This window comes from Fistularia commersonii, chromosome 29 (assembly GCF_037954325.1).
Source record: "Fistularia commersonii isolate RoL2024-O1a breed Wild chromosome 29, RoL_Fcom_v1.0, whole genome shotgun sequence".
In the NCBI taxonomy this organism is placed as follows: domain Eukaryota; kingdom Metazoa; phylum Chordata; class Actinopteri; order Syngnathiformes; family Fistulariidae; genus Fistularia; species Fistularia commersonii.
In genome coordinates this window covers 1164971-1275647 of record NC_141312.1, presented here as the reverse complement: position 1 = coordinate 1275647, position 110677 = coordinate 1164971, and the positions used below count along the sequence as shown (strand labels likewise).

At 50.1% G+C, this 110677-nt stretch overlaps 4 protein-coding genes and 1 long non-coding RNA gene across 7 annotated transcripts; 3 read left to right on the top strand and 2 right to left on the bottom strand.

Moving 5' to 3' along the window:
• Positions 1-2747: 2747 nt before the first annotated feature.
• Positions 2748-5524, bottom strand: LOC147216569 (uncharacterized). Its single transcript, XR_015109090.1, has 2 exons — positions 5273-5524; positions 2748-3864 (listed from the first exon to the last, which is right to left on the bottom strand). It is a non-coding gene; the product is annotated as an uncharacterized LOC147216569 (long non-coding RNA).
• On the top strand, positions 4661-45622 carry klhl13 (kelch-like family member 13). Of its 2 annotated transcripts, XM_086177417.1 has the most exons (8): positions 4661-4738; positions 5759-5831; positions 26608-26749; positions 29013-29145; positions 31647-31843; positions 33561-34356; positions 38784-38897; positions 44999-45622. In XM_086177417.1, the coding sequence occupies exons 2-8, from the start codon at positions 5779-5781 to the stop codon at positions 45484-45486; spliced, it is 1923 nt and encodes a 640-aa protein (XP_086033543.1). In that variant the 5' UTR covers positions 4661-4738; positions 5759-5778; the 3' UTR covers positions 45487-45622. The 2 variants fall into 2 exon arrangements, with proteins under 2 accessions (XP_086033543.1, XP_086033542.1); XM_086177416.1 differs by lacking the exons at positions 4661-4738; positions 5759-5831 and adding an exon at positions 11898-12239.
• Positions 45623-59272: 13650 nt separating this feature from the next.
• LOC147216567 (LRRN4 C-terminal-like protein) lies at positions 59273-62556 on the bottom strand. Its single transcript, XM_086176866.1, has 2 exons — positions 62445-62556; positions 59273-62031 (listed from the first exon to the last, which is right to left on the bottom strand). Exon 2 carries the CDS (start codon positions 62015-62017, stop codon positions 61358-61360), a length of 660 nt encoding a protein of 219 aa, XP_086032992.1. The 5' UTR covers positions 62018-62031; positions 62445-62556; the 3' UTR covers positions 59273-61357.
• A 4572-nt stretch (positions 62557-67128) lies between these two features.
• LOC147216566 (uncharacterized) lies at positions 67129-71504 on the top strand. Its single transcript, XM_086177415.1, has 2 exons — positions 67129-68224; positions 69132-71504. The coding sequence occupies exons 1-2, from the start codon at positions 67543-67545 to the stop codon at positions 70094-70096; spliced, it is 1647 nt and encodes a 548-aa protein (XP_086033541.1). The 5' UTR covers positions 67129-67542; the 3' UTR covers positions 70097-71504.
• A 4641-nt stretch (positions 71505-76145) lies between these two features.
• ltbp3 (latent transforming growth factor beta binding protein 3) lies at positions 76146-109783 on the top strand. 2 transcript variants are annotated; one of them, XM_086177413.1, is made up of 29 exons: positions 76146-76621; positions 90205-90483; positions 90563-90726; positions 91920-92025; positions 94739-94825; positions 94953-95069; positions 95429-95590; positions 96074-96166; positions 96399-96412; positions 96491-96557; positions 96801-96878; positions 97020-97148; positions 97832-97963; positions 98039-98167; positions 98270-98389; positions 98855-98977; positions 99070-99192; positions 99286-99405; positions 99944-100072; positions 100298-100468; positions 100644-100724; positions 100852-100980; positions 101059-101196; positions 101900-102040; positions 103715-103843; positions 105987-106148; positions 108064-108150; positions 108249-108374; positions 109046-109783. In XM_086177413.1, the coding sequence occupies exons 1-29, from the start codon at positions 76381-76383 to the stop codon at positions 109195-109197; spliced, it is 3729 nt and encodes a 1242-aa protein (XP_086033539.1). In that variant the 5' UTR covers positions 76146-76380; the 3' UTR covers positions 109198-109783. The 2 variants fall into 2 exon arrangements, with proteins under 2 accessions (XP_086033539.1, XP_086033540.1); XM_086177414.1 differs by lacking the exon at positions 103715-103843.
• The last annotated feature ends 894 nt before the right edge of the window (positions 109784-110677 follow it).

Below are 110677 nucleotides of genomic sequence, written 5' to 3'. Positions count from 1 at the left end.
TGTACTATAAAGTTAATTTCCACGTAGCTTCGCCATTTTTATTTATTAATTTTTTTCAAAATCGCTAAAAAAATTCACATTTACTGTTCAAGTATGACGAAGAGATGTAAAGTGTCGCGGCAACCAGCTGATCCCACGATGGATTGCACAATGGTTCTGCTAACTGTGCTGCCACGCTATGCACTGAGACTGTATTGCTGTCTCTATTAGCGATGTCACTATTAAAAAAATATTTTTAATATATGAACTAAATTTCCATTAACTGTAACGTGTTTCTCGTGTTTCTCGTAATCATAAAACGACTGCGAAGAGACATTAAGTGAGGCACGCAGTGACGGTGCCTCATGGAAGGGGGCGCCGCTGATCCCAGGGATCCTTCTTACTACTCGGCTACAGAACAATAGAATTAGCAATAGCAAGCTACAGTAAACAGTTAGCAAGTCAAGTGCAGCCATCCAGCCATTTTTTGCCGATCTCATGGGGATGTTCGGCTCACAAACAGTGAGGGATGAATGTAAATTTCTGACCTTGAAGGATCTCAGTCAAACTGTTCCTGAGGCGACAAAGTAGCTCCGGCCGGTGATCACCGTTCTGGCTACGACAGCATCGGCGGAGTGCTCGTTCTTGGCACCGAAAAGACTCAAAACATACATTCGGAACAGGACCGATCAATAAGAAGAAGAATGAGAATAAGAACAACTTTATTTATCCCGAAGTAAATTGTTGTGCCAGAGTTTCAAGTAAAACATAACAATAATAAATAATAGTAGGAAATTGTCTTTACTGGCAGTGATTTCCATTGAGACAGAGAGACTTTTAAAACTGAAGAAAGAAATGGAAGACTTCTACAAGCAACTTATCAATGCTTCAGAGGGAGCGGTGCATGGATTTCATTTATAAGTAAAGGTAAGCGATAATAACGTTTTTTTACATGTACTTTTTTCTATGCTAGAGATTGTATATGTAAAGAATGCTGATATGATCATTTAAACAAAACACGTCAACTGCTGCCAATAAGATGCTGAATAAGTTACTCTGTAGGGTTCATATATTTGTAAATCTTACTGTACTGATGTCAGTGCCTCAGCAGTCATGAACCACACCGCACGTCACTGGGTGTTACTACTACTATTACTACTACTGCTGCTGCTGCTGCAGCTGCTGCTGCTGCGCGGCTGCCACTGCAGGTTGTTCGCTGCGAGTCGCCATTTTTGCACGTGTTTTTTTACTGTTTATATAGCTCCAAGTCAATGACGCTTGTGTGAAATCAAACTGTCCTCTTAGGAAGCCACACTGATTCATTTGGACTTCTTTTAAGGACATTATATCAATGTTGGTGTGTTTTTCCACTTTCGTTGGGGGTGTGACCCCAAAGCCAGACCTCCACGGTTTCATACATTTCATTTCCATTGATTGTTTGGGTGCGGTTTTGTATGGAAGTATGGAAGAACAAAGTTTTTCATAAGAATATTTCATTCGTTCACATCGAGGATGTGTTCTTGAGTGATGCCTTTATTTTTTCGAGCAGTATATATTGCTTGCACTGTTTATTGCTTATTCTTACTTCTTCTATTTTTGATAACTTCTCTTGCGCCGTCCACTTCTGCTGCGTGTGGTTGAAATATCCCCACTGTGAGACGATTAAAGGAATCTGTTTATTTTAAGCGCCCATCTAAACCCTCTCCTCTGCATCTTCCACCACCATGACACAAGAAGCCGATCCACGGAATCCATTAACTATATAATAGCACTTGATTATTATTCTTGTTAATATAATAATAATTATAATGATAAACCCGCAAGGTATGAATCCCAAATCAGAAGATAATGACGAGGAACGTAGCAGATATTTTCTGACATTTTTGCAATTGCTTCTTTAATAGGAGGAAACGCTTAAAGGTCACGTCGCAGATGCCGTGTTTGATTTATTTTATTTAAAAGCTTGTTAAATGCCTGTGATTGCAGCCGGGCACAACGTTCAATAAAAGAGCAAATGTGGCACTGCTCTCTGCCGGCCACACGCTCAATCAATTTGGGGTTTGTGTCTGACACATCCGTGTTGGCCCGGCAGTAATAACTGTACCACCAAATTATTTGTGCCTCCTCATCTGGAATAAACCGTTGCTCATCCCAAAATAATCTGGCCATCTGTCAGAGGAGGGACACACCAGGCCCGCAGTCAGCTGCCAGGGTTGAGAGGACATTTTTATTCACATAAAAGTCATGAAAATGCAATTTGATTATCTGTCAACGCCGTGTAATAGTGTCTCACATTGAAAACCATCAAAAGGAAAGAGCATCGTCGAGACGAGTTGTGAGGAAATATCAGATCGAAAGAAAATTAAAGAACAAACAGCTTCAAATATCACAAGTGAATATAATCCAATTGATTTTTGCCTCTTAAGAGTTTGTAATTGAAACTCATTTTGCTGTGTCAGGGTTTATTTCCAGAGTGGCTTAAAGCTTTTGTTTGAATGAAAACGACTGTCTTTTCTTAAGCGATCCAGCTTTATCTTTAATCGGTGTTATCTTTTCAGCGTTTCTATTTGCAAACTCATTACGTTCGCCATGATTTTTCTCCCCAAAGGCTCCCAAATGTCTGTGCATTGAAATATTAAAAAAATACAAATCACACCTTCTGATATCCATATCTGGGCAACAATCTACTCCATCCAATCCGCTGTGAAATAACACATCTGGCTTTTTGAAAGCTCAAACTCGAGACCGATTGACCAACAACACAGATATTTTTTGACAATTTGTCCATTTATTCATTCATTACGTGAATCACTTAAAGCGGCGCGGCGAGGTTCACCCTGGATCCATCACAGGGCCACATATGGAGACAAACAACCATCTCATTGATACAATTCCGGGTCTGCCATAAACCTGCTGGATGTTTTTGGACTCCAGTAGGAACCCTGAGGAGAACATGGTGACTCCACGCAGAAAGGCCCGCTGTGGGAAACCAACCAGGGACCTTCTCGGTGCGATGGGAAGCCCCCACCGCTGCACCACCGACAAACTTTAACCACTATATTGGCTTAATGTTTTTAACTTCTGACCCACGAAAGAAGACTTCCAAATTAGTTTCAATTGCTGATATCACGTTTAACATGATTGCATTTTTCAGAATTAACTTTACCCAAAATACACAAACCATGCAGCCGATGACTCGAATGAATAACGCTCCGGGGATAGGGATGCTGCATTTAATTGAAAAAGTAATTAGTGAAATGAATAACTACATTTGAAAGACAATTATGCGCATCATGTGGCTTATTCGTCGTTCAGGATTTCAATGAGAAGTTGGACACTTTCCCACCACTTTGAATTTCTTTAGGTTTTGGACTCAGTTGAGCTTTATGTGATCCGTCAAGTTGACTCGGTGAGACGGAGGACATTCCCGAAGGAGTGGGGAAGGAGGACAGGTGAGATGGGTGAGGGACATGGAGGAGACAGGTGAGGCTGGGTGGAGACCGGCGGGCCCGGGCGAGGGACGCTTCTTTCGAGGTTAGATCACCGACACGGGCAACAACGGTGACGGAAACGCCTGAGGGAGGCGAGACGGATGAGGCTTGTCCGGGCGTGCCCGACAGACGTCCTACCGGTGAGGCAGGTGTAGCTGGTGAGCGACGTGCTCGGAACAGGCGCGTTGGCTGGGACGGAGGAGAAACATATCCCGAAAACGTGTCCCAGACCAGCGTGCCGAAGGACACGAGTGAAAGAGGGAGGAACAAGTCAGGTTGGTGAGGGAATTGCACGTCTACGCGTAGAAGAGAGGCTACACTTTGTCTTGGAGGTTACAATAGGGCGCCCACGAGGGAGGAAGCTGCAGGCATTTTCTGTCTTCTCCCTGTGAATCTAAAAAGGTTTACAGTGAAACGAGTGTCATCGTTACCATGTCTAATATGTAGCAACATAATGAAGCGAGTCACGAATGTTGGTGTTTATGCTGATGCTTGTTTTCTGTGTGATTTGGCGGTTGCTGGGAATTTCGTGGGTGTTGTTTGGGGTGCAAGGAATTCTGTATAGCTGTTTTTACCTGGATTTAGCGGGAACAGTTAGTTGTATTGCTGGCTTGTGCGGTGTGGCTGTGGCCAACAACAGCTATTGCTTATTAAACGGACGTTTTACCGTCTACTGGGTGTTTTCCCTGACTGAAACGCGACAAAAAATATGCACTCTATTCAAAAAGGCAAAAGAGCATGAATCGTGGTCAATTTTATTGTGTTTATGTGACCTATATACGTCTAAAAATGTGGGTAAATGTACATTTTCCGGGTTCATTGCCTACTTTCCATCTTGGTGAAAAATCAGATTCCAAGAGGTGACAGACATGCACCCGCCAGCTGGTGCCTCGGCGGGATGAATGCACCTGCTATTATGGGATAGCATAGCAACTGCATCGGCGAGTGACATTTCTTTTCATGCTGAGCTTGCAAGCAACTCCGAATTATCACTTTTCATCATCCGGAGAGACATTTATTGCAGGCAACAATTGCTCCGAAAGGAGAACTCCCCGCTGGAGCCACTTTATTTAGTAACGGAAGTTTTGAGCCAATGGGAAAAGATTGCCATACACTTCCGCCAATGGAAAGTTCGGATGCTCCAGCGCGGCGAGTAAGCGACGCGGTGATTGGTCGAATCAGAGTAGGAGGTTTCGGTGAAGTGTAAGTGGATTTGTGGGCTTGGAAGGAAAACAAGGACGCTAGTCAACGATATCTCGTTGTCGAAGGTATGGAATTTATCATTTAAAAGTTAAAAAGTGTCATTTTAAGATGCACACCGTGGTCGGAGCGTCACGCCTGGCGTGTCGCGAACAAACCTCACCGGAGTGACCGGCGGTCACTGGTCAGTCACTGGTCGTGGCGGACAAACCAACTAACCAGACCAAGTAGAAACTAAACCAACAAAGTCACGGCAGCTTTCCGACGCTTTTCTCTATTTGGGAGTAAAAACGGCAACATGCGTGGCCGTCGGCCATGCTGACACCCCGGATTCAGAGGGCGACACGCCGGCTGTGTTCACGGCTAGCAAATGGTAACGTTAAAAATCGGGCTAGCTTAGCTAGTTAGCCGTAGCCCGTTCCCACCGGGGATGCAAATGAAAGCCCCGTTCGGGCGACACGGCCCGGCCGGGAGCGGCGCCCGGCGTGACAGAGGCGCATCTCTCGGAAATCCACCGTTCTGTCGGCCAAAAAAAACACCCGGTATCGACAGCCAACCCACACCGCAAATGCACTTGCTTGTGGTCAAGCAGGCTAACTTGCCTCGGCGTTAGTTTCCTCCGGACTTCACGTTGCATTCGTGAGTGTCACAAGAAGACTAATCTCTCCCCCGGGAGTCACGGTGGCCCCTCGGCCTTTGGTCGCCTTCCCTGCAAACCCCGTGAGATTTAAACCCCCTCTAGAACCCCGCAGGAACTTGTAACTAAAGTGGAAACTTTACTTGTTTCTTAAGTTGAGGACCAAACGGGCGTGTTGCCCTTCAGGGAGCCGCCAATGCGCCCTGCACGCCTTGTGTTGAGTTTGCACGGAGGGTCCACATTCGGCTTGTTCTGCCAAGTAACACAAGATATTTTAAGCTTCAATTAGCCCAGATCGGTGCAAAGCAACAAGTTAGAGGCATGACGCAACCGGGAGAGAGGTCAGACAGAGCCGGGTGACTTTCGGCGTCCAGCCCCTCCTTGTTTTTTGGGAAATACATCTGTGGTTTTGTGTTCCGATGAGTGAAATGTCATCCTGTGTTTGTTGCAGAGGTGTGGTTTGGCGAGGGTATGGAGCACCCTGTGCACAGAGGGGAGGCGATGCCCATCGGACTGCATGACAGGTAACCGTCCGCTCCGTGACCTCTGACCTCTTCGCTCTGCCAACAAAATCACCCCATGGCCAACCACGAAAACACAAGCTGTCGATTGTTCCTTGAAATTCCAACGACGACGACGGAAACTTGTGGTTCTGTGGCGGAAAAAAAGGATCCTCTGCGGTTATTAATTCATTCAAAATGCTCATCTTAATGCGGTTAATGAGGTGACGTCCAGCGGAAATAAGCGCGAAGCAGATTCTCTGCTGCTCCGTCTGTTTGAATGACGGCTGGATTCTGTGACGACGTCTTTATCGCAGATTGTCTCACTAAGTTCCCGGCGCTGCGTCGTCACCTTTCTAGATGATTCCCGATACCGGTGATGGGGCCGATCCGCTGCTTGCGAGAACCCTTAGCTGCTCTTCAGCGCAACTCCAAAACAGATGCACTTTGGCGCAGTGGTCCAGCACAGGAAGGCGAACGCCGCCGAGACATTGCGAGTTGCGAGATGTAAAAGCGGTCGGGAAAGCTGTGTTCGGCACAACGCAGGCCGCAATCCAATGTGACGGGGACTTCAACTTCTTCTGCTTGAAATATAGTATAAGCGACATTGGCCTTTAGCTCGAGGTGTCAAAATAAATACGCCTTTGCCGCCTCTCACACATGAGACACACAATTCCCTTCTTCTATCTGCCCTTTTCTTCTTTTGTCTCAGATTGGTTTGTCGGGTTTATCCCTCCAACGCCTCGCTGAGGTCAGCAGCACTTCCACCCGAGCATTTGCTTAAACTCCTTACACGATGCCCGGCACGCACATCCAATTTAAGAGCCTCTGAAATTCATCGGCGCATATTCATGAGTCCAGTATAGGATTTTCTTATTCTCACCGCTGTATATATGGAAATAGCGTTCATTCAAAAGGATACAAAGAACATTTAGTTTGGCCACATTTTAGATGCTCTTCCATAAGCGCTTCTAACATGGGACTGATCGCCGTCTCCACGGCTCCCGGTTGTGGTCTGCCGCTGGCTCCTCCTGGATTCTCAGTCATTGAGGAAACCCCTTCCGTGTGCCTTCGCGGCGTCAAACGGCCGATGTTGGAAATGCAGTTCGGATGCAGCGTCCGAGGCTCCAGATGAGGCCTCGCGTCATGCTGTCAAATGGCCTGGATTATATTTGTGTTTGTAACACATTGCTCAGCTCGCGTTGTCCTCCACACCTGGGTTGTCTGTGATTATGGCATGTCTAACAAACCGTATTGTCACAGCCGGCTGGAGACAGAAATAGATCTCAAATGGGTTCAGGTGCTGGTGTTGGCAACTTAGCAAATCCCTTAATGAGCTCTCTAGCCGTTAGTGAAATGACCTGGAGTGACATGTCTTTGTGCACGTCCGTTCAGCACTGGCGGCGGCCCTGCGTGACCCTACGTTGGAAGTCTGTCATGGAATCACGCACTGTATTTGCCGCGCCATAAGACGCACCGCTTTATAAGGTGTAATATCAACGAACGGGTCTATTGTCATACGTAAGGCGCGTGATAAAACATACGGTATGTAAAGCCAAACAAAACAGTCGGTTTAGTCCAACGTTATTCATCTCGTTTTGTTCCCTGGTAAACTCTGTTTGGTCGTCTTTACTTGGCGCAGTTCATCCGCTTGCCTCCTCCACGTCCGTCCCATTGATTCATTCAAGTTGAATTGTGTGCTACGTACTGCTCTCTGATTGGTTGCTGGTCGCCAGCGATAGCGGACACCTGAAGTTGCGTGAGGTTTGGACAACATTTTATTCCGGCGCGACATAATCGTCGCTTAGCAAAGTGGCACTAAAACATTCTGACAGATGTTTGCACATAAAACTAGTCGGAGGTCAGTAAGTGCAACAAGAATTCATACAGAAGGTGCACGGACGCTTTGGGAGAAAATTTTTTAGATTTCAAGTGCGCCTTATAGTGCGAAAAATACAGTAATAAGGATTGTCTTTGTCCTCAGTAATCCCAGGCTTCTACTATTGTTATTTTCTCTTTGTCTTCTAATCGTCTCTCTATTTATATTAATACCCCTATTCATTGACACTATAACTGTTACGCCGCTGTGACAAAAGAATTTTCCCTATGGGGATCAATAATCTTATCTTACATCGTATACGCAAAGATGACAAGTTTTAAATCAACAAAAGCATAAACCTCCACAATGCAAGTGGCACATCGCTCTACGGCCGCTGAATAAGTCACTCCATCTTAATTGCTTGGCTTTGTCACGGGACTGAATCCCGCTGTTTAAAATTCATCCAATTGTTGGTCTACTTTAATCAGTTTCCTGCCGTATCGCGGCACATTTCACTCCAGTAGTTAATTTGCAGTCTGTCGTTCTATCTCAGTTCCCTTTTGAGGTGAAAAATGGGGCTCCGGCGGAGGCACTTCAGTTCGGCCCATTCATAACGCTCACGCGTGTTCTCGATCAAACGATTCGATCATCGTGACTGAAAATAAAAGCTGTTTTGTCAGGTAATGTGCGTTTACTTCCAGGCACATTCTTAACCGACTGGGTAAAAAAAAAAAATCACTTAACCGCATTTATCTGGAGATGCGTTTTCATCTTTCGGAGATCATTCTCCCTTAATTGGCCTCGTCAATGCGGAGTTTTGGAGTATTACCGAAAAACGGCATTGACGGATTGAACAAATTGACCGACTAATTGGTGCGGCTCAGCTTCGGACGCCACCATACCGTCGGATGCGATCGGAGAGACATTCGAGGGCTGTATATAAAAAGTTCAGAGCTTTCATAGCTTTACAGCTGGCTATCTTTAGCCGATACCGAGCCAACGACGCCCAGTGTGAGGGAGAATAACAGATGGGGTGACAAATTTGGCAAAGTTTTTCCGGACTTGGCTTCCGTCGGATATTTGTTGACCTTGAAGGTGGTGCGGACGAGGCGGGGGAGGCGAATCGAGAAAATATACAACGGCGGTTGATTGAATTTGATTACCCTTTCGAGAATCCACGGTGACCCGCTGCCGTACGTTTTATTTTTCCAAATCAAACATTTTCATGCTAGCTTAGCCGCGGCGCGGCTGACGGCTCCGTTATTGCGCTGTTGACGGCCATCGTGCCTTGTAATCAGCGACGGCGTTCCAGGCGCAGATGCCAGCTAGTTGAAGCCCGGCCTTCTGTAAAATGGAACGAGTGGAGATAAAATGTTTTATCTCGTGTTTACCAACTATCGATGTAAATCAGATTCTTTCGTTTTATGTGTGACTGTAGGCGGCACCAGCTGGGCCCATCTCTTGATTTCTACTCGCTCATTGAAACGAAGGGAAAGGCGCCCGCCTGGGTGTTTTCCGTGCGCGGCATCCAATCTGTCGTCGGGAAAATGGCTTTTTTTTTTTTTTTTTTTACTGGCGTACTCGGTTACGGCCGAGCGGAGGCGGACGGGCGCCGCGGCGTAACTCGGACGCGACACGGTTGCAAAAAGAGGCATTTTTCAATCACGTTTCTGCAAATGAGTAGCGACTCCGCTGTCGGCGCAGCAACTTTTTCCCCGTCCGTACCATCCGATCCATACGTACTCCACGGGTTGACGGATGTGCGAAAGCCGGAGAGATACGACTCCCGTTTTGTTTTCTCTAAACAAGATAGAGGGACAATTCTTGGAAGAGCACAACAATGCAGCTTCCGATATCTTGACGAACTGCAAAGCTTTTGAGCTTTGACAGGTTGACTGCTGCCCTTGAAGGCCAAGATATTCCTTTGTTTATAGTATCAGCCGGAGGGGAGAAGGATGGAGGCCAGAGGACGGCGGCTCCCACGCTGACATGTGGTTGCAGCCGCCAGTGGCAGAAGATGGTGAGAGGGGTCTTAAGGAAGATGTGAAGGAACAGAGATCCCCCCCCGCCCCCCGAGCCTTGTTAAGAGATGCTTAAACCACCTCATGAGATCGTCATTTAGACTAATTAATACATCGGCACTTTCAAGATTTTGTGTTCTATTGAAGTGGTAGAGCTGCGGACGCTTTCTGGAGACTTGTTAAGTGGTTAAGTAGACGGTTACGCAACCGGCGGCCTTCCTCATCTGCGCCATGTTGTCCCTTCAGTTTTTAAGGAGGAGACCAGCCTTGACAAGTCACCCAGGTTCTCCCTGCGAGGAGGAGAGGCGTCAGCGCGCCGTTTCCTTCTTGGACGGCCGTGGATACGGAGGCTCGGAGTAAATGAGATTCGACAGAAGAGGAGATGTTACAAAAGCAACGGGCGCTTGTACTCCGTCTTTCATCACTTTGCTTTTGAGGAAAGCGTTCCGGTTGCATTTGTTTGCACTTCTCTCCACGCCGCCGCCGCCTCCTTGGCAGGGCGGAGGCTGTTGTGTGATCTCCTCTCCTCTTGTTGTAGGCAGATCGGTTTTGTTTTTCATTAAATCCGTTATTCGCTTCTCCTTTGCCTCTTTTAACACTCGTCCGCCCTTGACTTTTGGATTTGGCAATGCGTTTGTACCAGGGGATGGATGGGACAGGAGACGACAGCCCCCCTGGCGGATCTTGTCCGCCGCACCCTCGGTTCCACCTGCCGCCCCTCGGGCACGGAGATTGAATCGGCCACGTGCTTTTCTAGCGTGTTTGTGTTTCTAAGTTGAATTATTAACCACGCTGGGAAGTTGCGACCAACTGGGAAGTTGGCGATCAACACGGGGCTGGTGTTGATCTCTTTTAGTTCTCCACTAAGATATTAATTTTAGTCCTCCACTTCTGCTCCCCCCCTTGCGTATAGCAGGATGAAGCCTTTTATAGCTCACATTTCTGAAGTCTAAAAATTCACCCACTGCATTTCCAAAATATATCTATTTCCCTGCTTTTATATTCATATTAACCTTTGCAAGCCACATTAATGCAATGGGGAAAAAAAGAAATAAATAAACAACCCAGGCAGCGGCAGAATTTATTTGTGTATCTATTTTCGGCCCATGCAGCAGATGAGAATTTTTCTGGCGATGCGCGCCCGAGCAGATTTTTCCAAACTCTCCGCGCCCGAAGTCTGACAGGTTGTCCGCTGGAAAGCGGCTCATGAAGTTGCCGATAATCCGTTGTGCGGATTTGGTGTGGGTCTGGATTTGGGTTTGGGTTTGACGCGTCGGCGTCGGACCAGGAAACCTTGTGCGTTGGACATGTATGCTCCGAACCACGTCTGTCGGGCTCAGACTGAAGTCCCCAATGTTTCGCCTGAAACCGACCGCCTCCATTCTGTCCGCTTGTCATACTCGCCGTTATCGCCGGTCGGAATTGTTTTTTTTTTCCCTTATTTGTGAAAAACAGTATCGGAGCTTTGCAGCCATTTGCCCACCGGGTCGTTCTCCTCTTTTTCTGCTTCCACTTTCAGCATCAATCCTCAGCGAACGCAAGCAATTTGTATTTCTCGCCGCGTTGCGTTTTCGAAAAAAGCGGAGCGATTTTGAGAATGCTCTATGTGGTATTTGTAGGATGGACAGTTAAATTGATGCGCAAACTCTTGAAGAGCCCAATCTGGATGTTTTTTTCGCTAGACGAGACTGATCTGAAAATGTTCGGCCTCTAAATCGAGCCTGGAATATTGCGGTAAATGTTACGGTAACTCGTAGAGGAGATCTACTTTTTAGAAATAAAACGTCCCATTTGGATTTGTTGATAGACTTGCAAATCAAGTCTGCGTCCGGAGGCTGCGAGCGCTCGTGGAAGTCAAATTTATCACGAAAATACATCGAATTGAAACGAATAAATTCATTTTTACGGCGTCCTCGTTGTCCGAGGCCGGCCGGCTGACAAGCTTGAAAGCGGCGCCTGTTTTACAAGCAGGGGCCCGTAGATTTTATTTTTTTAAAAGACGTCGACTCAAGTTTACAGCTAAATTCTAAAAGGATACGAGTGGCGAGCAGACAAGTTGGGCGTCCTCCTTTTAGCCGCGCTTCTGCCCCTCCGTCGCCCCGCATTGCGAGCCCACAACTGTAATCGCGTCTCATTTAACAAGGTGGCACTGTTGCTTAGCTACTGGTCTATTCATGAACCCTGAAAGGGCGATAGGAAGGCAGGGCTTCTTCCCCCTCCTACCACAAGACAACTGTGAATGCAGCAGGACCAGCAGTTGTGGTGGATGCAATCTATTGGCTTGTCAGTGCTGCTGCTAAAGTCACACCGCTGGCTGTAGCCTGCACTGCCTCCACCAGTGTATTTGTCTTTCTGCCGCCGCCGCCGCCGCCGCCGCTCTCCCTCCTCCTTAAACGGTGTGGGCAGAGTGGGATGGAAGACTGCGTTGCGAACCTTTTCATGGAAATGGTCTTTGCTGCTGGTGTTGCTCTAGCACCATTCTGGTGACAACAACATGCCGTTGAAATGGAAAAGCGGTTCCCCCGTCAGCTGGAAATTCCCGGTGCCAGTTCTTAAGACGTCCAGGTCCTCGCCGCTCTCACCTGCCTACATGTGAGTAAGAGCCACGTAGAATTTGCGTTTTTGCGAGCGCGGGCTGGCTGCACGCTTTCACCGGCGGGATTGTGCCTTCAGTTTTCACCCGTTATATTTTCTACCGAGCCGGTGTAATGAGCGAGCGTCGCTCCGTATCCAGAGAATCGCCTCGACCGGCGCGTGTTCCGCCGCGCCGTTCGCTCGGAAATCACTTCGCTCGCGGGCGGAACGGCTGGTTTCGCCGCTCGCCGGGATCCGACGGGCACCGCGTCCCCGACTCCTGCCCCGTCCCTGTGGCTGTGTTTATTCGGGAACGGGGACTCGGCAGCTTGGGAGGAGCCTGCCTTTGTCAGGATGTCTGGCTTGCCCTGCTTTAGAAGCTATTGTCATCTGCTACTGTTCAGGAGGGGGGAAGGGTAGACTGGAAGGGCTCCGCGCAGCCCCTCGCCATCCTCTCCTGCCCCCCTTACCCAGCTCTCCTGCAACAGACAAGTGTCTTGTTTGACTTTTTTGACTGTAACATAGCTCGGGCCTGCAGAGAGGCGGACGGCAGACCTGGCGAAGAGAAACGAATAATAATCTGGGGAAGCCGGGCAAATCGCTCGCTGGGAATTTCTTACCCTGGAAAGGCTTTACTTGCGTGGATTTTTACTGAATTGGATTTATGCCGGTTTACTTATGAGCTTAAGTGCTTGTTTGAGGAAACATTTGTATGAAACAAAAGCGGCGCAGCGGGAGAAACCCACGCCTTAACTGCCTGTAGTGCAAGAAGTGACATCTGCAAAATGGCTAATTATAAACATCAACATATGTACATTTCCGCCCGCCCCCCCCCCCCCCCCCTCAGTCCACTCTCAAATCACATCTAAATCTTGTCGCTCCGCGAACACTTTAAAAATGGCATGACTGTTTAGGTATTCATGACACTATTGACTTTGCAATAATGTTCCCGGTCTTTATTTAACCGGGGCGGTTTAGCCGGAACGGCCTCGCTCGGAAGGCACGCTCGCACACAGCCACACAAATCCATCCTCGAGAGCCCGGCGCCGTCTCGGTCTTTATCTGCTGCCTCCTCGGCGCTGCTCCACCGGAGCGGGTTAGGGCCGGCCTTTCTCAAAGGTGCCTCGGCCATCGGCGCGATTGAGGCGTAAGCGCCGCTCCTTTACTTCCCCGCCCGGATTTATCCTGACAGCCCGCAGATCCAGCCGTGACCTTCCGCTTACGGCCGCCGCCGAAAAGCGTCGCAAATGATGCGCGGCGAGAGTTTTCATCGCGGATCGTGTCGGGTTTGATTTCACGCGTGAAATTGCTGTGTAGATATTGCTGAGTTTTATTCAGCAGATGAACATTTTTTTTTTTCAAGAAAATAAATAAAATAACGCAGTAGCTGTGTTTACTGTGTGTGTGTGTGAGTCATCCCCCTCCTGTAGTTATTTTGTTTTTGCCAAATTATCATTTATTTTACTGCTCTTTTTAATCCCACATTATTGAATATTCCTCTGGTATATTTAATTACTGTGTACTAGCTTCAATGTGGATGTTTCCTCGGGATTTTCATCCTTTTCTAAATAACATTTCTACCGATAACATTTGGCTCGTCGCCTTTTGAAATGAGACGAATAAATTTCAGCGATTGTTTCCGTCTTTACCCTTTAAAGCATTCGACGCTTCGTCTCGTTAGTTTTGTTTCTCCCAGAGCCGGATTTAAATTTATCTTTTATTTTCAGTCTCGACTCGATGTATTTCTTCACCGCAGCCTTTCAGCATAGCCGCGAAGAGGTCCGTGACAGATCGGCGCCCGTGAAGGCTCGGGGAGGGAGCGCGGACCGAGGACGGCACTCTCGCGCTTTCTCAGGAGACGGTGCGGGCGTTGGCGAGCGAGCGAGTCATTTTCAAGCCCGGAGGCTCCACCTCGCCCCTCCTGGTCCGGCCCTGCCCCACCACACCGCTTGCTATTTTCAAACCTGTATATTGTGAGCTGTGTTTTTAGGCAGACTGATATTGGGCCCCCAATTATAGGTTGGCGTGCGGTCGCGGAAATGTCCACCCATTATAGGTCCCTTGCGTGGAGTCCTCGGGGTATTTTTAACTTTTGTGCGCTTTTATTTTCAACTTTCCCGTACGATTCAAAGCCGAGGGAGGAACGGCAGAGGTTGAGATTACATAGCTGACGTGCGTAACAATGAGGATTCATGCGTCGACGCGCTGACCGGACGGTTTTGAAACCGCCTCGGCTATTCATAGGCCGGCTCGCCGCGACTCGGAGATCTCGCCGTCCCTTCCCGTCGCAGCGTCGATCGGTCGGCCGCGCTCGATCCCTGTGTTCCGCCGTCTCCGCTAATCACCTCGAGTCGTCATGGTGAGCCAACAGCCGTAACTGCGGCAACGATGCTCCTAGTTAGGAATCCTCAGCACATGTTCTCTTCCCCCGTGTCGTCTGTCACTCTTTGCCAGTGTTACAGCAAAATGTTTGCAGAATAATCCTGTGGAAGAATTAAGGAAAAAAAAAAAAAAAAAAACGCTTTCAGAAATCTGATCTCCCGTGTTTTGGCCCGAGCGCATTATCTGCAAGTCATTTGCATCTCAACCCTAATTATAGCGCTCTGTGTTTCCAAAGAAAATTGCTGTTTTAATGTTTTTCAAAACAGCCCCCTCTAAAGATGACCGGCCTCTGCAGCCGCGTTAAGTGTTGACACAAATCAGCGTCGATTTCTGTTTGGGTTTTTTTTTTTTTTTTTTTCGTCGCAACGCGCCGTCGTGGCTCGTCCCGTTTGTCATTTTTCAAACCTTCCCGGCACTCGGACTCTAAACGCGGCTCAAACAATCCTCCCCGAATTTGGACACCTAAAACGGTCGCTCGGTAAGTAAGAAGCGGCTTAATGCCTTTTTCGCTGAAGGGCCGCTCCTTGAAATCTCCGTCCTCACGCCGGCGGGGAACAAATGGGAGACGACGGCTGAATTGAAATTAATAATCAAATGCAGGTGGTTCGGCACAGATGCGCTTCCGAAACGACGTGATGAATATTCCATAAAACGTAAAGCTTTTGTCATCAGCCGGCCATATATACATAAATACATACATGATAGGACCCGCCGCGGAAAAGGAAAAGCCTGTGATTTATAGCGCAAGCCGAAATGACAACAACACATCGAAGCAGAGAGCAGCCGCGTCATGCTGTGGATCCGGAATGGCTCGTGTTCATCATTTCAGAAGCAGATGCTCTTAATGAAAACAAAGTTTGATTTGCATCGCTCGGCCCCCCCGACACTTCCCCGACTCCAGCGATTCCAGGTGAGCTTAGAACAACACAGCTGCCGCGCTCCTGGAAACCATCTCAGCTCCACACAGCTTTTCATGTTGCTTCCCTTTGGGCCGCATACTAATTTCTTGCTGACTTATGGTCATTTTGAATAAAATGCAAATAGCCACCCAGGGATCATTTATCAGCGGCAATATAGCTGGCAGACCGACGAGTGAACTCAATCAGGTAGAACGGTCTCTGATTCCACTCGCACACTTAAACACACACACACACACACACACACACACACACTCATCGGGTGGCGTTTCAGGTTTTTGCACATTTGACCATTAAATTGCATTTGACGCAAAAATGCAACCTGTCCACCCGCCCATGGGATGGTTCGTGTCAGAGCACAGTGGGGACCAACTTAGTGTCAGAAGTTCACAAGTTTCTTTTTAAGCAAAAGGTCGAAGCTGGAGTTTGACTGAAATTGATTTTTTTTTTTTTTTTTTTTAAAGAAATGAAGTTCCCATCCCGAGCAGAAGACCCTACAGGTTCTGAACAGATGCTCGGGTGCTATCGCTCAGCCAAAATGATTTTTACGGATTAATCTCCGAGACGCAGCAACATGAAAAACGTCGGTTCAGGTTGGCAACTCCCGTACGCAGTGAAAGTACACACCATTTCCAGAGTGGGAAATATAAAACTCGAGTCGATCCTCGATGGCTTTTTAGATTGGGATTTTATTTATTTTTTTCCCCGTGTTTACGTGAAAGCCCCACGGTCGCATCGATCCGTAACTAAACTACAGATTAACCGACGCACGCGCCGCAATTTAATCGATGAATACGAATCCATCATTTTTAATTTGTTTTGATCTGAAGGTGAAGATGCTAGCGAGGTATCTGCCTCATCAGACTCTCCTTTCCATCTTCTCGACGAGAGTTCTTTTCCCGTTGACGACACTGCGCTCTGAACCCCGCGCGATTTATCGCGTCCGATGCTCTTTCGTCCGGCCTCTGTTTTCACTTCCCGTCGGTAAAAGGTGGAACGAAAGCGCGGCCAAATCCGATCGCGAGCGCGGAACCGTGTTATCCGTCCCACCGGTTAAAACGCCGGCCGTTGCAGTCTCTCTCGACGGGCCCGTACGACCGTCAGTCAAAACGCCCTGCCAACTTGGATGTGTTTTAATCCCCCGGTCTGCGCAGGTTCTTCTGTCGGGGCTTTGTTTTGTCTGCGGGGATCGCCGCCGTTTTCAGATATTACATGGTTTAATGCCATATTCCACTCGGCTTCTCCGCTTCATCAAACTCGCACAGTTGGCAGCGACGTCCAAGACCTGAGAGAGGATCTCTCAAGCGACAAACGCGATGCATCTGAGAATTGATTTTTTTTTTTCCTCTCTGGCTCCAAACCCCATCAGTGAATCATTAGCCACCTTGCTTATTGTGTTTACACTCCATTACTTTAGTTTTTCATCGGCGCTTCTCTCTTATTCCCCTTGATCGTGCCTTTGTAGTAATTCTGTTACCAACTCCGTTGATGAGACGCTGACTGACAAATATGAATCAAATTAAACGATTATGAAGCACGCGACGTCAAAAGGATCCGCAATGAATCGCCTCAAATTCTTATTGTGAATAATTACGGCTTCTCTTGCATGTAAAGGTATTGAATCTCTTGTCGTTTGAGTCAAGGATAACCACGTTGACGTTTCCCTCCGAGACAAAACCAGCTTAACTTCCATTTTTATGTCTTTCTACGTGCATGACAACGCGTTATTCACCCGTAGGAGGAGTAACATCCGCTGGAACATATATTTTCAGAAATAACCAAGGAAACCGGCGGGCTGCCCTCGGCTCCACACGGCTCTATTAATGAGAGAGAGCCTTACATTGGAGGTGAACCAGACCTTGCTCAGGTCTGGTCCCTGGGTCTTGTCCAGCACAGTCAAGGAAAAAAATACAAGGACGGAGCCACCCTTCCATATCAGAGGGCTTTTTGTCCACGGTGTGCCTCTGCTCCTCAGGTGCACATCCCTTATTTAGCCGCCGTGCACAGAGTATTTCCACAAATCTGCCGTGACAATTCAGCCGGGGCGCCCGCTTTATGGAAATTCCTAAAGAGAAATGCTGCTTTTTGTTTTTTTTTTTTTTGTTGTTGTTTTGTTTTTACCACGGGATTATTCTGGCTGTTGTCCTTTTGTTTTGCACATACGGAGCTCGTTGTTCTGGCTCTTACAGCGTCCTATAGGTTTATTTAGCATTTGGTGCATGTTGACAGGGTGTCTGCTCCGCCCACACACAAGAGATTTTCAAGGGTTTTTGACTCGTCTATTTGTGGTGGACTCATAAATGGCTTACGCGGAGGCACTCACGAATGGCGACCTTCAAGTGCTCTTTGAATTTAAAGTACAATTACCGTCTCGTTTTTGCATACCGTGTCCGAAAACGTTGACGTTTTAGCGATTGTCGGCCAGCGATTACGCGGCGTTATCCGAGCGGTCATCTGGAGATTACGGTCCGTCCCGGACCGAGCGGAATGCGGGTCACTTGGGAGCAGTGAGTCTCGGGCTTCCCGTTTCTCTCAACGGATATTTTATGAACCCGGTTAAATGTGAGGTGACGCCGCGCAGAGCCTTCATCTACTTCACGGACCTCGTCAGCTATCAATGCGTCAGTGAAATCACTCGGTATGATCATGCTTTTTACTCGACTTCAAGCCTTTGGCCCAGAAATGGTGCGCGACAACCTGTAAATAACAATCTTTCATTTCGGAGTGATCGCGACGGTCAAAGTTCGGAAAGGTTCTGAAGCGATGCCCGCTTTGACCAGAATAGAAAAAGCAGCCTGTCCCCAATCTAAATGACGGCTTGTTTCTGTATCTCAGCGAAATAAAACAGAGCGTGAATTCATATTGATGACGAAAGTAGGTACATTTTCATATTGCGGTGTATTTACCACCTACGTCGGCAGATTGTGTATGCATTAAAGTCTGTGTGATGGAACAAAGATGGAACAAGGATGTATGAGAGAAGAATTTTAAAAACCGCACAACTGCCTCCCGTGCTCCGAACCCACCGTCTCTAGCCCTGTGTAGGGACCGGAGACAAGAGCTGCATCCAATTCTCTTAAAAAACACCGAAAATGTATTTTTTTCCCCCCCTTCTCAGAATTCGCTTTCACCGTGGAGTTAAAGGAAGAAATGAGTCGGTGCTGCAGGGAAGGCGGGGAAGGGCGATTAAAGCACAATCCGCTGAATCTAAGCATGCGTGGATGCAATGAGGAATTTCACCAGGCTCGCTGAGTCTTGATGGAGCTAAATGTTTACCGTGCTATTAATAGAGTATAAAATGACTAGAATAAATCCAGATGATACCGCGCTGTACATTTACAAATTGGCCTCATCTTTGCGACGCCGCAGCCACCGCTCCGTCTCGCCGCCTTTGCGTCGTCGCCATGGAAGTTTTATTCCGAGATCCCGACGATACGATCCCGAAAAATCCAAGCACGGAAAGACACCGCGGTCACTACCCCACGGTTGCCCCCCAAAAGTACACTCGTTTTTGTTTCTTTCACAAGTCTGTTTAACACATTTTATGAAATTTTATGAAGGGTGTTGCACAGCCGCTGGGTTGCATCATGTTTCTGCAGGGCGCCTGGCTTCTCCGCTCCCGTGGAAGGTGCCAGAGCGTTGTAGCTCGCGAAGATACATTTTCCTGGAAATTGCCCGACTAGAACGGCATTATTGCATAAGAGCTCTTCACTCAAGAAGTCTTTCATTTGTTCTGCTTGGTCGGACAAATAGAGATTTACCCTTCGATTGAATCCGCTAATCGCTGGGAAGTGTCGCCCTCGCTCCGCGCCTCGCCGTCCCCTCTCGATTGGAGTCGAGTGGAAATAGTTACGCGACCTTTTGAATGTCGAGAACGTTTCTTTTTTTCGCCTCGGACACACGGAAACCCGTTTTGCCGTGACGTGAACGAGTGCGCGTCGCGGACGATCCGTAACGGTCGTAAACTTATCGCAATAGACGGAGTGCACCGACTCCCGTCTTCAAATGGGAAGAAAATAGCGTTGACTCAATTTTCCGCAACATTGTGTTCCAGGTGTTCAGAACCAGAAATATTAATGATGTCTCTATCAATGTATGGCTATCCATGACGAAACTCTACTCTAAGCTATGCTCATAAATCTTTTAAGACCCTTCCACTGTCATACCGGGGAAAAGCTAAGTTGACATAAGCTTCCCGAGCTGTCACTGGTGGAAAGATGTTTTTAAGCTCTCCGCTGACATGAAGGGATTGGATAGACTGCCAGTCTTCCTCCTTCATTACTCTCTCTCAGCCTTCCAGCATCGCCTTGTCGTCGTATTCTACCTCGACCCCGTCTTTCTCCCGAGTCGCGCTCCAATCCTTCGCCAGAATGAAGGCGGAAATGTCAGCGGCCCTCAAAAATAGCCATTGTTATCCGCGCTTTTAATTGTAGCCATGATTGTTTTGGTTTTTTTTAACTCCCCCCCCCCACCCCCAGCGTGGCATAATTTTAGCCCTTGTCATGTATCCCAAACGGACCAGCCGCGATCAGTCAAGCAACACCCACCAGCACACCGCCCTCGCAGTGCCAACCCTGCTATTTGACCAAACCACTCCAAAGCGGCGCAGTAAGTGCTCCGGACACAAGTGCGCCGATACGCTCCCTCTCGACTTACTTCCTGGTGGTCGGAGGTGACCGTGGAAGAAACGCTCACCGTCCTCCGGTATCCAGGACTTTGTCTTTGCGCTTTTATCAATAAACGCCGGGGATTTTTGGTGAAATTCAAATTCTATCGCTTATTATAAGCACAGCTCCTTCTCCGTTTGATATTTAGCTTTACATCCCGGGTGTCGAGGTTCCACTCGCCATATCAGCACCGCCGTGGACGTCTGCAAATCAAAGTGTAAAACGAGACCGAACGCGGCTTTAGATCACTTGCGGCGTACAAGTACACTCGGAACGCCCGTGCAGTCAGGTTTCTCCTATTCTTATCCCTTCAGCAACTCCTACACCGTCTTCAGCCTTGGCTTCCTCTCGCTCTTGTCACACTGTCACCCTGCCATCCCTCTCGCTCTCCCTCATGGGCATGGCCGCCCACGCCTTGCACTCGTGCAACTGCTGCGGCGAAAGGTGCTGCTGCAGCCCCTGTCCGCGCCAATAAAACGCCGCTTTGTACATTCAGTACCTTCGCGGCTCAACCTTTTTTCGTTTTGAAATGTTCTGCTAGCCTCCGCTTTCTTGTACTCTCACGTTCGGGGTGAGCGCGGTATCGGTCGGAGCGTGTGTTTTTTTTTTTTTGGATCGGCCTCCTTCCGAAAAGCTCTGCGAATGTACTCTTCCACAGCGCGAGTCGGACGCAGCTGTCGGCGTGATGATTTCGTCGTGCAGGTAAATTCACAATTCGGGTTTTTTTTTTTTTTTTTTTTTTTTTGACTCGTTCTTGCTGGAAGGCAATTACAATCCAAATAAATATTTATCAGTTTCTCGTAAAGAAAAAGAAGCGATGCCGGTGCGTTTCCAAATACCCGCGTGTCTTCAAGAACGCGCGAGGTGAACGACAGACCGGATAAATCTGATGCGACTGCGAAACAAAACCCAAAAAAAAAACCGGTAGGAATATCACCGTGAAGACGCCGGGACGCATCAGCGAGTGCCGCAGAACAACGTATGACATGATCAAAAGCGCGTTCCTTAAACTTGCACGAACAGCAAAAGGGAACGTGTTTTCTGTGCGGAACAAAATGGAAACAGGAGTCGCGTTGGAGAGCGGAAAGCCCGCGGTGAACTCAACAACCACGCGGAATACAGTTTCCTTCCAAACAGGAAGTGGCCAACCTGCGTTAGGTGGTTCGGCGTGGGAGGTGACCCTCGCCCGAAGGTGATCTTCATCCTCAACGTCCGCCGGACGGAAAACTCCCTCTTCGGCGTTTGAGCTCGCGACGCGCCATTTTTACATCCGATCACATTTAACGTTGCCTTTTTAAAATCGCACTGTTTTTATTTTCACGTTAAGCGACACGATGAAATTGTCAGGGATCTACCAATTTATTTTTACGATGGGAGACGCCGGCGGATAGAGATATCATCATCATGCAGGGGAATCTAGGTTTAATATATAATCATAAGATGAAGGATTGCCCCTTTTATTAATCTCAAAGAGGAAAGGCTGTTATCTCCAGGTAGGTTTCCACTCCCGCAAGTTAATGGCCGTTTTTAAGGTGCAGCGCACCATTGTGCATGTTCCATAGAGAGCACAGAGAAAATGTTCACTTTCCCCGCCGGACGTAAAAGCAGCCTTCCAGTCGCAGGCAGAAAAAAAGAAAGAGGGGGAAGAAAAAAAAACCAACCAAAAAACTCGAGAGCCGTCGATGTTTTTATTGGTCATTTCCAAATACTTGAATTCAGATTCATCCAGTGTCTGTTTTCCAGTGTCTTTTGGAAGAGTTGGAACTCTTCCGTGGGATGCTGTAGCTGTTGTCTTCTTTTGTTTGGTTCCGGCAGCCACCGACACTCCTTTGTGGTTTGGACAACCCACTCTCTCCTCGCTGCCTGTCCGAGTTACCACCTGATGGGGTAAATGCACCGGTTGCGTTGCCTGTGCAGTGTGTCCCTGTAATTGTGTCCGTCGTTAAATCGTAGCGGTGTTGGTGTCGACAGCTTCTCAGTCGTCGCTCATGATCATCTCCTTGTATTGGTGCCCGTCGTGACCGAACCTGTCATCTCATCGCCATTTAAAACGAATTTGGCGCCGACAACGCAGCTCTGTGGGTAATGTACTTAAAGCATGTGCTGTCTGAAAATAAATTCTACCTGTTCTACTTTCCTCATGTGAGAACGGAAACATCTGTTTTTGTGTTCTCTGTGTTTCGCCGCCGGCGAATCCTCCTCGGTCTTCCTTCCTCTTCCTCGCTTTTCGGACGGCACGTAAAACCAACGGCGGGGAAAAATCCAGCCCGAATTTCCGCCGACGCCGAGGAAGTCGTTTCCGATTTCGTTATGTCATTATACGGGCACGGCTTAAAACATCATGTTACCGGAACAAACAGATGCGCCGTGTTTTTGCAAAAGATGTCAGAAAGACTTTCCGTCGAAGGTCGTAAATGAAAATCAGGTTGACATTTCGAACCTGGAAAAACCAGCAACATGTCAAAACGTTTTTGTCGTGATGACTTTTGCTTTGGGATATCGGGCAGACATTGGATTTTTGTTTGTCCAGAAATCAATATCTTTGTCTGCTGTCAACAGTCGATCAGACTCCCTGACAAAGATAGAGCGCCCGGCTAATATCACTGCCTCAACCAACCGATGAGATACTTTTAATATTGCACTTTAGATATCGGCCTTTGCAGAAATGCTGATCGCAGTGAATCCGTTACGGTCTCCCCACGGTGTGTTCAAGTTTATTAATTTGGCCGTCCGCGGGGTTCATTTGGGGAGATCCCGACAGATATTCTTGAACCTAGCTAAAAATAAGGCCATGCAAAGAAGACGGTTTCGTCTAGTCCTTCCTGTCTGCGAAAGTGAGGTGATGGGTGACTCTTGACCGACTAAACACCTCCCCGCCTCCCCTGGAACCCTAAAATCCACATTTTTGGGATCCATTTTGCCGTCTATATCTACATATATTTAACCTGATAAAACGCCCCGCGTGGTCACCCAGTCTGCGACGTTATTACGTGAAATCCAGCCGTAACGGCACCGGAAGCCTCTGTGGCGACGAAATCTCCAGTCAGATGTATTTGCTCGGTTTGATCATGCAGGTAGAGGCCGACTGATTTACGTCTGCAGGAGATTCACTCTTTTGTTCCCGGCGAGCTTTATTGAGGAATCATCTGTCACGTGTGCGTCCTAATACTCTCATCAGAAACAAATAATTTGTGCCGATTCTCTTTTTTGTTTGTTTTTTTTCCTCTTGTACTATTTTTGTTTCTCCGTCACCGGAGAGACGATTGTTTGCCGACGTGAATATGTTTTATATATCGACCTAAATCTGCCACAATAATGAAGATGACTTGAAACGCTCCTCTTGAAACTTCCCCCCCCCCCCCCCCCCCAATGTTGAATAATGTCCTCCTCAAAAAGCACAGTAGGCATTTAGTTAAAAATTGAAAATGTACTCTGCTGAGCATGAAAACATCCAGGACCTCATCCACACAAGGACTTGGAATTGCTTCATTATATAAATAGTCCACCCAAAATCCATTAGTCTTCTATATCTGACAAGCTCTGCCTGCTCATAGGCTTGTTTGAAGGCACAAATTCACTGCTCTGCTGAGCCGCACATTTTTGTTAAACAATATTTTATCAAAACCGGGCCGATCTCCATCTGAAAACCAGCGCCGTTATATTCTCTGACGCCACTTTTCATAGAACACTCCGTCATCTCTATTTCATGGAGAGTGGCCGCAATAATTCTACCCTCATATTCGTTCAATGTGCGGATGATTATCCCCGCTTCATCTCTACTCGGCTGGCGTTTTCTGGAACGCCCGGTGCGCGTTAGCTTACCACACACACACACACACACACACACACACACACACACACACACACATATATATATATATTTGTGGTGCAACCTTTCAAGACAGTTTTGTTGTTTCAGTAGGAGGTGACAAATGCTTCATCTGATTCTGTTGATCCGCCGTTGCATAAATTACCCGACAGAGCCTCACTTTCCCATGTCAGTTTTGTCAGCGCAAATTTTACCCACATCGGTATTCCCTTCGGGGGGCTCTGAATCACATTTGCCATATTTACAAGCTCATTCTCTGTAGATTGGTGGAGAGTGTTACACCACATTACATCATATGTTGATGTCCTACTTTCAGTTGAATTTTTACAGGTTTTTTTGTGTGTGTGTGTGTGGGGGGGGGGGGGGGTATAAGGCAGGTCCAAGACATCCTTGGATTTTAAGAAATAATTGCGAGCGTACTGTCCCCTAAATTCTTCTTTTCTGTCTTTCCCTCTGCTGTAAAGCGTTCGTGAAGACGCCGCGCTTTCTTTCGCATTCTGGTCACACCTTTTCCCAAAATCTAATCTCTGGTGCAGCGCGGGTTGTTTGACTCCCAGGTCTTCATTAGAGAGCCGAGACGTCATGTCGCGGTGCGTTTTATAGGAGAACGCCGTGACATCCATCAGCGTCCTGTCAGAGTTGAGGCATTGACCGCCACTTCATGTTCAGAAATAGCACCGCGGCCGCGGGAGAGCTCCTCGCCGCGGCTCTCACGCATGAGATTGAATGAAAAAGAAAGAAAAAAAAATCATTTCATCTCCACTTTATAAATTGTTTTGAATAAAGTTTGCCACCGATGTGTTTCCGCTAATGTATCTTTTAATGACTTGTAAGCCGGAGCGGTGCTTTTGGCCCCGAGGAGCCGCGTCGTTCATAACACTGTAATGCAGACATGGCGGACGAAGCGAATAGCAAGAATAAATGCAAGGTCGGCCCTTGGTTTGCACGGGAAGAGAGAGTCACGCAGTCATTTGCGTCTCGCCTGTTTTCTCCAGAGGCAGGAGTGTATTTAACGGATTTTCAGAATGGAAATGCTTTACCATCCAGGAACCCTGCATGTGCTAGATGTATATTTACCTTTTGTCCGTTCCATTAGACTTAATTTCTGGTTGACACGGGGAGATGTTCCTGCCTACAGTGCAGGTCAGGGTCCCACTCCACCGAAGAAGAAAAAAAAATGAAATGAGCCAAATGAAATTACGCGACGCGTCTCGACAGCAGCCCGTGAGATAACCGTTCTGATGGTTACAATAAATGTGCTTCTGTGTGTCTGAGCCAATCACTGCACCTCACGCAGACAAATGAAACAGAGGCTAATCGGAATTTGGGACTTTGTTTGGCGGAACGTTGTCCTCATGTGGCACCGGCAACATTTCCGACGTTCATGGCGTCGTCGCTCCGATGCCGCGGTGGCGCGTGGGAGAACGGTCGCCGGCCTCATGGCAAGCGCTCAGTAATTCGGATGTTAATCCCGCGCGAATACAATGGCCCCAAAGACCGCGCTATTTACTGACCGCTTCCTCCAAATGTTTTCTTTGTTCGGGCAGACAAGAGATAGTTCAGTCCGCCGCCGCCGCCGCCGTCTCTGACTGCTGCAGTTGACATCGTTGCCACTTGTGACGTGTGAGAGGATCTGTGTTGACTGAGCTGCGCTGATGCCCGATTTCAGGATATAATACTCATATTTGGACGTAAAAAAGGCATCCGCGATTTGCGGTGCATTGAAATGTCACGGCGGAGCTAATGTTAACGCGCGATCATATCGAGGCGTCGGGGGGAACAAGAGCCTGCTGCACCAGACGCTAACTCATCACCGCTAACTTAACGTGACAGAGTAAGTTTGGATTTTCAGAAGATGCTTGATTTTGGTTCTTTAACAACCGCGACCGGGGTTTGCATCGGCGTCTTAAGACAAATGGGCCGCATTGTGGTCTGACATTGCCATCTGTCAGTCAACCCTCAGCACGATCATGTCCGCGCCGCAACTTCTGAATTATGGAAGCCGTAGAAGATAGAAGACTTTCTATGTCAGTCAGCATACAAGTCAGTGTCTGTGAAAGGCAGATACTGGCCGATAAATTCGCCCGACTGATATGTCCCTATAGCCCTAACGTTGTAGGAAATCTCCATTCTATGGAGGCAATTACTGTTTACGCCGCATTCACCTATCTCATAAAGAGTTATTTAAAGTGATCCGGCCTGTCCGGGTGAATTCAAACATACCGGCAAGTGCATGGATCTGGTGTGCGTTCCAAACTTTTACACGCAGAAGGACACTAAGAACGCAGATTTTCGCGATATCGGCGAACAAATGTGGAACATTATTATGCCGAGGCCTGGGTGGCCAGATAAGAGCAGATTAGGTCTTTTGTTGAAATGTGCTGTGTCGAGGGCGGAGCTGGAACTGACTTTCCGCCAGCTGCTCCAAAGTCCCAGGTCCTCGCCATCCAGCGGGGCGACCACAAGCCGTCGTGTCCTCCAGTAATATCACTTTGAAAACTTCTCTGTCCTCCTTTTCCGTAAGCTGAAATTAGAAAGAATCACATGTTTTTCCTCAAGTAAAACTGTCCTCTCTCCCCCTTCCCCGATAGATCACTCGTGGAGGACGACGACGCTCACATGAAAGTAGCTCTGGGCTACGGTGATATGGGCATCTGTGCTCACCTTCAAGCATCAAAGACTGGAAACACACGTTTTTTCACAAGCAACACACACAGCTCAGTGGTTCTTCAGGTGAGAGTTCAGGCCCCCCGAGGATTTGACGGCAACTCGCGAATGTCACCGTATCCCCTTGTCCCCCCCCCCCCCCCCCCAACCCCCTTTTTAATGCTGAATTGGGTTCTGGGAACTAAGAAGGCGGAAATCATGCATCACGAAAATACGTCCGGAGCCAGATGACTCATGTCGCTGGATACGGTTTATTCGTTTGCGTTGGATGCCGTTCATTTGGAAGTATTTTCTGGAGCATCGTGGTTTGATAAATGAGCAACAAAATTACAGTAAAAAAAAAAAAAGGAGAATTTACCTTGACATCACCTGGGGGAGCTTCATGCGACAATGCAAGTTTTTTTTTTTTTCAATTATTTGTGTTTGACGGTTAAAATAATGAGCCGCTTCCTAAATATGGGTGAGCGTGTTCGGCGTAGACAATGTGGAATTTCTGCTACGTGACGAAAAGCCGTCAGAATCTTTATCGGGAATTAACATGTTTATAGAGAAGAATGAGATTTCCTGTATGTTGGTCAGAGATAATAGAGCCATCTGAGAAGCAGCGGGGTTGTTGTTTCCTGCTTAATAAACTGTTTGATATCGGACCGGTGCTTAGACCCGCATACATGTCGCTGTAGCTCCCGAAATCCTTAGCCGGCGTGTCCGACGTCTGCCGTCGCCAGATCACTTTGCCTCTTTAATTAGATCTGCTCTCTAAATCATGAAATATCCCGAGACCGTTATCGACGTGCCCGGAGTAAACCGAGGGCCAAGCGGGATTAGAGGACTCTTCTGGAGAACATGGTAGAACAACCTGCGAGGGAACATGTCAGGAAAGCGAAGATGTGACCCGCCCGAATGCTCCGACCAAATCCTGTCGGAAAACCAGCGACTTTATTCTCGGTGAAAGCTTGTAACGCCGCTTTTTTGTTGATCCTTTGAAGCTAAATATACTCGGCAGGCCATTCAATCCGCTGGTAATGGTAATGACCACCATCTTTAGTTCAAAGAAATGCCTCAGAAGTCTTGGGCATTCCCATTCCTCAGCTGCAACGGGCCAGCAATAGCGACTTACTCATACGGGCGGAGACGGTACTCAAGTTCAGCGAAGCCCACGGAGACCAGAGTGAACGGTCCGGAGGGAGAAGCCAAACTCGGTCCGGTTGCCGGGCGAGACGTCAAATCCCGAATCTGCCTTCGTCACCTCGCGCTCCGCTTCGCCCTTTCAAACGGAGACCCGGGCAAGAAGAACCGAAAGCAGAATTCCGATCAACTCGATTAAGATGAAACTCAACGGCGTTCTCCGACGTCCGCGTCGACCCGGCGGAAACAAGGGAGGATTAAATTAAGAAACGCGAGTGCGAGACGGACACGTCGGTATCATAACGTCGAACATTTCAAAGCATCTGGCGGCGCTCAGCGGAGTCCAACTGCTCGACGACACATGCCTTCACTTCCACTTTGTTCGCAGAAGTCCTTATTACCATGCCTTTGTGCTTGGAGATGAAAGGATATGGGGTTTAGCGTGAACGGCGCCGTAGAGGGATTCCGAAGACGGAGTCAGACGTGGGCCAAGAGCGTGCGCGGGAATAGGAATAAAAATCCGAGGTTTTTACCGGCGCGTCGTCACCGATACGACCTCCTCCTCCTCGCGGGTCGACGCCGCGTGGAAGCGGCCCACCTGAAAGTCACCGCCGACGACTGGAAATTGTTTTCGATTTGCCTGCGGTACATTAGTTACACGTTAGATTAATAGCAATTTTCTACCCGTCACGACCGGCTCGTAAAGCGTGATGGATAATTGAACTCGGCGAGCGCCGCCGTAAAGCGATTAATCGGCGAACGCGCGCCGCTCTCCAAAGAGAGGGTTCATCATGTAAATAATACCTACTTCCAGGTCTCCGACAACCTTCCGGCTCACCGTCGGAGAAGGGGATTATTTATTCAAGATATTGACGGTTTCAGTGGCGCCGCCCGTTTCCCCGGACGTACGATGGCCGCGCCGAAGGGCGAGGCGCACGCCAAACAATTAACAAACCGAGCGGTCCAGAAATAGCCAGACCGCTCAAGAAGCGCGGCGGGCGGGCGGTCGCACGCCAGCTTGGGCTCGCATCTGGCAAACGCCGGCCTGGGAGCCGTCGCCGTGCTGAAAACACAGCGACAGATTTGTTTGGTTTTCCTTCCCCCTCCGTACCCTCATGAAAAGAGTAGACTAATCACACGATCCTCTTCTCCGTCCAACCTCAACTCAACAATACAACCTCCAAATGTCCAAATTTCCCGGCAGGGATTCGACCAGCTGAGGATAGAGGGTTTGCTATGTGACGTCACGCTGGTGGCCGGCGACGGCGACGAAGCGTTCCCCGTGCACCGCGCCATGATGGCCTCTTCCTCCGACTATTTCAAAGCCATGTTCACAGGTGGGTCAACAAAGCTTCGTGCCGACTCCAACATCTGCTCCGCCGTTTTATTGGTGCCAGTTTAATGTTTTTCTATGTGTGTGTGTGGGATGTGCTTCTTGGCGCTATGATTCATTAAATGGATGGTTTTTATCTTCTTTCCTCCTGCCCTGAATTCTCTAGTAAAGCATTTTTTATTCATGAATAATTCCTTGCTTTAACACAGTCCCAGTTATGTCGCTGTCATTTTGCTCCCAGAGAATTCACCCAGGATGACCTTGTGCCTACATTCCCCCAGTATTGTGTGTGTGTGTGTGTGTCTGTATAATTCACCATTTTCCCTGTTATAACCTCCTCCCCTTCCCCCAGCGTCGGAGTAATTGTTATGCATTCATGTTCACGGTCATTTGTAGTCATAAAAGCTGTAAATGTGAATTATTAGGCCGTATCAAAGGAGGGGGATAGCCGTAACTGTTGTAGAATACATGCAGCGTATGAGCTGTTTTCATGGGTAGGAGATTACCGACAACAGGGAAAGGGAATCTTTAGCCACGGCGTTGGCTCTGAAGCCATATTTAAACACAGACGCTTTTATTCTTTTACGTTTCTTTAGATTTTCTTTCTTTCTCCCTTTCAAATCCGTCCGGTAGATGTGACCCGGCAGGAATCGACATTTTGTGTTTTTCACGTGGACGCAGTAGTTCTGGTGCGGTGTTAATTTCAAAATGGAAATGGAAAAAAAAAAAAAAAGACAATTTAAGTTCATTAACGCATGTCCTTGCTAATTCAGAGGCGTTTGGGGGACGTGTGTTTGAGCTCGTCTTCTTCTGCTTCCATATGGTCGAAGAGTCTGCAGCTCTATAGCGTATTAGTCAAGGATAAAAGGGGTTCATCGGCTTTTCCGTCTCACTTAAACCTGGCACATCTATTAAAGTCCTAAAATGAAGCTTCATTGATCATCGATTTGAATGTTTCCTCCTCCTGCGTCCAGTGTGGTCCCACTCGTTTGTGTGAAATTGGATAGGAAAATGTGTCTACTGGTCTGGCAGTAAAGATTTGGCAATCTCATTTCTACTGGTGAGATATGTTCTTAGCAAGCTAGGTTGGGAAAAAAAAACAAAAAAACAAAATTGTCCTGAATTCCCTTGCTGCTTTACAAAAAGTAATGCGATTTACAGGACGGCGGCTGTGTGTGGGAATTAAAACACAGTTTAGAAAATATATATTGAATTCACCTTTATGTATCTTGATATATGCATTTGATAGAATCCAAATTACCGCTAAAGAAGACCCGTCCATTAGGCGATAATATCAAACTCCCATTTAATGTAACAAACCTTTTGCTGTTAGAAATGCTAATTACGAGTTGTAAAATTGTCTCCAGATTTATATTCCGTGCAGTGGAACTCATGGAGCCATTAGCATATGATTTATAGAGATACTAGCACCCTTCATGCATTCACGTGCACACGGGGATGGTATCCACGCATGGCGACGATCCCAAAACCTCTCAAATTGAGCTGACGTGCAGAAAGGAAAGCCCGTATATTCCCAAATGTTTAACGACGAACATGTAAATTCATAAACACCAAGCCGAAGCCCCCTCGACGCTCCACGTGCGACGCTTCTTAAGCATCCGCGCCCGGCGCCTTCGCGCCGAGGAGTTTCTTTTTCTACCTCGCTAACATCCACCGGGGTTACAGGCAAAACCTTGTCAGAGTTTCCCCCTCCGCCGAGGAGGCGGAGGGCATGTCACTCACATTTAGGAGTTTCTTGAAGTGTTCCTTCCATCTCCCGGTGACGTCCCCCAATTGAGGTCAACAGGCTTCCTCCCCTGCTGCTGCTGCTGCAAAAAAAAAAAAAAAAAAAAAAAACGAAAAAAAACCTGAGCCAAGCCCCGCTTCCCTTTCCTGAGCCTGACAGTTTGCCAGAACCTCCTCGAGGCCACTTGAAAGTCCATCTGTGTCACCAGCTTTGATGTTGAAAATAATTCACAATACCGTATCACAGTTATTTTGGATCTGTTGCCCGGCCCCCGGGACCCATTCTGTCCCGAGCTTTTATATCAGCCCGACCGGGATGGCCGTGCGCGGCGTACGTGACGGGGTCTTCTCAGGCGGCAGAAGCGAAAGGATCCGCGATTTGAAATGCATCGTCGCCATGAAGGCCGAAGCACACGTGTCGTATTTTAGAAAGAAAATAAAGCACCCGGAGACGGGGCGTCTGCGTGAGCAGAGACGCTCAGCAAATACGTCTCCGATCATTTCTCCGGAAAGAAACAGAGGCTTAAAATATTTCACTAGTTTTTTTTTTTTTTTATTCATGGGTTTATTCTGTATTTATTGAATCTGGATGCACGGGGATCAGCATTAAATTTTCTTATGTAAATTTTATCCCGGAGTTAAAAAATAAATAGATGGGGCTGCTCGCTGGCCCGTCAGTCAAATAAGATTATGTATTAGTTGTTGCACGCGTAGCGAGCATCTGCTCTCTCTTATCCCCTCCGCTCTCCCCCGATGCAGGTGGAATGAAAGAACAGGACTTAATGTGCATCAAGCTTCATGGAGTTAACCGAATAGGCCTGAAGAAGATAATCGACTTCATCTACACGGCCAAGTTGTCGCTCAACATGGAGAATCTGCAAGACACACTGGAGGCGGCCAGCTTTTTACAGATCCTCCCCGTGTTGGACTTCTGCAAGGTTTTCCTCATATCCGGGGTAAGGAGGCGGGTCGACGGCACGCCTTTCCGTCAGGCCGCAGACGGCCGGAGTAGCCGAAGCTCGCGCAATCATCTCCGTGTCATTTTTTTAGCCGAAGATGGCGATACTAAGGATCGTAATAATAAAACCGAATTGTTACTCGTTTGCGACTGAGAGGAGGAACGTCGAGAGAACCGAGTCGAAGTGTGACGAAGGAAAGAGCCGGCTGCACTCGAAGTGGGACGCGATGACTGATGTATAGTGACAAGATTGCTTTTTAGTTTTTAGTTTTTTTTTAATGAAATTGGCTTCGATTTGATTCTCAGAACTTCAAAAAAAAAAGAAGCTTTTTCAGGATCCAGTGGCCCTTTAAAACTAATTTTATATTCTGATTTGTGGAAATACTCCCGGTACCTTGCAGCAAAAGAGAATTACAGATCCCAGAGCGTTAAACATTTAATATATATATGTGTGTGTGTGTGTGTATGTGTATATGTATTTAGATACGGTGGACCCTCAATTTTTGCAGGAGTTATGTTAAAAGACCCCCTGGAAAAAATTAATTTCCACAAAGTAGAGACGTGATCATTTTGATGGTATTCACAGATAAATTAACCCTCACTCAACCCTTGTTATCAACCCACCATCAACTGGCTTCCCACACACTTCCACGGGACACTAAACACTTTTGGATCATTGTAACGTACAGCAAACATTGAAATACAAGACAAAATTTAAGATAAGATAAGATAGGATAAGATAAGAACTTTATTTATCCCGAAGGAAATTGTTGTGCCAGAGTTTCAAGCAAAACATAACAATAATAGATAATAGTAGGAAGGAGGGAGGATAAGAAATACAATCAAATATAAAGTGTCAAGGTTAAGGTTCAGGCTATCAAGAGTTTTAAGGTCTTAAAAAGTACAATCATTTGAATATTCCCTTCGGCCGAAGGAAGAGGAATACAGTAAAAGAGTAAATGACTGTATTCACGCTTGTGCGAACGGCGGTGAAGAGAACCAGGATGTCGAATGCAGGGCACAACCTACAAGGAGATCAGCCGCTTCTCTTGAAGAACCAATCGACATGAGGAACCGAACCGCAGGCTCAATCAGCCAATAGCATGCCGAGTGCGGACCTACTTAGCCAATGAGAGTCCGTTTGAGATCGTGGGTACGATGGTGGGAGCGAGAGTTGGCGATGTACGGTATCTTTGTTGAGGTCCTGTATTTTAGTTTTGTTTTAGTTCGGGGAGCTCATCATTTGAGTTTTATTGTATTTTTTACCGTTCTTTTCTTCTTCGGTCGGAATATGGCTATTTCATCCTGAAAAGTTTTCAAATCCTGCAAAAAACACTAAAGAACAAAAAATCGCGAGAACCAAATGATAAAAAAAAATCTGTGAAGTAGCGGGGGCGCGAACCCAACCACAAAATAGCGAGGGTCCCCTGTGTGTGTGTGTATATATATATATATGTATATATATGTATATATGGTTAGTGTATATACCGAATTTATGTAATCAGTACTTGTTCCTTTCTCTCGTCACTGCACTGCTAAAGACTCAATTAGAAAAGTAATTGTATCTGCGGCCCTTTTCGGGACCTGGTGTGCATTTTTAAAACACTGAATTAAATATAATACGAACACCGTAGAAAACGCACGCTGTTCAGTTGACTTGGAAAAAGCTTGACGTCACCGGTCTGGTCAAGAATGCAATCTGCTCCTCCTTGCAGGTGTCGCTTGACAACTGCGTGGAGGTGGGGCGCATCGCCAACACCTACAACCTCACCGAGGTGGACAAATACGTCAACAACTTCATCCTGAAGAACTTCCCCTCGCTCCTGGGCACGGGAGAGTTCGTCAAGCTGCCGTTCGAAAGGCTGGCTTTCGTGCTGTCCAGCAACAGCTTGAAACACTGCACCGAGTTGGACCTGTTCAAGGCGGCGTGCCGCTGGCTACGATACGAAGACGGCCGTATGGACTACGCGCCGAAGCTCATGAAGAACATCCGCTTTCCTCTCATGAACCCGCAGGAGCTCATCAATCACGTACAGACGGTGGACTTTATGCGCACGGACAACACCTGCGTCAACCTTCTCCTGGAGGCTAGCAACTACCAAATGATGCCCTTCATGCAGCCGGTCATGCAGTCGGAACGGACGGCCATCCGCTCGGACAGCGCCCACCTGGTCACCCTCGGCGGCGTCCTGCGGCAGCAGCTGGTCGTGAGCAAGGAGCTGCGTCTGTTCGACGAGAAGGCCCACGAGTGGAAGGCGCTGGCGCCGATGGACGCGCCCCGATACCAACACGGCATCGCGGTCATCGGCAACTTCCTCTACGTGGTGGGAGGCCAAAGCAACTACGACACCAAAGGCAAGACGGCAGTGGATACGGTGTTCCGGTACGACCCTCGCTACAACAAGTGGATCCAGGTGGCCTGCCTTAATGAGAAGCGAACCTTCTTCCACCTCAGCGCACTCAAGGGACACCTCTACGCCGTGGGTGGAAGGAACGCAGCCGGGGAGCTCGGTGAGTTCGCGTGCCCTCCGTTCCGCCGCGGCCGAGCCTCCGAACTTGTATGCTTGAATATTAAAGCGTCGCAGGTGGAGAGGAGGAACCGCATACCGATGCCGGTAATCAGGTTGGCGTCTGAACATCGTTTGCGATGTCAGTGAAAGCGAGCAAAGGTTCGACGGTATGCACTTTACAATCAGCACCTGCACAGACAGACCACACCTGTGTGTGTGTGTGTGTGTGTGTGTGTGTGTGTGTGTGTGTGTGTGTGTGTGGTTAGTGTAGCTGTCAGTGTCAAAAGACCGGCTAACGGTTCCCCCACGCCACCCTCCGCATTTGAATGCACATTTTATCTTGATTTCTTGTATTTCCTTCTTTATTTCGATGTCGTTTCTTTTCGCTACTGGGAAAATTGCAGTTCATCGACTGAGAAAAGCAAAGAATGCACAAAGTTCCGGACAGTCAGAACCGCGTGGATTCAAGAAGCCGAACCGCTTTGGATGATGCAAAATGTCTGTCTTTGAGCATCCCTTCCAGCCTCCCGTGGAGATCAATCGACACTTTGCATTTTCAAATATCAATATTGAGGTTTCCAGATAGGGTTGTAGTACTTTTACGACGCCATCAGATAAAGCTGATGTGCCGCTCCCGAGGCTGAACCGCGGAGAAGATTAATTCAGACGCCGCAGATGATCCGCCACCAAAACTATCTACGATAACAAAAGGATTAGAGTCGCGCATCCCAAATAAATCCTGATGGTGTCGATTTAAACTTTGCATCTATCCGCGCGACGGGAAGACCGATGCATTTCCAGTTCCTCTTCGTCGGCGCCGAACAGCCACTCCGGAATCTCGGCTCCCGTAACCCCGAACCACATAGAGGTTGCCACCCAGTACTTATATCCTGTTCCGCAGCGGACAGAGATCTGCCGCCGTGCCTCCAGCGCTTCCTTCAGGGTTATAATTAGACCAAAGAGCGTAGCCCCAATTCGCTGCCTGTCTACAAACAGCCTTTTTCCGCGTTACGTTCCACTGCCCTTTCACTGCTAGTCAAAACACACAAGCATAACCTCTTAACTGCTACACTCATTGCAGTTACACACAGGCTTCCCACCTCCCTCTTGACTCCGGCTCCGAAAATAACACGGCGGGAACGGATTTCGTAACGCGTTTGAAAGAATTATTGGTTTTATTTTAAAGGGGAATAAACATTCCGGCAGCCGCGGTAGCAGAAGACATTAAGTAACTTTCACATGGCCCTTTGACATTAATTTAAGAACGCTCATCCTGTAATTGATTTTCACATTTGCAGCGTAATCCTATTTAACGTAAATGCCAGCCGTGCATCGGGGGAGGTCAGGATTTTTTTTTTTCTCCCCCCCCCCCCTTTTTGTAGAAGGTCCTCTCGGATTGATTTAGCACTGGATGACCTGCTCCCGAAGCACGACGGTCAAGTCAGCGGGGATACCGGGAGGAGGGGGGCCGTCGGGCCGTGATTTTCCTGATTTATTTTTCATCACCCCGGCCTCCAACGAGGAATAAAACATCTAAGAACACTGGTCGAGCGGCCCGCCCTCCAAACGGCGGTTCGATTCCCGGCTCGGGGCGGCCAGGTTAGCGTCTCGCGCGGCAGCGCCGTGAACCGGCGAAGGTTATAGCGTTCACCAATGTGCTCCAAAACTGTAAGTCAAAGAGCTGCCACCTTGACCCCTTGCTGCAGGGGGGTCAAACGTACGGCCCACCGGGGGGTCCCATCCAACATGTGGAATAAATGTAGGATTTGAAAAATATACATAAAAATCTTGAACTATATTTCGAAAATAAAAATGCTAGAGCTGCACCGTTTTAGTCCGCGTTCGCAACACCATGTGACTCACAACTTACAGCAGACGGCAGCAATGCGGCTTCCGCGTTTTTACTTATTGCTTATGTATTTATTTATTTGGTTGGGACAGTGCATGTTAATGCATGTAAACACACCACTCCGGATTGTAGCCACGGGCTAATTTGCATCCGTTGTCCCACAGTTGCGCTCACAAACACACTCCCATTCATCCTGACCCATTGTACATGTGTTTAGTGGTCGGGGGAACCGGAGAACCCGGAGGAAACCTACGCAGATACAGGGAGAACATGCAAACTCCACACAGAAAGGCAACGTCAGGCCCGGCAATCTAGCCGTGAAGCACGAGCACGAACTTTCCCGTGCTGTTAGAAACGGACCTGCTTTTCCGTCGGAACCGACACCCTCGTCAGAAAGATGTGGTTGTCAAATAAGAGAAACGTGGACTCGGAGTGTAGGGTTTGCCAGGAAAAATGACCACGAAACCTGTATGCTTGGTGTGGATGCAGCAAGTTTAATACAAAAATACAACAAAACGCACGAAGAAGTGAGCAGACAGAATTGAAACTGCACTTACTTTTCTTCATGAATCCCAGGTTGTTTGTCATGTATTTCTTAAAGGAACAGTTCATCACATATAAAGATTTTTATCCTTTACCTGTTCTCCTTTACACTAAAACAAAGGAAAAACTTGGACCTAGTGTTACTTTCAGGTAATTACGCTATAATTTTTCTGATCCGGCCCCCTTGACATCAAATTAGGCCGTATGTGACCCCCCCGGACCAGAATGAGTTTGACACCCCCGCCCCACTGTACTGGCGTTTCATTATAATACGGCGGGTGACGAGGGCGAGCCAATTAGGAGCGTTGCTTACTCAGCTCATCGGGAAGAAAGATGATCGGCGAGAATGTAAATCAGCGACCGTCCCAAAAATAAACGGGAAAATTAATCTCCGGATGTAAATCAGCAACATCCGGTTTATTTGCCTGTCAATTTCTTCGGACGTGCTCTGAATGTTTCGCCCTGCCCTCCGAGCGCCATTGTTCCCGAGGACGGCGAGGCGGTACTGCTCGCCACGTTTCGCACGACATCCATGTTTTTGTTTAGATTTTTTTTACTTTCTTCACACTCTCTTATTTTTACCGGTAAGTAAATCAATCACTTTGAAAACGAGTAAGCAGTAAGCTAAAAAAAATCAACAAGAGATTGTTCCAAAAGGCCCGTGACCGGGAAATTATCCGAATTTTCCGAAGGTCAGATCTGGAGCTAAATTGCCCGTGAAAGGCTTTTAAACACATTTAAGTGAAAGGGCGATTAAGCTCCTGTGCGCGGGAGAGCCTCTCGGTATCTGCGCCTCCTATCAGACCCGTCGCCTCCCACACCTCGCCAGACGCTGTAAAACCCCGACGGTTCTGGTGTAAATAGTTTGGTGTCACTTTTAGCCCGGCTGTCCATTAACGGCGGCGGAGGGGAGAGGAGGGGAGGCGGACGCCATTAAGTCCACCTGCCACGTCCTACATGTCAGAAGCACAACAATTGGGCAGCTCTTTACCCAGAGTGCCACTTACCGAGATGTCTCCTCGCAAACCCACACAGCCCGACGTTTCCTCTACTTTCCCTCCGCGTGACCGCCGTCGGGTTTGCGGCAGAAAGCCGATATGCGCGTCGACCGAGACGTTCCCCCATCGCAGACGTCGAGCGGAAAAAGCCTCCCCGTCCCGTCGGGCCTCTGCGCCGGACCACCGCCGCCTTTTCTCGGCCGCTTTCAAACGCCGGCGGAGGATACACCCCTTTAATATGTTCGACCTTTCAACTGAGCCGCTGCGAGATGATGTGTGAAGCTCAAGGTCTCTTAGATGATGGATGATGAGCGAGCGCCGGTCCGCCCGCCGAGCTCCGCCGGCCAACCCGGGGACGCTTCACACGTTTTTCATCCGTCTTCCATCAATGATTTAACTCCATCCATTAAAAGACCCCCCCTCCCCCTTTTTGCGATTGACTGATAATCTTTAAAAAAAACTTGATTTTAATTTGCCACAGGGGACACGAGCAAGATATTTGATGTTTTGATATATATTTATGACCGGAGAGGACTTTTTTTATTTTTTTTTATTTTATCCTCTCCGGTCCTTTGCAGATGTAAAGACTTTCTGAATATATTAAGTTTGAGATAAATATATCAGCGGCCCTTGATTCTGCGCTCAAATACGGCGCCGCTCATGCTAATGTTTGACCACACCAGCTGAAACGGGCGCTCCTCTCCCTCCCCGCCGGCTCAGGAGACGCCACGCCACCAAAATCACACGTCGGCGCGGTTTCCCCGAACCCGACATCCCGTATTCTCGCAGATATATATTTCTTTAAACCGTCCTCGGGGGCCCTCATAAAGGATGTCGCAATCTTACAATCTCCCCATTTCCTGTGCAGTCAGCGCTGACGGTGTAGCGGGGATGTGCACGCCGTATTTAAATCCGTGTCTCAGCTCCCACGCTGAGACCCTCTAAGGCCTCATTTGCTGCTGTTTGTCCTCCTTAGTTGTGTCTTGACCTACTTTTACTAATATCTTCTTCTTTTTTTTTTGTCCCCTTTTCTCAAAGCAACTGTTGAGTGCTACAACCCAAGGACAAATGAATGGACGTACGTCGCCAAAATGAACGAGCCGCATTACGGCCACGCCGGGACCGTGTACGGCGGTTATATGTATATTTCAGGTAAGTCGTCGGGAGCGAGTACTTATTATTTTTTTTCTTTTAATTGATCCGCTGCAAAGAGAAATGTATTTCGTCGCCGCGAAGGCAGCGATCGAGTTTTCAAATAGATTAAACGTCTCGGCCGTAACAGTGTTATCATTTGCAATTAGATCTTTACCCTCCAAAGTGTTTCACGGGAACAAACAATTGATCGCATCTAATCACTCGGTGTCATAAAATGAGGCCGGGGTTACCTCACCGGTTAGCGCGTCTCACCGGAGGAAACCAGCGAAATTGAAAACTGTAGTCGGCGTTCGGCCAGGTGCGCTTCTTTTTTTTTTTCCTCTCCTTTTAATTCATACGAGCGGAACAACCCCGCCGTTCACGTCGGAGCCGGATGTTAGACGCTTGTCAGGCGCCGACCGACGCCGTCTTCCTCGATCCGGCTTCCCTATAAGCTCCGGCGCTCGCATTCAGCCGCCTGATGTTGCCAAGTCAAAGCGCGTGTGGGTTCAGCGTTTGGCGGGGCCTCCTTGGCCGCCGCTGTTTAGGTGTCACCCCGCCACTTGTTCACTTCATGGGATTGGAAACAAATCCCGCGTTATAGAGATGAGCCCTAGTTTCTCAGTGTGACTAATCCCGAGCAATTTTACAAAGGATGGAGGGATGGCTGGATGGATGGAAGGGAAAACTGGGCAGTATGGGGCAAAGTAGAGGATTGAAATCCGTGTAGGAGGTGTAACACTGAAGAGCCTGTGTTAATCCACCCGGGCCGTGGGTTTCCGTAATCGTTCGGCGGCACACATGAGCGGGAACAATGGCGCCGAAGTCTCCGGCTGTCGACGTTATTTTTCCTTTTTTTTTTCTTTTCCTCTTTATCCCCGTTTGTGGAAAAACAAACAAAAAAAACACAACAAAAAAAAAAAGGCTTATCGTCATCCATTCATCCGACGAGAGATAAATGAAGGTATTATTACAAAAGCGATGTAAATTCTCGGTCTGAGGATTAAATTACTAACTATAATCTGACTGAAATCAGATTAATTTTTTTTTTTTTTGTAATTGTAACTAGTGGAGCGGTTTTAAGTCAAATCTTCAAACGTGTATTTGAAAATAACAAAACCTAACAGCTGGGAGAAAAAAAAAATAACTTGGCGGCTGAACGTTCAGCGACGGCACACACAACCCCCTGCGCCCGCTAGAAACAGCCGGGACGCCGTTGTCAAATAAAAATGAAAGATTATAAACAGATTCCAGTATTAAGAGTATTTATCATACAAATCTCCGCTCCAGTCACTGACCCGTCTCATTCGTAATAACCATCGCACACAATCAGCAAATTTGATTCGTAATACGCAAAATCTACAAAGATGCAAATCTGCTGCATAATTAAATTTGTGTTGACCGCTGTCCGATTCTGTGTGTGTGTGTGTGTGTGTGTGTGTGTGTGTGTCGCTATAGGGAGCTTCTTTACATTCGCTGCAAATATTCATTTGACTGTATAGGATGATGTGATCGGGTTGCTAAAGTTTTCTCGTGCTTGTCGGAAGAAACGCCAAAACTGCCTTTCGCATTTTACATCCGAAAGGTCCCAAGGTCGTCCTCAATGCGATGTAATAAATTCTGCAAAAAAAAAAAAAAAAAACGATCGCGATTATTCAACGCTATCTCCTGACGGGAATCTTAATAAGTTCCATCTTGCCACTCCAAGCGTCAGATGAAAATGTGGACGGCGCAGAGTGCGCTGTGTGTCTGAACAAACATGGAGGTAAACTGCAGCTGGAGTCGTTGGCAGAGGAATACGAGCCGGAGGTGCTAGTCCTACTTTTTAATTGTCACGCTGCAGCAAGAGCTGTCGCTGTGCGCGCGCATGCTAAAGACCCTAAACAGCGCGTGGCGCCTCTGTAGATTAATTTCAGATTAACAAGCACTGACTCGCTGGAAATGGTCTATGAAGTAAAAGGAGGGGGAAAAAAAAAAGCGTACATAACCGCTATCACTGTTTATATAAGCACAAAGCAAACCCTCTCTCATACGTCTTAATTAATTAATGTTGCTCTTGGCAAGCACCAGAACAACTGCATATTTGGCAAGCCCGATATTATAGCGGGGCTTGGGATGAAACTTTCATTTCCACCATCCCCCCCCCCCCCCTCCCCCCCCTCCTCCAAATAAGTAAACTGAGGTGATGAATAAGCGAGTAGACACAGGATGTGCTAATCTGCTGGTAGCCAGCTGCTCCTCCGTCATGTTTGCCCGGGGCTGTACTCCGCGCCGCTTACAATCTATCGCTCGCCCTCATCATATTCTAATGGATTCCTATTTTCGCAGGGCTTTCCGTGCCGGCGATGGATTCCGTTTCGGGTCAGCGGCCGCGGTCGTCGCCGGCAAAAACGCGACGCCTAAACTAAAAAAGCGACGGGATGCGGCGCGGCGGCCCTGTCACTCGGTGGGACGGATGAGGGGGTTTCCTTCCACGCTCGGCCTATTAGAAGCTCGGATGCTCGGGATCGCGGGGATAATACGAACACATTTCCCCCCTCCCTCCGTAACGGCTCAACGAGGAGCCGCTGGAAAAGTCGTACGTGGAGCCTCGCGCTTTGAATTTGAAGAGGGAAGGTAAAAGACCAATTAGGGGAATTTTGTTGTGTCCGGGTCCCGCGGCGCCGCCGGTCTCCGGGGATTACAATCTTGCTGCGCAAGGTGACCCGCGCCGAAGTGCAGTTCTGTGTCCGTCTGTCACAGCGGATCAGGTCGTTCCCCGGCCGCGCCGCCGCGCTGTCTGAAGCCATTCTGTCAGTTGGATGAACCTGACAAATGCACTCAGCCCGCAGAGCGTCACAGCTCAAGCGATGTGGCAGGGCTCCGACGCCGCCGCCGGAGCAGGGAGAGCCGCGCCGCCTCTGGACCGCGGCCTTATCTGGGAGATTAACATCTGCGTGAAGATCCTGCGGTCCTGCGCTCGAATCAATTTTTCAGCGGTTTACCGTGCCGTATCGAGTTTGAACAGCGTCCCAGTACGGTTAAATGTTTGCAGGAACGCGCCGGAGGAGGAGACGCCTCCGATGCCCGCAAATGTCATCCCGGCTTCTTTTTGGAAGCGCCGTCTTTGTCGTCCCGGCGTGGCGTCTGGTTCGGTTCGCCCGAAGACGTCGATTGGCAAACCGTAAATGGGAAACGCCGAACGCCGCTCGGGCTGAAAAGTCAAGGAATGACGGCGGCGAATTGAATTTGTTTTCAGTCTTTCAGGAGCTCCCGGCGATGACGAGTGTTGAAAGCTGTGCTTCTGGTCTTGTGGAGGGAAAAAAAAAAAAAAAATCCATATTAACTGTAGATCGGTTAATTCCTGGGCAATATACATCCTCCAGGGATTTACTCTTCTAATTGGGCCATTTTTACATTCTTCTTTTATTTAGATAATCTTCACTGGAGGACATCAGTGCCCATGAGGTCCATTAACAGAAATGTATGCAATGTGCAGATAAAAGCCCGCAAGGCGGCAAAACTTTGTTTTTTGTTTTTTTTTTCTTTTTTCCTCGACACATTTCACACTTTGGAATAAGTTGATTACCGCTTTATATTTTTTCAAGGTGCAGCTGCAAGAGAGCAGGCACAATTAGTGTCAAATCACGGTGACATTAAGTTTTCCTTATTGTTTCATCATGACCATTATTTTTATAGTCGGGGTTTATATCTTAGATAGAATCTTGCCGATAAATATAAGAAATTGCTGGATAAATGAGAGAGGTGGAATGAAACGGCCGTCGTCGTGCGGTGCGGTTAAATCCTATCGATTCATTCACGTTCTGCATCTGACTCTTATCTCGTATTATGGAATAATAACCATGGACAATCAGATGGCTTGGAGCGTTTTTATCTTCTCCCGCTCTATGAAGAGCCCCGTTAGCCACAAGCTAACGCCACACTTGTTATCGCCCAAAATGTAGACGTTCCCCCGCGAGCCCTGGAAACCGCTCTGAGGCGCGGCGGGTCCGAAGAGCTCGGACGTCTTGGCCGCTCCATTTCGACTCCAGAAAACATCTGACCGGTGATAGCAATCGTTTTTCTTTGTTTTTTATAAAAGAAACGGCGCTCCGCCGTCCACAAGAAGTGTCCGGCAACGGTCGCTGCTCGGGAGCTCCGCTGAAAACCTCCGCCGTACGAAACCGTAAAAACACCCCGAGCTAAAACGGTCCCAAGACGTTCCCTGGTTCCCTCCGCCGTCCCGATGCTCCGAGACGAGGACCAGTACCTGAAAAGGCTTTCCGAACCGCGAGAGGTTCATTCAGCGCCAAAGGGGGCTAGCGTCGGGTATTTTCAGTCCGGCCCCGTGTCCCCTCTTCGTCCTCTTTCCGGGTCCCGGTGGAGCGGCTCCGGCTCGGACCGGCCCGTTCTGATCTCCACGGGAGGGCGAAAGCTTTCTAACCGCTCCGACAGAAGCCGCGTTCGCGCTCTTAGCGTCCGTCTGACGCCACTGATTCGACGTGGAGGGACGCTGATCAGACGGCGTCAGGAGAAAGCCAAAGCTCTTGATCTTAATCAAATAGCAGTCGGGCCTCTGGAAAGGGTTCGGAAGGAACCTCCATTAACTCCCGTCCGGGTTTTATTAGCGGGGTCGCCCCCCCCGGACCGGTTGGCCGCCGGTTTGAGCGGCTCAGAAGGTACGGCGGCGGCGGAGATCTGAGTCACGCCGGGCGAACAGACGGCGGGAGAGGGATTGTTTCTGCGCCGAGCGAGCGCTGCAGAGCTTCACTACTTTCGCTCGCAGTCACCCCGCCTGGGGGGGCGGGGCGGGGAGGGCCGCGCTGGCTCGCACCCAAATGCATGCTGGGATTGTGTTCCTCTTTATTTTAAGCCTTCCCTGTAGACATGTCCTGTTTTTTTTTTGTTTTTTTTTTTTTCCTTCCCTTCCCTTCCCTCCCCGCTTTCCCTCGGCTTCGCGCGTCTCGGCTTTCCACAGTCTGTTTGTGCGTTTCCGCGCGAACCCTCGGTAATGTTCCCCTTTGTTGTCGGCGCTCGTCTGCGTGAATATTGATGTCGCCCCGCTTTTGTCGAATCAGTGTTTACCTGAGGCTGTCGGGAAATTTGGGGGGGGGGATCAAGGTCCCGCGAGAGCGTAAGAACACACTCGCCCTCCCTCTGTAATATCAAAGCTACGTTCCCGTCTCGTTTGCTCCACATGGCTGACATCATAGCTCGGGTCCAGGTTTTTTTTTTTTTTTTTTTTTTTTTTTAATCAGGGCCCTCCTACACACACACACACACACACACACACACACACACACACACGCCATAAAAAAACAACAGTGCCATCATTTTCAGGGTGAGGTTATGAGGCTCAAAAGTGATTCTTATCTCCTGCCTTCAGAAGGTTTAAGAAAGCTGAACTGCTATAGCAAGTCGTTACTGTTTAGCTTAAAGACGCACACATGTACATATTTATATCTAATAATATATCTAATATATCTAATAAATCATCATATTTAGACGTTGATCCCCAGGTTGTCCGCAGCTTCGCCGGCGTCGCTGTGACTGGCTGAATGCTATCTTCGAGTTGACAACGTGTCTATTTCATTGTGAGTTGTTGCCGCGGCAACGGGGGAATTTCCCTCCGGGGGGATTAAATGGGATCCGGCCCGTTTCTTCTCGACGGACGCTATTTTATTTGGGTTTTTGCACAATTAAAATGTCCCATAAGTGTTTTAACGTGTCGGTGTTTAAAGTGTTTTACAGGCGGTAAAAAGCAACAGTACAAGAGAGACTGGAATAATAGGAAATTATTTATAAAACCAATGAGTGATTGTAAACATTGTTGTGAGGACGCAGCGCCGTCGCACCTTCAATACAGCGTTGCTCTTTGTTGCATATAAACTCACCGGGACTTTTTATCGGCACAGAAATGTCGATTTGACAGCCGGCAACCTCGCTGTCTCCTCGGCCGGGCGGGGTGGGGGTGGGGGGGGGCCTTCAGATTGGCAACCGCAGGCCTAGATTGACGGAAATGTACTCTGAAAAGGGCAAATGAGTCAGTGATTGGTCTGATTGTGAATTCTGCAAAAGTGCCTTCCTCCCACGGACGATCTCGGTCGAGGCTCATTCTGCTTTCCCTCTCGTCGCCGCAGGGGGAATCACTCATGACACTTTTCAGAAGGAGCTGATGTGCTTTGACCCGGATGCGGACAAATGGACTCAGAAGGCGCCCATGACCACCGTGCGCGGCCTGCACTGCATGTGCACGGTGGGCGACCGCCTCTACGTGATCGGCGGGAATCACTTCCGGGGGACGAGCGACTACGACGACGTGCTCAGCTGCGAGTACTACTCCCCCGCCCTGGACTTGTGGACGCCCATCGCCGCCATGTTGCGCGGCCAGAGCGACGTGGGCGTGGCCGTGTTCGAGAACAAGATCTACGTGGTGGGCGGGTACTCGTGGAACAATCGCTGCATGGTGGAAATAGTACAGAAGTACGACCCGGAGAAAGACGAGTGGCACAAAGTTTTCGATCTGCCCGAGTCGCTGGGCGGGATCCGGGCCTGCACGCTCACAGTTTTCCCCCCCGAGGACATTTCGGGGTCGCCCTCCAGAGAATCCCCGCTTTCGGCACCTTGATGAGCAACCGGGTGGGCCACGTTTCGCTCGTTCACCCACAACCCCTCGCCCACCCGAACCCCCTCGACAAACACCTTATAGACATTGTTTGCACTTCCTCCTTTTGGACTAAATCTGTACCGTGACCCCGGTTCCGCCGCCGCCCCCCCCCCTCCCGCCCCCCCCCCCCGCCCGAGCTGTGCAGAAACCCCCCCCCCCCCCTAGTGATAAACCTACGTACCGACACGGTTTGGCAACCTAATTACACGTTTATGTTGCGTACTCGGTATATTTTAGCAGGAAATACCTTGACTTGAAAAGTGACTTTGCAAATCAACTTTTCTACCTGATGTCCAGAGTTTTCTTATGTCTCCAGGCTCGTCGCCGCGAGACGCCGACTCTCGTCCACGCCGGGTCAGACCCGGGCGACCCCGGAGCGTTAGAGGCGTAGGGACGGACGAGCTCTAAAACTACAGCTGGTTTTTAACTCAGGGGTTGGCCCAGGCCCCACCAACATCTCTTACAGTTTCACTTCTTTCCTGCTATTGCTATGAAACTGTTAACAAAATGGTGTTTTCTAAATTTAATAAAAGACGATTTTGAAAGTAACTCTACGTTGTGTGGATTACTGGTGGCGGCAGGAGGCAGGTAAGAGGTGTGCGGCCGTTTTAAGGAAAAGCTGAAATTACCTAGCAAGGAATTAGCTTAGCGACAGCTAGTCCTGCGCACGTTTCCTCTCTCTGGCTGCATGATCAGACGGCTTTTTTTAAAAAATTTAAATCCGCAGAAGGAATACATCTTCCCGGGTGGCGCGGGAGTGTCCGAGAACATCTCGGTGTCACCTGGAAGCCCCCGCCGCCAGCGCCGCCGCGACAGACGGGAGCGGTCTGCCCGCGGTCTGCCCACCTGCTCGCAGCCCATTAAAAGCCGAGTCGGCAGCATATGGTGTCCGAGGCGCCGGGTCCCCGCTGTTTCCCCCCCTAATCACCAGGTGAGTTTGGTCCGAGGCCTCGGATCCTCGTTATATTCTCATTACGGCACATTAATGATGGAGGCGCCGCGCCGGTGCCTCCGGTTCCGAATCGCTTCTAATGCTACTTGTTGTGTTTATCGTGGCGAGGACGCGCCCTTCGATGTGAATAGCCTTCATAATTCCGCGTCGTTTCGCCCAAAGGGCTCAGGTGCCGATGTTCTTTCCGCGCGCTTGAAAAGAAACCCTTGCTTTCAGGACACGCGGCTTTATTTTGCGCCGCGGCTTTTTGTGGAGTGCGTTTTGATTGGAGGCTTTGCGTTTGTCTCCCCTCTGAGGGGAAAAACAAAAAAAAACAAAAAGTAAACTAGAACGGGGAGTTTGTAATCCTTTCACGGGAATGCCGCGGAGCGGAGCCGGTGCCGTGCACAGCTGCTGGCCGAGGCATGCGTGAAGAATGAAGGCGAAAAGGGTAGGAATTTATTGTCCTCTTTCCCAGGCTGTTACGCTGGAAATAAATCCAACGTGGACAATTCTCTGGCCCTCGTCAGCTGACGGCACGGAGGAGTTCGCAGAGACTCCCGAGACGTCGAGATTATTATTCCGGTTGTCAGCGAAGTGTTAATAAAAAAAAAAAAAAAGAAAGAAAGGCGCTTTTCTGCATTTGTGTTGGCGTAGAATTCTAATTCCACGCGACGGGTGTTTATGTCGAGCGAACGGTCCGAAAGTTGGGATTCAAAAGCGCATCGATGCTAAACCTGCTTTTAAAAAAACTAACAGCTGCTGAAAGAAATTGATAAAAAAATCCATAATTCATAGTCATTTATTTCCATTTTTTTCCCCATTTCTCAGCAACTGAGAACATCCATTTACCCCTGGGGTTAACAAAGTATTCCTAATTCCTGTAATTAAAGCCAAGCAGAATATCTCTCGGGCAAAGCGTCCTGCTTGACCCCGTCCCTCGTCCTCATCGGATATGGCGAGGATGGAAAGGGAGGTCTGTTGCCATGGCGATGACAGTTGTCAGACGTCAAGTAGAGGATCGTGGTTGAAGTATTAACCGGGAGCTGCTTTTGGGATTCGTCCCGAGCGGTCGCATCTTCGCGACAGACGACTTTTCCCGCACGTGGCTGTCGGCCGGCCGTCGTTACAAAATTCTAAAATCCCGCAACCGCGTGGATCGGAGGCCAGCGGACGGACGGAAACGGAGGCGACGGTTTTTTTCCTCTTTGGCTCGTCTGTTCCGTCATCCGGCAAGGTCACGCTTCCATCCGCCTCCCGCCCCCGATTATAGAATTTAGACCTTTTAGTTTCGGCCGCCGATGCCTCGTACACTTTGCAAAAAACAAAAAAAAATCTATTTAGACACGTCTGGACCAGAGTGCACTAATTCAATGTGACAAAAAAAAAAAGGGATGCAGCACATGATGTCCTAAATCTGGTGTGTGTGTGTGTGTGTGTTTCCGGCCACATCGTTGCATTGTTTTCCTGCAGTTGATATCACATGATGCCGAGCTCGATGTGTGTGTGTGTGTGTGTGTGTGTGTGTGTGTGTGTGTGTGTTCAGGACCGAAGGCTCGGCCTCTAAATGAACAGCCTGTCCTCTGCGTTAAAGTAAAAGCAACTGGAGCAAGAAATTACGAGCGCCGGCTGCTCCTCCTCCCCTCCGCTTTACTACCTGCGCTTCCCCGGGGATTCTATCAACACCGGTGGCATGTTCACCTCACTCATCGGGCTGATAAGGTGTGTGTGTGTGTGTGTGTGTGTGGATTACAAGCTGACTTTTGGCACATGAACACAGGGTGCTTTTGCGGTGTGTTTCTAGACGCCTCCCTCCCTCCCTCCCTCCCTCGTCTCATCTCATCCCAGCCAGAAATTGACCCAGTTTCCCGGCGGGCCGCTGGATGTTTACATACGCCGCACGCCGGCGTTGTCAATCAGAAGAGGGACGCTTTTACTGTAACCAAAGCGCCGTCCCGCCCCTCTTCCTCTCCTTCCTCCTCCTCCCGACCTCGCCGTCGTCTTCTGACCGCAGGCGTGATGGTGTTAATGGCTATTGATCCCAGCGGCTGGCGGGCGTCCAGGCTATCCCCATGTTGTATTTATTCATTTCCCCGCCATTATTAAACCCCACAAGGTTCCCCGCCGTCCTCCCCGCGCTCGTCTCCTCCATGAATATTGTTGCGTTTCAGTCAGGGAAACACCCGGGCGGCGGTAAAACGCCGTCGTCCACCACGCTAGCCTGCAATATAGCTGCTCCATTCCGATACACCGCACCCACGTCGTCCCCGGCGACCCCCCAAAATCACACCGGAAACAAGAATTAACGTTCGTGACTCGCTACAACATTCTCTGAAGGTCAATTTCTTTTTTTTTTTCCCCCCTCCCTCCCAGGCTCCGGCCCCCCCAGTGATCGTCCCGAATAATCCGACCCTGATTCATCCGCCACTTGTTCCCTGCCCTGGATTTAGTGTTTTTTTTTTTTTTTTATTTTGTTTTTTTTTTTTTATCATGGCGGAGGCGGGAGGGGTGATTGGGATTTGTTTTTGCGCAACATCTGGCCAACGATCGGGCCCGAGATTTGAGCTCTCGCCGCAGCTCGCTCAAATCCTCACGTGTGCAGAGCTGCTTCTTTGCTTTTTTTTTTTTTTTTGCTTTTTAAAAAAAAAAAGGGAACAAAGAAGGACACGCCGCGTCACGGCTGCCAAGTCCTAGCCAAGGGACAGTTTGTCCCAAAATGAAAAGAAATGATATTTACTCGTCCATCTGGATTGTTCCGCCGCCGCGCCGCTGACATCGACACCGGTCCATCAAAATGAAAAAAAAAAAAAAAAAAAAGCATCTTTTACAGAAAACGGGGGAAAATACGATAAACTGTCCTTCATTTGTCGGCTAAACGCACTGTTTTGTGATGTAATCCGAGGGAGAGGCGAGAAAATACCGCGTGGGAACATCGATAGACTCTGCTTTTGTTTGGTTTTTTTTCGTGCGACCTTGGGAAATGGTAATGGCGTCGACGTCACAGGAGAATGACGGCGTGAAATAAAGCATTCATTCATTCATCGTCTTGGGACCACGTACGAAGGTTCGCCGTCTCCCAGACCTGCGTCCACCAGGAGATGCCGGTGTCGGTTCGGAAAGATCAGGCCGGCGTTCAGCTTCGCGTTTCCAGATCGGCTGCACTTCCTCCTCCTCCAGGACGGAGGGAAGGAACTCGGCGAGCGTCTCCTCCTCGGAGAAGGCGAGCCGAGGTGTTCTCCACCGGAGCCAAACCCAAAAGACGTCCGTGGTTCTGCCGCCCTGCGGGTTCTTACTCGCCGCCTCACAGACGTTCATCTCCACGAGTCGCACAAATGAAAAACCTGTTTAATTTCCGCAGATGAATCCTTTTTTCTGTCAGTTTGCGGCCTTGGGATGTCAGGACCAGACACACACACACACACACCCTGAAGGTTCCCAGTGCTTTCCTGACAGAGCATTGTGTGTGTGTGTGTGTGTGTGTGTGTGTGACACGGTACAACTGGATTACACACTCAAGGTTATTGTATTAAATCCTTGGTTGCATTTGAGCCATTCTGTCCTCAGGGGATTAGAAATGAATCATCAGTTTCAATAATTCACTGGAAATGTGAATGACAGGGTGAATTTTTGTATAAATCTGGATGATTTGTGAACGCGAGAATGAATGAGTTCAATGTTTCTATAGCCTGTGATTGACGGTGAATGGTTTGTGAGAGGGTGAATTGATTGTCTCGATATGACGTGTTAATGAAAGAGTGAATGTCGTTCTGTGATTTGTGCACGAGGATAAATTGCTTGTATGTCCTACGAATGACAGGGTGAATAGTTGTATATAACGTGACTGAGAGGGTGAATTATTTGTCTCTCTCTTTATTTAGGTCTGTACACTCTTGAATTTCCCCCAGTGGGGATCACAAAGTATCATCTTATGACCTGTCAATGAGAGGGTGAATCAGAAAATCACAAAATTGTTTGTGCCTGAGGGGCAACTGGGGGCAAATGGGGCAGCAGCAAACTGTGAACATCAAAAAAATAAAATAAAATAATAATTAAAAAAAAAAAAAATTATATATATATCAAAAAAAAAAATATATATATATATATATATATATAAAATTAAAAAAAATTAAAATATAAATGAAAATGACAAAAAATGTGTGTGTGTATATATATATATATATATATATGTAGGACTCAGAAAAGTCGAATATTGTGATAAAGTTCTTTATCTTCTGTAATGCAATTGAATAAACAAAAATTACTTTTTCATGATATTCTAATATTTTGTGATAGGGTTTTTGAGTTTTCTTAAAATGTAAGCCATAATCAGCAATATTGAAACAATAAAAGGCTTCCAATATTTCAGTGGATTTGTAATGAATCCAGAATGTATGACATTTTGGTTTTAGTAATTGCATTACAGAAGATAAAGAACTTTATCACAATATTCTCATTTTCTGAGACAGTCCTGTACACATGCATCAATATTACCAGACAGAACGGCGCATGTTGTGAGTAAGCTCGCTCTGCATTTATGGAATAAATATGTCGCTGGTAAGGCGGTGAGGGGTCGGACGGCTCCGGGGACAAAGGTTGATCTTCTCCTCTGGGTTTTGCAGGCGGGAGCCAGAGAGGAGCCACTCCAAGGCCGGGCGTAAGATGTGGGACTGATCCCCGAGGATCTTTTTGGCCGTTTTTAATATTTGAGTGCGATGGAAGCGGGAGAGAGCTCCGATGGTTGTTTGCCGCTGTGTGTGTGGCGCGATGGTCGGGTCCAGGGCGGCGGCGGCGGCGGCGTCCAATCCAGCCCGCCCGAACGCGGCATGAGCCGCCTCGAGAATGAATGAAAACCGGCCAAAAATTCCCTTTTTATCGGGCGGGAAAACAAAGCGGGTGTATTTTCCCCCGTCTCGTGTGACCTCGGTGTCCCAGATCCTCCAAATTCACCCCTTTTTCCCCCGAAGTCACGGGGCAGAAGCCGTCAACCGCCACAGAAGTCTCGCTGGGACATTTAATTATGGATTTTAAGAGTTTTGATTGACTCGCCGTGCAAGATTTATGTCTCTATTCATATTAATGTTTGCCGTTTTCAAGCTGTCGCGCGGCTCGCTCACTAAATAGGGCAAATAGCGAATGGTGGATTTCCCCCGGCGGTGATGAAATGCCCCTGTCGCGGACTCGCCGCGGCTGCAGGCGCAGATAAGCCGCAGAAACACCGGTCCTTCTTCCTCCGCTGTCTGCCGCTCGTCTCTCGCAGAACTCAAAACAATGTCATCATTTCCTCCCTCGTCGGCTTTTTCTTTTCTTTTTTTTCTTTTTTTTTTTTTTTTTTACGGGCCGTAAATCTCCGGCGCTGCCACGGGGCCCCGCGCCGCCGAATGTAACGAAATGAAGCGAGAACACGGGGCGGCAAAAGATCAGATCGGCCCCGGCCTGCGAGGTCCGACCTCCCGCTTTTATTACCTTTTATGATTCCGCCGGGTTTCCCCCCGAACGCCGCTGTAATTTGACATCTCGCTTCATCGCCTCGTACAAATGTTTCCCTCGTTCGTGCGACTATTCGGCTGTCAATCACCCGCCTGCCGTGACCTCCGCGGGAAAGAACGCTGTGACTTCTGACCTGTGAGGCCATATATATATATATATATGTGTGTGTGTGTGTGTGAGACAGGGCCGACGGCGAGGTGACTAATAACCCGCCACTCCGGGATGAGCTCAGTTTTTACAAAAGATGCCAGGTTGCCATGGTTACGCAAGCTCATTTCGCAAGGAAATAATGTCCGGCGAAAGCTGCGGCCCCGGGGCGCCGAGGGAGGCCGCGGACAGGAACCTGAGCATCACACACACACACACACACAGGAACGATTGAATGAGCGAACCGCTTCCTGGAGCTTGCAACGTGCACGTGGCGAGATGATTGGACCTCACCTTGCAGATCGGTCGGGTCCCCGGCGGAACCACTCATTTTCCACTTCCACTTCATTAACGTGGCTTCATCTCTTCTTCTGCCTTCTTTAGCTCGCCTTTTGCAACAGCGCCCTCTGGTGGCCGTTATGAGAACAACACCCCCCAAAAAAGATGAGTTCTCATTGACCCTGGAGCGGGTTTGAATGTTATCTCACACACACACACACACACACACACACACATGCACACATAAAAGAAGCCTTATCAGGCCATGCACAGATCAAGCGCACATCAGACCCCAGGCCCCAAAGAGCATTTTAAACACAAGAAATGAAATCCAGCGTGACTAATCTGACCCTCACACATATTTTATTGGATGCATTCGTAGCATCTGCAGGAAATAAAGAAGACGGGAAATATATGGCTTTCAAATACATAAGAAATACAGAAAAAAAAAAAACAGGGAATTGTGGAAAATAAGGACGAGATGATCGACGTCACATCGTCGTCTGTGGGGGTCGTTGAAAAACATTGAAATGCAAAACAAAACAAAAAAAAATGATATTCTTCGGAAAAGCACGAGGAATTATTCACCACTTCATCCACGGTGTGTGTGTGTGTGTGTGTGTGTGTGTGTGTGTGTGTGTGTGTGTGTGTGTGTGTGTGTGTGTGTGTTGGGGCAGCGCTGGATCTCAGGAGGCTTTTAGAGACGACGACGCTTTAGATTTGATCACCTTTGACCTCCTGCAGTTTCACTTGGGTGACGAGTGTGTATTCAGACATACCTCAAATTCATAAAGTCTTCTTACACACATCTTTATTGAAAGGGCACAAGAAAGTGTGTGTGTGCGTGTGTGTGTGTGTGTGTGCGCTCAGGCTGGCTGGAGAAAATGAATAATTGAAATGTCTTTTCAATGTTTTGAATAGAACACACGTGTATATGTGTGTGTGTGTGTGTGTGTGTGTGTGTGTATTTGTGTGTGTGTGTGGACCAGCGCTGGAGGAGGTTCTTCTCACAATGAGCTGAAGACCTGACCTACTTTGATGCTCTTCCCCCTTGCGTGCACACACAGATACACACACACACACACATGCGCACACACACACGTGTGCACACATGCACCGTCACCGTCGTTCAGAGAAGATGTGGACGTTCCTCTTGGAGAGTGAGGAGGATGGAGAGGATCAGGGGTCCTTCAGAGGGACAACACATGGTAGATGTTCTAGAGGTGAAGATCTGAGGTTGGAGGTCTTGAGGAACCAGAGAGGAGGTCTGTGGATGCAGGAAAGGGTTTGACGGGCGCAGATGATCGGTTGTGACCTGCTGGAGGGAGCAGATCATTTAGAGCCTTCAACTTATTTGATTTTCTTCCCGAGGATGAGGGCGGAGAACCTGAGGAGAACATTCAGACCTCACCAGAAGCTGGATCCTGACCCTGGACCTTCTCACCGCGAGGTGACGATTCCAATCCTCTCATGTGATGTGATGAGATCATCTCAGCTCTTCTCTGCTGGACACGTCCAGCAGGGGGCAACAGGCCGCAAGGCATGAAACATCTTGTCTCCTCAGCAGTGGATGAGATGATGGGAGGAGATAAGGCTGCCGGGCATCCGTCACACACACACACACACACACACACACACACACGCACAGAGGCAGGTAGACCATCGCACCCTCTTGTGAAGTCCAGCTGAATCACCGGAGCTTCGGCGGCGCCGTGAGTCACGGCGTTACAGGATGTGTGATTCACTGTGACGTGGTGATGGAGAAGGTGGAGAAGGTGGAGAAGATGGAGACGAGCCGCCGCTGTCAAACATCCTGTCTGCTGACCTCATCGCCGCCGCCGCCGCCGCCGCTTTGAACCTTCAGCGTCCTGAAAGTTGTTGACGAGGCCTGGCGGAGAGCTGGAGTTTCTGCAGGAGTTGCGTTTCCAGCGGCGCCGCCGGACCTTCTGGTCTTCTGTTCTTCTGGTCTTCTCGAGTCGACCCTCGGAAAGCTCTTCCAGAACGTCGGTCTCTTTCGCAAGATAAACAAATCCAGGAGTGTTTTGTTTTTATACAAATATTGTGTTGCTCCGCGCTTTTCCTCAGCCGCATTGCAAACTCATCTCACAACGTTTCTGGTGCTTCTCGAGTCTTCAGGGCTCGAGTCCAAGCGAGTCATTTATGGTCAAAAGCCGACGTCGCGTTGGACGCCGTCCGTCAATTCAGAGTTGAAGTGAAGTGAAAGTCCGATTCCGAGAGGAATCCGACTCGGGTCCGGCGTGACTCGAAATCTGAGAAGAATTTGACGAGTGTCCAACATGATTCAATCTGAGAAGAATCCGATTTGTGACCACGTGACTCGAAATCTGAGATTCTGACTCGAGTCACGAATCAAAATCTAAAAAGAATTCTATTCATGATTTGAAAACAGAGAAGAATCTGATTCCTGTTCTGAGTGACTGGAAATCCGAGAGGAAATCGGACTTGTTTTCAACATGACTTGAAATCTGAAAGGTTTGACTCGTGTCCAACGCCATTCAGCATCTGAGAAGACCGACCGGTGTCCTGCATGACTCGAAATCTAAGAACCCGGCTCGCGTCTGACATGAGTTTAAATCGGAAAAGAATCCGATTCATGACCAACATGATCTGCATCCAATGTGACGCAAAATCTGAGAGGAATCTGAGCGACTCAAGTCCAACGTGACTCGAAATCCAAGCGAACTCGAGTCTAAAATCTGAGACGAGTCCGACTCGTTTCTATCATGACTCGAAATCTGTGTCCAACGGCATTCAAAATCTGAACCGATCGACCGACGTCCGACACGACTAGATTCGGGATTCCTGTCCAGCATGACCCGAAATCTGAGACGGGTCTTACTGGTGTCCATGTGACTTAAAATCCAAGAGAAATCTGACTGGATCTGGTCGGCCAGTCATCTTTTGGTCTTGTGGTCGTGTTGTGAAACAGGAATCTCATTTGTGTTGTAACCCGTCCCCGGTCCTTCCCATCTGCATGACAAGACAGGGTGCGAAATCTTCCTGGAGGAGGTGACTATTTTTTGGTTCACAGGCATACCGCTCGCACAGATCATCGGAGTGCAGTGTCCTCCCAGTTGCTCAGAAATGACAAATAAGTTTATTCGGTGGCACAAAGGCCAGAAGGTCACTGGTTCGACCTCTTCCTTTGTTGAGTCTCCATGTTCTTCCTGTGTCTGCGTTGGGTTCCTCCCACAGTCCAAACACATGCAAGAAGTTCACCGGAGACACCGGAGTTGTATGCTTCTACGTGAGGAATGGATGCTCGCGTGTCCTTGTATGATGTTTGAATGAGAGGGGCAATAGTTGTATGTCTCTAAGGCGACTGGTCCAAAGTGCATCCCGCCTCTTGATGGATGGCAGCTGGGATAGGCTCCGCCCCCCCCGGCTCCAGTATGGATAAAGGATATATATGGAGATAAAGGATATATGGCGCGTTGGATCCTCTTGAAGTAAACATTTATTCGTCTGATACAAGTCAACCTGGTTCTTCTTTCTGGATCCGTCCAGCATTGCCTTTCCTTGACATGTTCAAAGCTGACGAGATGCTTCATAGGGAAGGATGGCGTCCCGAATGCTGTAAGGACCACTCCATCGCCCCCATCCGTCCATCTTTCGTGGCCTCAGAGGCCCGGATCTCCCCCTCCCTGGCCACTCGATCCGGTCCCCGAGTCATTACCGGACCAGCAAAGAGTCCCAGGTCTTCCCAGAGGACCTCCTCGCGCCGGGACCTGCCCCGGACACCTCACCCGGGTGTTGTCCTGACCAGACGCCCGAACCACCTCATTGGGCATTGAGCGCAGGCTCTCCGGCCACCCCCTCTCCTGACTCGGTATTTTCCAGTTTCGTTTACGTCATGAATGATGGTTGTGAGAAGACGTGATGCAACATCACCGATGAGCGGGTCATCAGCGATGTGCGAGTCCGCAGGCGTGATCGCAGGTGACTTGCGCCTTCTTTGGCCATTTTTCCACGGGATGCGAAGGAAACGGACACATTTTGGATGTTTCGAAAAACCCAGCCATCTGTTACCATCCCAAAGGAACGCGCCAAACGTCCATTAGATGTGCATTTCATCCGCGCCAGATGTTGTCCGTTTCTTCGACCTCCAGAATGGTGACTAATCGTCCAAAGCAACGGAGCGCGCCGGCCTCGGTAATGGTCCCGATCGCAAACTGCAAACAGAACCTGACGCTGAGCAGGCCATGTTTGGAATGATGTCTCCGGGAGCGCTGCCAAGATGGTCATCTAAAAGCCTGCACGTACTGGTGCATGCTATGCTATGCTATGCTAACAGGAAGTAGTTCAGATGCGTAAGCCGTCGGTGAGGAGCCACTGGAATCAGACGTTCTTCATCACAAAGCATCGGGAGATCTGGTAGAAACATCTCGCCAGCTTTTATTTACTGTTTTCCAGTGCTGTAGCACGGGAAGTCAAGCAGAAGCTCGGAGGAGGATGGGTGTGTGTGTGTGTGTGTGTGTGTGTGTGTGTTATCTCGCTCCACCTTGTTCATGCTCCCATGGCTCACCGGTGTGCCAACCTGGCATCCATGAGATTCCAGGAGTGTTCAAAAGGAAACATCTCTGTCGAAAACAGCCGAGCTGATTCTATTAGCATTCCTGTCAGCGAATTAAAAAAGCAACGCATTCCTCACGAAGCCATTGACCCTAATCATTTATTACAAATATTTTCATGCCGGAAAACAAGAAGATTCCTGCAGGAGACAAGCTCGGGCGGGACCTCTGGTGAAGCCTCTCCTCCAAACACACCCTCGTCGCCTCGAACCGTCGTCCGCAAGCTGCGATTGTCCGTCACCCTTTGAATAGTCGTGCCTTCATCGGTCGGCTCGTCATCTGTGCCGCTTCTCCTGGGTTTCTGGGCCGCGATGGGGTTGGAGTCCGTCCCGGGCGGGGATTGGAAAAGACCGGGGTTTCCAATGAACCTCCGACATGTTTTTGGACGGTAGAAACATGGCCGCACATCAAGGTTGATGAGCGCGCTTTAATCGATTCAACGTTTAGCATTCAATAAGCGACTGCGAGTCACGCCGTGCCGATCGTTCCGCTGGAATCAGATCATCCGGGTCAGGGGTCGGCGACCCGAAACACCCAAAGAACCATCTGGACCTCGGAAAAGAAAACACTGGGAGCCGCAATTACTTTTTGACGTCTAAAATAAAGGTACCACTGTATATATTGCTTTTTATTACCTTCACACTTTGTATAAACAAGTGTGTCGTGTGTTGCTTCTGAAATTCACAAAGTATTATGGAAAAAAATTAAATTTTATTTATGTAATGAACTCATTTTGAGCTTTGGGCTTTCGGAGCCTTGACCTGAATGTTAAAAATAAATTGGGAAAAAAAATCACTGTGTCAGTAAACAATAAAAAATGAATATTTGCAAAATATCTTCATAAATATTACTTGATTTATGGGACTTCTGCTCCTGAACTTCAGCGCACAGCATCTGCAAATCAAGACTTTACCGGCTTCCACGAGTGTGACGTTATTTTGAGCGGCGAAAAATAATAAATATAATTTTATGTAATATTTCAAGATCACAATAATCTTCCAACTTAGGGATAAAAGTCAAAAAAAAGGAATAAACACAAATGAAATACACTTCAATTAAATATTTATCATTTATTTTACCAAGCCGCTCGGAGCCGCGGTGTAAAGATGGTAGAGGAGCCGCGGGTTGCCGACCCCTGATCCAGGCCTTCGGAGGCTCCGAACCTGGAGCTTCAAACATTTAAACCTCTGGGACGAGGAGAGGAGCCTCCTTGTGGTCGACGCTGTGCCCGTCACCCTGCGTCCCGGTCCGATCCTCCGGATGCTTCCGCTGAATCGAACTCTTTTCGGTTTCCCTTCCCGATGCCGAGGGCCGGGGTGACTCGTCCGCCGCGACCTCCGAACCGCAGATGTTAGCTGAGTTGAGGGGAAGCCGCCAGGAGCGGTGGAACAAAAGGGAATTATAGCGTGACTGGGAGGCGCAGATGGAAGCCCGAGCGCCAGATCAACTGCGGGGGATTTAAATATTGGACTTTCTGCTGTTTCTCATCTCGCCGGAGCTTCTCGCCAGCAGCCCGGCGCCGGATGATTGGAAGATATCGACCCCGGACGTGACGAGCGGCCGCGCGGAATCTGCATCCGCCGGAAAAATCTAAAGAGCTGTGACAAACGACGTTGGGGAAAAACAAAATCGGGAAACAGGTGACGGTTCAAACGCGGACGCGAGAGCCGGAGATCCCCGGCTAACGAGGCGGCGGCGGCGACCTTTTCAGTTGAAGTCTCGCCTCGTCCCAGAGGTCCTTGTCTGTAAATCATTCCCAACATCTTGGTCTGAAGAGCCGTGGGCCGCGCCGCTCGGGAAACACGTGGGTGTTCGGCATTACAGAAGGCGACACCGGGCGGAAACCTGAAACTGAAACCCGGGTCCATCTACGGATCGTCTGAGATTTCCTTTAAATTCTCCTTCTTTCATCAGGAAATGAGCGCAAAATGAACACAAGCTGGCCGATCTGGTTCCACCAGCGAACCCTGGACGTGCACCGAAACCCCGAACACCTCACGGGTTCTTGCACGACGTTCGGTGCAGATATCCTGCATGCAGAACTTCGTCTTGACAGACTTCAGATTCTAAACGGCCTCCTGGACGTCGTCCCTCCGTAATGGAAACATCGAAAGTGGCGTTTCCAGGCCGGAGGCGAGCTGGGACGCATCGCCCGTCGATGTTGCGCATCTGCACGCCCGCCATCTGCTGCGGTGACGGCGAGGAAAAGAAGAAAAACACATGGAAATGGTGGGATTCTTGCACGTGCACACACACACACACACACACATACATACATACACAAACATACACACAGGCTCCAGGCGTTTTATCTTTCTCCAGTAAGTTTTATTGACAAAAAAGTCAGAATGGAAAAATTGACCCTGCATAATTTTACCTGCATAAATACACACACACACACTCGAAGCTGGAATCAAGATATTATACATTGTACATAAAGACAAAAGCAAGATACAACTTTTCCATGCTAGACAATAAAAAAAAATACTGATTGTTTTCCTGCTTGTTTTCCAGTCAAACGCAGTCTTGTTGATTTTAAAGTCTTTTAAAGTTTGTGTTTTTATTTCCCAGCAGGCCATAAATAACATATTCAGTGTTTCCAGTGTTTGCGTCCCCACCGCGGCCACTAGGGGCAGCGCTGAGCTCCCCTCGTCCTGCAGCTCTGCTTGTAAAACATCAACAACTGGTGCTATTTAAAGTTGTTGTTTCTAAAAAAACAATCCTCTCACGCCAAACCGCCTTTGTTTGACGTGACGGCGCTCGTGTCTGGGTGTGATTATTTTTCATCCGGTCGCCACAGCAACGCCCACGTGACACATCACAGATGGCACGGTGGCGCCGGGTTTGTCGTTCAGGAACGTCCATAAAAGCTCCGGTTTCCATTATTCTCCGCGGCGCTTCTCGGAAAACTAACGGGATAACTTTTCAAGGCGAATCCAAGAACACAAACCCCCAGAAGGACGGCAACGTCGGCCGGATCCGCTTGGCTTGATTTCCTGAAATTCCTCCGTCCCGGCGCGCTCTTTGTCATCTGGGTTTTATTTACCGAGCCGAACCCGAACGGACGGGTTTGTATTCATGGCGCGGCCTCTCGACTCAACGCCGGCCTCCGGGGCTCCGGCGCGGTTCAAAACAGGATTTGCACGGCTCTGTTCAGCCGTTCACCTGCGCTCACACACTCCGTGGCGTGTGTGTGAGCTGAACTGATCGATGACACAAGCAGTGACAAGGCCACTGCAGGCCTTATGTGTGTGTGCGTGTGTGCGCTTGATCTTGTCAAAATATTTTCCTTCCATCCCTCTCAGTCAACAGACTATAATACATCCCGATGAATCGTAATGCTTTACATGTATATATATATCAATAAAAAAAAAGGTTTGTTGAAAACTTAAATTATTCATTCATTCATTGGTTCATCCGGTCAGGGCGTCGGGGGGAGCCGCGTCTATGCCAGCTGTGATTGGACGAGAGGTGGGTTCGCCCTGGATCCGTCACAAGGCCGCAAATAGAGACAAGCAGGCGTTCACCCTCTCATTCACACGACAAATAGAAATATACAAACGTTCACGGGTCGTAAAGTGACAAAACTCTCCACCCTGTCATTCACGGGTTATATATTCACATGCAAGCGCTCTCATCTGCATGTAATATAGAGACATGCAAGCGTTCACACCACATATAGAGTTTGACCACCATTCACTCGTTCATTCATGGGTTATATAGCGACATAAAGCTATTCACCCTTTCACCCGCAGGTTGTATGTAAACATACAACCGCCGCATCCACATGTAATACACCGTTCAAAAAAATAAAGGGAACACTTAAAAAAACACATCCTAGATCTAAATGAATGAAATATTCTTATGAAATACTTTGCTCTTTACACAGTTGAATGTGCTGACAACAAAATCACACAAAAATGATCAATGGAAATCAATTGTATCAACCCATGGAGGTCTGGATTAGGAATCACACTCAAAATGAAAGTGTAAAAACAAACTCCAGGCTGATCCAACTTTGATGTAATGTCCTTAAAACAAGTCAAAATGAATCTGTGTTGCTTCCTGAGTGGACACTATGATTTCACAGAAGTGTGATTGACTTGGAGTTACATTGTGTTGTTCAAGTGTTCCCTTTATTTTTTGAGCAGTATATAAAGATTTAAAACCATTCACACTAGAGTCATGCAAGATTCATCCTCTCATTCCCAGAACACAGAGATTTACAGCCGTCCGTTCATTCGTTCATTCATTAACGCGTCATGTAGCGACATAAAGCCATTCGTCCTCTCATTCAAACGGCAAAACTTAAATGATATGATTCAATTTTGAGTATTTACAAATCCCGATTCAGTGTCTGGAGATGTTGGCCTCCGCTCTCCGGCGCCGACGCGTCTCACTTGGTGGCGACGCCGGCCTCCTGTTTGTTCTGCTTCCGGCGCCTCCACAGCAGGACGGCGAGCAGGAGGAGCAGCAGGAGGGCGGCGGCGCCGACGCCGAACCCCACTTTCAGAGGCAGGTTGGCGTCCCGGGGTCGGTACGTGAGGCAGGAGGGCCCGCTGTCCCCGGCGTCGTTGACGGCGACCACGCACACCTTCGTGATGTGTTCGATGTCCCCCAGGGCGCCGCTCCTCCGGCCCCCGTCGAACCTCCGCCTCTGCTCCCCGCCGACTTCCACGTAGAAACCCGTGACGTAGGAATACGGCGCGCACCAGCGGGCGACCACCTGCGAGCCGTTCCAGGCGACGCTCTTCAAGCCGGGCGCCAGCGGCAGCTCGCGTTGCAAGGTGGAGCCGGGGCAGGAGCAGCCGCTGGCCCGAGACAGCTCCAGGCACGGTAGCTGCTCCTCCGCGCACGGGTCGTATTGGCATCGGATGTTTACTGGCGGCACGGAGGCCTTCGTCACGGAGAGATCCTTGTCCTCGTACTCGCCCTCGTAGTACTCGTCGGGGGGAAGATCGGTTTTCGGGTCGCCCGTCGGCGGGGGAGCGGAAGCTCCCACCAGGAGCAGGATCAGCCCCGTCAGGGGGAACGTAAGGCGAGCGCCCGCGGCCATCGCTCCGTCGGTTCCTGCGGAGGAGCTCGGTTAGCGGAACGTGTGACGGAGACGAGAACTTTCAGCAGGAATTTCACGCCGGTCCTCCTTTCGGCCGTGAACTTACTTCACCCGCCGCCGCAACCACTAATTAGTTGATTATTCTGATTTTTGGAAGGGCCTCGCGACTCATTCAGCATTCCTAGCCATATTGCACAACCATCAACACACACACACACACACACGCCCTGGACATACTGTAGCAGCTCCTCCAGGCAGATCCAGTTACAGGAAAGCTGGCCGTTTGATTTCCACAGGAGAAGCTGGACCCGGTGAAACGCTTTCCACTGGGCCAAACAGAAGCTCATTCAGCCAAACCTCACAAAGCAGCGCTTTGTCACCCGGGATTCTCGTCGCCGGGGAGACCGAGAACGTCGGCTGGACGTACCTGTTGGTCTTGGACGTGACGTGATATCAACAAAACCCCGCAGCAGCTCGCCGATCTTCTCTCCTGCCACTTGCTCTCGCCTTCTTTTTTATGCTCCCTCCCTCCTCCCCTCCTCCCTCCCTCCCTCATTCTTCTGCGCCGGCTCCACCTCTCACCGCTGAACCCTTTAGTAACGGGTGAGTGTGCACGCTATTAGCGGTAGCAACCCCCCCCCCCCCCCCCCCTTGAAATGTAGCAAATTTCTGGCAAACATCTGGATTCCAATGACATTCCAGCCCAGGTTGGGTCCGTGACCTTTTCGTTTTCCTCTTCCGAGCCCAGATGGGGCGAAGTCTGCTCCGATTCTTGGACGTGATTCACCGCAACATGTCATCCCTTCGTGCCGCTCACCTTGCAGAGCCCACCCTCTTGAAACGCATGACATTCCTGGAATAGATCTGACTGGACTTGTAAGAGGACCGGAAGAAACCGCAATGAGATCCCATCCCAGATGCAAGCCTTGATCTAATCTAGCAGCAATTTTATCAAACCGCCTCGTTTCCCAATCATCTTGCGTACATGGTTTCGGGGTGACGGTGCAGCCAGAAATACACCGGCTGTTCTCGGCACCGATGAACCCCCGTCCTCCGTGGTTCCCCGCGCTCCCGCCCGCCACGAACCCGGTGCCACCGCGATTGGTCAAACAAGCGACGGCACGTTTCCTTTTGTCCCGTCGGGACCTTTATCTACCGGCTCGGTGTGGTTTCCAGCTCAGAGCCGCGGTTCCGGACGCCGAGCCTTTAGCAAACGCTCGCCGGCGGCCTGGAATTCCGGGATAATCCGGCAGCTGACCTGCCGGCAAACAAAGGCCGGATTATCCGGGACGACTAGCGGGAAGTTGCGTGTCGATTTTCTCAAATGTAATTTATTTGACCTCTTTCAGTCGCCGTCTTTCCATACCAGATCATTTGGACGTCTCGCCGTTGCCGACCGCCCGGGGACTTGTTTTTTAAGCGGTGTCGTTACTTGGGGAACGACGAGAGCCAGAACCAACAAGGCTACGCCCCGGCGTGCTACGAGACGTGGCTTAAAAACCCCGAAAGTGTCTTCCCTTGGGGGACAATTCAATTGCATTTTTCATATTTCGCTAAACTCTAATTGTTTTAAAGTGTTCAGCCTCTGCAGGAGTTTCACAGGAGAAACCAACAATCCGTCCACGAACCCGGCCGAAGGCGGCCAGCATCTCACAGGACCATCAGCCCGGAGGATGAAGAGCGGCGGGAACACGAAATGCGTTGGAGGGGGGAGGGGTTACATCACTGTGTACATTCTGGGCCACTTACGAAATGTCTTCGGTTCAGACGGGACTGTTTACACAAACTGGTGTCCACGCTCAGGAAGAAGGTCGGGGTACAGTTTGTTCGGGAAACATCCTCTGAAGACGCGTCCGCCACGACCGTCCCGTATCTCAGGGTGACCTGGGTCTACTCTACCGCTCGTCGCGCCATTAGACGATCTGCGTGACGCCAACGATGGCCGAAATGTTCGGGATGCGACACGACTTTGGGCGGTCGGTCTCTGTTTTCCGCGCAATGCGCCGTTTCAGATTTTCCCCGACCGCCTCTTGCCAACCCCCTTTGCAACTCAATCCCAGGAAATCATCCTCGTCACACAAGAAGGTCCTGTCACAGGAGGAAGACGTCCGCATTTCAGCCCATGTGATGGAAAACATGAAGGGTGCTCGAAGCGTGCCCGCGCCTCCCTCGCCGGGCCGTGACCGGAATACAGAAGAGTCGGGCTGGAGGCGTGCGCCGAAAAACAAGGCTCCGCCGAGGGCAGGGCTCGGGAAGGGGCTGTGAAAATAATGACGGCGCTCGAGGGCAACTCATCCGCTTCCTGACGTGCAGCTGCGTGGAGAAGAGGCCGCCGGCCGACCCCGGATCCACTGTCCTCTTCCTCCCGGCGCAGCTCGTTCTGGGAATCCGCCATATCGATCGCCGAACACACGACTCTCGGTTCTTCTATTCCGACGGTTCTGGGCGGCGGGGAGATGTTAGCAAGGCGCTAACTGGATAAATGGGAGGATCCGGGGATCCGAGCGTCGACCTTTCCATTACGGGGACAGCTAACTGAGCTGCAGACAAAAAGGTGCCTGGAAAATACCAAATGCTTTAGATTTTCAAGAATCAACAAGCTTCCAGTCCAGATACGGCAACTGTTTGGTGCTAAACTCATCATAACTTATCACACTATTGTGCACTCCTTACCTCACTTGTTACTAAGACACTTATAGTTTTATCACTTGTTTACTAAGACACTTTATAGTTTCACTGAGACACTTCATAGTTTATAGTTTATTTTATTTCTAATTCTGCCTTTTCTTTTTATTATTTATTACTGTTATATTTTCTGTAACTCTGGCACAACAATTTCCTTCGGAATTAATAAAGTTGTTCTTATCTTATCTTATCTTATCAACATTCCCGGTTCGACACCCGACTCCTGCCAGTGTGTCCAAGTGTTGTTGAGCAGGACGCCGAACCCCTAACTGCTCCCCTGGCAACCGCTCAGGGTTCATCCATAATGAAGGAATTTGCCGCAGGGGATAAATAAAGTATAGATTATAATTGTTATTGTAAAATAAAACAGAAACTCAAGTCTCAGCTTGAATGATTTCCTCAGATGAGTAACAGAGTTCGTGACTGCGTTCTGACTCAAGTCCAGCCTGGGTGACCCCTGTGCCGACATCTGCCCGACCCGTGGACCCTCCTGTCTGCACGTCCAACGTATTAAACTCCAGTATTTCCTCAGCCGAAGGACAGGCAGGAAACGACGTCCCAGAATGGCGTCGTCTAATGACAAATCAGGCCTCCTGACTCTTCTGTCTCTTTCCTGAGGTTTGGCTCTGAGAGGAAACACTCAAAACATAAATCCTGGCGAGGGTTAAAAAAAGCATCTGTCTTAAATTAAAGGCCTTTTTTAAAAGCTTTTAAACACATGGCCATAAAAATTCTGCGTTTTAAGCACTTTTTTAGAGGCAATTTATTTTATCTGATCTGTCTATCTGTCTGGAATTTCCCCAGAGGTTTCCATTGAACTCTACGTGCCGCTTGTGAATTAACAAGTCACTTCCCTATGTTACTTTCCATAGGTTTGGAAATTGAGGAAGGAAATTTACTGCTGACAAAATATTCATGAAAAACACAACCATGTTCATTCTTTTGTTGGTTATCTCTGCTGCTTATCCTGCAGTCAGGAGGCTGGGGTTCAATAAAAATGTTAATTCCACTTATTTATTGTGCATTTTGCTCTTTCATCCCTTATGTATTATCATTGTGATTATGTATACTATATAATTCAATGGATTCAAGTGCAACAAAATTTAGAGATGGCAGCTCTCGGGTGCAGTGGCATCAAAAACAGACAAAAACAACCTTAAAAAGCAGGACACAGCACAAGAATACAACGATAGCAGCATCTCTTGGTTAGAGAAATGAGAAGCTGTCAATGACGGGTGATGGATGCTGCGGATGCTTGGGTTCAGGTCTTCAGGCGGATCCATCCTCCGCCCGGGCAGAGACGTTTGGAGGGGAGATGCATGGGATGTGTTCCTTTGCTCCAGAGGGGTTGATCTAAAAAGCAGACTGTGCTGCCTCCCTGAGTCCAGAGCCAGAAGCAGCACAGAGCGCCGCCCGGTCTGCACCTTCTGATCTGGGCATCTTTATCTGGCCTTCCTGCTGGATTCCTCTCAGGTCAGGTGATATGAAAATTGCCAAATCATGCTGTGAAATTCTACTGCGGACAAATAGCAACCGGCTGTGGACGTTTTCTTCTGCCAGGGGGTCAATGATCTGCTGGCTGCTGACCTCTGACCTCTGACCCCTGTATGTGTTGTCAGATCCAACTGAAGGCAGAGACACATGGGGAAAATTATCCCTCAACTCCGATTGGCAGGATTCAGACACCCAGCTTTTGGTCTGATAGATATAAAAGGGTTTATAACATTTTTTTTGCATCTTTGATTTATTGTGAATCTGTTTGATGTATTACTTTGACGCGGCACCAGAGTTTTTTTTTGAAATTACTTCAAAAATGACCTCGTGGACTTCTTCTGTTACTACAACTTTTAATAATTATAGGATAAGATAACATCATACTTTATGGATCCCCATAGCGGAAGTTTGTTTGTCGCAATAGCACAACAATAACAATATCAATGAATATTAATATTAATATAAATAGGAGACAATTAAAAAGACAAAGACAACAACAAGGATAGTAATAGATAACAGAATGACAACAAGGATAAAAAATAAACAGAATGACAACAAGGATAAAAATAAACATGATGACAATGGAATGACAACAACAAGGATAAAAAAACAATAAATAACAGAATGACAGCATGGATAAAAATAGATATCAGAATGACAACAATAAGGATCAAAATAGAAAACCAAAATGACAACACCAGCAAAAATTGCTGAAACTAAAAAACACCCAAAAAGTCAACTTTTCTAATTTTGTTCGGGTTACTTTGTCTTGAAAAAATATTTTTCATTATAGATAGATAGATAGATAGATAGATAGATAGATAGATAGATAGATAGATAGATAGATAGATAGATTTATAAACGCCAAACAGGGCGCAGCCAATCATCAGATGAGCCTTTCTGACGTCATCTTTCTGCGACAGGGCCTCTGCGCACAACGGCGACTGCGGTGCGATCCCTCCGCTGTAGTTCTGTGGCTGCTGACCGGGAAATGGGTGAGTGGTCGCGGACGGCGGCGAGCGCTACGCGTCGTAACGGAAAAGTACGGACTTGAAGCCGATGTCTATTTCCGTGGCGACGCTGCCGAATCTCCATTTTTAGCACGGAGGGTGTTTTTTTTTGCCCCCCACCGACGGCAGTCGTTAGCTGAAGCTAGTAGGCTAATGCTAGCTAGCGGAGGCCCGATCACTAGCATTGTTTTCATAAAGCGGATGTAACCGGCTCCGGCATTTCTCGCCTCGCTGAACCCGCATGGTTCATCCAGCTGGTTCGAAAGCCGCCGCTTCGATCGTATGAACTTGTGACATTGCCTCTAAAACGAAGAGCAACCCAAGTACGGTGGAACTATGACGTCCAGGCGGGGAGGCTACACCGGCGGCATGGAGTCGCCCTCCGCAAACCGAAAACAAAGCATCATCAACGTCTCCGACAGAACCGGGTCGGACTGCTTCGACCGCAAACCCGACAAGTCCGGGTACGGAGCCCCGCACGGCAGCGTGACCGTGACGTCCCTGAAGTCCAGGCTGGCCCCGACTATCCAGACAGCCATGTCCGCCGCGGTGGACACGCTCCTGGGGGAGGTGGTGCTGGTGCTCAACGAGACCCAGCAGGAGCTCCTGCACAAGGAGCAGGAGAACGAGAGGCTGAAGGTGCGTCTGGAGGTTTCGGAAAGGGAGCTGAAGACCCTGCAGGAGTGTCTGTGCAGCGCCCAGAAGCTCATAGACCAGCTGCAGATCTCCTACACCGGCCCCCAGGCCATCAGCCAGTCCGTCTTTGCACCATCACTCTCTTCCATGAGCTCCATGGCCTCAGGCCTGGAGCGGGACCAGCAGAATGCGCGGAGCGTCAACGGGCCCGGCGTGGACCTGGGTCTGGGCGGCTCCGTGGACGAGTCGCTCCACGGGTTCGAGGCTAAAGACGAGTACAAGATGTGTCAGCTCTCCATCCAGCCGGACGGCTCGGTGACCAACCACGCTCTGGACTCCTTCGGCGCCGACACACACATGGGCTCCGACACCAGCCGGCCCGGTAAGCACACACACACACACACACACGTATCGCATCTCACTGGGTCCTTCCGGCGCTCTCATTGTTTGTCTGTTATATTGTTTGTGTGTGACTGCTCGTATTCCAGGTTTGCCGTAGGATCGATCGGAGATCACAGAATCCAATCAAGCTTGACTTTCGGCTCCATGCTTTGGCACCTCAAACTCTGAAATCCAAATACTCCCGTTGCCCGGGTAACGCCTCATTGACAGAGAGGGTTCAGTGGGGGATTTGAATGTCTGGCATTTCCCTAATCTAATCCTAACATCACAAATGGGTCATTAATGTGCTCCCGCCCCTTAAAAGTGTGATTTCACACATTGTGATATTCATTTGCCAGACCTCAGGTCATTTCCTCAGCGTTCAGACGTCCCGGGTGACTATGGCGTCCAAACGGACCGTGATGCAACCTTAAATCACCAGAACTAGATAAAATTAGCACAAAAGACCTCGAATTAGCCGGGGAACCGTCTGAAACGACAATTATGAGTGGGCGAGACGACATGTGCTTTTTCTTGATTCACGCCCATCACGTCACGCTCAGTCATCGCCCTCGTTCCCGCTCGCTGACAGCTGTTTCCACTCCAAACCCAACCTGGCGACAGGGAGGTCTCGCTCCGTCTGAGCAGCTTCTTCCAAAACAAAAGGGTGTGACTGTGAACGGAGTGACATCAGCGTCCCCTGGGGTTTAAGGGAAAGGACCTAAGAACAGACGCAACGCTAAGAATCAGCAAATATTCAGATTCTAATGTGGAAAGTGTTTAACAAGGATCGTGCAAAGAGCGAATCCAGAAAGCGAAGCGAGTTTAAAATGTCGGTCATGGTGCCGGAGGTGATTTTGTCCAGTTGTTCTTTGCTGATCACTCTGCGTGCTGCGGTCTGTCCCCAGATGAGAGGAACCCCGCGGCCCCGGGGCCCGGAGGGGCGTCCAGGTTCGAGATCAAGGAGGAGCAGGGGTCCGGTCAGACCGGCTGGAAGGAGTCCGGGCTGCGCAACGACAACAGGGCCGGCGAGGGGGAGCAGCCGTCGCACGGCGTGGGAGATCTGGGCTACGTCCCGGTGGGAGAAGGCGGTGGAGCCCAGCGGCCCTTCGCCCACCCGCTGCGCCACCAGAGGCCCGTCAGGGATTGCGGCGTCGCCCTGCAGCAGGGCGTCCTGGACGAGCAGAAGCCGCTGGCTCGGACTCCCGGAGCCGGGAGGGGGGAGGGCGTCTCCCCGGGCCGGGCGGAGGACTCGGCGGGCCCCTCGGCCGGGGACGCGGCCGGGGATCCGTCCGGAGACCGACCCCACCACTGCTTGGAATGCGGGAAGACGTTCCGCCTGATTTCCAGCCTGAAGAAGCACATCCGCATCCACACCGGGGAGAAGCCCTACCCCTGCGGCGTCTGCGGCCGCCGCTTCCGCGAGTCGGGCGCCCTCAAGACTCACCTGCGCATCCACACCGGCGAGAAGCCCTACTCCTGCTCGGAGTGCGGCAACAGCTTCCGCCACCTGGACGGTCTGCGCAAGCACCGGCGCACGCACACGGGCGAGAAGCCGTACGTGTGCGCCATCTGCGGGAAGCGCCTGAGCCGCCTGCAGCACCTCAAACACCACCAGCTCATCCACACGGGCGAGCGGCCGTGCTGCTGCCCGTTCTGCAACCGCAGCTTCAAGGAGCCCGCCGCGCTGCGCAAGCACATCCGCACGCACCGCGAGGAAGGCGGCCACATGGCCGTCGGCGTCAGCGACGACGCCGACCCGGACGCCATCGACGACATGAACAACCTTCACCCGGCGGCGCCGTCCCCGCAGATGAGGTTCGGGGAGTGGGGCGCGGAGGAGGAGGACGGCTCGGTGGTGGACTGTGTTTAGACGGAGGAGCGTTGGTTCCTGTCGTGGCGGAGGACCGCCTCCGATGGCGTTCGGTTCTCCGTCGCCTCCGTGACACGCGGCCGCTCTCGGCGGCGCCGACGGTTCATCCGCTGGGCGCTCTGCAATGATTTGGCATCGATTTAAAAAGCGAAACGGGAGCCGAACCCCCCCGAGGAGAAACAAGTGACCTGAATCTTCTCGGCCGGAGCCGCCTCCTCGTCCGGACTCCAGTCCGACGGCGGATTTGTTTTTGTCAGTTGTTTTGCGCCCAGAACCGATAGGGGACGGGTTTGTGCTTCGGGCCGGTCTTTTGGAAACAAAAGGGCGTTAAAAAATTAGTTAACCAATATTTCCAACTCGGCGGGAAATTTAAAAAAAGGCGCCTTTAAAACTCAATTCAGAAAACCACCTCGCGGTTCTTTTGACTTAAACCTGCGCCATTGGTTTTCTATAAGCAGGATAAATGTGTTCGTCCCCATCCAAGGTTTGGGGAAGGTTGGGATTCGTAATTTTCCGAATGATTTTCTAGGATTTCCCAAACAAACCTCCCCGGCCCAGTCCATCCGAAGCCGATTCTCGGCTCATCCGCGTGTTCCGACTCTGCTGTGTGATTTTTCCAGATCTGAGAATCAGCCGCGATCAGTCATGGACACCAACTCTTTTAATATTTGATTTAATTTATCGACCCTTAAAACCGACACTCGTTTCTTTTCATTTTAAGCTGCGTTGATCCCGTGAAGCACAAGCGTGGGACGGCTCTGCCGCGCCCCTCTGTCCAGACGCAGCGCAAACCTCATCGCATTTTCGACGCTCTCATTTCACAACTTCCCGTCGTTTTACCCCCCCGCTCGCCGTCTTTCCACGAAACCTTTTCCAGAGCGCCGCTGGAGCCCTGCTGCCGCGGCTCTGACTGTAAATAACAACGTAGTTGTAGCCATTTTAATGAGGGTTAACATTCGTGGAGAAGTTCATGTGCAACTATGGCTTTTTTTTTTGCTTTTTTTTTTTTTTTTTTAGATAAGTAACGTGCTTTTAAAAACACCAGTATGCTAACCGTCAGTGTAAATATATATATATAATCCCATGAAACGGCTTCCAGGTGTCCGACACGACCGCATCAACGCCCTCTGGTGTCGCCTCTGCATCCAGTCTGTGTAACATCTCCAGCGCTGGGCGCGTGATGAACATCTCCCGGAAGTCCGGTCACTCGCGTCCGGGGTCACAGAGGTCTTTGCATGCGGGTCGGAAACCAACGCCAGGAAGTCGGTGTTTAAATGTGAAACGAACGAAGCTTTCGTCGAAGCCTCCGAGTCCGGGTCGGAACCTGCACGTGGGCGTGACTGTATTGCGGAGGCCTCGTTTCTACTCCGTTGAATCCATGCATAAAGATGAGAAGCTCTTACTTTCAGAGGGTGTTTGTGTGTCTTCTGTCGTCGCAGATTCATCGGCTTCAACTGAAAGTCACACGCGGTTTTAGATTTACTGCTTCCTGGCAGCTCCATATCAGCATCCTTCTAACCACGTCTTCTCCATCCCTCCTCTGTCCACGTGGAAACCATCTCAGTCTCACTTTATCTCCAGAACTTCTACCACATGCTGGCCTCCAGATGGACTTACTCCCGCTCCTCTACGTCCTCCTCGCTCCCAAAGAGGAACTGTGACATCTTCATCTCCAGCCTCCAGCTCCGCAACAATGCAAAGTGGCTTCAGAGAAGTCGGGATGTTTTGTAAGTGTAGAGATGTGTCCCGGAGGCGTTCTTCATTCTGTTTTTCAAGGAATTAAAAAATGCAGGTATAGAAAACACAGAAATTAGAAGCTGAACTCAGAGTAATGAAAATATATGGGGCTATGAAACGGAATTTTATGCAGAAGTAATTTTTTTTTACATTTAAAAAATATGGATAAAGAAAATCAGAATGATAAAAATATGAGAATATAAAAAGTACTTCTACATAGAAGTATTTTTTTTTAATTTAAATAAAAATACGCTTAAAGAAAAACAACAGCTGAACACAGAACAGTTTAAATATGGGAATAAAAAAAGGAATTTTATGGAGAAGTGTTTTTTTTTTTTCAATTTAAATAAAAAATGCCCTTGAAGAAAAACACAAAAGCTGAAGTCAGAATAATTAGAATGTGTGAATATAAAATTTTATAGAGAAGTGAATACAAAAGGATATAGAGATGAGTGAATGATAATCATTTGAATTTGGAGTATTTTTAAATAAACATTCTAAGGCTACATTTCAGGCGCAAACTGGTAGGGAGACAGAAAATCAGTTGAACAACGTCGTTGCTGGACACAACAGATGTTGAGATGTTAGAAGAAGTTTACTGAGCTCAGAAAAATACATTTAACGTCAACTTTTCGGCCAATAGAGTGAAATAATGATGTCACCGGGAACGCCTGAGAGGCAGCTGGAAAACGACTTGGCGGTTGTGGTGTTGTTGTTGTAATACCCACGTCGGCCACAAGAGGGCGCCACTGTACCATCTCACCCGGAAGGAGCATCAGGACACGGTCCGTTGGCGCCCCCTTGTGGCTGAAATTGGCATTTCACCAACCCTTCTTCGACTATGTTGTATTTTCTTTTTGTTTTCTCCGATTTTATGACACACTCACGGAAAAGACGAAGTTGAAAGGTGACATTCGGGCTTTAAAAGAAAATATCCACATTCAGCAGAAGGGCGGCAGCACCGTACCTCAAGAAGTATCAGGTTTTACTGCTGCGTTGACATTCGCCCGGTCTGTAAGAAAAGTCATTTAAATGACATTTCATTTCCTGAAATAGTTTGTCAGATTGTGAGTGTGTGTTGCTGTGCCACGGAGCCGCCCAGCTCCTGGCCCTAAATAACACGGTGCTCTTCTGCGCTGAGTAATAACAGCTGTGTTCGTATGCGAATGTTGTTTGCTATCACCGGGGGCCCCGGAGGTCTGCAGGGAGAGAAGAGACCAACCCTTTCAGGGTTTTATTTCAGCTTATCTCACGTATTAAACTTAACGGATGCTGCCGGATTTCACGCCGGATTTTAAAAGGTTTTATCCGTGGAATGGAGGATGAAGTCGGAGGTGGAAGAAGAGATAAAACCCCGAGGCAGATGCAATGAGGCCCTCAGTATGTGCACCTGCAGCCCCGGAGCAAAAATACACCGCTCACGCTTCATGAAGTGCTTCAAAACATGCAATCGTCCTCAAGATCTCCATTTTTGAGAAGATCTGGGTTGAAGGATGCTGAGGTTGGAGCTGCAGATGGATGGACAGTTGATGGAGTTGATGGACGGTCCTTAAAGTAGAATCCAGACAACCAAAGATAAAGCTGGACCTTGGCAACACTCTAGCTGTGTGTGTGTGTGTGTGTGTGTGTGTGTGTGTGTGTGTGTGTGTGTGTGTGTGAGAGATCTGACCCGCCGCTAAAGTCCTTGGGAAAGGTTCTCACTGGACACTTCTGACTTCTTCCTTCACCTTGTACGTTTTGGACAATCCTGCATCCTGCTGACACACACTGATGGTGAAATTCTGGTGTGTGTGTGTGTGTGTGTGTGTGTGTTGGCAGCTGATGATGCTGAGCGCTGCAGGCCGGTAGACATGTGAGCGCGGCCTGTGAACCCTCTGCAGGGCCGTGCAGTCATTTCCTCTGCGACTGAAAGTAAACACTCTCCTTCGGAGAGAGGAAGTGACTCAATACTTTCTTCCTCACTTTCTCCTCTGGACCACGTGACTCCTCACAATGCCTTTTCTCCAAGCCTTTGTTTTCACCGCGGCACATTTTTATCTCCCGCACTCACTTTACCCCGGAGCGAGAGGCACAATCAGCCCGCTATCTGATCCACTGGATAATTTTTGCATCGGTTGTAACTCCAACACTAAATATTGTCTGTGCACGAGAGGGCGAATGGGTGCATGTCCATTTATAGACATGTGAATGAGAGGGTGAATATGTGAATGTCTGTATTTGATGGATGAATGAGAGGGTGAATATGTGAATGTCTATATATATACACTGCTCAAAAAAATAAAGGGAACACTTAAAAAACACATCCTAGATCTAAATGAATGAAATATTCTTATGAAATACTTTGCTCTTTACACAGTTGAATGTGCTGACAACAAAATCACACAAAAATGATCCATGGAAATCAATTGTATCAACCCATGGAGGTCTGGATTAGGAATCACACTCCAAATGAAAGTGTAAAAACAAACTCCAGGCTGATCCAACTTTGATGTAATGTCCTTAAAACAAGTCCAAATGAATCTGTGTTGCTTCCTGAGTGGACACTATGATTTCACACAAGTGGGATTGACTTGGAGTTACATTGTGTTGTTCAAGTGTTCCCTTTATTTTTTTGAGCAGAATATGTCTATATATAAATGTGGATGAGGGGGTGAATGGTTGTACGTCTATATACATGTGAATGAGTGTACAGTATTTCTATATAAAAATATAAATGAGGGGGTGAATGGGTGAAATGTCTGAATATAAATCAATGAGAGGGTGAATGTTTTTGTCTACATATGATGTGTGAATGAATGAGTGAATGGTTGTGCGTCTCAATGCCGAGCGAATACATGGTTGTTTGTCTACGTGAATGAACGAGTGAGAGGTTGCACGTCTGTTTGTGGTCCCGCGATGGATCCAAGGTGAACCCCGACTCGGGCACAGCAAGAGCCGGGATCGGTTCCGGCCCCCCGCCCGTTATTCTCACTGCGGGACGTGCGGTGGAGAATGAATGAACGACATAAGGACGGTCTTTAACTCCTGTGTTGCATTCAGGGACCTCTCCTGCGTGGAAATCAAGACGCCTCACGCTGCAGAGGAAGGGGTGAATCTCCGAGCGTTGTTGACGAGAGGGGCGTCCGGAGCTCCGGAGGCCGCCCGAGGTCAGACGGCCTCCCGGGAGCCGGGGGCCCCACATACAATCTGGAGCGCGGAGTCCCGCTGTGCACTAATATTTGATCGCCGCCTGCGTGTGCAGGTGGCGGCGGAGGGAGGAGGCCACGCTTAACCTGAGAACATCATGGAATATGATGTTATCATAACCGCTGGAATGTCAGCGGCAACGGAAACCAAAACACGCCTGCCTTTCCTGAAGAAGAACAGGAGGCCGGAGGAGCCGAAGGACACGCCGAACCCTGGAAGGTCTAATATGAGGTCTGGATGACTGGGTGAACGGTTGCATGAGGAGTGAAAGAGTGAGCGAGTGCCTTTCTGTCTGCGTGATGCTTGAATAACAGCGTGAACGGTTGCGTGTTTCTATCTGGCGAGTTAATGAGCGAATGAATGGTTGCGTGTGTCAACATGAGGGAATTTTTGTTTGTCCCAGGAAGCGGCAGGTGAACGACAGGGTGAATCCTTGCACGTCTAGACATGATGTTTGAATGAGTGGGTGAACGGTTGCATGTTTGTATGCGATGAGTGAGTGACAGGGTGAACGCGCTTCTAGATGATATTTAAATGAGGGGGTGAGCGATGTGTGTCGCTATATGACGTGTGAATGAGTGAGTAAATGCTTATATATCTGAATAACAGGGTGAGCGGTTGCGTGTGTCTACATGACGTGTGAATGAGGGAGTGAAATTTGGATATCTTTATGTGGCAAGTGAAAGACGGGCTGAATTCTCTTATTTCCCCATAATATTTACATGACTGAAAGCTTTTATGTCTACATGAGGTTTGAATGAGAGGGTGAACGGAAAAGAGCTTGAATGACTGGATGAATCTTCCTTCCTTCCTTCCTTCCTTCCGGGTCTGGAGGTGAACCGTTCACTCGGCGTGAACTTCGGCGGGTTGCAGGAGTGACGCGCACAGCTGCGCGGACGCGGCGAGGTTTCTGCAGAGAAGAAGAAGAAGAAGAGGAGGAGGAGGATCAGGAGGAAGAGGAGGAGGAACCAACAAGCGAAGCTCTGAGCTTTGCTCCCGCGCCGCCCGCCTGGCGCTCGTCCAGGACCTCCGGAGGGCCGGGCCTCCACCTTCTCCTCCTCTCCTCCCTTCTTTCTCTCCCGCAGCCCGCATTCTCTCTCTCTCCCTCCTTCCACTCTCCCTCTCTCACACGCAGAAAAGCAACCAGACGGCACGGAGGGGGAAAAGCGAGCTAAAGAAGAGAAAGAAGAAGAAGAAGGAGCGGGAGAAGTTGAGCCGGAGGCGGAGAAGGTCCTCCAGAGATGCGGCGCTGCTCCCCGGGCCAGGCGGGTTCCTCCGGCGCGCCGGGGAAGTGAAAGCCCGGGAGGAGGTCTTCCACCTTCGCCCTGGACCTCTCGGAGGCCCCGCGGAGGGATGCCAGGATGCCCCCGCCGCTCCTCCGGCTCCTCCTGCTGCTGCTGCTGTGCGCCTTCGGCCCGGCGCGCTGCGCGGAGCGCGTCGCCGCCCGGGAGCGCTTCAAGGTGGTCATCGCGCCGCTCATCTGCAAGAGGAGCTGCCAGAGGGGCCAGTGCCAGGACACCTGCGAGCAGGGCAACAACACCACGCTGATCGCGGAGAACGGACAGGCTGCGGACACGCTGGTGGGCCAGGGCTTCAGGGTCGGTGAGTGGAACAGAGGCGCGATTAACCCGCCGTGGGTTCCCCTCTGTGCAGGAGGGGCAGGAGGAGGAGGTCCTCCCGGGGCCTCCATGAAGGGACTGTTTGTGGAGGCGTCCGCAAACACCGCGAGCGAAATGTCGTGGCGATCGGAGCACCTTTAACCCCGGGGCCTCGCGGTCGGAGAACGTCCGACGTCGGGCGGTTTAGACGAAAAGCAGAGGTAGAGGTGCTCCGGCTTCTTCTGCGGATGTCCTCAAGCGTCCCCCCGGTGGAGATACAGGCCGGAGGGCCGGCCGTGGCCCTCAAAGCCAACGTCAACAACGTGGCCCCGGGAGCGGCGGTCCGAACGTTCTCCAGGCCTCGAACCCAGAAGGTACGCGGGCGGTAAACAAGACTTTTCGAGACAGAAGACGATGTTCTGCAGATACTGCACCGGGTAGGACTAGCGCAGACCGTGACCTCCGGTAGATACGTCCACGCCGTGTACTATCACAGCGTTTGTGGTGTGGAGAGGATGCTACTAATATTACTCCAGGTTTTGACTGCTGTGTAGTACTCAGCGCGTACCGTAGCAGAAATACTACAAACTCGGGGCACTCGTGGACGAAGCGTGTGGTACGGCGGTCACGTGGTACCGCAGTAAAATATATAGCATAGTAGAGATACTGGAGATATCGTGCTGTGGTTTAGAGCAAGTTGTACTGTACTACAGACTGAAGTACTGATGTGTAGATCGTGTACTGTAGCAGAGATACTGCACCATATCTCTTCTTGTACTCCACAGCGGAGGTTGAGTAGTTGACAAGATAGCACACGGTAAATATAACGTACTGTCGTTGAGATTGTGTCGCACTAGAAATGTCGTCCTCTGCTCCTGTGTGTCCACTGTAGTACTGGTTGTGTACTGCATCAAGTTGTTTAAGTATATATTGTGTACCGCTCTACGGGTAATGTGTAGTCATGGAGATAGTACAATGTCATATGAAGCAGAAATACTGTATCATAGCAGAGATGTACTATAGTAGAGGAAGTACACTGGAGGTAGCAGAGATAGTGTTTTATGGTAGAGATCATGTACTATATCCACATTGCGTACTCTTGTACACGTAGTGCATAGTAGTACAGATCGTGCACGGTAGTGTGGAGTGTATACTAGTAGATTGTGTGCAGGAGTTAAGATGATGTACTGTAGTAGAGACGGTGTACTGCAGGAGACGTGTACTATAACATGAATTGTGTATCGTAGCGGTGACAGTACACCGAAGCGTGGACTGTGTACTGAAGCAGACGGAGTGTATTGTAGCGCAGATGATGTACTACAGTAGATATTGGGTATTGTCGTGGAGATAGTACACTGTAGGGTAGATGGAGTACAGCAGTATAGGGCGTATCGTAGTAGAGATAGTGTACTATAGTAGATATTGTGTACTGTAGTGGAAATAGACATTGTCAGATTGAGATTGTAGTGTAGTATAAACTGTGTACTGAAGCAGAATTGTGTATTATGTATAGTAGTGAAGATGGTACTCACTTATTGTGTACTGCAGTGGAGACCGTGTACTATCACATATGTTGTGTACCACAGTGGGGATAGTACACCGTGGTTTAGATTGTGTACTGTAGTGGATTCAGCGCACATTAGGGCAGATAATATACGGTAGTACAGTGTGTAGTAGTAGTAGTAGTAGTAGTAGTAGTATATATAGTGTACTGAAACAGAGATAATGTGCTGTAATGGAGCAAATGCACAAGAGTAGAGTACTGTACACTGTAGCATAGATAGCAAACAGTACTATAGAGTGTGTACTGAGCAGAACTGGAGTGTGTAGCGATACTACACTTTTTGTGTACCGCAGGATAGAGTACTGCAGTACTCAGTGGAGCTCGTAGAGTACCAACCGTGAGTAAGAGCTTTTCGGGACGTTTGGACAGTGAACAGATGAATAACCTTTCCAGGGCGTCCGAACAAACGGGACGAATTAGCGGTGGAAGTGTTTTCTGGCTAGCGCGCCGCGGCGCTCTGTGTTCAGTTACAGAATCCAAAAACAGCCATAAACACCAATCCAGTGAGGCGCGTTCAAACGCGGATCCGGCGAAAGGGTCCCTCCGGGAGACGCTAAAAACCCGCGCAATTAGCCGTGTCGCGGGGCGACTCCGCTGAGGACCTCGCGGGGTTGCGCCTCCAACCTCTTCATGCCGAGCGTTTAGCTTCCCCTCGGCTACACGGCTGGAAAACGCTGGCGTATTACACTTTAATTAGCGCGGCTCATTACACGGCGTATAAACGTAGCTTCAGATCTAGCGCCTCCCCCTTCCCCCGCCGCACTCCAGCGTCCGCAGAGCCTTTTTCCGAGCCCTATCAGATCAGCTGCGGTGAAGCTCGGAGCCTCGCAGTCTGGCCCCGGCCGGCCTCCGGCCCGGAGCTGGCTTGACGCCGGCCCTCCTTCTTCTGCTGGAAGAAAGAGGGAGGGCGGAGGGGAAAGAGGGGTCGGTCTGGAGCCGACGGAAACAAATGAGCCCGGCGATGCGGTGGATTCGATGACGTCTGAAAGAAACAAAAACGCCTGTTTTGAAATGTGTTAAAATAGAGGGATCAGACGGGATGAAGCCTCTGGTTCCCGAGAAGGAGCTCCTGAAGCAGCTCCAGAGCTCCTTCTCAGGAGCTTTTTCAGCTTCCGCAGGAACTCATAAGCCGCGCCCATCGGCAGATGCTTCTTGCAGGGCGCCGTTTTTTGGTCTGCGGTCGTCACCGGTCAGAGGTCCGAGGTCTTCTGGCAACATCTAAATTTCGGAGTGCGGGGTTAGCTAACGGCTAACGCGGTTCTTTCCCCCTGTGAAGCAGTGCAGTGCAGGGAGAAGATACAAACCCTTCAACCATCTGATAGTCCATGATTATTATTCCAGGAACGCTGAGGTAGTCTTGTCTTGTTGTCTTCCACTTCCTCTTCTTGGCTGGTGTGTTTTGGAGTGTGTAGCCGAAGGTGCACGCCGGCCTCGCAAAGCTAAAATGTTCCCCCGGAGGAGGCTAATTCCTGGAAGGAAACTTGAGCCGGACACTTCTTAGAACTTTTCCGTCTGGCGAACCTCGTTGGACTTTTTGTCATCCGTGGGCACGTTTAAATTCTGCGGATTCACGTCCGGTTACGATGAGTCAAAAAAATGACGAACCTCATTTGTTTTCCCCGTGTTTGTTCTTTGTGGACCAGAACTTGAAAACCCCTTTTTTTTTTTTTTGCCGACGGTAAAAGTCACCCCTCCACACCCAACCCTTTTTTTCCCTTTATCACCAGATGTTAACTATTAGGACCTTACTTTCCCCCGTCTGAGACGACCGATAATCCGAAGCCAATTTTTATTAGCGGGCTAATCCAAGTCTAAAATAAGGGCCGATCAAAGGCGGCACGTCGGAGCCAACAGAAACACCGTCGGCTCGACTCCCCCAGACGAGAGGAGGCTCACGTGTGAACGCTCGCTCGAACGCCGAGTGGACGTCGGCATAAATCACGGGCGAGCGTCGGAATCTCGAGTTTCAGAGTGCTCGTTACATTCGCCCGCCGCCGCCGCCCGTCTCGGGCTCACAGACGCCGTCATCGTTCACACAGATGTAAGATCTCCAGCTGCTCTCTGGTATGAGGAAGTAAGAGGGCTGGATTTAATCAAGGTCAAGTGAATCCTCCTCGGCCGAATCCCTCGGGCAGAGCCGGCCGGACGGACGTCGGTCCTCCCCTGATTTCCCTGCGATGCGTCACATTTTGGTGCTTTTGTGACAAATAATTCAAGAGAGGCTTTTCCACATTCCTGTAAAAACCCCGCGGCTCTTTTCCCGGGTCGGTTGTTGGTGGTCGAAAGCGCTCGGCGGGCACCTGCGTCCTGGATTTTGCGTCGAGTTGAGCGAGTTTCTTTTCTCTCTCGCGGCAGGGGGATAGAGCGCCTGGCGTTAGCTTCGCAGAGGAGGCCGCGCGTTGTTCTGTGAGCGAGCTGGAATGTGGTGCGGACAAGTGGAAATTTCTCTCTACCGTGCTAAAATGGCCATGGCTGTAGCAGCAACAATATGAAGACTTTTCCATATTTGCCAGCCGGCGATGCCAGCCGAGGCCAGACGATGTCCAGTTAGCGGAATACGACATGTGGATCCGGTAACCCACGGATAAACACCTTTTTCAGTAGGTCCAAGTTAAGACAAAGAGCTTATCTTTTTTTTTTTTTTATTCAGCTGAAACTCCATCCGCCGTTTCAAATGGACCTTTGCGCCCACGTCCCGGGTGAGGACGTCCGCCGAATGCACTAAACCTGCAGCTGTTTGCAACGTCAGCACGTTCCGCCTGCCTCTAACCACTATTTGCAGCAGCCGCGTCTGAGGAGAATGATTAAATTGCAGAGCGCGGGAGTCACATGGCAGAAAATTCTACGCTCCGAGGAGCGTTCGGGAGCGTCGGCAACCGCTATAAGAAACAATAGACGATGCAAGACAAGAGATGGCGTGAAACGTGTCCCCGAAGTGAAAGGAGGCGGCAGGAGTTTGGAGGACGGGGAGGTGAAAGTGTCCCTCTATGCAGACGACCTCCTGCTTTCCGCTCTGATCCGGGACGCCTCCCCTTTCCCTCTTGGTTTGCGCCCATGGAGTGCAGGACTGTTCCCTGATCAAGGCGGGGACAGGGAATGTCAGTTTACCCTTTCTTTAAAATCAAAGTGCATCGTCAGTTTCTTTCAAATAGGTGACCTCCTCTTGTCTTCACCTCGACGAACCCGTGTCGAGCTTCACTCGATGTCTGCTGGATTCAGACGACGACTGCCCGACCCCAATAAAACCGAGGCTCTGCCTCCAAGGCTCCCAAATTCTTCCTCTGTTCACACCTTAAAGCGGGAGTTTTTAATTTTCCTTATCTGTGACAAGCTGACAGGCCCATCCCCTCCCGACAACGCCGAAACCGACCGGGAGCGAGATTTAAACTCTCGACTGTCAAATTACGGCTGGAATTTCCCCTCTCCCGTCGGATCCCTCGCCACCCCTTCGCACCCTCGCGGTCTCAGGCGTTCGCCGGGGGGCTCGTATCCCCAGATGTGAATTCCCGCCGTGGCGGAAGATGCCGAGCCCGAGGCTTCCTCGGGCGGCGTGTTCTAAAAACAACCCTTCGTCTCAATCCCGGGTATCTCGACGGGAACGGGATCCCTTCGTCGCCCCGGGTGGTTTTCGCCGGAGGCGTCCAGACACAGCAGGCGTTTGGCTGTCGTTGCCTCGGAGTTCTGCTCTCGCTCGCCTTCTTTACTCTCCTTCTTTAGTCACATGTGACTTCTGTCTCCATATAAAGCCCCAAACGTTTATCGCCCGTCTATTCCGGGAATCCCCTCGCTTTGTAAAAGCTTTAATACATACGTCGCCGCCGCATTCCGTCTGGCTTTCGAGGTCTGGTGAGAAAGTCCCTCCGATTGGTCGATCAGCTTCACGTTTGTTGCCCGGGGCGACGCAGAGAGCTAACCGAAGCCAAAACATCTGAAAGCATCATCGGGGGGACCTTCGTGGTGCAGGAAGGTCCCTGGATGGATTCTTACGGGAGGCCTTTCTGTGTGGAGTCACGTTCTCCCAGGGGTTCCTCAGGGTTCTCCAGGTTCCCCCAAAGTCCAAACACACGCAGGAGGTTCGGCGGAGACCCTGCATCGTCCAGATGTTTGGATGAGAAGGTGAATGGTCAGATGTTTCTATCGGTGGTCCGGTGATGGACGGGTCAAGGGTGAACCCCGACTCTCTCCCAATGACACCAAGGATAGGCTCCGCCCCCCCGAGAGCAGGAGAAGTAATGGAGACAATGAATGAATGAATGAATGAATGAATGAATGAACAGTCTGGGCTCCCGTCTGATGGTAGACCTGATTTATCCCGGCTCCCATTGAGCAAAAGTCTAAAACGTGAAACGCCGCCATCCGCGTTCCCTTCCTTTGTGACTTCTGGGAGCGCTAGCAGACGCTTAGCAGGACGCAGCTAGCAGAGCGCGGTGGGCTCGAGGAGCAGAAGAACAAGACAACATGGCGTTAGCGCGCGAACGAGACTTTTGACCTTCTTCTGTTTGTGGACGTGGCCTCTGTCCACCGGGTGTCTCGGGAAGATCTCCGAGTCCGAGGGCCACCGACTCGCTTTTTCCAAAGCCATCATTTCCCCGTCGGCGTTCAGAATCCTACATATTTACGTTTCATGGTTTCCATGATTTCGATGATTTCGATAAACGCTTCGCCGGGAAGCATCTGTATTTAATATTTCCCTCCCGTTATTTGTAACCCGTTCTCGGTCCAGTTCCCCCCCCCCCCTTCTGTTCTTTGTCTCAGTCCTGCCATAAACAACATTGTTCTATTCGGGAATGGTTGCCGTTGGAGACGGAACAGTCGTACGGTATGTTTAAGGGGAACGAACGTGCGGCGATGTAGCCGTGCGCGCTGATGATGAGAGCATGGAAAACGCAGGCGCTTCCAAACCGCGCTGGCGGCGATCGGACGGCTGCGGTTTTTCCATTTTGTCGGATTCCAGGTTGGGATTTTTTTGTTTTCCGAAGCGGAGGCATCGCAATCATTCCTGTCGGGACGGAGCGAGCCGGTCCTCTTCTGCTCGGCCGGGGTTTCCCGTCGCGGAGCCGATCGCACGTAGCGGCCGTTGCGTAACCGCCCGACCCCTCCGAGAGGCCTTAATCCCGCCGCGCCGACCCGAAGCTCCTTATCGGTCCCAGATCGCCGCTTTTCCAGGCTTTCGGGGTTCACCGTCGGATGGTTTCCACCCGATGGGACCAGACGGATCGTCGTCTCGCACGCGTCCCTTCTTTTCCCCCTCCCGACCAAAAATAGGCGCCATGAGAAGTTTTTCCGGCTATTTCTGTCTTCCCCCCGCGGGTGCCTTCGGAGGGCAGTGACAGTAGTAGCCGTGTGGTTTGTTTTGGTCTGTTCTTGGCGAGGGTCGGAGGTCCACGGGAGTCTGCAGATCAAACGCCGCTCGCTTTCACAAGCTTTGAGTTCTGCTCCTTCTCTTTCTCCTGTAGGAGTTTATTTTACCTTCCTCCACCTCCTCCTCCTCCTCCTCCTCCTTCCTTCACCCCACCCTTTTATCTCATGCCAGTGTTTTTCGGAAAATGCAGCCTCACACGGAGGACGGCGCCCGGGGAGGGGGCGGAGCTGGGCGTTTGTCCCGCGCTCGCGGCGTCTCAAACACAAACGCTCATGTGTGAGGGACCCTCGCTGCACTTTTATGAGCCGAACGGTCATTAAATGGAGCTCCTCGCCGTTTGCGACCCCGGGGCCCGACGGCGGCGGCGCCTCTCAAAGGACGCATCTCAATATTTTTGGATTCGCATTCCGACACCCCTCCTCCACGGCCTCGGCGCGGCGGGACGATAATACACGCGTTATTTCGAGTTCGCCGTCCTCGTTGACCTTCTCGCCGACCCCACGCCCGGCCAGATAGATGATGGAAGGGCTCCACGTCCTCAGACAGGAAGTGACGCCTCGCCGCCTCGTCACTTCCTTCTGCGGAAACCAGCGCGGAAAGATTGGACCTGTGTGTGTGTGTGTGTGTGTGTGTGTGCTGACCTGGCTCAAACAAACAACCTTCTTTGCCATCTTTAACACTCTCCTCCCATTTGCTCGGTGAAGAGGGGGGGAATGGGAGCAGTTATTTAAAGCCGCTGGGAGGAATGCGAGCGCCGGTTTGCGCCCGTGCCGCCCCGTAGCTGCAGCGATTAGCGCGGGTAAACAGAAAAACACCGCTAGCGCCGCGCGGCCTGCGGACGTTACCTGAGGATCCCGCGGGGCGGGTATCTGATATAACGCGAGCGCAGCGCCGTCGGGCTTCCTCCGCCCGCCGGAGGCCCTCAGGGCCGTCATTACGTGACATCATCTGAGCCAAGATCCTGTTTGGCGGGAGGGCCTGTGACAGGGTGATGGTGGATTTCCGCCGCCCCGCATATTTCCCTGACACGCGGTGCCGAGCGGATCTCGACCGAAAGGGTCGGTAATTGCAAACATCCCCCTCGGGTTCACCTGACGGGCTTCCGTCGGCTTTTCTCGGGTGTTTCTGGGAGCCCGGAGGGGAGGAATGCGTGCGCGGTCGCAGGTTTGTGTTTTCAAAAGGCAGTGATTATGTCATTTACTCCCAGCGTCTGGACGCCCCCTTCCTCCCCCCCGCGGCTCCCTCTCACACGAGGCGGTATGCGGTCTCATAACGCCGGCCGACCGCTCGGCCTATTTGGGGACGCGGTTTCCTGCCCCGGAGCCGGTGCTGACGGGAAGCGACGTCACAAGACGCCCGCCGTCCCGGCGGTAAAAGCGTGTTTATTTGCGTGAAAAGCGCGTGGGACGGAAGAAAAACACTCGGCCGAGTGTTCAAGATGACGATGGCGACGATGACGGCTTCCAAATGTGAAGCTATGTAGCTAGCAGGCGACGGTCGCTGTGTAAAACATAGCATTTCCCACGCTCGCATTTCACTTTGGGATTTTTTTTTTCCTGAGAAGGTGCTGTTTTACGATGTTTCCACCTGTTGCGGAGCCTTTTCTCTCGTCTTCGGACGACTCATTATCTCCACCGCTCGTCCCAGTCACACATTTATGGTCTCAGCTGGGATGTTTCGCCGCTTCATCCAGGGAATTCTTGCAGTGACTCACCGCGAGCGAGCGAGCAGGAAGGAGTCGCTATGACGTCTCACAGCGAACCGTTCGTCACTGCGGCGAGGCCGCGTGTGTGTCTGCGCCGGGGCGGGAAGCGACCACGTGTTGACCTTAAAACACAAAAATCGCCGGTTAAAAGCCGACTAGACGCTGGTGTTGACTCGACTGAGTCAGCCGGCGTCGCGGAGAATCCCGCCGTCTGATTGGAGTTGATGGAATATCTGTGTGAAGTACAAACGTTGTATAATCCGCGCCGCCGGCCCCGATGTGTCTGCCGTGGTGTTCGGCCCGGCGAGCCGGGACGCCTCCGAGCCGCGGTTTGGAGGGCTGTAATTTGTTGTTTTTTTTTTTTTTTTTGCGTCGGGAGGGCGCGGCTGTGGCGGCGGCGGCGGGGGGGCTGGAGGCGCGTCATCACCAGACAGCCGCGGAGCGAGTGGGTGGGCGGGCGGTTGCGGTCACTGGGCACCCAGAGGGCAAACCTTCCTCCTCTCTTTATGCAATTGTTGCAGTACAGTGAAAACACACACACAGTGAGTCATTCACAATAGTATCACATGTTGGGCTGTGTGGGCGGAGCCTACCGGCGTGCCTCACGCCTATTAATTGCACCCCATTGTTGGTTCATCGGAGTTAAATGTGCGCCAAACCCTCATCCGCGCGACGGCGAGTCAGAATGTCTGCGATTCGGTTGAACTGCTCAAATGATTCAGATCGTGTGCGTTTGTCCGGTTCGTTTGCAACTCCGTCCTGCGTCTGCTCTGCGGGCTGCAGACTTGTCGGACTGTAAATGTCGTTTCTCTTTTCTTCTTTTCTCCTCCTCCTTGTGGCTCCGTCTCTTTATCCCCCTCACTTTCCCAGAAACACGATCTCCCCCCCCCCCTCGCTGCCCCAGTAAAACCCTGCGCTGTGGAGAAATCTGTCTTTCTCTTTTTGGAAAGAATCACGAGAAGGACTCTCACGTCACACGGCGACACTGATGAGAACAGAAAAAAACGAAGGCCCCGCCTCCCTCGCCAGTTTTGGGGTCCAAACTGCCCCCCCCCCCCCCCCCCCCCCCAGCCATCTTGAAACGCACCTGCGATTGAATCACGCTATCGAACGGGATTCGGGGGTGTTTTGTGCTTGGCGACGGCCAAACTGAGTCGGTTAGTTGTAATTAAATCGTCTCATCGCCGGGCGCAGACGCAAAATGCATGCATGTGTGTGTGTGTGTGTGTGTGTGTGTCATCCCCAGAATGGGATCTTGGATCGTTTTCAACCGCTTCCATTTGTTGACACGGCCGTGTGGAAAATGAGGGTCATGACAGCATAATTGCTTTTGTATCCACAAGCCCCCCCCCCCCCCCCCCCCCCCCCCACCACCACACACACACACACACACACACACACACACACCATACACATAGACAGCTCAGCTCTGTTTCGTGCCTCGCATTCATTCAAACCGCCAAATAACTCTTTCATTTGATTTTTAATAACACAGCGCCTCACAGGAATGCCTTTCCATCCCCGCAGACAAAGGCGTGGCGGGGGGTGTTTTTTTTTGGGGGGGTGTTTTTTGGGGGGGCGGTTGCCTCCCAGGTACAGGTGGGAGCCGACTGTGGGAGTAAATGACTGATCGCGTGTCATAAATCATGTTAATGAACCCGGGAGGCGACCATTCAGATGGACGTGTTCTTCCTCCCGGCTGTTTTTTTTTGTGTTTTTTTTTTTCCCTCCGTTGATTTTGGCGCTGAATCCGGCGGATCGGGAACGCAGGACGGCCATCTTCTCGGGAAAGAGACGTCTTTTAAAAAGGAATAAATAAATTAATAAGCAAATCAGGAAGTTGCGCTGAAGACGACGGAGGATGTTCTTATAAATAAAGTTCTGGTTAGAATCTGGACTTTGAGGCTTCATTCTCTTTTCAGTATGTAATGCAGTAGGAGGAGCTAACCACAGAGGCTCTCCAGGGGGGGAGACACACACACACACACACACACACACACACACACATTTACCTACTGCCTAAGATCTGCAGAAATCATTAGTCGGTGCATCTGAGAGGAGAGGCAGATGTGAGGGCGAGGAGACCCCATGTTAGCTGGAAGCCAAGCTAGGCTGCTGTCCTGCGGAGCGGCGGTTCAGGCTGGAGGTGTTCGGTCAGGAAGCCCTCCATGTTTGTCTGCGGCGTTTCTTTGTCTGCGACGCAGCGGCCGGAGGGGGAACGATGGCGGACGTTCTGGCGATCCACCTAACAGGAGGTTGGACTGGATGGAACCGGCATGTTCTCTGATCAGGCCAGAAGAAAAACAGTAATCAGGGCTTCTGCCTCACAGCCAGAAGGTCCAGGGTTGGATTCCCAACCAGGAGGCCCTCCTGTGGGGAGTCCGCGTGGGGTTCCTCAGGGTTCTCCGGGTTCCTCCCGCGGTCCAAACACACACGGGAGGTTCACTGGAGACGGTGTGAACGAGAAGGTGTATGGTTGCATGTTTCTTTATGATGTGTGAAAGACACAAGTATCCACACGTCTGGACAAAACATGGCCTCCGAAGAACCTCCTGCATGCGTTCGGACTGTGGGAGGAACCCGGAGAACCCACGCAGAAAGGTCTCCTGTGGGAACCCAAGCTGGGACCTTCTGGCCACTGAAGCATCTGCCAAACTCACCCTGCGGTGTTTGTGAAAGATCAGGATTCAGGCAGCAGAAGAAAAGGGAGGGATTCCACAAACCGCTGCAGACCGTGACCACCGGGCCCGGCGTTCACCACATGACCTTCTAGCAGATACGGAAAAAAAACAACCGTGGCCTTTTTCTGCGGCCGGACGGACTCGCGGGTTCCTCGAAGGTCTCCGCTGTCTCACCTTCACAGCGCATCGCATTAGCGCGGAGCTAATCGAACGGCCGACCTTCTCCGGGAGACTCCAGATGGAGCGTAGGTGTGAATGAGGGAGCGAACGGCCGTCCATCTTCTATATTTACACTCCGGGTCCCGTGATTGAAAGCTAACAGGTCCAGCTTAGCCTCGCTCGACTGTCATTCATCTTTGGCTAAATGCTAACTGCTAAGAGTACACGTGGTTTCTCAGAGCTCTGGAGGACTTTTGAGGAGACGGACGATTTCACGCCGTCTCAGACGCCGCGGAGAAGTCTGGACTTCTTCTGAGCGTGCAGACGCCTGGGAACCCTCTCGTCCAGACGGGGGCCTCAGAACCAGACTTCGTCTCCATCCTTGTGGGATTTGAGGTTACGCAATCGCTCCTGGAAAGGGTTTTCTTCTCTCGATGTCTGCGATCTCCATTTTCGTCCCCGGCTCCCCCCTCGGTCTAAATCCGGTTTGCAGACATGGAAACCCAACCCCCCCCCCCCATCCCTCCGCACTTCCCCTCCCCGCCTTGAGCGTCACAGATCCAGGGTCTCCTCCTGGAGCCTCCTTCTTCTCCTGAGCGTTCGACACCCTGTCCGAAGGAGGGGACGCCCCTGCTGGGCCGGAAGGGATCCGGTCCCATTACTGTGCCACAGCAGAGACGCTCTGGACGGCTAATCGCTACCATGTGGGCTGAGGAGCACAAAGGGCTCCCCTCTTCCATCCTCCTCCTCCTCCTCCCCTCAAAGCTTTGTTTTTCCTTTTCCGTCTCATTACCTTTTATTATGATGTTCTCCAAACATCGTCTTGGGCTTATCTTCAAATTATAATTGACTCCAATTGTGGCAGAATGGCGCTACATGCTAGATAGCATTCGCCGAACATTCACACACTGAGTGCTGCTTAGCAAGGCGCTAAGCCTATAGCGCTAATAGCATACCATAGCCTAGCGCTGTGGTTAGCGGCTAACCATGCTAATGTGGAGCAACCGCACCGTTCGGTGTCTTGCAGGAAATCAAACCAATGGGAGGGTCGGTGGTTTGTTTGATGCAACGAGTTAGCCGTGTGTGTGTGTGTGTGTGTGTGTGTGTGTGTGTGTGTGTGTGTAGGGGTCCCTCCTGTTGGTAGTTCAATTCCCAGTTCCTCCTGTGTACCAAAGTGTCCTTCAGCAAGACTCTGAGCCCCAACAGCTTAGTTGCCACCAGTCGGTGTGTGAACGGATGAACCGTATCTCGCCTTTTGCAAGAAAACTCCAGATAGTATCCATTGTTTAATCTCCGCAAAGGGGATTTTCAAAGAGATAAAGCAGGCAGGAAGTAAAAAAAATTCATCGATATTTTGAGTTTCAGTCAGGATCCGCTGTATCTGAGAGACACCGATCGGCCCGCGGGGGAGAATGAGCGAGGACGCTTCAGTTTGGCGTTTACATCAGAATGCTGTTTGAAAAGTGCCCGGAAAAACGCTCCAGATTAGACACAACGTGCGCTAAGGTCGAAGACGTCTGCGCACGCTTGCGTTTTGTGTCATCACAACATCATAAATGATGTCCATCGTTCCTGCCTGTCGTTATTTAATGCACACATCCTGTATGAGTCGATAGCACCCTACACAAATATACAACTTCATTCATTCATTATGCGCCCCTGCTGCTAAGTTGAATCTAATGGAATCTAAAATCGCAGCGCCGCCTACTGGCGCGGCATGCAAACTACAGCCTGCGTGCACGGAGGTGGCCTTCCAAAGGTGTGTTTGTGGAAGGCGGGTGCATCTCACACACATTCCTCCCATATGTGAGAAGAAAGTCCTCAAAGAGCTGGTGGCGTCCACCTGCTCGCCGGCTGCACGGAGGAGCTCGGAGGCGCCCGGCCGCCGCTCGCGCCGACCGTTTCTTTTTTTTTTTCTTTCAAAACGCGATAGAGTTCAAAGTCGTATTTTTTTACAAGGCGCCGCTTGTGGATTTCCTCTGTTTCCCATCATGGAAGTTCCATAAAACTAAACCGTGGCGTTGTTCACGGGATGTCTGCGAATAAACCCGAAACGAGGAGCCTCCCGGTGACCTTTATCTCCGTCTGACGGGACTCCGACCTTCTCCCTCCACAGTCGTGTGCCCGCTGACGTGCATGAATGGAGGCGTCTGCAGCTCCAGGAAGCACTGCCTCTGCCCGCCGGGCTTCACCGGACGCCTCTGCCAGTTCCCCCTGCAGCAGATGCAGCAGGCCCAGGCGGCGTGGGGCAACAAGCAGCCCATCTACCCGGTATCTCTGAAGCCCGAAGGCCAGAAGCTGGTGGAGCAGTCGGGGATGGCGCACACCCAGCTGACGCAAACCCACTCCGTCTTCACCTTTCCCCTGTCGCAGCCGGGGCACCACTCGTCAGAAGGTACGTCCCCCGGTCCGAACGCCGCCGCCGCCGTCCCGACCCGCCGTCTCCTCTGACCCCCGACGTCTGCCGCTTCCAGTGCAGATCAATTTCCGCGTGCACCACACGCCCGACACCTCCGTGGTCATCCAGCCGCTGGACCAGGCGGACGACAAGCCCCCGCACAAGGCGGCGCCGCGACCGCTCCCCGCGCGCCACAAGCCCAAGGGCCGCTGCTTCCAGGAGACCACGCCCAAACAGGCCGTGAGTGATTCGTAGCGATACAGGATATCGGAAAAAGCATCTTACATCGTGTCTGCGGAGGTTCTCGGTCCTCCGGGTGATGGTCAAAATCTTCTTGTCGTGGCAACTGGACTCAATTGACATAAATATTGACACTGAATGAAGTGTCAGCGATATATTCCGTGGAGACGGCCTATTATCAAAAATGTCCATTTCTTCACTTGAAGATGTTTTCTTCAGAACCTGAGGAGCCTCCTGATGACAGTTGAAACGTCTTCACGCGAAGAAATTCCAATTTTTGACAGAATTCACAGACGATTTTCTGCATCATTTAAGACTTCTCATTCCATTTTCAATGTTTATGGCGGTGTCATGGATAATGTGACATACAGTACATCTGTCCAGCATGCCATAGTGCAGTCATGCTGTTTGACATCTATCCAAATTAAAAATTCAAAGTGTTTATTGTCATATTTAACATCTGAAAATGTACAATGAAATTCTTATTTTGCTACCGACAGTGAAGCCAGATAGGTGGCAAAAAACAAAACAAAACAATAAATAATAAGCACGTGATTGTTTTCATAATAAAAAAAATTATTATCAAGGCGTACCTTTTCCAAATATTTAAGATTTAGAATAAATCAGAGTCTACTCCAGGTATCTGTGGTGACTTCAGGGTTGGGAGCCCCAAATGAGCTCGTCCTAAGAGTAATATTAGCGCTAGCAGAGACATGCTAACAGCATGAGCCGCAACTCCAGGGAAACCAGATTAGCTGCTGGAAGAAAAACAGCTAACATTTGGTGACTATGGAGGTTCTCGGCCATCCAGGTTCACGGTGACTTCTTGTCCAAGCCTTTTCGTGGCAGCCGGTTCACAGCGTGCGTTGAATTTTAGCCGTACCTCCCCAAGTTCTAGCTGGCCCCAGAAGTTGTACCTTTGTTCCCCTGGAGGACATCCCCATTAACACCACAACCTCGTTCAAGCTAGTTCCTGCAAAACAACTCTCCATCGCGACTCAGACCAGAACCCTGGGGTTCAGGTGTGGAAAACTCCCCACGGTCCACTAGTACCAAAGAAACCTCTCGGACGAGAAGCGAAACCTCAAGGGAAGAAAGTCCAGTTGCCGCAAAAAGATTTGGACAACCGACTTGATGATGTACACGTGGCGAGCTGGAGCCGTTCAGACATGATGTCGCTTTCTTGTCTCCAGTGCAACAGCACGCCGCTGCCCGTCCTCACCAACCAGGAGGACTGCTGCGGCAGCGTGGGGAACTCCTGGGGCCAGAACAAGTGCTACCAGTGCCCCAAGCTGCCAAGTGAGTGCCAGGGCCTCCTCCGGTCCACATTCCGCCCCGGATTCGAAACCGCCTCGCAATCGCGTGCGTTTATCCGGGAGAAAGAAAGTTTTTCTTTGACGTAATCCGTCGCGGGTTTTCGGGTTGATCCAAGTAGATTATTCTCCGTCCGGCCCCCGCCCGCCGCTCCATGCCTCATAAGATCACAACAATTGCTTCATACCTCTGTAAAAACATGGTCAGATGAGAGCCGGTGGCCCGGGTGGAGTTTGTGAAAAGCGGTGGGCGGAAGAAATGACGGGAATTACGCGCAGACGGTGAGACAGGAGAGGGGAATGTGGAAAATCAGCCTCTATTTAAGCGTGTTCCAATGGGTCTGCCCGGAGGATGACTGTCATCACCGCGCCGAAAGATTGAAACTTAAGGAAATCTTGGCCGCACGCGTTTTTCCACTCAGCTATTATTCCAGCTCCCGACTCTCTCGGGCAGACAATGCGGCCCTTTGACCGAAAACCCGATACGGAGCGTCTGGTTAGTTTCAGTCCCCTCTGTTCTCATGTCGGTTTCCACTCTCAAAGCTACGTGCTAATGGATGAGGAAAAGCAAAGGCGGGCGGAGGTGGCTAAGAGTTAGCGGTGTCAGGAGAAGGGGGCGCTAACGCTGCGCCGCCAGCCTGAACCTCATGTATTTCCAGACTCATAAAATCCGTCATTAGGGGGGGAACAAGCGAGGGAGCAGGAAAACAAAGAAAATCCCAAAGCGGTTTGTGCGGTCATAAAAACTTTGGCCTCGAAAATACACCGCCGACTTCATAACACGTTTATTTTTGGGCGCTGGAAACCGCAACCTTTCTTTTTATACTCGGCCCTTTGTTTACCGAGTAAACGGTGGGGGTTGGGAGGTCTGAAGCGCTCGGTAAAAACAAAATACCTTCTGGACTCACTAAAAACATCAGCAAAATGTTTACAATATAACACTGATGTTTTATGTGTAGCATGTTAGCATGTTAGCATGGCGTAGCCTGAGCCTCTATTTTTGGTGGCCCTTCTGTTTGGAACGGGGGATCTTTTGGTTCTCGTTTTCCACAGGAGGGGTTGAGAGTTAGTGAAACCGGCTTCAGAAGAAGAAGGAGGGGGTTCCTCAAAACATAAGGAAACCAGATCCTGCCATTTATCGGAAACGTCGCTAACCCGCGCGTTCGGAGTCACGTCTTTCCAGACGCGAAGGAGTGGGTGTACATCCAACGTATGGGTTAGTCAGTCGCTGACTGGGGCGGAGGATTAACTCTCCTCCTGCTTCCATCCAGACAGAATCGATTCGTCATCGAGCTGCTGGCGAGCATTCGGGTTTCACTTCTGCTCGTCGTTCCGATGCGGCCAGGTGGCCGGAAACCACCGAGAAGACCTTGTTAAGGAAATGCTCAAATTAAAAAGCCCGGCTTCCGTCTTTCCTCGAAGGCATCGGTCGATACCGTTAGCAGAAGGCAGGTCAATCCAAATGTAGACGTAAGACCTGAGGAACCTGATCCCTCGAGGAGGAAACAGGAAGCAGATAATGGGTTTGGAGGTCCAGTGGACTCCGAGTCCTCCCAGTTATCGTTCCTCGTTGGTGGTTTTATGTCGGTGACTTGGGCGTCTGCCTCCTCCGTCACCCTGAAGAAGACGCTCTCGGGCAAGGGGTTCACCTATCTGGCCCCGCAGGAGTTGTTACCAGCAGAAGATGAGAAGCCAAGGGGCAAGGACATAAATGGCAAAATCTTCTTCTTCTTCTTCTTCTTCTTCCTCTTTCGGCTTTTCCTGTCAGGTGTCGCCACAGCGAGTCCACTTTCTCCATCTAACCCTATTCTCTGGATCCTCCTCTCTCACACCAACTACCTTTATATCTTCTCTCACTACGTCCATAAATCTTCTCTTTGGTTCTTCTCCAGACCTCTTGCCTGGCAGCTCCAATTCCAGCATCCGTCTACCAATATATTCACTATCCCTCCTCTGTCCATGACCCAACCATCTCAGTCTGGCTTCTCTGACCTTCTCTCCAAAACATCTAACATGTGCTGTTCCTCTGATGGACTCATTCCTGATCCTCTCCATCCTGGTCACTCCCAAAGAGAACCTCAACATCTTCATCTCTGCAACCTCTAGTTCTGCCTGCTGTCTTTTGGTCATTTGGTCACAGTTTCTAGTCCAAACATCATCGCTGGTCTCACCACTGTCTTGTTCACCTTTCCTTTTATTCTGGCTGAAAGTCTTCTATCTCTTCGTACCCCTGAATCTTTTCTCCACCCATTCCAACCTGCTTGGACCCGTCTCTTCACCTCTTTTCCACACTCTCCTACGCTCTGGACTGTTGACCCTGAAATCCTCCAGCTTCTTGATCTCCACTCCCTGTAGCCTCAAAACATAAATGGCAAAGTGAAGTCATGAAATAGGAAAGCCAGCAAAACCCAGCAGAAGTGCACAGATGCACACGGCGCATCTGAAGCTTGTAGCTTCCTTGCACCATTTGGCAAAGACGGCATGAGACGGAACATCTGTTGAAGTTCTTCCAGGTGATGGTCCTTATTTCTATTGCTCGGCTTGTCCTCACACTGGACCGCACGCCCGAAGAGGTCGTGCACAGAATGAAGGAACGACCCTACGGTGACATCCAGGCTAACCGTCTGCCCTCTCAGCCCACGAATGTTCTGGCGCTCACATTTTCCGCGGGCGCCGCGCCGTGTCTTCTCATTCCTCAGATGCATCCGTCAAGCAGACCATCGTGGAGGACTACGGCTCCACCTGCCCGCAGGGCTATAAAAGGTTCAACAGCACTCACTGCCAAGGTAACTCTTCAATTCCAGCCATTTGCGATGTTTACGCGCTTCGTGAGAAAGCACAAATAGACCTCATCATTTGCGGTGTATCAAAATAGCATTTTTAATCTCTGCGCCCCGCCCCCTGGCCTTGAAGATATCAACGAGTGCTCCATGCATGGTGTCTGTCAGAACGGAGACTGTCTCAACACGCTGGGCAGCTTCAAGTGTTCCTGCAAGAACGGCTGGGTCCTGGAGAGGAATCGATGTGTCGGTGAGTTAAAAACTCTCCGGTGAGTCACCGCACGGACGTCTCCAACGGGGTTTCGCAGTGGCCTGGGCCTCCTCCTCACGCTAAGAAGGTCTCTGGTTGGATTCCCACAGGGGAGCTTTCTGCGTTGAGACCCCCAGAGTGTCTGCATGGGGTTCCTCAGGGTTCTCCGGGTTCCTCACACTTGCAGGAGTTTTCATTGGAGACCCTAAATTGTCCAGACATGGGAATGAGAGGGTGGATAGTTGTATGTCCCTGTATGTGGCCCAGAGATGGACCGAACCCCGCCTTAGGGTAGGACAAGCGGTGTAGATGATGAACGAATGAATGTTCTCACCCACATAAAACCTGCCCGTCTCCAGTGTCAGAGGCCCGGGTGAAGCAGGGGCTTTGCTACCTGATGGTGTCCGACTCCAGGGGCTGTGAATACGCCCTGCAGAACCCCATCACCCAGGACCGCTGCTGCTGCACCGTGGGCAAGGCCTGGGGTCACAACTGTGAAAGGTGTCCACAGGAAGGCACAGGTGAGTGGGAAGGACACGGTGGAGACATTCAGCCAGCACAGCTGGACGTTCATCTGCACTCAGGTGGATCCAGACGGGCGGATTTTTAGGAACTCCGCTCTTGGTATCCAATGTTTCAGTGCGGTGGATTCTGGACACTCGAGGTTGGGTTTCCTCAAGCAGGAAGCAGGAAGAAGCGCATATTTTTTACGCTCTTATGGCGTACATGTTTTCTTTGTCGTCCTGCTGCCGTCCAGGGGGTGGTGCTGTTTTTCCACCCTCTCTGGATCCACAAGAGTGCAGTGGAACCTGAAGATGTTGACCCGAGTACTCTGAAGTACCTTCTGCATAGGTCGTACCAGCAGGATAGATGTCTATTTGTTGTTAAGGCTCACGGATATTAATTCAGCCAATAGGAGAAACGACTGCTGATGCTAGAATACCTGCTCGGTCACAAACTACCAGCCACTAAACTCCTGCCGTTCTCCTCCATGCGCTGCTCAGAAGCCTTCAGCAACCTCTGCCCTGCTGGAATAGGCTACTATCTCCTGAGCACCAGGCAAACAGTGGCCCTGCCTCCCAACTTCTTCATGGAAGGTGAGTTCCACAAACAGCGTCCACGCCACCGCTTCATGTTCCTTGGGTGGATTATTCATGTGGGATGTCAGCCGAGCGCCCAGAGGTGCAGATCAAGCCGAAGAGGAAGGGGTCACCTCAGCAGGGGCGCTCCCAGGCATCACGCCGGAATAATCCACACCTCCTCGCGTGGTGTCTCAATAAAGACCACCTGGATCGACTTGTGACTCTTTTCTTTCTCTTTCCCTTCCAGTGCCGAAGCGGGTGGTAAGGCTTCCCTCCTGCTCTTCATTTACAGTCCGGTACGTCTCGGGTCTTGAAAAGTCCTGATGATCTTTTTTTTAGAACCATCAGGAGACGACGACACCTGTGCAGCAGCCTCATACTAGCACCTACAGTCTCCGTGAGCCAGGTGAGGTTACCTCCTCGTCAGTCAGATGTTTTTTAAAGTTGAGGACTCTGAATGCAAAGGTGTCCTCGGTTCGGGAACCTCCCAAGTTGTTCCAAATAGTCCAGGTAGCGCCTTGGATGGTAGCCCTGCCGCCATTGGTGTTTGACTCGATGAACGTTATCTACTTTAAAGCGCTTTGAAATGCTAGCGGAGGTTGTTTACTCAGCCTAAGAACCCAACGGTATCTACATTTTTCCTCCACAGTGGCGAAGCCCATCCCTCCGACAATCATCAGGATACCCCAAGGCAACGACCCCTTCGAGTCCCAGACGAAAGCCCTGCGTGAGTTCCCCGCAAACCTTCTCCATGTACCCTCTGCTTTTGGGACTTCGTCTTCTGGCGCTTGACTTGTGAAAGAGTTTGTTTTTGGTAAAGAGTGGCATTTGCCGGTCTCCCACAACTATGTGCGCTCCCTCCCTGAAGCAGAGACAGATGAGTGTCGCCTCAACAAGAACATCTGCGTTCACGGGGAGTGCGAGAGCAGCCCCAACGGCCGCATCTGCCACTGTCACCCGGGGTACCAACTCTTACCGGGAAAGAACATCTGCGATGGTAAGACTCGAGGAACGGGAACAAAAGGCATGCAAGATTCACGCAACTATACATGCATATGGGCATTCGCCATCTCGGTCTCTCCGGGCTCTGATTGTCTGCGTGAATTAAGAGAAAATGCATGGACAGGACTTTATTTAGAGAAAGTGAAACATCTCACGCCGTGGACGTTTAGCTCCTCAATGAGAGGCACTCCTCTTTCGTACTGTTTCAAACAACGGACGAATTGTATGACCTATCCTGTCAGCCCTTCAGGCAGCACCGACTCGCCATGGCAACTAAGCTCACAAACATACCCCCAAAATGGTGATGCGCTCCAAAACATTTAAACTCTGGCCTTACGTCAACTCCACATTCTCGGCACACAATACTGTTACTCAGACCGCGAGTAAGTGCAGTGCGTTCGCAGCTTGGTGTCTGTCACCGACGTACCGAGCTCAGACATGAAGTCATGTCCGAACCCCCCGAACAGCTGAGACCGGGCTCGTTTCAAAGGGACACGTGCTTTTCATTAAGCAGGTTTCTTGTTGATCAAATCCATGAAACAAAGTTAATCCAGAAATCCCGAGTGGGAGGGTGATGAAAGGCACATTCCCGCAATCAACACGAACCTCCCGTCGTCTTGCCGAAATATTCCCCGTGCAGTCATCCTACAGTTTTCTGGCATCGCTCCTGTTCCCCAGATGTGGACGAATGCAAGTCAGATCCTTGCGGCCACGGCAGAGGCCTCTGCAAAAACGACGTCGGCAGCTACAAATGCATCTGCCGGCAGGGCTACCAGCAGATGGAGGAGCAAGGGAAAGTCAAGTGCATTGGTAGGTGATTGTCTTGTTTGGATGATCTTCTGGAGTTTGCCCGTCCCCGTCCCACAGGACACATCTGCCTTCCAGATATAAACGAATGCATGGAGCAAGACCTCTGCGGCATCGGGGGCCAGTGTGTGAACTTGCCTGGCTCTTATAAATGTGAATGTCACAGCGGCTTCAAGAGCAAGTCCAACCGACACCCGGCCTGTGAAGGTACGACGCCGCCGGCCACTGAAGCACCATAGATACCAGGCGAGATCCTCACCGATGGAACCGTCAGGAAATGTATGTTTGACTGCACACTTCCTCTTCCAGACATAAACGAGTGTTTGAGTCCCGACACTTGTCCCAACGAGCAGTGCGAGAACACACTGGGCTCCTACGAGTGTGTTCCCTGCTTGCCTGGTCACGAGGCCCGCGCTGGCATCTGCTACGGTGAGTGCCGTCAAACCTCCCTGTCTCAAGCGCTGTGTCTTTTACGGATCCGCCAACCGTACGAGCATACCCCTTTTTGGCACTCGTTCTGGAAACAGATGAGGGTCTGGGGCGACTGGGCACAGTCGCTGCTATTGAGGGAGGTAAGGGTGTGATGGTAACATCTTTGGAAAGAAGATAACGATCCTGTATCAAGGACGCGAGTCAGGATCTCCATGGAATCCTCCCTTGTGAGGCGTTCCAGGGAGGTTCCACTGGGAAGAGACTCCTGGGAAGACCTAGGAAACGCTGAAGGGACTATGTGGGAACATAGGGATTTTGAGATTCACCAAAGAAGAGATGGACCAATTGGCCAGGGAGAGGAAAGTCTGAGTATCTTCACCCCGGATAAGAGGCGCTGGACGGATGGATGGATGGTGGATGGCCCCGCTGGAGTGTAAAACCTATTTTGATGTTTGTTTTCAGACATCAATGAGTGTCAGAAGCCCGGCATCTGTCCAAACGGTCGCTGCGAGAACCTCCCCGGCACCTACCGCTGCCTCTGCAACGAGGGCTTCCTCCCGTCTGTCGACAGCAAGGGTTGCAGCGGTGCGTATACCGCACCTCGTGTGCTTGCGTCATTTTTGCGCAAGCTAGCTCCCAACTCGGATTCAATTACTTTATTCATTTTCCCCAAACAGACATTGACGAGTGTGAGGACGTCCGGCTCTGCGCTTACGGACGCTGCATCAACACGGAGGGCTCCTTCCATTGCCGTTGTTACCCCGGATACCAGCGCACACAGGAGGGCAGCCACTGCGAAGGTCCTCGCAGTTTGTTCCGACAGGAGCCGAGTGGAGTTCGGTCCTTTTAAGGAAACACTCGCACCTTAACGATTGGATTTGCCTTCCCTTTAGATATCAACGAGTGTGAGCGGCCGTCAAACTGCATGAGGGGTCGCTGCATAAACAACATGGGCTCATACCACTGTGAGTGCCAGAAGGGGTACACGCTGATCGGAGGCAGGAGATGCCAAGGTCAGTATGTCCGATTTCTCAACATGCAAAGCATGTCTGGGTTCCTTTTACATCGATGGTTTCTTTATCGACGTTCATATTTGAGCCCAGGTCTTTGACATCTTTCCCCATCAATGTCAAGATTGCAGAAGTAGTTTCCGAAGGGGAAACAGAGTGATGCTAAAAGTAGCCAAATTGCAAAGCTGACACAGAAAGCGAGGAGGATGGAGAGGAGCAGGAAGGAGGCCATCAGAGGGACAGAACATGGTAGATGTTCAGGAGATAAAGTCACGCCGAAGATCTGGTTAGAAGGATGCTGAGGTCAGAAGAGGTCTAGACGAAGACCAGAGAGGAGGTTTACGGCTGGAGGGAGAGAGGACAGGAAGGTAGAAGGTGCAGAGGAGAAGGTAAAGGTAAAGTCAGTTAGCTGTTGCGAGCGCGTCTGCCTGAATATACCAACAAAACTAAGTTTTCTCATTGAACTCAGAAGAAAAGTTTGTCTGCAGCTCAGACGGTTGTTTGTCCTCGAACTCTTGACAGCTGTGATTTCCCCTTTCAGACACGGACGAGTGCGCGGCGGACAGAAATCTGTGCCAGCCCTACGGCTCGTGTGAGAACAGGCCGGGCTCGTATTTGTGCGTCTGCAACCACGGCTACGTCCTCTCCGAGGACAAACACAGCTGCGAACGTAAGTCTGAGCCGGATCCCTTCGGCTGTGTTCAGAAGCCGGCGGGGACGTCTGATCCCTTTGACGTACCCGTCTGAGGACTGCGAAATCAAAACACATGAAAGAAGCTACTTTTAAATGCTGCACGGAAACATCAGACATGCAACGTAGACTAGCTCTTTTGTACTGCTAACCTGAAGCTAGTGAGGGCGTATTTACGAGTGCCCGCCGCCTTCGCTCACGCAGCCGTACGAGTGCTGACGGACGAGAAGAAGGAGTGCTACCTGAACCTGGACGACACCGTGTTCTGCGACAGCGTCCTGGCCACCAACGTCACCAAGCAGGAGTGCTGCTGCTCCATCGGGGTGGGATGGGGAGACCACTGTGAGATCTACCCCTGCCCCGTCTCACATTCAGGTACCTTCCTTGGCATCGGTTCTCGGAGTCGGTAACTGGGCTGCTTCTTGTTACCGGTGCCACGGTATTTCGCGGTAGTCCTACATATCGATGCGGTGATTTAGATGAAACCGCTGCAGCTTGCTAGCAATACGAAACATGGTGACCTTACTTCTCATCCTTTTCCTCCGTCCAGCTGAGTTTCACTTCCTGTGTCCGAATGGACATGGTCTCTACTATGAGGAAGGACTTCTCTACAGCCTGCCTGCATACCACGGTAGATATCGTGTCATTTTGCTGTCCTCCAGAGTACGTAGCGCCCTCTCCAGGGAAGCAGGGCCGGACTCCCTCCTGGGATTCCGATGCGTCCGTCGGTGTAAGAGGGCGTCTTCTCCTTTCCCCAGATATTGACGAGTGTTCCTTGTTCGCCGATGAAATCTGCAAGAAGGGTCGATGCGAGAACACGCTGCCGGGCTACGAGTGCTACTGTCAGCAGGGCTTCTACTACGACAGCAACCTCTTGGAGTGCATCGGTGAGTCCACCAAACACAGACTTATCTGGAAACCGTTCTGCTGGAGGCTGAAATTCAAAACGTGTCGTCCTCTGTCAGACGTAAACGAATGCCACGACGAGTCCCTGTGCAACCACGGCCAGTGCGTCAACACCGAGGGCTCCTTCTACTGCAACTGCAAACAACCCTGGATCCCAGACTCCAACAAAAAGAAGTGCGTGATCGCAGCGGTAGCAGGTGTGTCATGTGATTTCTCCTTCGGGAAAAGTAATTTGGGTTTTTATCAATTCATCCAACCACTGTAAGAATGCAGCACTGGTTTTTGGGGTCACCAAGCGGATGTTGCTGATTCTTAGATCCGTTACTAGTAGGTTTGCAGAAAAATCTTTGTCGAGTCTTGTGGTGGCAACTGAACCGACTTTGTCTCCCTGAAGACGTGAGGACACCCGGACACAAAGTCCAGAATGTGGTCTCAGGAGAGGCGCTTTTTCAGGTCAGGACTTTGCTGTCCTTCTACACCTGAAGGACAAGGATCACCTTTTTCAACCAGGATACATAGTAGGCGTCTTTGACTCGGTCTTCCAGTCACATACAAGCCTGGGCGGAGATTCATCGCAAGACACATCAACACAGCAGCTCACCTGGAGTGGCCACCAACTCCAACCAGTCCCTTGCAAATGTGGAAGATAGTGAAGAAGCCTCTGGGATCAGAGGAGGAACCTCTCCAAGGATAGAGATGTCCAGTTTGCCGCCATAAGATCTAACAGGGATCGACCAAAAACCTGGACGACTGTCAACCTTCAAGGCCACTTCCTGTTTTGATTTGTCATGTGGATGTTTGAAGAAAGCTGGAGGAAGGATCAACGCTCATCGTGGCTCAGCGGTGAACTAGAAAACCGCTACTTCTACTTCTCTTACCTGTGATTTTTCTGTCATTCAGGTGTGAATGAGTGCGAGGACTCGGCCAATTGCAAGAACGGCAACTGTGTGGACACTCCAGGGTCGTTCTACTGCATCTGCTCTCCACCCTGGACCCTTGGTATTGACCGGAACAGTTGTGTTACTCCTGAGGAGCAGGCCGGTGAGTGGGGCGCCTCCGCGGGGGCAAGATAACACTTTAAACGTGCTCTGCGTCGGCGTTGGAAAGGTCCAGACAGGCGTCGGGGATCACCAGACGCTCGATGCCTTCGACCCGATACAATGAGATGCAAACAGAGCCACCACATTTTTATACGGACATGATAATTTGCTTTTTTACAAAATCCAAGCAAATGATTGCCCACCTGCGGCTCTCGGATGCAGTGACTCTGAAGGGCTGGTGAACTCAAGGTAATCTGAGTCACTTACCTCATTGAACAGGTTCGCTGTTTCTGGTGAGCCCTTTGACGGGAGTCAGTGAACCGGTACATGTCGGTCATCTGATTCATTCCTGTCTCCATTGAGTCGGCTGACTCGAGTCAGTGAACGTGTTCGAACGACTCATCTGATTCATTTGTGTCTGCATTGAGTCGGCTGACTCGAGTCAGTGAACCGGTTCAAACGAATCATCTGATTCATTTGTGTCTCCATTGAGTCGACTGACTCGAGTCGGTGAGCCAGTTCGAATGAATCATCTGATTAATTCATATCTCCATTGAGTCCGCTGACTCGAGTCGGTGAACCGACTTGCCCGAATCATTGGATTCGTTTGTGTCTCCATTGAGTCGGCTGACTCAAGTTAGTGAACCGGTTCTAACAAATCATCTTATTCATTTGTGTCTCCATTGAGTCGCCTGACTCGAGCCACTGAACCATTTCGAACGAATCATTGGATTAATTTTTGTCTCCATTGAGTCGGCTGACTCGAGTCAGTGAACTGGTTCGAATGAATCATCTGATTAATTCATGTCTCCATTGAGTCGGCTGACTCGAGTCAGTGAACCGGTTCGAACGAATCATCGGATTCATTTGTGTCTCCATTGAGTCGACTGACTCGAGTCAGTGAACCGGTTCGAACGAATCATCTGATTCATTCGTGTCTCCATTGAGTCGGCTGACTCGAATCAGTGAACCGCTTCGAACGAATCATCCGCTGTGTTTCCGGTGAGTCTGACGGCTCGCCATGTGTACTGAGCAGCAGCCAACCAGACGACTCGTTGCACCCGGGTTAATGGACACCCCTGACTCGTGATTCAGTATGGATCATCAAGCGTGGTGATTCATTCACGCTCTCTTCAGATACATGGAGATGTGATGGCTGTATATCTGACATGCTCACTCACAAACTGTCACAGACTTTCACACACACATACAAAGGCGTATTGTCACATTTCACCCCGTTTTGCCTGTGCAATTAAAAAAGTTAACCCGATCTCATCCGGGAAATGCCAAGCAAATAACACAATAACAGCAACCACCGTAATGAATCAGATAATATCTCCGCGGTGAGCGCTTCCTCTGACACTGAAGAAGGCTTTGTTTTAATCGGACATAGTTTACATTCGGACGTAATTTGTTTACGGCCAAATGCTCGCCGGAGTTGATTCGTCTGTTTTTTTTTTCAAGGCTTATCTGTGAGTTTATTTCAGTCACGAACACACAACCGCCACCATTCAATTGACATCTCAGTGACTCATTTCGGCTGAACTTGCGACCGTTCGACGAGTTCACGTCGTCGGACCGCTGCATCCGATCGGCTCCAAAATGTACCTTGTGCCCGCCGCCGGCTCCAAGCTGAGGTTCCCTCTGAAACCCGTGTCTATGGTGCCCTTTGCAGATGTGAATGAGTGCCAGGATCCCTCGTACTGTAAGAACGGGAGGTGTGTGAACACGCCCGGCTCCTTTCACTGTTTTTGCGACCCGCCCCGCACCTTCAGTGCAGCGCTGAAACAGTGCGTCTACGACGGTGGGTAAAATTCTCGTCGGCCCGACGGCTTCCGTGGCTTCTGGTTCGGCTCGACCGTCCGACGCTCACGACCTCCTTGCGGTTTTCATCTCTTCTTCCACTTTGCCTTCCAGCCTCGGTCTCGCACGTACCCACATTCACCCTCTTTCCCCGAACACTTTCCCGTTCCTGCTACCTAGACTCGTAACACATCTCATGTACTCACACAAATAATGTACTCTACATGGCCAAAAGGATTCGCTCACCTGCCTTGACTCGGAGATGAACTTAAGTGCCGCCCCATTCCTGATCCATAGGGTCCACTATGATGTTGGTCCACCCTTTGCAGGTAGAACAGCTTCAACTCTTCTGGGAAGGCTGTCCACAAGGTTCAGGAGTGTGTTCAGGGCAAATTTTGAGGACACACTGATATTGAACGAGAAAGCCTGGTTCTCAATCTCTGCTCTAATTCATCCCAAAGGTGTTCTACGGGGTTGAAGTCAGTCAAGCTCATCCACAGCAGACTCTCACCTCCATGTCTTTATGGCACTTGCTTTGTGCACTGGTGCACAGTCATGTTGGAAAGGGAAGGGTCCAGCTCCAACTGTGCCCACAAAGTTGAGAGCATGGAATTGTCCAAAATGTCGTGGTATGCTGAAGCTTTCAGAGTTCCTTCCACTGGAACTAAGAGGCCAAAAACAAGGCCGCACCACAATCCCCCCTCCACCAAACTTCACACTTGGCACAATGCGGTCAGACAAGTAGCGTTCTCCTGGCGACCGCCAGACTCGTCCATCAGATTGCCAGATGGAGAAGTTTGATTGGTCCCTCCAGAGAAGGCGTCTCCAGTGTCGGCATGCTTTCCACCGCTGCAGCCACGCCTTGCATCGCACTCTGTGACATCTGAAGGCCACGTGGAGTTTGGAGGTCTGTCGCAATTGACTGCAGAAAGTTGGCGACCTCTTGGCACGATGAGCCTCAGCATCCGCTGACGTGGCCTAACACTTTGTGGCTGAGTTGATGTCGTTCCCAAACACTCCCATGTTCTTAGACTCCAACCGACAGTTGACTGGAATAATTAGGAGGGAGGAACTATCACGACTGGATTTGTTGCACAGGATGCGTCCTATCACAGTTCCATGCTGGAATTCACTGAGCTCCTTAGAGCGACCCATTCTTTCACACGTGTTTGTAAAATCAGCGTGCATGCCTAGATGCTGATTTTAAAGACCCGTGGCCACGGAAGTGACTGGAACACCCGATTACGGTGATTTGGATGGGTGAGCGAATACTTTTGGCCGTAAAGTGTATCTTCTCATCTCCTCTGCATGTTGCTCTGCTTGAGTACAGACCATGAAACTCAAGCCTCGAAAGGCAGACGTGTTAGACGAGGTCTTCGTGGTACCAGCCGACAGGCTGTCCGCGTTTGTGCGGCAATGTCCTTGTTAGAGCACCGGCTCGGGCGTCATGGCGGCGCAGCGGTTAGCACTCTGGCCTTCGATTTGATTCCTAAGGAAGATTCGATTCATAAGGGGAGGCCTTTCCGTGCGGAGGCTACGTATCTCCCACACATGCACAACATTCTATGAGGACCCAAAATTGTCCAAATGAGGGGATGTATGTCTCCATATGTGGCCCCGTGATTGGTCCAAGGGGGCCCAGCTCTCGCCCAATGACAGCTGGGATAGGCTCCGACACCCCCCGATCATGAGAGATGAATGAATGAATGAATAAATGAATGAACGGGTGAACACGAGAAAACTCTGATCCGAAGACGTTCATGTCGCTAAGCTAGGCTAATGACGCTGTGAGGTCTGCTAGCATGGAGTCCCGAGGAGCCCGAGCAGCTCGCCGTTTGTTTGTTGTTTTTCTTCACCCGTCGCCTTCTGACAACTAACACCAGATGATCCGCCCGCCACTTTCACGCTCGCCCCGCCGAGTCAACAAACACAGCAGTCACACATTCGACAGAAACTCCAAGGCCAGTTTTCCCGTCCTGCCTGAGCATGTTTCATACACACTTAGTAACATCAACAATGTCGGTATTTACAAGCACGGGGTCTTTGTCTGTGCAGCTCCCTGCACTCACCGGCCCGTGATTTCAGATATGATGCACCCTGAGGTTTATCCGTCCGAGTCACGTGCACGTTTCCTCTCGCCACAGATCGCACCGCCGCACACAAGGACGTGTGCTTCCTGCAGGTGGACGAGGGTCTGATCTGCAGTGAGCCCAGGGGGGACCTGGTGGTCACCTACTCCGAGTGCTGCTGCCACTACGGCCGGGGTTGGGGCCCGGAGTGCAACACCTGTCCGCTGAGGAACTCGGGTGAGCGCGCACACACACACGCACGCACGCACACACACACACACACACACACAGACACACACACACACACACACACACACACACACACACAGGTCTGTGGATGTTCGCCATCATCCAGTTGATGGTAAATTCTTGCCAAAATCTTGTCGTGGCAACTGGACTTGTATGTCTTGACTTGAGGTTTCAGCCCTCATCCCAGAGGCTTCTTCGGTTCTGAGGACCTGCGGGGAGTTTCCGAATATGACCGCCAGGGTTTTGGGCAGGTCCAGGTTTTGGTGGCGTGTTATGTAAATGTGAGAGTTGATGGGCAGAAACTAGTGCTAATGCTATGCTAACGGTGGTGTCGTTCATTGGGGACAAAGGAGCAACTTTTGGGGGTTACCTGGATTGGAATGTGAAAAGGTAAAGCTAAACAAAGGAGTGAAACCTGTTGGTTCCTGTGCCAAAATCTTGTTGTGGCAACTGGACTTGTATGTCTTGACTTGATGTTTCAGCCCTCATCCCAGAGGCTTCTTCGGTTCTGATGACCTGCGGGGAGTTTCTGAATATGACCACCAGGGTTTTGGGCAGGTCCAGGTTATGGTGGCTTGTTATGTAAATGAAAGAGTTGATGGGCAGAAACTGGTGCTAATGCTATGCTAACGGTGGTGTCGTTCATTGGGGACAAAGGAGCAACTTTTGGGGGTTACCTGGATTAGAATGTGAAAAGGTAAAGCTAAAGTTCCTGTGCCAAAATCTTGTTGTGGCAACTGGACTTGTATGTTTTGACTTGATGTTTCAGCCCTCATCCCAGAGGCTTCTTCAGTTCTGATGACCTGCGGGGAGTTTCTGAATATGACCACCAGGGTTTTGGGCAGGTCCAGGTTATGGTGGCTTGTTATGTAAATGAAAGAGTTGATGGGCAGAAACTGGTGCTAATGCTATGCTAACGGTGGTGTCGTTCATTGGGGACAAAGGAGCAACTTTTGGGGGTTACCTGGATTAGAATGTGAAAAGGTAAAGCTAAAGTTCCTGTGCCAAAATCTTGTTGTGGCAACTGGACTTGTATGTTTTGACTTGATGTTTCAGCCCTCATCCCAGAGGCTTCTTCAGTTCTGATGACCTGCGGGGAGTTTCTGAATATGACCACCAGGGTTTTGGGCAGGTCCAGGTTATGGTGGCTTGTTATGTAAATGAAAGAGTTGATGGGCAGAAACTGGTGCTAATGCTATGCTAACGGTGGTGTCGTTCATTGGGGACAAAGGAGCAACTTTTGGGGGTTACCTGGATTAGAATGTGAAAAGGTAAAGCTAAAGTTCCTGTGCCAAAATCTTGTTGTGGCAACTGGACTTGTATGTCTTGACTTGATGTTTCAGCCCTCATCCCAGAGGCTTCTTCAGTTCTGATGACCTGCGGGGAGTTTCTGAATATGACCACCAGGGTTTTGGGCAGGTCCAGGTTATGGTGGCGTGTTGTGTAAATGTGAGAGTTGATGGGCAGAAACTAGTGCTAATGCTATGCTAACGGTGGTGTCGTTCATTGGGGACAAAGGAGCAACTTTTGGGGGTTACCTGGATTGGAATGTGAAAAGGTAAAGCTAAACAAAGGAGTAAAACCTGTCGGGTCCTGTGGACTGAGGCTCAAGGGGAAGTTACCTGGTTCTGGTGGTGGATCTTTCCTGGTTGTTTGGAGGGTGCAGAAGGTCCTGGCCCTGGACAGGGTTGTTTGGTAGCTCCAATGTTGACGTCATCACAATTCTCAGTCCAGGTGACAGGAGACACCGCATTCTCCATCTTCGAGATGATCAGGAAATTCAAGTCCAGTTGCCTCAACAAGATTACGACTCGAATTCACACACACACACACACACACACACACACACACGCTTGTACATGCCACTGGTTTGTCCAAACTGACATTGTCTCCGCTGATCCAGAGATGTTCACGCTGCTGTGCGGGATGCACCTGGAAACCGAGTCGGACGGCGAGCAGGATTTCCAGGCGGCGTTCGCTTACAGTCCAGGTAAAACCAAACCCCGCCGTTTCTTTCCGTCGCGACGGCTCTCCCGCCCCTCGCTGACTGACCCCTCTCCTCCACCTTTTTACCTTTTCCCCGAAAAGACAGCTCAGAGGAGGACTCGGACGAATGCAGCTGCTTGAACGGCCGCTGCGTGCGTTCCTACCTGGGCACCATGTGCGAATGTAACCCGGGCTTTCGGTTGGACCACTCCCGCACCCGCTGCTTAGGTGCGTACCGTGCCGGTCCGCCAGCACCGACGAAACCACAGAAGCAGTGGTTCTTAACCTTGTCGGAGGTACTGAACCCCACCTGTTTTACATGCGCATTCACCGAACCCTTCTTTATTGGATCGAGGATCGGTTCGTTGATGGGTACAAAGAACAGGCGGAGTAGCCTTTTCATGGAATCTGGCTCCCTTCACCTTGAATCCAGCAAGCGCTACGTTCTTGTAGTTCCCATCTCCATGCAGCTGAAGGAAGCCTTCCCTTAGTTTTGCCGGTGCTGGACAAGAATTGCTCATCTTGTCATTCCAAATCATGCAGTCAGGACATCGATTCCAATCGCGTTCCGTCATACATGTGAATCCGTATTGTACGTGTTCTTCCGACCGCTTTCTTTTTTTGCCCGACATAATTAGTATGAAGGGATTAAAACATTAAGAAAGAAATCACATGACGTACCATCACGACAGTCACAAGTTACTACAACTGATCGCGCCGAAATCCCCGCGGCACGGATAGGCCGAGCTATGTAGCGTGATCACCTGCGGCCGGTGATGTCATCACCAATGTGTGTCTTGACCTCCGCCGAACCCCTGGGGTTCGATCGAACCCGGGTTAAGAACCACTGCACAGAAATCACCCGCCGCCTTTTTTAAATTCCCTTCATTTCTTTCCAGATATCGACGAGTGTGCGGAGCCGGGGATCCGAATCAGCCCGTGCAAGAACGCCCGCTGCGTGAACACCATGGGCTCATACAAGTGCTTCTGCAAGCAGGGCTTCGTGGCCACGCGCAGGCCCAACATATGTGTCCGCCGCAGACCCCCGTAACCCCCGGCGACCCCCGCGGAGCTCGGCTCATCTCCGCCCGTACGCTGTACATTCGCCTCTTCTTGTCTCGTCGCGAGAGCGCGGAACTGAGTGAACCCCACCGTCTACCGCCGTCGCCTTTACCTCTTCGCCCGGCTCAAAGCCAGAACCGCCTCCGCCCGCCCTCGTGTTTTCAAAAAAAAAAAAAAAAAAAAAAACCCTTCGCGACGAGGATTATTCGTTTTCACGAATCTGTAAATCGCGTTCCTCCTCCGATCTGGACCTCGATTGCTCCGGGATCTTCATGGCGCCGCCTGGACCTTCGCCTTCTTCGTGTCTAAACTCTAAATTCCCCGCCTCTCCGTCCTCCTATTGTACAGTTTGTTTCAGTTACACCTGCTCCTCCCGTCCCGCACCCCGTTTATCTGTCGATGTAAAATATGAGAAGTTCTGTGTATAATTTGACAGGCTGGTGGACCCTGAAGCTCGGGACGGAAGGTCACGCACTCAGCGATGAATGAGTATGCCGGGAATACGCGCTAAATGTAGCTTATTCCGATTGAACCTTTGGGAGAAGAGATGGAATAAAAGAAAAGATGTCGGCCTATTCCTGCTTTTGTTTTCTTTTCGGAGCCGCGGATGGATTCCCACCTTCCCGGTCTGGAGTCTTGGTGGTTCCTCAGGGTTCTCTGGGTTCCTCCTGCAGCCCAAACACATGCAGGAGCAGTTCACCAGGCCTTCCACGAGAGGACGCTGCTCATATGTGTGTGTGTGTGTGTGTGTGTGTGTGTGTGTGTGTATCCACTGATGAAGGCTTCTCTCTGAGATGTGATAAGATCCAGACTCTCCGCCCGCTCAGTTCGTTCATTCCAGATTATCTTCTGGAAGCTTCGGAGCAGGATTTCTCCCCCGAGGCTGAGATGACCTGTTAGGCCTCCACCACCAGGTGTCCTTCCAATCCGTCATGGTAGAAGATGTGAACGTCACATCTTTTCTTCATCTTCTGGATCCAGCCTGCAGGAGAACAACCATCAGAAGAGGCAATGATATACAAGCTTCTGCCTCACAACCAGAAGGTCCCTGGTTGGATTCCCAGCAGGCGTTTCTGTGTGGAGCGTCCATGTTCTTCCACAGTCCAAGAACATGCAGGAGGTTCATTGGAGACCCCAAGGTCTCATAACGAGTTTCATGTCTCCATCTGTGGCCCTGTGATGGATCCAGGGTGAAGCCTGCTGAGCTCCAAGGACCCTGGTTCCTTCTTATCTCAGGAACCCTTTCTACTGGATTTGTCTCCCATCCGTTCTCCATCCAGGCACCGCTTAAACAATCCATCAGCCATTTAGGCTTTTACCTGCCCTCCCCTGTGTGTGTGTGTGTGTGTGTGAGCTTTGCCAGATGTTTTTGTGTGTTTCTACTCAGAAACCGATCATTTTGTGCTTCCAGATGAATTTTGAAAATCTCATTCCGGCTGCAGATAACCATCCCGTGATGCCGCTCTCGC

What these genes read in the sequence shown, in the direction of transcription:
- LOC147216566 (XM_086177415.1), top strand. Translation starts at nt 67,543, where the DNA reads ATGACGTCCAGGCGGGGAGGCTACACCGGCGGCATGGAGTCGCCCTCC. An exon ending in CTCCGACACCAGCCGGCCCG is followed by an intron (nt 68,225 to 69,131) that starts GTAAGCACACAC and finishes GTCTGTCCCCAG; the next exon opens with ATGAGAGGAACCCCGCGGCC.
- ltbp3 (XM_086177413.1), top strand. Translation starts at nt 76,381, where the DNA reads ATGCCCCCGCCGCTCCTCCGGCTCCTCCTGCTGCTGCTGCTGTGCGCC. An exon ending in CTGCCCCGTCTCACATTCAG is followed by an intron (nt 100,469 to 100,643) that starts GTACCTTCCTTG and finishes TCCTCCGTCCAG; the next exon opens with CTGAGTTTCACTTCCTGTGT. An exon ending in GAAACAGTGCGTCTACGACG is followed by an intron (nt 103,844 to 105,986) that starts GTGGGTAAAATT and finishes CTCTCGCCACAG; the next exon opens with ATCGCACCGCCGCACACAAG.
- LOC147216567 (XM_086176866.1), bottom strand. Translation starts at nt 62,017, where the DNA reads ATGGCCGCGGGCGCTCGCCTTACGTTCCCCCTGACGGGGCTGATCCTG.
- klhl13 (XM_086177416.1), top strand. Translation starts at nt 12,142, where the DNA reads ATGCCGTTGAAATGGAAAAGCGGTTCCCCCGTCAGCTGGAAATTCCCG. An exon ending in CCGCTCTCACCTGCCTACAT is followed by an intron (nt 12,240 to 26,607) that starts GTGAGTAAGAGC and finishes CTTCCCCGATAG; the next exon opens with ATCACTCGTGGAGGACGACG. An exon ending in CGGTTATATGTATATTTCAG is followed by an intron (nt 38,898 to 44,998) that starts GTAAGTCGTCGG and finishes TCGTCGCCGCAG; the next exon opens with GGGGAATCACTCATGACACT.